Below are 144,179 nucleotides of genomic sequence, written 5' to 3'. Positions count from 1 at the left end.
CACTTAGAGGTATGTGTGGGGACAATACTGGGGATTGAAACCTCTTCGTTCCTCTAGAACAGGGCTTGACCAGCGATGGCCCATGGGTGGTCCACTGCCTGTTTTATATGGCCCATGGGCTAAGAATGGTGTTTACATTTTTAAATGGTTGAAAAATCAATAGAAGAATAATACTTTGTGACACACGACAGTGTCCAAAATTTTTACGGGGACACAGCTACGTCCGCTCATTTTCACATTGTCTATGGATGCTTTCATGCTGCAATGGCAGAGTTAAGTAGTTGTGACAGAGCTTAGCTTGCGTGTGGCCCCAAAGCCTAGAACATTTACTCTCCAGTCCTTGACAGTTTGCTGACCGCTGCTCTAGAATCATATGATGGAAATAGCTATTTATTTTCCCTGTGCATACAACTGGCCTAGTCAGCCAAGCAAAGGTCTCTCTTTCTCCATCTGCCTGTGGAAGAGAATTATAAAAGGGACTTCATGTTGCAGGCTGAGAGCCTGTCTCTGACATGTTTTCTCTTCAGCACACACAGAGACAAGCCCTCCAGCAAAGTATCCAACAAATACAAGATTCCTTCCTGACAGAACCTTCATGTAGGAGGTTCTGGGCTTCTTGGTGGGGAAGGGGCTCAGGTTTGGGGGAGGGGGTTCATCTATGCTCTTAACTGTGTAAGTTTAGATAATAATAGTGGAAAGAACACAGGACTAAGAGTCAAAGGAAATGGGTTCAAATCCCCACTCTGCCACTTAGTTAGTGATGTGGTATTGGGTAAATTATTTAACCTGTAGAAAGAAGCATCAGTTCTCTCATCTGGGAAATGGCCTGCCTTGCCTGCTTCAGAAGGCTGTTAAGAGAAACAGATGTGACCATACACATGAAGGTGCTTTGTAAAATGGAGAACAGCATGTGAATACATGATTTTTTTCTCTCCTCATGGGTGGGGAGCAATATTAGCTGAATTCTCCTCCTTTGCTCTTTGTGGAGACCCAGTCAAGGAGTCAAGGTGAAAAAAACCAGGACCAGTGTTCTCCTTGACATTGATCAGGGTCTCTGCCTGTTCTGAGGCCCCACCTCCCACTCCACCCCCACCCCAGATTCCACCTATTCTCAGGAGTCAGTTTTGGGGATTCTCACCCATGTAAAGGGCACAGGCCTCACCCCACCAAATAAAAACCAGAGCAACACCCTCTGGTGTTTCCTGCAGAATCCTGTCTCTTGGCCTGATAGATGCCACAGCTGCCCTCCATCAACCTCCTCCAAACCCCATACCAGCCCCAGCCCCTTGCACCTATTTGCTTATTTCTCCCCACAGCCTGTAGCCCTCTCAAATGCAGTGAGCTTATTTCCCACTATGGACCCCTAATTATCCTAAGTTCAACAACTGCCTTTTTCGGGAATCTTAGGGCTGAGGAAAAGGTGACACGTGCAGAGAGGAATAACTTTAAAAAATTAAAATCTCCCTCCCTTACTGGACTATGAGCATCTTAGGGGCAGAGATGGTTTCTGCTCTGCTGCTCTCCGCTCTGTCCTCAGCATCTACGCGGTACCGGGCACGTGGTGGTTGCTCAAGAAATAGTCTCTGAACGAGTGAATGAATGTTATCTTAGGATTTAGTGACAAGACCTTGGGTCATTCTATTAATAACTTTGATGAGTTTATCCGTATGTACCCCTTCTCTGAGAAACACAGCAGGTGCCTCATACGTGGCAGTGGATGGTGACATGAGGTTGAAAAGTCATTCTCCCAAATCTCAAAGCCAAATGAACAGATCAAGACATGTGAATAGAGACTAAGTTTAGCAGGGTTGTTGGTTTTTTTTTTTTTTTTTTCTTCTTTTTGAAAAAACCTTTCTTTTGTAAGAGGACTGTATTTCATATTTTGTTCAGGGATTTGGCTGCCATAAGATAACAATAACTTGGAACTTTGGTGGGTGACCTGGGAAGCTTGGCATGGTGGATTCATTGGTTGCATCTCCTGAGAAAATTTCCAAAACTGGGGGAAAAAAAATACCCTGACAGTGATACAGAAAGGCTGGTACTTATTATAACTGCTGTCTTCAGTGTTTAGGGGAAAGCAGTTTTCATTATGGGCCAAAGAACAGATGTCAAATCCCTAGCCATCCTTCTGCCGTTTGCTATTTGTTATGAGTCACCTTGGAGCCCATCCATCCTGGCACCAGTTTTCATGGGAAGCATCACTGTGTGGCCAGAAGTTCATGCTGATGGACGGGCTCATATGAGGGCAGTTGGAGGGCTGGGCCTCAGGCTTCCCTTGGCTCCAGTCTTCTTTGCTTCTTTGATCACTTCATTCCTATTCCCCCACATTCCTCCTCCATCACCTTCATTGTCTCCCCCCAGGCAGGATCTTCATAATAAATGTGGCCTCTTCTTTCAGTTCCTATAGAACTGGCTCATCAAATACACCTCTGCTCACCACATCCATTCATGTTATCCATGCCACCCGCAGGTGGTGGAAGTTCAAAGTCGGAGAGGACCACCTCCTAGACAGCAGTGGGAAGAGGTCAGTGGCTTTCTTTGTCTTTTCGCCTGACACCCACTGCAGAAGAGAACCCTTTAGCCACCCTGACTTGTCCACTCCTTCCAAAGCTTCCTGGGCTCTCCCCAGGTTTGTTTATTTTCTGTCTGGCTCAGCCATTTCCACCAGCAGACCTGATCTCTCATCTCCCTTACTATTCTGAACTAAGCATGGACGAGTTCCCTCCCCCTTTAATTAAACCAAAATAATGCTAGAGTTTTGCCTAAGAGACTTTACTAGAAATCTAAAGAAAGCACCAAACATTTGGAATAGGATGTCCTAAGCAGGCACACTTCATTAGCCAAGATCCCTGGTCCTTCTCTTGTTCTTGACTGAGTCCCTAGACCAGGCACACAAGGCCCTAACCTGACAGGCACACAATTAGCTTTAGCAGACAGAGCTGATTTCCAGACCCACCGTCCCATGTTTGAACTGCCATCAGTGGTGTATGAGTGTCCCATTGCTCAAGACACTGGCCCACCTTTGTTATTGCCCGTCTTTGGTATTTCAGTCATTTTGATGGGTGTGTATTAGTATCAAGTTGTGATTTTAATTTGCTTTCCTTGAAGAATAATGATGTTGAGCACCTTTCCTTATACTTCTCAGCCATTTGGTTATCATCTTTTGTAAAGCTCATTTCAAGTCATTCACATATTTTCACTGGATACAAGCCCTTTGTCAGATGACCTGTATTGTAAAAATCTTCTGTAGTCTTCTAAAAATCTCCTGCCAGTCTGTAGCTTGCCTTGCACTCTGTTCATACTCACATGGCCCATTGAAATCTTTTTGTAATATAAAACCACAGTTTGGAGGAAGGAGTCCACAGGATGGCTGACTGCTTTTACTTGATTGCGTTCCCAAATCACTTTTCAGAAAGTCAATAATATTTGTAATTCAGCACCACAGAAGGTGCCCTTGTGCCCCCTCTCAATCAATACCCTGCCCCCACAAAAGTAAATTCTATCCTGACCTCTATCACCATAGATTTGTTTTGCCTGTGCTTGTCCTTCATGTAAATGGAATCATACAGAGTGCACTCTTTTGTGTCTGACTTCTTTTGTTCTGTCTGGTAGATTCATCCACTTTGTGTATAGCAATAGTCTGTTCTTTTTCATTGCTGTATGATATTCCACTGTATAAACAGACTGCAGTTTGGGTTGTTTCCAGGTTGGTGTTATAATGAAAAAGTTGATATATATTTATATAAATTTATCTAATATTACGATGGGTGGGGTAAAAGTAGGTTTACAGTTGTATGTGAAATACAGTTCTTATATTATTATTTATTATTATATTATTTTCCATATGAAAAGCTGTATACCAACTTTTTCCCACCCATGTATTTATAAACATGTAAAATATATAAAGCTGTTTTCTTTTGATGGACAAATGCAATCTTGGGCCTATACCTAGGAAGGAAGTTGCTGTGTCTTAGTGTATGAATGAGTGCTTGTTTTAGTAGATACTGCAAGTTTTCCAAAATGGCCGTACCAATGACCATTCCCTCCCACGATGTAGGAGAATTTTAGTTGTTCCACATCCTCTCTGATACTTGATATGTCTTTTTTATTTTTTAATTTTGGCCCTTCTGCAATGTGTGTATCTCAGTGAAGTTTTAATTTGCATTCTCCTGATGACTGATGTCATCAAGCACCTTTTCATAGGCTTGCTGTTGAGTCTGGTTCATTCCTAAACTTCATTTTGTTTATGTTTTTCTTATTTGCAAGAATTCTTTATATATTCTAGAAATGAATCCTTTGTCAAATATATGCATTGTGAATATTTTTCTCATGGTCTTCTTAATGATGTCTTTTGATGAATAGAAGTTCTTAATTTCAATGAAGTTCAATTATCAATTGATTCTTTGCCTTTATAAAGACACTCTGATTTGTGTTCTCTCTCTGCTGTGGCTCCCAAGGCTGATGGCTGATCTGTGCTGACCTGTAGGACCCTCCCTCCCCTTCCCACAGATCCCTTCTGCTCCACTGGCTTGCTTTCGACTCCCTGGGTGGAGGCTGAAGCTGTTACTCCTATTTGGATAAACAGGATCCTTCTCCTTTTCTGACTCATGCCTGGACTTATTCCTATGTGGCCACAGTTCCTGAATGCTGGAACCATGTCATCCTCCCAGGGGTCTCCTCGCCTGCCATCAGCAGTCAGTACTCTTTCCCTTGGTCCCTCTACATTTCACACTCCAGTCTGAGCCTCACCCCAGGCTCCTTCACCAAGCGGAGATGACTCACTCATCTTTATCAAGTCCTTCTTGGCTCTGGTTGTGCCCACTGCTACCTTGACATGTGAATTTTGACGCTTCCTTCAGTGTGCTCTCGGTGAGGAAACACTTCTCAAGATCTCTGCTCTACTGGATCACAGTATAAAGTTACTTTTCACCTCAGGGCTGAGATATAATAGCACAGGCTTAGTGGTTAAATTCCCAATGTAGGCCCAGCATAATTCAATCAAAACCTATTCAAAGGGCTATAACCATATCATTGCACATATCCAAAGCACTACTAGAACTCCTCCTCCTTCTTCTCCTAAAGGTTCTTTATCGGGAAGTAAAGTGATTTAGAAATGCAATCATTTAATGCAGAAATCCATAACCTTGGATGTGAAAAATTTACATCTTTATTTCTCTTAACTTTGGTTTGAAAATTATCATTTCCATTTACTATGAATATAAACAATGAACTACAGCATTACCGGTGCCTGTGACTTTGTTACCAACAGAAATCAAAGACACCTTCATATCACATTATAGTTTGAATTAGCATTCACACTTATCACTATTTTAATATCACAGGAGTTATTAGACCCAACACTGGATCTTGCATTTAATAGATTAATAAAGAAGCAGATATCAATAACACACATTTGTTTCTTTAAAATATTCTGATAGCTTTATTTCAGTACAATTTACACATTTAAAAACATTATTCTGAGCCATCCATATTAACAATACTGCCAAAAGGATCTCCTGAGCATGAAAAAATTTTAAAACTTCATAGCAACTTGAAGTCATGCAGTGACCTACACAGATGAATCAGCAGCTATGTTTCTGGGTTGGGTGTTGCTGAAAGTCAGCTCTATCTTTGTTAATGGGTTCCTTTGGCATGGGGGCGGAAGGGTTTCCAGGAGCCTGAGCACGTGACTCCAGTTTTCTCTGGATTCTGGCATTCAGGGATTCTGAAAAAACAGGGCATCTCTTCTGCAAGTCAGAGGAAATGGGTAGCTATCCAGCTAAATAGATTTCATGCTTGACTTCAGGGGAATAGCCCAAATGATATCTATTTGGGAGAGTAAATTAAAGAGGTAAGCAGGCATGCTGGTTTTATTTGCTTTAACTTTTGCTGGTTTGGTTGCTCCCCTAAGTATTTCAAAAGAAGAATATACGTTGTCAGACCTCTTTTCAGTATCAGTATCTCTCCCACCCCCAATTCAAATTCTGGCCAGATCCTGCTTCTTAAGAGGCACTGGCCTTGAATTAGTTTGAAGGTTAGCCTTACCAGGATCTTTTCTCTCTCCAGTCCAATTAAAACATGACTTTTTTTTCCTCTCACAACTCCAAATACTGAGTCATGATTTCACTCACTCCTCCCACCCCTGTTTTCCACAATCACTATCCTTCCTTGCATTGCTTGGATCAGAATGCTCATGAGGAAGAGTTGTCTTCCCTACCAGAAGATTGCTTCTAGGCTGGGGTCAGTATCACAGTTGGTTAGAGCATCATCCTGATACACCAAGGTTGCAGGTTTGATCCCCAGTCAGGACACATACAAAGAATCAACTAATAAATGCATAAATAAGTGGAACAACAAGTAAACATTTCTCCCTATCTCCCACCCCCCCAATCAATAAAATTAAAAAAGAAAAAGAAAATAAATGCTTCTAGGCTTCTGGTCAAGATGGTGGCATAGGTTAATGGAGTACTTGCATCCACCCACAACCACATCAAAATTACAACTAAGCTACAGAACAACCATCACTCAGGACCACCTGAAGTCCTACACCTAAGGATTTAAAGAAGAAGCCACATCAAGAGTAGTAGGAAGTGTGGAGACATAGAACATGCTGGTCCCACACCCATGTGTGGTAGATAAAAATTGGGAGGGATATCTCAGCTACAGAGGTACCCTCTGAGGAGAGGAGCCCCAGCCCCACACCAAGCACCCCCAGACCAGGGTTCTAGTGCCAGGAAGAGAAGTTTCCCATGACTTCTGGATGTAAAAACCAACAAGGATTGTGGCTGAGTGAGATGAAGGGCTTCTGGGGTCCCAGGCAGTTCCTCTTAAAGGGCCTATACATGTACTTACATGGACACACTCCCTCTGAGCTCCAGCACTAGGGCAACAGCTTAAAAGGCACCAGGGACATATAGGAGGACCTGAATTATCTGGCATCAGGGCAAGAGCTGTGGGGTCAGCTTTCTGCCAGACAAAAGTGCTGGCAGAGGCCATTGTTCCTTTTCTGAGACCCCCCCCCACACACACACACATAAAGAGCCAGCAGGTGTGCACCATATCTGAGTCTCTATCAACCAAGCTCACACTTTTTGCCCCACCCTGGAGATTCCCTGAAACACTGCCCCCCCAAACCTATGGGCCCACCCAAGCTGTTTCCAGTGGCTTTACCATAAGAATGGCCTGTCTTGGCTCATGCTTCAGACTTTCTTAAATCTCTCAGAAAAGAAGCAACTGACCTCAGCATGCCCTGTACCTATGATAAGTGGCCCCATGCCTGGCACTAGCAGCAGTTGGCTTTGGTCAAAGCTAGGCCTTGCCTGAGCACGTCCAAGCCCAGCACAAGTAGCAGCCATCTGCAGATTGCTTTGTAGCTCATGCCGGCTGGCCCTGGGCAGAACACAAGTGGCAGCTGACTGTGGCCTGTACCTCCCAGGAGGCCCCAGACAGAGCACCCAGTGGATAGCTTCAGACCATGTTGAGCATCACTACCCAACCACCTCACAGTGACAACAGGCAGGCTCAGCAGGCACCAAGGCCTGCTGGAGTAAGTCCTGCTTTACAGCGTGGGCCTTGCACAGCTAATCCTCACCATGCCAGTGGTCAGTGGTCATAGGCAGTCCTTATGTCTGATTGGCCTGGGGGTAAATCCCTTCCATTGACATGCCAACAGCAAACAAGGCTCAACTACAACAAGAGGGTGTATCCAACCCACACAGGGCAAGGGAGCAATGCACCTGAGTACCCAGCTTGGGTTATCGGAGAGTCTGTGCCACTGGACCGTACAGGATACCTACTACATTAGGACACTCTACCAAGCCCAGGAGACATAGTAGTTCTACCTAATATATAGAAACAAACACAGGGAAGCTGCCAAAATGAGGAAACAAAGAATCATGTCCCAAATGACAGAATGGAACAAAACTCCAGAAAAAGAATTTTTAAAACTAGAGACAAGCAACCTACTAGATACAGAATTCAAAATGCTGGTTGTAAGGATGCTCAATGAACTCAGTAAGAACTTCAACGGCATAAAAAAGGATATGGAAATCATAAAATAGAACCAGTCAGAAATGAAGGATATGCTGACTGAAATGAGGAATAATTTACAGGCAATCAGCAGTACAATAGAAGAAGCTGATAATCAAATTAGTGACTTGGAATATAAGGAAGCAAAAAGCATCCAATTGGAACAACAACAACAAAAAAGAATTTTTTAAAATGAGGATAGTGTAAGGAGCCTCTGGGACACTTCAAGTGTGGCAACATTTGCAGCATGGGGGTGCCAGAAGAAGAGAGAGAGCAAGAAATAGAAAACCTATTTGAAATAATAATGGCAGAAAGCTTCCCTAACCTGGTGAAGAAAATAGACATACAAGCCCAGGAGGCACAGACAGTCCCAAACAAGAAGAAGCCAAAGTGGCCCACCCAAAGACACCATAATTAAAATGAAAATGGTTAAATACAAAGAGAGAATTTTAAAAGCAACATGAGTAAAGCAGTTAGTTACCTACAAAAGAGTCCCCATAAGGCTGTCAGCTTATTTTTTAACAGAAACTTTGCAGGCCAGAAAGGATTGGCAAGAAATATTCAAAATGATGGAAAGCAAGGACCTACAACCAAGATTACTCTACCCAGCAAAGCTATCATTTAGAATCAAAGGACATATAAAGATCTTCCTAGACAAGGAAAAGCTAAGGAGTTCATCACCACCAAACCAGTATTACATGAAATGTTAAAAGATCAGGAAGAAAAAGAAGAAGGAGGAAGAGGAGGAGGAGGAAGAGGAGGAGGAGGAGGAAGAGGAGGAGGAGGAGGAAGAGGAGGAGGAGGAGATAAAAATAGGAACAAAAAATGGCAATAAATACATATCTATAAACAATTAAATCTAAAAAACAAAATAAGCAAACAAGCAGAACAGAAACAGACCCATAGATACAGAGAACATTTTGACAGTTGCCAGATGGGAGGGGATTGGGGGGACAGGTGAAAAAGGTGAAAGGATTAAGAAGTACAAATAGGCAGTTACAGAACAGTCATGGCAATGTAACAGACAGCACAGGGAATGTAGTCAATAACATTCTAATAATTGTGTATGGTGTCAGATGAGTACTAGAATTATCAGGATGATCCCTTAGTAAGTTATATAATGTCTAATCAATAGGGTGTGCACCAAAAACTAATATACAATTGTATGTCAACTGTAATTAAAAAATAAAAATGATTTAAATTTTTTTAAAAGAAATGCTTCTATGTTCTCATTTGATATCAAAGAAAATATAAAATTTAAGAGGTTTGGTAACACACATATAAGTCTAATTCTTTGACTCATGCCATGAAGAACCAGTGATGTTCCCAGACCCTAAAAATTTGAGATGTATGCTTCACATTGCTATCCAAATATTTTAAAGAGCATATTTCTCTTTGCCCTTTCCACCCCCATCCTTCACCTCCACCTTCCCAATGCATCCTAACCTTCCATTTCATCATACATGCCACTGCAATAGTGAATTGAGATAGTGTGAGTCAGGTGAGACCCTGCCATGGACACCTTTGTCTTCTGTAAAGAATGGTATGGGTGTGGTTACAATGACCTCCTCCCCTCTTCCTCCTCCCCATTAAAGTCGTTTATTTTGAATGTCTTAATGTGTTACTTTCAAAGAAAAGAGGCTGTAGTCAATTCTATGCATGACATTCTTCCAAGGTGCTTCAATTTCTCTATAAAAAGCGAAGCTGTCATTTGATGTTATCAGGACCACTAGCCAAATTGGTGTAGTTGACTTTTTATTAGTTCTGTTTTTGCAATAGTCTGTCTTACTATGAAGGCAAATGGGAGAACTCTGCCTTCACACTACCTTTGTTTTATAGTTCTTAGAAGTGTAACACAAAAGAATGGTTTTGAGCTGTTTCCAACCTATAGTGATGGGTGTCATTTTCTTGGACACTGCTCAGAAATCTGTGACTGAGCAGCGCTGGAATGATTCCAAGGTGAGCTGTCCTGGAACGAGCCATGGACTGTGTGAGTCACCAGTGGAACTCAGCGATTTTAGTTCTGAACCTCTAACTAATGTGTGACCTTGGATAGGTCCTTTAATGCTTTTGGTCCCCAGTTCACTCATCTATAAAAGGAGAGAGGAGGCCTGGATGAGGTCTAAATCCTTTCCAGCTCTTTCATTTTATTATTGAATAAATGAATCACAAAAGTCACAAAAATATCCCAATTATAGCAATTAAGACAAACAACTGTGATTCTGTTTTATATGGTGTTAAAGATTCCCTTTAGACTTTTGAGTCTTTTAACAACTCAATATGTGTACTCCTGAAACTCTATTAGACCCCTGTAAACTATTTTTTAAAATTGATTTTGGGCCAGTATGAAATCCTGTGTCTTATTATCTGAGTCTCAGATTCCAAGTTGTAAGACAGTCTATTTTAAATGGTATGTTCTTCTTGTAGCAATTGTTAAGTGCTCAGATTTTATGATGTTTTAACATTCATTGCCATTCATTATCTAAACACTCTTCTATAATCCAGTGAGTGTGTGAGGTTAATAAGTAGAATGGAATTAATTCTGGGTTTGATTTCATCTGCTGAATCTAACGGAAGACCTCTCATATCTGTTCTTTTTTTTTTAGATTTCACTTATTTATTTTTAGAGAGGAGAGGGAGGGAGGAAGAGAGGGAAAGAAACATCAGTGACAGGTTCTGGATGTGGACATACCTTTTTAGGGGGACCACCACTCAACCCGCTACAGTTGAGGGATTGTTCTAGATAATAAAGAGACTAAGAGATATAACAACTAAATGCAATGTTCCAACATAGATTGGATCCTGGATTTGAAGGAAAATAAAGGGTACTCAAGAAATTTGTCTATTATATGCTATGGAAAGATTTATTCCTGTTTTAGGTATGAAGATAGGAATGTGGTTGTGTAAGGGAATGTTCTTGTTCTTAGGAGGTGTCTGTAGGAGCGTTTGGGGTGAAGAGTCATGCTGTCTGTGACCCACACACCCCTAACTGGGGACCTGGCCCACAACCGAGGCACATGTCCTGACTGGAAACCAAACAAACCAGTGACCTTTTGGTTTGTGGGACTGAACCCACTGAGCCACACTAGATAGGGCTCATATCTATTTTCTTCTCAACACGGTTAAGGCAAAGAGAGTTGGGAAAGCTCAGACTCTGCTCATGACTTTAAATCTCTGTGACTTTGGGGAGGGAAAAAATGTTGGTTCTGTGTCTTCATCCCCAAGCTTAACAACAATAAAATTATGGCATTTCACTTGAAGGGAAATCTACTCATTGTCATTATATTTTTGAGTGTTTAAAATACTTACCATATTGATTTCTTACTTTCCAAACAGGACATTTTCCCACATGTAGAAAACTCATAAGTCCTAATCATGTTTTAATGATATATTACATTTATTTGTTTGATAATATAATGCTCCAAGAAGGAATAATGGGGAAAGAGGACTTCAGGGGGCACAATGACATTTCACAGTCCAATTGCATCTCAGGGCAGCCCGATTCAAGCTGCTGCTGAATGCTAGACTTTGCCTATTGAAGATTATGGAATGCCACAGACAGATTCTTTTAGTCAAGTCATTCTTCCATTTGAACAAGGCTTTCCCTCTCCCACTTTCCCGTTTCTGGCTCCACCACCACACTCTTTCCTACCTACACACTAACACTTGTCTTGTACTACATTTCCCAAAATATATACTTAGAGCTTTATTTACTGACTGCTTTGCTGCACTCCAAATGGCCCCGCATTTTGTCAATGAAAGAGTGTAAATCATGCCTTACGTAGGGTACAGTAGGATGGGTGTTTAGAGGAAGAAAAATATGCTTCCTTATAGAAGCGCCACGCACTTACCCATCTGGATTGGAGAGAAAAGTTTCAGTCATTCATCCTGATGTTTTGTCTACATAGTACCAAACATCTGGAACCTGGGTGACAGAGTGAATTTTTCATTTTACATCCAGATGTTTTTCCATTACACTGAAACAACTTAAAAAGTCAGCTATATTTTTAAGAAGTTAAAAAGGAAAAGCATAAGAGTTGTACCAATTTTATTTCAGTTTTGAGATAGAAAAGGTGAATAAAATAGAAGCAGACTTCTGGTTGATTCTTTATGCCATATACTAGTTTTTGAAAAGCCACACATTTTAAAACTCAAGTATAAGAATTAAAAGAATTATTAAGTACTGTCACTAAGTATAATGATTTAGGCTGTTGTTCAATAGTTGAAATGCTCAGATTCTGCAAATTCAGGTAAGACTGGGCAGTGAAAAGAAATCATTCTCAAAAATAGTTGCTTAACTGCTTGTGCAGTGAGTTTCATTCCAAGTGACTCTGTGAGTACATTTATTCCTTGTATGCAAACGAGAATGCATAATCAACAGGTTATCGAGGCTCTCACAGAATTTGCAAGACTTTTCAGATCTTGGAAGATACATTTTTGAGAAATGTTTTTAAAATGATTGAAAGTGGAAAATAAGATTGCCTCCATTAGAGCCACCTTGAGTATTTGTCACAAGAACACGAGCAGACAGGAATGTTCAAACATTCCGCAACATAACCATTTGAAAAAGAAAAACTTCATATTGTTTTGCGAATTGTATTTCTCTTTTTCTTTCTTACATTAAATGGAGGTGGCTCTAACGCTTGTTAGAAGACATGTTTAGAACATATTTCTTGTATTAGAAGATACAGTGTTTAATCTGTTTGTCAACTGCCAACAGGCTTCGTGGGCATTTCTATGCCATGATAATTCCAATATATTTTTCATTATTTCCACAAAAACATATAGAGTGTATACATTAGACATAATAGTATTATCGAACTGAACTGGCCTGGTAGCGTGTTTTTGCTGACTCAGCACATGGTTTCTCTTTTCTGGATTACTAAAACAACTCTTCTTGAGAGTAAAGGCTTAGCAGAAAGCAAAAGGGAACAGAAATACAGAGAGGCCTTATTTTCATTCTCAATTATACCAAGTCCAAAGGCAAATGCAAAATCAGACCCAACATTTCCAGGTTTCTAGAATAAAAAAGCGCCCCCCCCGCCAGCTTGTCTCCCACCCCAGCATTTGAGGGAGTCACATTAAATTGGAACGCAGCTTGTTCTTCACACATGAATTTGTATCAGGCCTCTTGGGGGCACAACTCCACTTGTGCAAGTTATCCATGGGTTTTTTTCCCCCTCTCTGTATAATATTTTAAGCAAGGAAGGTCAATCTCACTTTATAGACTTGCACCAGCAAACATTTCTTAAGAGTTGTGCACAGAAGCAGCGGCATATCCCAGTCATTGCAAAGACACTTGTAGAGCCTGTGATGACCTGCGGTCATAGCACTTGCCACCTTCTCTGCCTGATTCATCGCTGGAGCCTTCAGAGATTTAGAGTAGTGTGTGCACGTGGACCACATGTACATGTTCAATGCAATGGCCTGTTCCTATACACATCATATGTTCTCAACGTTGGATTCTCTGTTCCCAGACACACTCAGCCATCTGGTGCTGTGGGAATCCTTGGGCTGCTGGATAGTTTGTGGAACAGGGTCAGGAAAAAGAATATTATGAACCTCCGGTCTCCCCAAAGCCTCCTACCTCCCCTGCCTTGGCCTCCCCCATGACCGACTGGCTAATCAATGCAAATATCGCAGGAGGCCAGGCCCTCAATTGGCATTCCAGAGAGTACAGACCACCAGCCGAGCTTTAAATAAGTGCAGATGTGACAGGCAGGAGACCCTAGGAGGGCCGCCTCGCTGCACCTCCCTCTCAGGGCAGACCGATGCACACCGGCCACGGGCCTGGCTGTGTGCGCAGGGCACCCGCGGCGGCAGGCAGCGGGGAGTATGTCCCGGAGGATGGGGCGCTTACCAAGTAATCGCAAAGGGTCTGGAGGAGTCCCCCCAACCCCGAGTTTGTGGGCAGCATGGGGGAGGTATGAGCCCCGTCGTCCGTAACTTCCTAGACCCCGCAGCTTCTTTCCTACGTAGTTGGAGAGTAACCTACCCTGGCCTCCAAGGCCCGACTGCCGGTCCTTGCTCAGGAAATCCCGAACCCGGCTGGCCGGTCCGCTGCGCAGGCTGCACTCTGCCAGGGCAGGGCCTGACCTGCGCGCGGCACCCGCGAGTCCGGAGCTTCTCCCATGCTTACCCCCACCCTACGCGGGAATACACCTTCCCTGCCCCAGCCCAGCCTGGAGGCTCAGCGCCGAGACGAAAGCGGCGCTAGAGACGCCCCGGCCTGCGGTCTGCAGGGCGAGGGCGGAGGCGGAGGGACAGGTCAACCCCGGGTCAGTCCCCAGACCCGGGTGAAGGCTGAGTGGCGCTCCCCTGGAAGGGGAAGCGGCCGGGAGCAGAAGACTCGGGGCAGCCTCATCCCGCAAACGGCCCGTGGAACCCGCGACACACAGACCCTGCTGTGGCCCCGATTGCGGGCTCCGAGTCTGTAGGGCTTAGGGGAAGACTGCGAGGAGGAGAGGGGGAAAAGGAGCCTTGCGCTTTCCTTGGTGTTTGGTCCGCCGTGAGCCCGGTTCCGAATTTATTCACAACCAATCTCCCCCAGCACCCTCCCTCGGGTAGCTCCACTACCCCAAGCGGTCCCGGGGCTCCAAGCCGCTTGGCCACCTCGCTCAGGGCCTCGCCCTCCGACCCGGGCCCTTGGAGTCCGAGCAAACCCCTTCCCGCCTACCCCTCCTCTCCGAGGGCCTGTGGCCCAGGAGGTTCGCGGGGTCGGAGCTTCAGGCCACTTGGCGGCTGCCCATCGCTGCCGCCGGACCGGGCGCCCAGGCCAGGTCCGCAGAACACCCTCGCCTCTGAGACACCCCAGCTTGGTTCGTTGCGGTGTATTGTGACCCCAACCACGCCCGCCCCGCGCCCTGCCGCGGCGGGAGCTGCTCCCCAAGGAAACCTGCAGGCCGGGAGGGCCCTCTCCGTGGAGCCACCCTGCAGCCCAGCCCGGCTGTCCCGGACCATCCAATTGGCTTCCAGCTGCTCGGAGACTCCCGTTTTGGATCCTACTCTCCGCCCCGCGCCCCAGCGCCCCTGGATCCCATCGGCCGCCGGGCATGCTCCACAGGAGCCCGCGCAGAGGCCGCCCGCCACAGCCCCGGGTTGCGAGCGTTACCCCCGCGCTGCCGGCCAGTCCCGGGCGTCCGTCCTTCCCGCCCCGCTGGGCGCGGCTTGAAGGGCTCCAGTACCAGCGACACCCAGCCCTCCGCGCCCCAGCCCCGCAGCGCCAACAGCCACGTGCGCGAGCAGGCTCCGCACCCGCCCAAGTACCAGCTGCCTCCAGCGCGGGAAGGAGCCTCCGCGCCGCCGCCTCCAGCCTGCCGCGCCCGCTGCAGCCGCCCGCCGGCACCTGCACCCTCCTCTCTCGCTTGCCTTTCCATTCGCGCGTAGTAATGCCACGAACTTAAAAAAAAATTTTTTTTTTTTCCAGAGACAGGCACAAAATGGGGGATACGACAATCAGAGCACCGAAGTACAGAAACACAAACTGGCGCAGAGCGACCTTGCTTGGCGCAGATTCACTTACCTACCCGAAGAGGCGGCACTGGGTGTGCGCAAAGGGAAGCGACACTTAAAAAACAGAATGGTAAACAGCTTAAAATTATATTGGAAAAAAAAAATTCAAACCCTTAATTCTTGTTTGCAGACCTGGCGTAATCGAAATGCCGATCGTAAGCAAAATCAAAAACTTGTATTTATTGCTGCGAGTCCTGTTAAAAGAAGCCAACGGGAGTAGGAGACACATGGCGCTTAGGACAGGTGGTGCGACGACTACACAAAACTTTTCAGAGACGTTCTCATGAGTTCTTGTGTTACTTTTTAAAGTGCAAAATTTAGCTCAACAACTTTCTGAACAGCAAACAATCCAAGTAATATGGTTACTTTCCCAATGTGTAAGTTCTTGGTGATGCATCACCTAAAACGGAATTCACAAGGTTTCCGATTGTGTAACATCAACAGCGAACATAACCAGACTAAAGAACTGTTAAGTCCTCTTATGTAAATACCTAATTCCCTCGCTCAAAAGTAGCTGCTAGTTTGGAGGGTAAATCTAAATCACAGGGCCAAGCTTGGCTGCCCTTTTATGAATAATATCGCAACTTCCCTCCGATCCCCAAGAAGACAAACTGCAATGTCAGTATTTTGTTCTTCCGAGGGAATAAATTGTCCCTTCAGCCATCGGAGGCGCTCAGGAATGAGATGGGCGAAGCATTCATATGAGGATATTTTGGAAAATGGTGCAGGTGTGGGCTGACTTAAATTACTTGCTTTTGTGTTTTTCTAAAAGGTCAAATTGTAGGATCTGGTGTTGGGGAAGGCAGCGAGAATAAGATTTCCTGACATGAGTTAAAATGCCCCAGTGCCCAGCCTCAGATGGAGGAGATAATGCAAACCTGATAAAGCATTTAGCTGAGGCATCCTGAAAAATGATGTGCCTATCAGCATGCATGTCATCAATCAAAAATTATTTAGTATTTGCATTCAATTAACCAAATGACTCCACCATTTGGAGAATTTTCACAAACAAGCAATTAGTGAAATGATTAGTAAAATCTTCCACACTCTCTCACTCACTTAATGGTAAATTATTGAGCAGTGCTTTAACTTGTAGGAATATGTCATAGCCTGGGAAACGGTGGTGCAGTTCAAATTGGAGTCCAAGGATTTCACAGTTTAATTTTCGAAACTAGTAGAAAATACTAACAGAATCACTCAAGGAGGGTTTAAAAAATCATTTTGGAACAAAGGCTAAATTTAGGAAACAAATCAGAACAGCTCTATCATCTGAAAACATAAATGAATTGTGTATATGGTTTCTTGGATGATTTTCTATATAAAATAGCTTAGTAACCTTTTTTAAAAAACTCTGCTTAATTAAACACATAAAATTGGCTATTTCAATATATTTTTGTCTTATGTAACCAGCATTCCTTACATGCCAACATAAGAAACTCACAGCTATGTTGGCTGTATTCCCTAAGTATCAGTAATTTCAGTTCCTTAAATATAATTGACCTCATTAGGTTGAATCATAGGACAGAAAAGCTACTGGGGAAACTATTTGTATACAATTATGCAGATCAGTAGTAGTTTTTAAGTCACTAATAACTAGACATATAAATTTTCTGGGTTGAAGGAGAGACTGTAAATCTATCTTGTATAATTTTGTAGCCGTCTTTTAAAATGAAATAAATTATAGCATATAACCATCTTTGGGGTTGGTTTTATTATAAGGAAATAATTTTCTTTGCTGTCAGAGATGCCCACAAGGGCAAACTTTTATTATATATTTGAAAGCTGTTAAATTTGATGATTAATCACACAATTTCAAACCATCTCTCAGAAAAGTTCTTAGACTATTAATAACATTTTACTTCTGAGAAATGCATTTAAAAATACAAAATATGTGACATTAATAGTGAACTTTCATAACTAAGAATCTATACATGAAAGAGAAAATATGTGCAAATAAAAACTAAAGACTGAGGTCCAGGTGAAGGAGGAGATTTAAAATTGTGGTTGGCAGAAAAATAATGTATTTTACTAACAATTCATGCAGCATTTTCTCTCTTAAGATCTGCCCTTTACAATGACAAAATTGCTCAAGGATCCTTTTACCAACCTCACACAATTGCAGCTGTGTGTATATGGTGTGTGTGTGCGCGCGCGCGCGTGTGTGCGTTTCATTTTCCATTCACATTTGCAAGGCAAAGAAATAAAGGAATAATGGAAATCTTGAGCTACTCTGACACACATAAGGCCTTATAGTTTATTAATCGAGAATTTAGCTTATCCCCTCTGCTATTCATCTGAAATTAATTAAGTGTGTAGAATTACAAGGTGGGTGTATCCGAGACAGCAGGCCCTGCTCGGACTAATCAAAAGGGCACATGTTGAATGAGCACAATTTAGTTAAGGTTAATCCAGTGAAGATGATACCTCCCTGGTCTTAATTACTCTAGGTGATAGATTGTGGAATGGGAAAGTAGGAAGGAAGGGAAATTCAGTCCTACTGAATACCAGGATTTTCTAATTTAATTTAGTTCTCTGTTTTCACAGACACAAACAGTTTCCATTCAGAGAGTAGGATCATTCTGCCTAGGTTCTTTTTTAAGGGGGGCAAAGAAAAATTGCATGTATATTTGTAAGAAAAAGAAAAATTGCATGTGTATTTGTAAGAAAAATAAATAGAATAAAAATGAAGTTTTCAAAGGTGTTGGTGATAATGTGCCTTTCATAGCAGACATTTCAGTTCAGAATTTTATCACAGCTCAGTGGATTCTTTGTGATTTCTGCTGGGGATGGGTTGCTTTGTTGTACTTTCTTCTGAGTGCCAAGTCTGATCAATGTGTTGAAATAAGCAGAGACATTTCTGTACCTATAAGGCTGTATTAATGAAATGAACACGTGTGTATTATTAAAAACAATATGGTTTAAAATATTAATAATTCCACGGCTAACTACCATGGATGAATTGTGCAATTTAAATAATGTTGAGCAAACGAAGCAGATGTAAGACTGCATATTTTATGGCTACATTTATATAAAGGTAAAAAATAATCAACATTAATCTAGTGTTACAACTCATGATTGTAATTACCCTCAGAGGAAAAATCTGCAACTGGAACAGAATAAGAGGAGCTTCTGAGGACACCGATAATGTTCTGTTTCTTAAGTTGGGTGCTAGTTCCACAGGTGTGTCCACTTTATGAAAATTCTTTGAGCTTATGAATTTATGAACTTATAATCTGTGCATTTGTTTTGTGTCAATGAAACATTTACTTTACAAAATGAAGATGAATAAAAGAAAAAAACACCAAGAAGTAAGGAAATGGGATTGTGGGGCAAGACATTTTTAAAAGACAGGGCTGAGGGCTGAGGATATGATTCCAAAGGAGAAAACGCATTAAAATATATGGCAAAATATTATTAACAAGGTCTTCCTGTGTTCACATTGCCATCTTAATATCTGCACACCCACAAACACTCCTCAGTATCCAGATTTCACCAAATATCTGAATCTTCCTTGTTTCTTTTGCAAATGTTAAAGACCAAGCTGGTTAAGGTTTTTAAAAATCTTTTTCTTTGTTGCTATTTAAGGTGCAGCCTTCCAATGCCCCCTCCCAAAAAGAACCTCATTTTCTCCTTGTTCATGCAATAGAAAATCATCAGATGATTTCCTTGTTTTCAGTTTTGTGATATATTTTCTATTCGTGGGGGGGAGGTATCTGTTTCTGATTTATTAGCATTTGATCTCCTAGTTTCCTGCCATTGATCAAGCCTAATGCTTGGCTCAGCTGATGAGTTTTATATGAAAACTGATATTTCAGAAAGACGGAAGGTTGAATCCATTTTTAATATTTTCCCCCTTCATCTCTTTCAGAGCTTGACGTACACACTGGAGACACCTAGCAAAGCCCGAAACTATATTCTTTTTCACCAGATCACCCTGGTCTAGAGCTTTTTGGAAGTCAAACATGTATTTATCAATAGAAGAGATGTTTGTCCAGTGTCACTCACATCCTGTCAACTGTATATACATTTACACCCTCTCGCCAAAACATGCCTTCACCCCGCTGCTGACCGGCTGTCCACCATTCAATCTCCAGTGAAGTCACGGTGAGTAAGGTCAACTCCTTGGAAACATCTGTATTTGATCAGTGTGCACAAAACAGGGGCCTTCCCTGAAGTCTGCTGCGACAATAGTTGATTCACCGCCACTGCCAGAGCCTCCCTCAGGAAAAGTTTTTCCCCTCTTCGACTAGTATACAGTCAATGCCCAGACTCAGTTCTATGCTAATGAGCCCAGGGTATTTGCAGTCCCAGGCGTTCCAAGCTGGCAGCACACTGGGAAAGAAATTCCTTTCTTCAACTGGGAGATGTTGTTCTAGTTATTGCTACAGGTAGGACGATTTGTGCTTCTTTATCTATTTCGGTTCTGGTAAAGAGTAACAAATAGAATCAGATCAGAAAGTCAGCAGCATGTTGACAGTTTTTTAACCATTCGAGACCCTATTAGGGTCAGTTCTGTGTTTCCAGGTGCACATCCATGTCTATTTTCTTTTCTCGCTCTCTCTTTCTCTTTTTAAGTCATATTTTCACCATTGCATCAACATGTTTTCCCACAAAAAAATCTAAAGGACAACTCTAGAGCCTCCTTTTTTTTTTAAGCAAAAAATAATTTTTAGGGTAGTCTGATAGCCCTAGGTGGTATTTTGATAGGCAGAATATACATTTCATTTGCCTCCATAGCATGACCATTTTAATGCAAAAAAAAAGAAAAAAAGAAATTGATGAAAAGTCGATTGTAAACTTTTAAATTAAACATCAACCTGAAGACAGCATGAAAGAAGTTTCATTAAAATTTGAAGCATCCTTAAATTCATTCTACTGGTGGAGCATTTAGAAAATCCCCCATCAAGTGTTTACAAAATTGTTTTGACCACATTTTAAAAATACACAAGTCTGACTGTCCTTCATTTACAAAGAAGATGGAGCAAGAAGTTGAAAAGACTAATTAATCAGTTACCTTTTCACTGATGGGCTTCTCCATGCAATAGGCATCAAGTGGGAGGCAAGAGACCCACCAGATAGCCTCGTTCTTCAGGAGTGGTCAGAGCAGTTAAGGGACAAGGGAAAAATGCATGAAAATGTAAATAAGAAAAAAGGAAGAAATCTTGAGTAGTCACTACATGGTACAGCCACTAATGTGCAGATCACCCATCCTTTGCCCATATTGAAAGCACATCAAACATATTTCTTGGTTTAAGGCTGATGTGTCTGTTTGTGGTCCCATCTCCCACCTCAGTGCTGTTGCTTCCCCATCACCCCTGTCATCGGCTGTGCTGGGGTCAGACAAACCTGCATTAAATCCCAGCACTTCTGGGACGTAGGGCCAGTTACTGAACCTCTCTGTGCCTTAGGTTTCTCACCTGTGAATATTAGTACTACCTCACTAGGCAGGTTAGTAACTGAAACAATGTGCAACATGCTTAAAGCAATGCCTGTTGCAACCGCAAGCTCAGCACAGTCAGCTATGATTGGTGTATAGACTCCCGGCGTTCCTACCCCTCCCACATCTGCCAGCCGTGTTGTGTACATCTAATGATTTAGTTCACATAACAAGGGATTGTCTTGAAATACTTCAGCAACCTCTTTTTTTTTTCTTAAGTGCTCACTGCTTAAGAGTCTACTGGCTCTCCCAAGCAACCCGATCCAACAGGGATCAAAATTTGGGGGTGATTCCCATCACCATGTTTTTCCCTAAGTGCAAAATCACACGTGGTACAAATAAAGGAACAGCTTTTTCCACCACAATAGGATGAACTTTTAAGTTCTTGCAATGGGTGTAGAAATCTTTCCTGATGCCAAGGCCAATGTTGGTCCCACATGTCAAGATTCTGAAAAACTTGACCTTTATGCATAGTTTTCACTGGCTTTGTGAAGGGACTCAAATGCTTTTTCTTACCTCAACCTAGTCTTACATGTCGGCATTTTTTTTTAACTTATATCTGCTTCTGAATTGCCTGATGGCCAAAGGACCCCACTGCCATCTTCCTCTGGTGATCCCCCTCCTCCCTGCTCAGGCAGAGCCTCCTCCTTGGGCTCACTATTCCCTCGTGTTCTGCATCCGCCTCTGGCTCTTTGAGACCCTGGGCATCTCCTGCGCTGCATCTGGCCACTAGGCTTCAGAAGCTTTCTTCTCTATGAAATCCAAGCTACTCCTCTATTCCTCCCTCTTGGAACTACCCAGGTGTCCTGCAACATTAGTCTCGATTTTCACTGTCTTTGGCATGAAATCTAGTTGTCACCTTTAGGATCAGGAGCATTGGCCCTCCAGAGAGCTCTTCTTTCAAAATCAAAGTTTCCCAAATTTTTCTCTTTGCTTTGCTCCCCAAATCAAGCTCACTGTATCCTTGACCTTGGCTCTGTCTCCCTTCTCTGGCTTTCTTTGTACATGATATTGAACTTCTCTGTCCTTGAATGAAGAGGTGTGGGCTACAGAGTGTAAGGAAGGAGAGGTTGGAGCCATGACTCCTAGCCTCCCTTGGTTTGTCATGTCTTCTTTTTTTTACTGACCCAGTGAGACAGTTCTGGAGCCTGCCATAACCTCCTTTGCAATTACTTCTAGGACATCTGCTTAACCCCACCTACCTGCCTGCCAGCACCATCCAAAGCCCAGTACGTTCCAGGAGAGCGTGTTGACACTGTCCCTTCTCTAGTTATGGAAGCCCCTTCATTTTTGTGTCATGTCCTTAGGGATGTTTCTTGACAAGAACTGTGCCTAATTCAGTTCTTTACAGAACCAGACATGTTGCTATCATTGGATTAAAAGTCTCATTCAATTCTGTTAAGTCTAATTAATTTTTAAATGTAAAGATGATTTGGGGTTGCTCTGAATAGTGAAAGAAAAAGGAAAAAGGATGCCATATTCCTGCCTCTATGATGGAAAATAAACCCACATGAAAGAAAGTGAGAGCAAAGCGTTGAAAGATGTGTGATTGAGGGAGGAGTCAGGGTGACCAGCCTTGAAGGTAGGAACTGCCCTGGGAGAAGTCAAGGCTTGTTTATGTCTGAGAGGCTTTGGGGGGGGGGGGGTGGAAAAAAAGTGTTTACAATTATTCCTACTGCGTTTTAGTGTCCAATTTACTAATTTTCAAGCAACTGACATTTCGAAAGTTCACACACTACTGAATAATAATTCAAAAACATCAACTAATTAAATTCCTCTAACAAGTGAACATTCTGCACACTTAAGCAATGGAAATCTTCACAATTCTAATATGTCAGGTTCTCCTAATTGCTGCAAACACTTTGAAAAAATCAACAGTAATTTGTAGATACAAAACTCATCAGTTTACTTACACTAAAACCTGTTTAAAAAGGGCCAACACTGTACACTTAAATGGGATTCTCCTTTTTCTGTTATTATTCTTATTACCTTTTTTTGTTCTATTAACTATCTGTTTTTTAAAGGCATGGATGTATGTCTTTTTTTTTAATTGAAATCATTTTTTTAATTTTTCAATTATAGTTGACACACATTATTATATTAGTTTCAGGTGTATACCCCAGTGATTAGACATTACATAACTTACTAGGTGATCATCACAATAAATCTCATACCCATCTGACACAATATGCAGTTATTAGAATATTATTGACTACATTCCTTGTGCTGTCCTTTACATCTCCATGACTATTCTGTAACAACTAATTTGTACTTCTTAATCCCTGCACCTTTTCACCTACTCCCAAAGTCCCTCTTATCTGGCAACTATCAAAATGTTCTCTGTGTCTATGAGTCTGCTTCTGTTCTGCATGTTCACTTTCTTTTCTTAAGATTCAATGTTGATAGATATGTATTTATTGCCATTTTATTGTTTGCATTTTTCTCCTCCTCCTTCTCCTCCTCCTCCTCCTACTTCTTCTTCTTATTCCTGAAGTAGACCCTTTAACATTTCATGTAATACTGGTTTGATGGTGATTAAATCCTATAGCTTTTCCTTGTCTGGGAATCTCTTTATATGTCCTTTGATTCTAAATGATAGTTTTCCTGGGTAGAGTAATTTTTGTTGTAGGTCCTTGCTTTCCATAACTGTGAATATTTATTGCCAATCCTTTCTGGCCTGCAAAGTTTCTGTCAAGAAATCAGCTGACAGACTTATGGGAACTCCCTTGTAGGTAACTAACTGCTTTCCTCTTATTGCTTTTAAGATTCTGTCTTTGTCTTTAACCTTTTGCATTTCAATTATGATATGTCTTGGTGTGAGCCTCTTTGGGTTCATCTTGTTTGGGACTCTCTGGACTTCCTGGATTTGTATGTCTATTTTCTTCATCAGGTTAGAGAAGTTTTCTGTCATTATTTTTTCAAGTAAATTTTCTATTTCTTGCTCTCTCATTCTTCTGGCAACTACATGATGTACATGTTGGCACACTTGAACTTGTCCCAGAGGCTCCTTACACTATCCTCATTTTTTTTAAATTATTTTTTCTTTAGTTCTTTGTTCTTCACCTTGGGTATGGTTTTTACTCAACTACCCTAAAGAGTCAGAGATTCTAAGCCAACAAGAGATTGCACATACAGAAGGATGATTCTGATTTAAGACAGGGTACAAGTGAAGGTTAAGCTTTTCAAGGGCAGTGTCCAGCCAGTCAGGCACTTTATTATATGGGGACTTCACTTATTATATCAGAACTGTCCAAATTATGGTCTATGACCAAATAGGTATATTTTTATTGATTTGATTTTAATCTTTCTCCCCAAACAATGCTTGTTCTGAGTATCTTACCTTGTCCATACTATAGATTTACAGAAGTCAACTCTGCAACTGCCTTCTCTGAATGTCTTCTCTTTATTTTATAACAGATAAAAGCCTGTTTTGCAATAATTGGTTCTCAATGGGTCCTGTTCCAGTTACATTTTAACTCAAATGTTTGGTAAATTTGGATAACCAAAATTATGGAGCTACAGTATTGATGTTCATGCTGTACTAACTATAGTAGCGGAGGCAAGTCACTTTCTCTGAGCTCCAGGTTCCTATTCCATCCTCCATCTCTGAAGTCCCATCAGTTCTAACCATCTCTGATGCTTGGATTCTAAGCAGTAGGATGTGTGTGGCATAAGAGGTCTGTCCAGAAAAAGTCCAGCCATTGTTAACATAATGAGAATAGTTTGTGTGACATTAATGTAACCTGGCAGCCAAAGAGAGTGAACTGGAATGTGCGTGCATGAATAACGATGACTTCACTGTACTAATCAGTGGGGCTGGTAGATGCCGTTGAGTGAGCATGTGTACTGTGTGGCCATCGCATTCAAAATGACTGAGCCAGTAGGGCAATGAATCTGCATCAAATTTTGTGTTAAGCTTGGACATTCCTCTGAGGAAACTATTCAGGTGACTCAAAAGGATACAGCTATGGGCAACTGCTGATTGGCAGCTTCATCACAACAAACACGCCCACTCATGCATCATGTCTCGTGCAGGGTTTTTTGGTGAAACATCAAGTTACCCTGGTGACTCAGCCCCCCTACAGCCCAGATTTGGCACCCTGCAACTTCTGGATTTTCCCAAAACTAAAATCACCTTTGAAAAGGAAGAGATTTCAGACCATCGATGAGATTCAGGAAAATACAACAGGGCAGCTGATGGAGCTTGGGAAAACTGTGTGAGGTCCCAAAGTGCCTACTTTGAAGGAGACTGAGGTGTCATTGTCCTACATACAATGTTTCTTGTACCTTGTATCTTCTTCAATAAATGTCTCTATTTTTCATAGTGCATGGCTGGATACCTTCTGGACAGACCTCATACAACCAGTGTTGTGGGCCTCCATGAAGGGTGTGACCAGTGTGACCTGGTTAGGGAACTCCTGCAATGAAGCTGATGGGCTAAGGGAAATGTTGAAAGATGATAGGATTCGATAGGAAGAGAAGAAGAGAAAGGGCTATCTAGAGAAGGGGAAACCATAAACAAAGGCCAGGTAGCAGGAATTAGGTGGTCCCAATAGAAGTAAAATGCAAAGTAAAAATATTCAAGTGAAACCATAATGGTGGCACTTACCCTCAGGAGGGATATGTTCATTAGGTAATGGTGAACTTGAGGCATGTCTATCCTGGAAGCTCTGTTATCTGTCACCTAAACATTTTTCCTACTTCAGAATTGTTTATGAGATTTCCTTTGAGGGTATAAGTTGAAATCCAGAGACACCTTAGCAAAGTTGTGTTTACTCTCCCATCTGCTCTGTGCCCAGAGGTTGGAGGGGAAGGGCACTACCAATCCCAGAAGTGTGTGAGCACAATGACTCTACCACTTTTCCCTCTTCTTGCCCAGCCCTGCCCTCCTGTTTCAGTTTTTATTGCTATGAAACCAAACTCTCCAATACATAATGGCTCAAGACAACCATTTATTATCTCTATGACTGTGGATTAGCTGTGTTCAGACAGGCAGTTCTCTTCCACATAACATCAGCTGGGGATCACTCACTTGGCTGCATTTAGCTACTAGATGGGCCATGTTGGCAGGTCAAGGAAAACTTCATGCATGTGTCTGGTGCCTCATTGCTTCTCTATGTGGCCCTTCCTCTTGGTGGGCTTTCTTGTGACATAGTGGTTTTAGGATGGCCAAACTTCTTACATGGTTGCTGGCTTCCAAGAGGGAGGAAGCACAAGCTGCCTTAAGAAGGCCTGCATTTGGGAGTTTCAGAATGTCCTCTACATGGCATTCTATTGTTCAAGGCAAGTCACAAGGCCAGCCCAGATGAAACAGACCTCTTGATGGGAGGAGGAGCATGTACAGAAGAGGACTTGGCGGTAGCCATCTTTGAGGACTCTCTGCCCTGTCTCCTCCCACTGCGTGGTGAGCATGCAAGCTGCTGGAGGGATTAAAAACACAGCAGCAGCCGGCAAAGACCTCAGAGTCAACACCAATCCCCATGCCAGGTGTTAGAAGTTCCCATCTGTGAACAACTGCAATAAATCCTGGCGGCTCTGCTCCTTTTGACTCTTCATCACACACCTTTGTTTACTGCTCTCTTTCTCAAGTGTGAGTCTTTCTCCCACTAATTAGAGCAAAATCTCCCAGGGGCAGGGACCACTTGTTCTCTCATAAGCCTAACTATACCTTGAGTCAAGCTAATAAGCTTTGAAAGAAGTTATATTTGTACAAAAATCTATGCATGCATATCTCATGATCTCTAACTAGAGGTCTGCAGTTATGGCAGTAAGGAAAGTCCTCACATATGGAGCTTACATTATTATTGCATTATTATTGCATAACGGCAATAATCATATCTACTACATATTGAGCATCTTTTGTCTCTCTGCCAGATGGTGTAGCTGATGCTTTACATATATTAATCCTCCTGACAACTCTATGAAGAGATGTTATTGTTGTTCCCTTTAATACAAGAACCAAAGCTTTAAAGAGTTTATGTAATCTTTCCCAGGCCAGAGCACATCAGAGACAGAGACAGGATCCAAACCTGAGACCACATGGCACCAAGTGGGGCCATAAGCTCTATTTTGTTACCAGCTAGATTGTGCAGATGCCAATTCTCAATGCACAGCTTTCACTGTTCCAAGACCATCACGAAATTACCAAAACACAAATACCAGACAAGCATGTGCAAGCATGCGCATGTGTGCATGTACACCTGTGTAAAGAGAAGGCAGTTGACATTGGGAAACCTAACAACTCTAGTATTGTAAAGCAGTGGTTCTCAATGTGGTCCGTAAGTCAAAACTATTTTCATAACAATACTAAGACATTATTTGCTTTTTTCATTCTCACTCACAAGTGTACACTGAAATTTTCTATGGGCTATATGATGTGTGAAATCACAACAGATTGGATGCCGAAACATATATGAGAATCAAACTGACTTCTAATAAATCTGACATTTAAAAGATTTCCAAAAATGAAAAATAATGCTGGTTTTTCACTAGGTTTTGTTGTTCTTGTTTCTGAATATGTAGTTATTTTTCATAAACATGTTATTTATGTTAATATATAATGAATTTAATTGTTTTTAAATGAATTAATAAACAAGTACTTCTACATTTTTATAGTTTTAATTGCTAATATAAAAATCATTGATAGATATATTTCATATGAACAAAAGCTTAATGGAGTCCTCAATAATTTTTGAGAACGCGAGAAGAAGGCCTGAGACTAAACAGTTTGAGAGCCACTGCTGCTAAGTGCTACAACCACTGGGTGTGGGGTGGGGAAGGTGTAGTTGAAAACCTCTGGCTCAGTAGGAGAAGCTAAAGCTGTAAGTCCGTTGCCTGAGTTTTGGTAAGCATTTCACAGACCTAAAGGGGGTGGAATGAGATGCTCGGAGAGGAAAGAGCCCCTTCCAAAAGCCCACCGAAAGTGAGAATCGAACAGGATGTTGAATTCTCTCCCCACCGTGCAGTCCAGAAGCCAAAGATGGCAGTGCAAAGATGAGGTGTGCTTTGCCCATTGCAGGTTTGTGGCAGCAGTCCTTTTCTGCAGAGACTGCTCCTCTTGTGTGGACTGGAGAGCCAAAACTTTAGCGAATGCTGCCCAGGTGGATGAGTGCCTGGCGCTGACATCTGAGGACGTCGGGTAAGGGCTGATCTCCAAAGACCCAATATGTAGCACACAGATTGGGTTCAGAAAACAGGCAATGAAACACCTGCTCCTCAGTCTGATTCTCCAGGAGCAGCTAACACCATGCCCCCACCACTACCCCATCCCAATTTCTGCCCAGATCTGTAAATAAGGACCGGGAGAGCACAGGCTTGTGAGCTGGATGCTACAGAGAAGGAAATATGTTGCAGCATCCAGCTCACAGCTGAACTCCCTCTCTTTACCTCCAGCATTCTGCATTTGAGGTAAACAATTTGATTAGACCCAAGGCATATATTTAGTTCTTTCTAAAACTTTTATGGTTGGGAAGATGTCAAGGAAGGTGTGAACAAAACATCTACATGAGCAGCCTGGTCTATACAGCCCAGGCTCACAATTTGACCTTCAATTAGAGGAGCAACAGTTGCCTGCAAATGAGCAGCCACATGGAACAAGCCCCAGGCTGACTAGGGAGCTTTGCTGGAAGGCTGGCAAGTTATGAGGCAGCTCACCCCTAAAGGTGGGATTCCGGGCCCTGGGACAAACTGATTAAGGTAAGTCCAGGGAGAAAGGATCAGAGCCTTACTCCATGAGGACAAATCATTGCCTCCTATGGGAGACAGACACATAGTTCTTTCCTGTTCCCCCCCTGAGTACCTCTTCCTTCATCCCTCTTATTCTGTTATTTACTTGGCTCCTTTGTCTCCCACTTTTTCTGTTTTCAGCACCATTTCTTCTTCATACAGTCTTCTCTCCTTTCAGGACTTTGCCCTGCTGGAGACCCCAGAGAGCAGGAGGCCTCCTGAGCTCATATCCTAATGTAGAAGACCACAGGGGGGATGGGGAGAAAAATGGAGGCAGAATCAGAGTCAGCAAAGTGCCTGCAGTTTCAGAAAATGAGAAGCATGTGAATCGCATCTCACATAGGTTTTCTTTAATTTGATTGGGATGATGATGTTCTCTTTATGTAATCCCAACCATGGTGATGACTGTATCTGAATATTCAGTGTCCTACCACTACATTTTTGTGTTGTTGACCATGCTTGGCTAAAAGGCTCTTCCTAAAACTACAAAGTAATGCATCTCTAATGGTGGAACCCCAGGCACTGAGACAGAACGGTGTGAGGGTGTGAGGGATACTGGGGTAGAGAGGAGAGCTATTCCAGCCCCTCTCCAGTTACACCAAATAGGCAACCATCAAGTCCAATTATGTAAAAGGCAGTCTGCATCAGTTTTCATCTGAATGCATTCATTTGTAAACTAAAATGACTTCTGGTGAGTTATCTTCTCCAACTACAGCTATAGAGCTTTAAGGTTTATATTATTAATCCATTTCTTAGAGTCAAGCATTTCTCCAGCAAAAGAAAATCTCTTAAGCCCCTCAGGCCCCATCCAGGAAATGAGTTGTTTGGGTGACTTGGCTCCATGAGCAGAAGTGTAGAACAGTATTTATTCATTCATTCATTCATTCATACATTCACTCATTCATGCAACCAAGAATGAAAGGGAACTTGGGGGCTTTCCAGGGGCCTGGACCAGAGGTGTTACCAGCTTTACAGTTAGTCTTGAGACTCCTAACAAGCAGGATAAGCTTTGCAACCACAATCAGAGTGTTTGAGAGAGGTCTCTCTGCCTTAAAGCAGAGAATTAACTCCCAGAAAGGGAAAGGACGAGTAGAAAAAAGGGAATCTGTGGGCTCCATGGCATCAGGTTATCACTCAGAATGGCGTCTCCAGCAACATCGCCGTGCCCTGGCTTTGCCTTCTAGAATTTGGAAGAAAAGAGCCTTTGGAAGCTTTTCTCATGACCACAACTCATTTCTCTCTGGAGTAGATCAGGTGGGAGAGATCTGCTCTGAGGTCTGTGTGGAAGGGAGTCAGCAAAGCCCTCTCAGGCTCCCCCACCAGCTTCTCTCTGACGCCGGCTTCCTCATCTGGCATAAGCACTCAGGTCCTAAAATATTGAGTTGGCAAAAAAAAATTGTTTGTTTTTCCATAAGATGGCTCTAGTAGTGTTTAGTTGTCTTTAACTTAATTTGAAACAATTTTGTTAGACTGTATTGTGACAGCTGTCATATCAGTGTGCATTTAAAAACAACTTATTAAAATTGGTGAACTTTTTATGTAGCCATTTTAATATTGAAGATAGAAGAAAATATGCAACATTTTCAGCATATTATGCTTTATTATTTCCAGAAAGGTAAAAACGCAACTGTGCAGTGTATGGAGAAGGTACTGTGACTAATCAAATATGTCAAAAGTGGTTTGCAAAGTTTTGTGCTGGAGAATTCTCACTGGACATTGCTCCACAGTTGGGTAGACCAGTTGAAGTTGATAGTGATCAAATTGAGACATTAATTGAGAGTAATCAATGTTCTACCACATGGGAGATAGCTGACATACTCAAAATATCCAAATCAATAAAGTTATTGATGAAAGTGAAAATGTATCTTTTATTTTACAAAAAAAAAGAAAGCATACAGACTTTTTGGCCAACCCAATCAAACCCCACTGGGCTAGGTAACAGGTTAAGTCTGAAGGAGCTGTCAATCCCCAGCAGGGCAGTGGTAAGTAAACTGCAACTCGTAAAGGGTACCAGGTGAAGACTTGGATTCATATTCTACCATATCTTAGTTGTACAGGTCACTTAACCTCTTTGAGAGATAGGTGTTCAGAGAGAATATTTGTTTGTGTTTTCAGGTATAGAACACAGTAGCACAGGTCATTATTACCCAATTTTATCAGATCTTTGTGAATGACAGCTAGCAGGGAGGAAGTTTGTCAGGAGTCCTAGAGAGGAGAGAGAGAAGAGGGGAGGGAGAGAGCTCCACAGCAGAATATGGTTTAAGGTAGACAGGCCTGGAGGGGGCTGGGCACTTGCAAGGCACAAGAAAGTCATAGGGAAATAGAGGAGGGGTCTTGAGGGGTGAATGGGGGTGGGCAGAAGAAAAGCAAGAAAGTTGCCCAAGTCAAACAGCTTATTGGTGATTTGTCTGAGGCTCAGTCTCAACTTGCATTACTGAAACACAGATTGTGGAAGGTCCTTGAGACAGCTCAGGAAAGGGACAGGAAAGTCATGGGACTCTCCATCTTCCAGTTTAGGGTGACTTGCAGAAAAAAAGCTTAGGGTTTCCTCACTGCTGTTCTCTAGGCTGGGGTGAGAGTCTGCCCTGTGCCTTGACATGGCTGGAGAACTCTCTAGGCCTGCTTTGAGGTCCACATTGGGAAGTCAGTGCTTAGGCTAACACATTTGGAGCAGGTGCTTTGCCCTCTCACTAGGAACCTACAGACTGGGGGAGGAGGGGGTGGCACGTAACTGATTAAGAAATCACTTCTAATAGAGACCAATCTTTCAATTCTAAAATCTTGGACATCCCAGCTTACCTGGACCTCTGAAGCATTCAAGGGTTTACCCAGGGAAACACACCTCATTGAATGGGGAGGACTAATGAAAATCACTTTAACTTAACTTTAATCTGCTTCTTTTAGTGGGAGAGCTCTGTAGGCCCCAACTGTGCTTAAACAGCCTTGAGGTTTAAAGGGCAAATCCCCCCAAACTGGAGCCCAGCCACAGTAACCACTCTGCTGCTGGCTCCAGGGCCACTGGGCTCTTACCACATTGTAAACTATACATTTGCAAATCTCACAGCTAATCCACAGTACAGCCTGCCTGCAATCTAATATGGGTCTGAGAGCCTGGAGGCACCCTCGTGGCACAGGCAGACCCTGTCTTAAGCTTCGCACTGAAAAGTACAACTGGTTATCCAGACTGCAAAATATGTAACTTGAAGTCCCCTTGCCATGAGAACCACGTCTCTGGAATTTCCTGGCTTCGGGAGGGGTGGCGTTCAATTTCTAACCTTTGCTTTATGTTGGTTGAGCTCTTGCATTTTATTCCTGGGGTTATTTCTGTATTTGGGAGAGAGGTGAGGGGGCAGGGTGAAAGGAATGAAAGAATCTAATAGAAAAGCGAGGAGCCCGAGGCTGCCAAGTAGTGGAGCCCCATCTGGCCTGGCGCACTGGGCCCGGAGACCAGGCAGTGCAGACGGAGGCCGTGGAAACGCGCCGTCTGCCTTCTCCCCGCACGCACATCGCTACATGTTTTCCCACCGTCCGATCATTGTCGTGAAGTGAGAGCAGCTGTCATATCAGGGCAAGAACATTGGACTTGGGGTCAGAAACACCTCACTTCCAGCCCTTCTCTTACCACTTGCTGCTGAGGGACCTTTGGCAGATCTACCTGAGTTTCAGCTTCTTCCCTTATCAATGGGGCTCATCTTACCTCCCAGAGAATTGTGAGGACTGGATGGAGTAAATGCAGAATGGAAGCCATCCAGAAGCCCATCAAGGGCGCTCTTTGGAATATCTGAGTTCAGAAAGGTCGCCTCTGCAGCTTAGCACAGGAACAAATAAAATCTCCGATGAGCAGTTCCTGTATATCGGCTACCTTCCTGGGCCATGAGGGCGACGCTGAGGAGTATAAGATACGTCACCGTGAACACACAGTCCAGTACTGAGGACAATAGGGGGGAGGGGGGAGGGAGAGAAGGGAGATAAGTAAGGGAAGGGTCAGGTCAAGGAACGTATATGATTGACTCATGGACATGGACAATGGGGAGGGATATAATTGTGGGAGAAGGGATGGGTTGGGAGGGGGGAGCAATGGGGGAAAAATGGGACAACTGTAATTGAATAACAAAAAATAAAATTAAAAAAAAAAAAAAAAAGAGTACTGAGGACAAGCCACCAACTCCCTGAAAAGATGACAAACAGGACAAGGCACCGTTCGCTGAAAATCAGTAAATGTTGAAGAGAACTCAGAGGAGAAAAGAAGGAGGATTTGATAACGGATGATAGTTTCTTTCACAGAAGAGAGGCCGTTAGCATGCTTTATCCTGTTGGCTTTGGCCTCCTGGGACTATTTCTTGCCCCTAAAAAGTCTAGTCAAATATGTCCAAGTTTGAACAGTCACACGATCCATAATCTATCTCTGCCTAAACAATCTGAGTAAACATTTTCTGAATAAATTGGCTTTGGGGGAAGCTAGCGTCTTTTGCCAGACAATTTTGTCTTCCATACCCCAAGTCTATGGCCCCCAACCCCGTGCAGAGTGGAGCAAGTTACTGCCTGGGAATGTACAGTCTCTAAAATTTTATTGTTCCGGATGCGTTTTGTTTTTTAAAAAAGTTATCGAATGTCATCCTATGATTCAATTTCTTGGCTCCTGCCTGAAAAAGCCTGAGCTCTCCTCTGAGGGAATTCCTTGTTGATAGCTGAGGCCCTCCGACTGGGACCACTCCACATGTCCGGTCTCCCCTGCCGTCCTGGGGTGCAGGCTGAAGCCGCCAGGGAGGACTTGAGTTACAACTTAAAGATAAACAGCACAATGACATCTTAAAAATATCCGAGCATTAGTGTCGTTGCCTGAAAAACTTGGTTAGACTTGTCCCTGTGTAGATACTATGTGATAAGGGCCCCATCTGGCAGAATCACCTCCAATCTGAGCGCTTCCTGAAGGTCACCCCAGGCTGAAGGTTTACATGAAGCCACGTTAACAGTGAGGTAGCAAAGTGTGCCTACAAGCTGGGAGTGGCATTTCTGTGGAGAGCTAGGTCATTAGACATTATAGCCAAACTAGGGATAAATATAAAGGGAGACAGACTGACCAAGGCAAAAGGCTATGAGGATACACAGCAACGTATTTACAGTGGTCATCTTTGTGAAATGGTATGATGGGTGTGTCTATTGTTTCTTCATACTTTTTGAAGTAAAAGTTGATCATTAGAAAAAATCGATCATTAGAAATTGATCATTAGAAAAATTACCTCTAACTGCTAATTTAAAAATAAATCAAAATATAAACAATCTTCTGAACCTAAACTGCTTGGGGGCTTGGTTCTGTGTCATTTTGGGCAAGTCACTTCACCTTTTTAAGTTTCAATTTTCTCACCTGCAAATAGAAAAGAACAATAATACTGCCAACCTCAGTGGGTCATTGTGGGGATTAAATGAAGTAAACAAGGAAAAGCTTTTAGAGGAGCACCTGGCACTTGGTAAATCTCAAAAAGTTTTAGTTGTTGGTGATCATCCTTCGTTTTCTGGAATTAAAAGATGTATATGCATGGGATGAGAAGTTCGTGCTATCCTTCCTGTATAGCGGAGAGAGAGGAATTCAAGCAGGCTCAGATGGGACAGGAGGGAGCTGGGGCTTCTTAGCGCAATGATAATGGGGTCTATTGTTCCCACACAGGCAGAGCCAAACCATGCTATATGAGAAATAGCCTTCCCACCATGTGAGAGCACCCTGTTGTCCCTTTAAATGTTTCAAGTGTTGCCTTGGTTAGGTGTGTTTACTTTTTCCAAAAGAAAAATAGCCAAGTCTTTCTAGTAGGGAGGTTGAACTGGAACTGAATAGTCCACATTCACCCTAATAAGAGCAGAGCACAATCCACCCCTTTGGAGTGTGTGTGACAGAGAAGAAAGCTTCTGTGAGCATCTGGTCTAAGTTTTGCAAGGAACAGGGTACTAAGGGGCAGAGTCTCTTTCCTTTTTTGGGGGGGGGGGGGCTGCTGTTGAAGAAAAATAGAGGCACCTGATTCAGAAACTTTAAGAAGATGATGGCAGAGATTTGTCATTGGCCCCCTATATCCATCCCTTCTTCCTGTTTTAGTAACAGATCCTAGAATTTTAACTGGACACACATGTGCCCAGACTAAAGACACATTTCCCAGCCTCCTTGGTATTTCGGTATAGCCGTATGCAGTTTTTAGTCAATAGGATGTGACCAGAAGTGATATGTGATATGTGTAACTTCTGGGTCATGAGAGAGAAAAATAAACTCCCATCTTGCTTAAGCCATTGTACTAGACAAAATGTATTTGATCCCTATAGATTAGAATTGTTTGTGTCTATACTGAACTTCTACCGCTACAGAGTTGCCTAGTTAATAGACAATGAAAGGAGCACCCCCTTTCGAGTCAGGTAATTTTTAGAGGGCCCATTAGATAACATGCAATGCATAACTGAAAATACATTGGTAACAAAACAACCCTTCTCTTTCAAGCAGAGCTTTCACTTGAAGTCTATAGTAGGGCGGGAATTCAGGTGACTCTCCTTTGCCTATTTAATGTGTCCCCCAGCTCCACAATAAACCATTGAGGATCCATTGAAAATTAGCAGGTCCTTTGGTCATGGTTTTTGGGGTTTCCCCATGTCCTACCCATCTCTCTGTCATGAGGAAACCAAAATCATCACTGAATTTTCAGTAATCCTTTTTTCTCCTAGAGCTTGGGTCCTACAGTCCCTCCCTAACCTTTGATAAATGTCATCAGCCTTTCTTTCATTTCTATCTCATTCCATTGTGAGTGGGTTGGGGCCTTTCACTCCTAGGGGTGGGGCATCTGCAAGATACTCTAAGCATCACTTGACAAAGAGCTCTAATTCCTTGAGTTGCATTACCAGATGCCCTTTTCAATGCATATTCCAAGTGCCAAGGTGGGGATGGATGGAAACAGTGTATGGAGAATAGGAAAAACCCCATCCTGTCACTTTCACATAATGAGTGTGAATTACCTGGCATATCCTGCATTCTCAATCCATGGTAATTACTAGTATTATAAGAAATGAAAGCTCTCTGAGGGCTGGGATTGTCCCATAAGAGATGGCACTTGAAGTAGGCATTGAAGAATGACACAGAGGAGAGATGGAGAGAGTAAATGGGAGGACAGAGGGCATTCCAGGCAGTTGGAATGTCATGAGCAAAGGCAGGAGAGCAGTAATGAGCATACTCCGTTTAGATGGTGAGGACACTAATGAGTGTGGGAGGGAGGTGGGACCAATGGTGGGGCAAAGGGGCTGGAAAGCTGAGATGAGGACCGTGGACTAGAGGCAGCACAGATGGAGCCTGTGGAAGGTTCTGGAGTTCATGTAGGTTCTTTATTCTACAGTTGTGTTCCTTTATCACAACACAGCAGAAATACCAACATCCATAAAAAGCCTTTTCATTACACTCACCTCCTCCTCAGCAGGACAGGGGCCTTTCAAGTCCTGATGCACTTCGGGGTAGAGCTGCGCCCCCCGCCCCCAAGCTCCCCAATGCCTTGCGACTTCTCCAGGGGAACTTAGACTGTGGCCTTATTTCATGGTATTTCTGGGAAGATATGTGAAGGCCAACCGACCAGTTTATCTTTCAAACGAGGCTTATTTCACGAAACTGAAAACTTGGGTCAGCGCTGCCACCGTAATTACTGCCGTGTAACACAAACCTACAAGTACACTCTGTTACCATTCTCAGAACATGCCGAATGGATGTGGCCTCCAGGAAGCCTGAAAGGCACAAAATTATGATTTTTGACCATCAAATTGGCATTTGTGCTAACATTGGCTAACTGCTCAGCCACGGATAGAGTTTTAAAAAAACATGAAGGCGCCTATGATTTACTCTCAAAATGTCAGGTGAAGATTATTAACCTGACGGTAATAAATTCTTAGAGGCAAATTGCTTGCGTATTCCAAGTCACACACATAAGCAGCAGTGTGTGTGTTCAGCAGGCTCTATAGGTGAGTTCCTATTTCTGAGAAATATTTTATGTCCCAGTGTTTCCCAAAACATTGAAGTATGAGCTTTCAAAGACAGAAATGTCTATTTTGAACCAGATTCATGAAAAGAGGGAGCCATAGTTTATATTTAATTTTTCTTTGGTTCTCTCTTAACGGTGTGACGGTATTGTGTTGAAAATAGATAATCTAAGCAAATCTTGGAGAAAGTTTTTCAATTTCTATTTAGCTTATACTACAGTACTTTGCAGAAATTGGTACTTGTAGAAATATTTTATTTCTGTCCACTAGATTATATTTTCTTTTTTGTTTTTTTAAATTTTATTTTTTGGTTTTTCAATTACAGTTGTCCCATTTTTCCCCCATTGCTCCCCCCTCCCAGCCCATCCCTTCTCCCACAGTCATGTCCCTCCCCTTTGTCTATGTCCATGAGTCATTCATACACGTTCCTTGACTAGACCCTTCCCTTAGTTATCCCCCTTCTCTCCCTCCCCCCTCCCCCCTACTGACCACTATTCTAGTCTTTGCCTATTTAGTTCATTTGTTTGTGTTGCTCTTTAGTTTCCTGTATTAGGTGATATCATAAGGTATTTTGCTTTCTTTGCCTGGCTTATTTCACTAAGCATAATTCTCTCTAGTTCCATCCATGTTGTTGCAAATGGCAGGAGTTCCTTCTTTTTTTCTGCTACATAGTATTCCATTGTGTACTAGATTATATTTTCAATGAAGGAAATAAACACATTTTCGGTTTCTTTTGAATTCCTGATTAATACCTGATACAGAGTTCTTCATTACTTCATGTATTGTGAGTGAATACTATTAGTTGGGAGAAATGCTCTCGGCAGCTCATCACAAAACACAAAACTTAAAACCACTTCAACCACATTGGCGCTTATTAACTCACATAGCACGGCGTTGAAAGACAGGGCAGAAGCAGATTGGTCAATCAGAGACTCTGCTATGGTAGCAGGACCCAGGCTCTTCCATTTTTCTGCTTCATCATCTTCCACGTGTGGATTTTCTTACTCTCCACACACAAATGCAGAAATTGCCATTTTACTTTGCTCTTCTCTTGAGGAGGAAAGTCTTTCCTGGAAGACTCAAGCCAACTTCCCCTTGGGTCCTTTCGTCAGAACTGAGTTGCACACCACCAGGCCTGAGCTGCCATTTTGAACCATTGTGAACCAGGAGGCAATGGAGCGCTGATATGAGAGAGGCCACCAGGAGTCTATCACTTGATCTGCGTGTAAAGGATGTCTCCGAGGTGAGGTGAGTGATAACAGTGGGAAAAAAACAAGTCTCAGAAGTTGTGTGGTAAGAAAATAGGCTGGGAATCAGAGACACCGACTGGCTGGTTTGAAAAAAATTTCCCAATCCCTCCAGGCAGGAACACTTGTAAGTAAATTCACTGCAGAAAGAAGCAGACTATCAGGTTAGCCCTGTAGCAAGTTTTGTTTTCTACTTAGTTTTGTAAATTGGCTTAAATAATTGAAAAAGGCCTTGATCATCATGGTCACCTTTGGGATACTGGCTGCTTACATATGTGTTTCTTTACTTAACCAACTTCATAAAAGCATGAAGTAGTTTGCAGCCGATCTTTCTTGCGAATGAAATGTGCAATAGTAGGTTATTTACAAAAATACAGAGCAAACGATAATTTGTTGACATAAGATATGAGGTAATTATATCAAATTATAAAAACTCAAAATAGCTAGTGGTCTGATAAAGCCACCAGCTGAAAGCTTTAGCCTCTCTCTTCCATGGATGCATGTTACAACATTAAGTATCTGGACCAGTTAAAACAGAAGGATCTGGGTATTTGGAAGTCTGGAAAAAGGAGTCTTAAATTACCTCTAAGTAACTGAAATCTACATAATATACAATATGAATATTGTATATTATATAATGCAATTGTACTTATTGTAATGTTTATAATTATAATCATTGTGTATTATATAAAATACAATACATAACATTAACATCGTATATAATATATAACATTATGAAATATATAACATGCATATATACTAGGTAGAATAATATTATAGTATTTCCATTTACAACAAATTCCTTTCCTTGTATTTCTCCTGTATATTAGTTACATATCTCAGCTTATGTTACTAAGATGAAAGATAAATCCTGTGCAATCATTCTAATAGTGTAGGTTGATATGTTTGACATGTAGAAATTATGCCAGAGGAAATGTATTACCACCAATGTAAAGAGAATGGAAGTATCCTTGTGGAGCAAAAGGATGTAAGATTTGCTAGGCTCCTGCAGACAGCAGGCTCATCTTCATGGTATTATCTGGCTTTTCTGGGACATCACTCTCAAAAGCGGAGTTTTCTTAGGTGTTACACACTCACAACAGGCTAAATCCTTAGGAAAACCCAGGTACCTCTGTAGGGAGCTTCACAAAGCTGTTAAGTGTTCATTGCTCTTAAAATATTTGGCAAAAGTCAACACCCGAATTCCAGTCGGCTTGGTCTGATTTGGTCTGCCTCAAGGAGCTGAGGATGAGACACTGTCAGGAAGAGCAGCTCCTCCTCACCTTCCAGCCCTCAACACCTCTAGCCTAACTCGCGTCTAACACACCTACCATACAAGAGAGGCCTCCTGGTTGTCCTCTCTCCCTCCCTCCTTCCAATCTGCAAACTGAAACTACATGTGGGAACTAAAGTACGAAGAGGGCAGAGGGGAGAGAAAAGGTGTGGACCCTGTTCTCATCTCGGAGTGCTCAGTGAAAACAAAACAAACACAGAACGCTCGTGAGCTAAATGGTGGCAGGCAAACTGGACTGAGTGTGAGGATCCTCTTGCCCTCCCTAGTTGGCCACAGTAAGAGTTTGAAGGTCCTGGGTCTCCCTGGATTTCCTTTCAGAGGAGACTTGTACTGCATTCTTGACCCAAAGCAGAACACTCTCGGTGGGCAAAAGAAGTTGCTCACAACGAGCGGAGATCTGGAGAAAACCCCCGCCATTCTCTGCATCTAGAGCTCCCCAGGCAACAGTGAAGTAAATATTGTCACAGAGAGGCTGTGATTCCTCCTGAACACACCCAGTGTAGAATTGCAGGCAGGCCTTAGTCATGCTACATGACGACAGGGTGGAATAAACACAGAGTCTCTGTGTTTAACATTTCCTTCCGTGGGGCTGCTGCGGCCTCTTCTGAGGGCACAACACAACCCATCTTGCCAGCACTCCTCTTTCCCCATCCCTTCTCTCAGCCAGGGGGAAAGAGCTGGACACTCCTACCTCCCTTGTCCCTAAATCCCAAGCCCACTGAGGAGTTTCAATGTAGTTGATGAGTTAATGTACCATGCCCAAGCTGGGCAGAGCTCCTGGATTTCTGCAGGACCAACTCTGGGGGCACAAGTCCTGTTCAGTACAAAGACCCAACCTTAGATGGACTCCATGCTTAGATGGGCCGCACTTGGTTTAATGCTCTACAGTCACAGTCTTAAAATTCTCACCAATTTTTGAACACGGAGCTTTGCATTTTCAACTTGTACTGAGCCTTGCAAATCATACAACCAGTCCTATTTGCCATATGGTCCTTAAAGGGATTGGGCCCTTCCCTCCCACTGTCTCCAGAAAATACAACTCCCCTGTTTCCAACTTTCTTTTTCATGGAAGCATGAAAATGCTTCCCAAGACATATGCTCATGCAGACCCTGTGGGAGGCAGGAAACTCTGTTCTGAGTGCCAGTTGTGGGGATAAAAATGAGACAGATGCAGGCTCTGGGGGTGCTACCCCCCCTCCATAGTCTGCCCAGCCCAGAAACTTCCATGCCACTTCCATGGTAGGTCTCTTCTCCCCATCAGTCAGCACGTACTTACAGCTTTCAGCCACTGAGAGCTCGCTGTAAGAGAGGTGAGGCAGGGAAACCTGGCACTTTACCCTCATGGAATGGAATGTCTACCTGGGTGGACAGCAGTTGGTAAACAAAGTCATGGGTTGTGCTGAGTACCAATGAGGACCACTGGTAATAAAGAGATGGGAAAAAGAAGAGCTCAGTGTGGACTGGGGGGGCTCAGCACTTTATGGATGAAGCCATGCTCTTACCTTATCTCCCTCTCTTTCCACAGACCCACCCTTCACCATAGCCAGCCTTCACATAAAAACCTAATAAGAAGGAGGAAGAAGAGGGTTGGGAGCACATCTGAACTTCCCCACCTTTAGAAAATGAAATAACTGTGCTGTTGTCCCTGTAGGTGAAGATAGATAAAGAGAAGCTCTTTCTTATTATAAATCATTAACTAAATAGTGTCTCATTCAGATGAGAAAAATTAATTCTGTTGAGGAGGCAGTAAAAGCCCATAAGATGCTTGATACTCTGAAGTTGCCACTGGACCACAGAGGCCTGCTTACCAATGATAAGTTTGATGTTCATGTCTTTATGATGGCAACACAAATTCTCTGTACCGCACAATTTAAGAGGTAATTAATTTATCTAGATAATGGAAAAAACATGATACTCTGGAACTTCCTACATGAATGTAAATCTTCTCTTTATTTTTTTCTTTTAACTCTTTGCTTTTTAATAACACAAACATTTATAGAACAGTCATTAGATGCCAGAGACTGTGCAAAGAGCTGAATACAGATGATCACTTGCAGACTCACATCTGTATTAAGTAGACACTACGTATTTGTTATAGACTGAATGTTTGTGCATATCCCCTGTGCTTCTGTCAGATTTACACACTGAACTCTTAACCACCAAGGAGATGGTATCTGGAGGTGGGGCCTTAAGGAGGTGATCAGGTTATGAGGGTGGAGCCCTCACAATGGGAATTAGTGTCCTTATAAAAGAACCCTAAAGAGCTCTCTCACCCTTTTCTGCCAAGGGAGGATGCAGTAAGAAAACGGCTGTCTAAGAACCAGGGAGCAGGCTCCTACTAGACACCAAATATGCTGGTGACTTTATCTTAGACTTCGCAGCTTTCAGAGCTGTTAGAAATAAATGTTTGTTGTTTAAGCCACCCAGTCTATGATATTTTTGTTATAGCAACCTGCACTAAGACACTAAGGAAGCTGAGGCATGATTTGCTCACTGGAGAAATGAGAGACAGTTGAAAATTCAGAAGCAATCTATGCTCTGGGCCTTTGACATCCACTCCACCCCCTGCAGACCTCTTCTCTTGAGAGTTGAGAGAAGGTGGTGTTCTCTTCAGGATCTTGAACCCACCCAGAAGATTTCTATCTCTTCTGATATCAAATTAAATATGGGATTTGAAGATTCTATCAAATGTTAAGTATCTCAGAAGTACCTTAGAACGCGCTAGGAAGCATTTGCAAATTTCCATGGACCACGTTGCCCATGATTACAGATCAATCCTTTACTCTTTCACGTAGAAGTTTCCCTGGATAAGGCTGACAGCTCTGGGCCCTTTCTCCTCTTTGTTATTAAATATAACCTCCTCTTGTCCCAGAGTTTCTTCAACCAGTATTCTTACCTGATGGGTGGGTAAAAATAGTGATGGAACAGTCAGTGTGACTTGCTCCTCTGGATTCCCTAGGCCAATATAATAATAAGGGAAGACCCATTTTTCAGCATTTATTTTTGTATACAGTCCTCACTTTTCTTGGTGGTGCAGGACTCTAAAAATGACCATGAATGCTGAAACCCTGCAAAGCAGTCTTAGTAATTACAGGGAAAAATTATAACTGTTCTGTGATCTTTAAAAATTTTTGTCAAAACATGAAGAATTCTCTTCCTGTCAGTTATACATGTTTGTTAAAGTGAAAAAAATAGTGAAGCTAATGTTTACTTAATAGACTATGATTTAAAACATTAGGAATATTGAGAATTAACATAATTTGTTTCTTCGTAAAATACCTGTCAAGAGAAGTTTGAATAGTTCTCACCTTCTTCTCATAAGTCTATGATACAGAGGAAGCATATTGTCACATCCTTTCCAAGTCTGGATCAGCTTCCAGCACTTCGTTACTTGCATTATCAATGTTGCAAAGTCTCTCTGAGAGTTCCTCACAAGTGAAGATTTTACTGGCATCACTTCCATTGGAACATCTTCATCCTTTTTGTCACAACCACTCTCCTCACATAAGTCACCAAGTTTGCCTTCACTGAGGTTTCTAGAAAAGTGGCATTGTCACTATTGCCATAGTTGGCTATTTCTTTTCTAACTCTGTTTATGTTGGCTATGAATTTCATTTCCATCATTTTTGTTTCTTTGCTTTCCTTTTGTCTTCCTTGGCCAACTCCCTCTTTATGATTCTCATATGGATTTATCCCTGGGAGACAAAGAGACAGTTGCATGATTTGCTGTCTGGGGTGAACTTAGTAACAGATGTGCAGTGACTAGTCACCAACAGGCTTTGAAGGAAGTGATGCAATCAGTCACTGATCATGACCTGCCTCTGTCATTTACATAGACATCAGGGAATAGAGAGCTAGCCAAGATGTTTTACCTTTATACAATTACTTAGTTAATACACATAGTAAGTGAAATTCCAACCATGTTGTTGGGGACTGGGGTCATTCCACTAAACTGTTATAACTGTAATTCATGTTTATTTGAACTGTGCAAAGTGAGGACTGCCTGTACACTACCTCGTTTAGCTTTCATGGTCTCTTTACGAAGGATGAAGATGACGCCATGACTGTAACCACTGATAGATGAAGAGGCTCGGGGAGGCCAGTTAACTTGCACCCACGGGTACATGGCAATGCAGTGATAGAGCAGGAACTAGGGGGCTGGGCCCCTCACCACCATTCCCCAGGACCTTGGTTTGGAAGGAGGTAGGGAGTCGTGCCTTGCCATAGAGGGCACGTCACCATGTAGAGGGTGTTTGAAGCCTCATCACACTTTTTGTGTTTGGGCTACATGGGATCTTTGACCTGAGTCTCATTTAAACTTCCCCAATGACTCCCACTCTGCTGACAGAGGGCTTGGCTTATCACCCACTGCCGCAGGTAAGATAAGGATTATCACACCCTTTTGAAACAGGAAGAAATGGAGTCCCAGAGAAAGGAAGGGCCTCGTCCATTCAGGCCAGCCAGTTGCAGGGCCCCTTTGGCAGTGCCACACCCTCTGGGAGATACAGCCAGATGCTGAACAGGGCTGGCCCTGGAACTGAGGTGGTGAGGGGCTGCAAAAATGGCTGCTCCTCTGCCCCCACCCTCCTCACCCTGCATTGGCCACACTGTTGGAGATCTTCCACCCTATCCCCAAAGCAGGAAAGCCAGCTCTTATGCACTTGGCCCAGCCCAGATAAGAAGGATGTTTCTCATTAATAGGATCAGGAAAGGCATCTCTCTAAGAACGAAAGAAAACATGGCTTTATTTGCCAAGGTCGCTCCCTTAGAAAGCACTCTAAAAAGCATGCAAAATTGTTAAATTATCAAAACATTAATTAGATTGTTAACTAAGACCAACGCTAATCCTCAAAACATATGGGGCAGGCCCTTTGATGGTTCTGACCTAATGGCTTGAGGGGCTGGCTGGCACTTCCTTTCCAAAAAGTTGCAGTCTTGGAATGAGCAGCTGAAAATAAAAAGGAGGCAATTGTATAGAGACATCATCTGTCCAGAAGAGTCGAGCTTGGCAAGGCAGGCTAGGGGCTCCTTTAAGTACCCCAGCTCAAGAGACGCCTTTCCACCTCCCACTTGCCATTTTCCCAGTGTCTCTGTCTTCCATCCTGACATGCCTGTATCCTGTTACTTTAACCCCAAGATTCCTATGTTTGCACCTGGTCCTTTCAAATATGTTGTAATCGCCTTGACGGCAGGGCCCAGCTATTCTGTGCTCTGTTCTCAATGATACAGACTTTGAAATTTGAATGAAAAGAAAACCTTTTATTTCCAATTTATTTCCTCTTCATTTCCTGTCCACTCTGGTGGATATAAAAGAGAATGTGACCTGGAAATCTGTCTCACCTACCAGTGAGAATCCTGGGACAGTATACACAAACCAGGCCCCAGAATCAAATCCATGGCCCGCTGCAAGGAATTTCTGTACAGCAAATGTGGGTGACAAGATACTATAGTCAGGCTGTGCAGCTATGACTCCCCATGGTTCCTTCTGCTTAATTCTGTGGCAGCACTTAGAACATTGGCTTCTAACAGTTCATAGACACCCATCTTCTTGCTGTATCCTCACATGGTAGAAAGGGATGACAGAGCACTCTGGGGACCAGAGTTGTTACAGAAACAGGGTTGTCCAAAAACAAACCCCAGAGTTTGCAGCTGGGGGATGGGGAAAAGGAAGCAGCTTTTAAGACACCTTTGCATGCCTGGGGCTAGTTGCTAGTGTCTTTGTTATGCAAAATGGCTTTGATACTTCCAAAGCCCAAGAAGATGGGAAGAGTCTTGAACTGTGGAATGGTAGGGAAGGAGCCTACAGAGCCTGTGTAGGGTTCTGTGAATGGTCAGAACTGGTTGCAACACCCACTGTGTCAGAGGACGCAGTCAGGGATATATAAGCAGCTGTGGACATTTTAGCTGGGTCTCAGGTCTCGTGCTTTCCCTCTCTCTCTCTCACTCTCTCGCTGGGTCTCGCGCTCTTCCTCTCTCTCTCTCTCTCGCTCGCTCTCCCTCTCTCTCTCGCTCTCGCTCACTCTCGCTCGCACCCCCATCATGAGGCGTGGTGAAGGGGTCTTCTCCAAGCAGATTAAAGAAGCTGAGTTCTCCATGCGGTTTTGAGAGGGCTCTCCAGGCCGCTTTAAGAGGCTCTTGCCATGCAGTTTTGAGAAGGAGAAGAGATCCATGCGGTTTACAGGAAGAAGGCAGTTTACAAGGATGCTGAGAATCCAGGCGGTTCTGCATTGAGAGCTGGAGGGCACCACAGCACAGAAAGGACCTCCCCAATCAGAACTGAGTGATTGACAGCTACTGCTAAAGCTGAACTGTGCCTAGGAAGTAGGGAAACAGTATTTCCGACTTTTCTAAGGCTGGCCTGGTCTGGTAGGGGGAGGCAGAACTATGTGTTTGTGGGTATTTTGAAGAACATAAGACTCAGCAGCAGAAATCCACAAATAATCTAAATCTATTTAACTGTTAAATAAACAGTTCTTTTTCTTTTCACTAAACTCTAGTACTGAGAGTTGTGATTCTGGCGGCGGGCAATCGGGCCCCTAACTAAATAGCCTGTGGGTTCTGTTTCAATCGGAGCAGCCCAGGGGTTCTGTTACAGAGTGACTTCCAGAGGAAATTGGGAACAGGAAGCAGATATAGTCCTCTCTTGAGAAAAGTTCTGCTGTATGAAGCAGAGAAATGGTGTACTGACTGGAGGAGGGGGTAGGGCCAAGTGAGAGTTTCTTAACCTACAGGAGATATTATAATATGTTAATATGTTGATATAAATGATCCAGTAGAAGGAGAGGAAAAGGTGAGAATTGTTGTAGAAAGCCCTGGTACAGGCAACAGGATGGTATCTGATGTACAAGTGGAGGGTCTGGTTTTGGTTGGGAACAGGGACGGTCCATCCACAGAATTGGAGAGAAGGCAGAGCATAGGGGCCAGATGCAGACAAATGGGTGACTGTGGGGGAAGCATGTGGAAGTTCTCCTCTGATTGTGTTCTCACAGAGAAATGGGCAATGAGGCATCTCAGACTGATTTCTGAAAAGGCAGGAGAGTGACCAGACTAGGAAAAGAAAGGTCCAGTTGAAGTTAGTGAACGGTGTGTGTTCAGCTGCATGGGTGCAGGCACGGAAGGTTCAGTTTTAAAAGGCTATGAGATTTGATCAGTGATACAGTGAAGAAAGGGGCCAGGGAGTTGAGAGAAGGGATTACAGTCATAGAATATGGCATCTAAGGTGGGAAAGGAGGACAGGGCATAAGGAGCATTGGAAAAACAGCGAGAGCAATGAGTCACAGGTCCTAGTGGGGCTACGTCAGAGTTGGCGTCAGTCCACAGAGTGTCTTCGGTGAATTAGATAAACACTTCCCCTGCAGGTGATGCAGTGAGATAAGACCACGAGCCAGGATATACAGTGTCACTCCTGGAGCTTAGGCTGGATTTCAGGGCCCACTTGTCCCCTTGGCCAGTGACTTTGGTGCAGTACATGGCAGCCCAGGGTTCAAGGGTTGTTAGGGAGGAGTGTGAGAGGGACAGGCTACAAGACAGGAGGTGTGATCCTGGAGTGGGAGGATGAAAGTGGGATTGTGAAAGGGCTGTAGCCATCGGTAATGGGAAGGTCGTAAGGTCTGAGTGTCTATGATACAGTGGAGGACAAGGTGTTAGAGAGGAGGTTTCCAAGGAGCTGAGAAGTTCTGGATTTTGGAAGGGTCATCTTCATGAATGTTGAAATACCCCCAAATAATAACTGGAGAGTGTGGGAAACAGTGAAATGAGCTAGGGCTCTGCGCTGATTGTGAGAGCTGTAGGCTGATGGGATGTGCTTCAAAGCAGGCATTTTAGACAGGGAAGTGGAACAGTGACCCCAAGCAATGCTGAGGATCAGGGAAGACCACCTACTGCAGCCTTGGACCCAGTGGCACAAGGGATGGAGGAAAGGAAACTGAAGGGCTGCAGAAAAAGCTGTGTCCTGGGCAAAAAGCCAGCCTTTGATTAGAGCAAGAGGCAAAGAGAACATTCAGGGAGCAGCAGAGAATGGAGAGCGTTTTACTTATGATGGACCATGAGGGTCTGAGGGCTTGGGGAAGTGAGGGAGTTGGAGGCAAGTTAAAATGAGGGGCTTCATGGAGCTGACCAGAGGGGAGAGTCAGGGGGTAAAGGATGATCTGGGAATCTAGTCTTCTTGGAGTGCTTGGCATACATAGGAATAAAAGGCATGATGGAATAAACCCCACTAGTCTGCAAGGCAGACTGTGGTCATGAGGCTGTGGGTGCTGGGATGGGAGTATTTTGCAAGGGCACACAGAACTCTGGGGGCCCTTCTTTACTCCTGTTGATGGAGGTAAGGAAGCTGGGGGAGAGACTACATTACCCTGGGTCTGTATCTGATTACCTTATCGGAAAAATAAATGCCTTTCAATTAGTCCAATTGTGGTGTTCCCTCCACTGCAGTCTTCCCTATCTTAATGATGAGTGCTATTCCCTCTCTCTCGGATTGAATTCAACAAGTCAGCGATGCCCCAGAAGGCGAGGCCTCCACCGGACTAAGCTTCCGGCATCCCCATCCATGCAGCTGCTTCCAGCTCAGAATCCCCCCGGAAGGGCCGGCCTGATAGGCCCACGGAGGGCCCTCGCCCTCGCTGCCTCTAATGTACTGGCGCGGGCAGTTCTGTAAACTGTGGAAGCCATCTTCAGCTCATTCTAAACCGGAAGGACTAGATGTGTATCAGGAGAAACCAAAACACTGTTTGATTAATCGCCACCTTGCGAGCTGGAGAGTGACGGCCGGGCACGAAATGTGGTCGTTATCTAAATGGAGTGCCGGCCTGTCCCCGCGATCCCGAACAAATGGACTCCCCTCTATTTATAAACAACCCTGAGGGATGAGCAGCTCCGTTTACGTTGGGAAGGGGCCATCATTCATTTTTATCCATCATACCTGCTTTTAGTGATATTACACACACACCCTGCTGGGGCTCGAATCTCAACAACCCAAGAGGTTTATGTGCTTTTAACACCAATTTTGAGGGTCTCTGTGTACATTTCATCATGCGGGGGTAACGGTGGGTCTGAAACGCAGTGTGTGAGCTGATTTCTTTTTCATGGCTTCATGCAGGGTTCACAATGAAGACGCAACTGGGTAAACTACTGTTGGCCCCAAGGGCACATTTGTGAACTGCAGGTGAGAAGGCGTGAGCCGCTTAGACAACCCCGATTCTCCTGGCAGGAAAGGGGGTGGAGCAAGCCAGGTAAGGAAGCCCGCCAGTGATGTGCAGGTAAGCCTAGCGCAGCCCTGGCCCACAGCAGGCATTTGGCACTTAGCATTTGCTCATTGCACGGAAGGAGAGAGAGGGGAGAACGGGAAAGAGCACAATTCCTCCACTTTGTGAATACAAATTATTTGATGTTAGATTAGCCCTTTCACTTTTTCAAGATTTTCTCAGGTATTCATTCTTTTTATTTTTTTTAATAGCCCCAAAAGAAGGGCAAGGAATATTACTTTTCTCACTTTATCAGGAAGAAATCTGAAGCCTGGGGCAGTGAGGTGGCTTTTGCTCGAAGTCACCCCTGTGTTGACTGTAAGGTCAGGGCAAAGTCCTGTTTTCAGATTCCCTGCTCAGAATCATTTCAGTCAATCCCTAGCATGTCCATTGTATGGGGGATCTACTGAAAATGGGAGGCTCGTCACGGGCAGGGATGGTTTCATGAAACAACAGAGACCAAGCAGAGGTGCTGTTTCAGCAGGAGCTGTATTAGCTGAGGGGGAAAGGACAAGGGAAGTCAGGGCATCCCGGAGTGTGTGGGACCAGTGTCCTTACAACAGTTCTGTCCCATAGCAATACAACCCGAGTCACACTTTCTACTGGCCATACTACAAAAAACAAAAGGAAACGGGTGAAATTAATTTTAACCATACATTTAACACAGTATTCAAAAAATTATCAATGTGTATTCAACATGTAATCAATATATGTATTTATGAATGAGACATTTTAAATACTCTTGTGCATTAAAGTTTTGAGATGTATATTTTTATTTTATCTTTTAACAGTTTTATTGAGGAATAATTGATATATAAAAAGCTGTACATATTTCATGTTTACAGTTTGATGCTTGGATGTATGCATATACTTATGAAACCATCACCACCCATGTACATTTTAAATATTTATTTAAATCCTAAGCTTTTTGCAGAAATATTTGTCCTATATTTAAATTTCTTAAAATATTCAGTTGGAAAGTATTAGATTCAGATGTGCAGGTTGTTCCCAACAAAATTAAACAGTTTTCTAATAACTTACTATCAGTTTTTAAACTTAAATGAACCAAAAATAAATATATTCAAAACACAGTTTTTCAGTCATAGCCACATTTCAAGTGCTCAGTAGCCACACATGGCTTGTGGCTACCATATTGGAGAGCTTTGCCATAGAGTAACTATAGCAGTCACAGTTTCAGAAGCTTGGCTTTGTCTAGAGCCTGGGGCTCTGGGAAGTGGGCCAGGCCTTCTCTTTCCCATCATGCACCTGCCTGGCATCTTCTTTTCACTTGTTATTCCTTTCAGTGTGACTGCTCACAGAAAGGACAAGGCTTCAGTCTATGACTCACCCATTAATGTGTGGATGACATTCTGTCTCCTCTGACAAGGAGCTCATGAAAGCTAGTGTGATGTTGTCATAGCACACCAGTGCCCTCTCAGGCCCACAGGAGGTAATGATCCTTCCCCATGGCTCTTGGTTTACCTCCCCCCACCATATACACACCAGACAATCTCCACACACCACACACATACACACACTTAATACATGCACACCACATATACCTCACACCATAACATTATCATACACACACACACATACAATCCAAACATAGACACACATATACACAAAATCTACTCTTCCAAGGTCTATGACATTGTGTGAAGACCAGGAGCTGTTCTTTCTCTGTTGTTGACCCTCAGAAATTAATCTTTGAGTGGTAGGACAAGCACTGAATGAGGAGTTAGGAGACCTATGATCTATTCCTGGTTCTGCTGCCACTGAACAATGTGTAAACTTGACCAAGCCAATTAACTCCAGTTTTCTGTGAAATAAAAGGTTAGCTCCTTCCAAACTCTGATATTGTCCAGGATTTGGTAAACTGCCCATGGATCAAATCTGGCCATCCCCATTCATTTACATATTTTCTGTGGCTGCTTTCACCTGCAATCACAGAATTGAAGACTTGGTCCAGGAACCATATGACCCACAAAGATGAAAATATTTACTTTCAGGCGTTTTGTGGAAAACATTTGCTGAACCTGTTCTCATCTAAGGATCCAGCTCATTTTAATCCTCTCTTCACATTGATTTTGTCCCTTATTCACTCAGCCCATATTCATTGGTCACCATTATTATGCAAGTACTATGAAAATTGATGAACTATAATGGTGACCAATATAGACACAGTCATTGCCCTCAGGGTCTTTAACATTCTTGCTCAGAGAGTTTGCTGGTCTCCAATATGGTAGAGACTGCTGTTGTCCCCCAGCAGCCATCTCCAGTTCTTCCATACTGTGATGGTTAATGTACGTGTCGACTTGGCTGACACGTACAATATGGAGCACCCAGATATTTTAATCAAACAATATTTTGGGTGTTTCTGTGAGAGCATTTCTGGATCTGATTAACATTTAAATCAATGGGCCCTGAGTAAAGCAAATTGTCCTCCATAATTTGGATGGGCCTCAAACTGTCACTTCAAGGCCTGAATACAACAAAAAGACTGGCAGCAAGAAAGAATTCTCTAGCCTTCTGGCCTTCAGACTGAAGCTGCAGAATTGGCTCTCCAGGCTGCAGCCCACCCTGCAGAGTTTGGACTTGCCTGCCTCCATTACACACACACACATATCCTGTTCTGTTTTTCTGGAGAACCCTGAATAATGTACATAGTAATAGACATTGTAGCTGGCAAATGGCCACCTGGAATAAAGAGTACATTTCCAAGCCTCTCTTTGTAGTTAGGGGTGACCATGTGGCCAATGGGATGTAAGCAGAAGTTTATGTGGTAGTTTCTAAGGACCTTCCTTAAGAGATAGCCAGTGTGTTCCCTTTGCTACCCTTTTGCCTCTTCCTGCTTCCTGAGGCTGTAACAGAAATGCAGCAGAGGTACCTCCCTTCCAGACACAGAAGGAAAACCAACCTGTGAAGTGGAGGTCTCCAAAAATGGGGAGAACTCAGAATGAACTTGGCTTCCTGAGGATTTTGTGGAGCAAAGCCACTATGTTGTTCTGAACCTGTACTTAAGAGAGAAATGAACTTGTTTATCTAATCCACTTCTATTTGGGATGTCTGTTATCAGTAGCCACACCTAATCCTAAATGACATACTCAACCTTTCCTATGTCCCTGTGCTGTGCCTTGGAACAATATCTACTATAACTAAGAGGACCTGCCACAGAGTCAAGAGTATGCTGACCATATGTGTGAAAGTCATGGCCGCAGTTACATGTCCCAAACAATGGGCTGGGACAAAGTAGAGTTGTCTGACCATGAAGCTGAGTTTTAAAAGGTGTGGGGATTGTAGCCTAAACATACATTTTCTCCTATCTCCCTTAGATAGATAAAATTTTGTTTAAAAAACAAACATTTAAAAAAATTCAGTCAGTCAAATAGTTTTTCTTGTTTTTTAATGGAATGTAAGGGTTGTTTTTCAATATAACACTAAAGAGTTGAAGTGCCTTGGATATTACTGGGTACAAATATACCTACGTGTCTTAGACTATATCACAGTCACATGGACTTCATGACTAGGTTTTTTCTTTCCATGATAATATTTTTTTATATGAAGAACAAATGTTAGCTAAACTGATAAAAACTTTGTGTAGTCCCTGCCACAGCCTTACCTACCAGTGTTGTTCAGAATGACTATTGGGTTAAGACAGCAGTCATTGCCTGCTTTGCCCACGCTCCTAAGTGACACATGTTCACCCCCTAGCTGTCTGTATTCTGGGCACCCAGCGCAAGGTCAGCCAAGCCAAAGGCAGACCAGAACACCAGGCCCTGCTTTACCCCTCCCCACTCCAAATAGATCAAGGCCAGTGGGCCAGTAGTATTCCTCTTTGGACAGAGAACAGCCAGTTGGCATTGGGACAGATGCCAAAAGTATAGCGACTTGCCACAAGTGGCAGGAGTTGGCAGTTGTGACAGGCCATATGCAAGTTGGAGTAACAGAAACTACGAGTGTGCAGAGAGGAGAATGGAACAGACAGCAGGCAGAATAAGAATTATTGGGAGAGAGGGGTGTGGTCTCCTGGGCTGCCTTGGTTCCTTTGGGATTTGCAGCTCCTGATCCATTTCCAGCTCCAGTGCACAGCTGCCCCTGCAGTGGACCTTCTACAACTGCAGGGGCCTTGAGTGTATATTGTTCAGCTGTCAATCCTTTACTTAGTTCCACTTTGGTGCCCAGTCCCGATGGGGCCAGGCAATGCATGGATGCACACAACTGGACTGGCAAATACTGGCTCTTCACCTGAGGATTTTTCACTGAAGTAGTCCTGTGAATGGCAAAGAGAAGAGGCGAAAGGGCAACTTTCTGGAAGGGCAGATGTTAAACTTGAAGGAACAATCTGACATCTTATGCTTGGATCGGGCTCTCTAGGAGGCGTTTGCAATGCTTTGGGCTTCTTCAGAGTGAGAGGTTGTCACTGATGGGAACCCCAAGAAAGCAAGATAGAGAGGAGTTACCGTCAGTGGAAGGTAACTCTAAAAGGTAACCTTAACTTTAAAAGGTGAGGACCCTACCTTGAACACCCCAGTTTCCCCCATTTCCCTTTGGCTGAAAAGAACCAAATTTTGTTGGCTGGTAAGAGCTGAACAAGGCAAAGTCTCTTTGGACTTCTCTTTGAAAACTCCCCTGCCGCCGGAGGCTATCTCAGGACTGCTGGATCCATAAGTGTAGGCCTGTGTATGGAAACTAGTTTCGGGTCGTTCCCTGAAACCCAACCCCCAGCCATATAGCATGAGCTCATTCTGCCCCAACTGGGAGAATGAGAAAATGGTCTGTGAATTTCTCTTCCACTCTGTCAAAATAAGAACAGAAAAAATACACCTCTGCAAAAGTGTTTTCTTTCAGTTTTTATTTGCACACATTCTGTATAATTATGGTCAGCGAGAGGGCATTTTCCATAGCCACACTGGCAGTATTTTCCACACAAAGGTTTATGCTGGCGGGCAGCCTGCCCTTGGGCTATTTACTTGTGTGGTGGATAGAAAATCATCGAACCTATGGCCAGTTAGACCCCAGCAAAAGGTTCTCATTTGGACCTCTCCTGTAACAAGGCATATTATTTTAATTTTCCCTCTAACCCTTGTTCCTCTTCCCTACATAAAGTGATTCAATATGGTGCAACCACCTTTACACACCAACTCCGTGGTGTGCCTTCCACCTAAATACTAATGTTCACATCTTCATATGCTTCTTCCTCGCTTTCAAGATCTTCAAAATTTCTTATCCACCTTTATTCCTCATAGCTGCATCTCATTTCCTCTCTATTCAGTTAAGTCTTTTACTTCACGGCCCCTCAGGTACTAAGCGCATATCCTCCTTCAGGCCATTTCTTGTGCCCTCCGATCCCAATCCTGAATGCCTGCCTCCTTCCTTCAGCATCTTGGAATCCTGCCCACTACTCAGTACTTCGTTCTGGTCACCTTCTCGGGGAAGCCTCACTGGCAGATGAAGTCATCCTGATTCTTTCTTCCTTCCATGTATGGGCTGGTCACTACCTACCCATTGTGTAATGATGAATCATCTAGACAAGTTGGTCAAATGTTGTGTATAAAACCATAGCACAAGTCAAATAATTCATTTGCCAAGTATTTACTGAGCACCTACATACTTCATGTTCAGCTCTGTGGAGAACATTCCATGTCAGAAAAAGCATGAGGATTCATGGGCGAATTAGACCTGTTTCTGTCCTTGAGTAATTTGCAGAGACCTTTGAGAAAAAAAAGCTACACACATGAAAGAACAACTTCAGAGCTGGGGCCCAAAGTATGATGGTTCTTCAAGGCAACATGAGGTAGACAAGAAGGGGAGAAGCAGCCAACACTATCCACTAAGGAGGGGCAGGAGTTGGGAGGCTATTCCAGCTGACAGCAGAGTTAATGTTCTACTGTTCATTGGATAGATGGATGAATGAATGGATGGATGGATGGATGGATGGATGGATGGATGGATCAATAGCTTGATGGTCCAAAAGGCATCCATCCATCCATTTAAGAAACGTTTATTGAAAGTTTACTATGTGCCAGTTATAGAGGACACTTAGATGGATAAGATAGCCTTCAATGAGATTGTAGTCTAGTCTGGTGGCCTGGCAATACGGTCATAAGCCAAGCAATAGTGTCTTAGAAAATTTAAAGAAAAGTAGTGAGAGTTACCACTTTAAGTACCTATAATATATCAGGTGTTTTTCAAATACTATTGTTACAGTGCCCGCTCTGGGGTGCTGTAGCAAACTCACAGAGGCACTATGAATTACTTTAAATTTTGAGGGAAACATAATGATACTCAACATCTGTTAGACACTGTGCAAACCACTAGCTCAAGGTAGTTCACAGTTTTAACAAGCGATCACCCTACATTCCTTTTGGTGATGTCATATCTGTGGAGCTGGATCTTTGGTAGCAGCTGCAATAAATAAACAAGAACCATATGAAAACCAACATGCAACAGGAGATGAGGGCAGCAGGGTCCAATCAGACTGCAACGTTTGAGAAGTTGTCCAGTGCCCAAGAGGTCGTCGTCGGCAGCCGTCCGTCTCAAGAGACGATGGTGTAGCTTCTTAAGAGTCTATCTGCACCGCCGAGAATGGCTGTGCAGTCCGACTCCGGAGTGACACGGTATCTGTCTCCTCCCGTGTTGAATCGACATCTTGCGATGACGCTGAAGCTACAGAGCCTGGGCAGGGTGATATGGAGGGTCTGCTGTTGCCCATGCAGCAGACCCCCCCTCTCTTCGCAGCTGAAGGATCCAAGGGAAAGACGGAGTCAATACAGCTTGGCTTCAGGTGCGCTGCAGGAGTTGCCGGTGTTGACTACAACGTCAAACCGCCTTAGGGACTCCGGCTCCGGATTTTCTGTCGGGGTTTACTCCCTTAGCCTTTCCCCTGAAGAGGTATGCCGCAAGGCAGCGGAGGTTTTTTGGAGTCAGAGTTTTCCTTCTCTGATGTACCCTGACTGGAAGATCGAACCAGCAACACTTAGCTCGCAGGCCGACGCTCAATCCACTGAGCTAAACCAGCCAGGGCCACCCAAGAGGTACATATATCTTATTAATAAGTAATGGTCACTAACTTAAGAATGAAATAAAATTATTACTTTTTCTTTCAAAGTATATGTATTATTTTGTTGAGACATAAATACTTAAGTTGTTTGGTCCTAACTTCATAATAAATGGGACCCCTAGGTGTTTCTTAAGGCCCAGAGACACTGAAAAAGTGACCAAAGTACTAAGGACACCATGAATGAAGAAAGTTTGAGAACCTCTGTGTTATTGTCAATCCTCCCAGGTTACTAATTTACCAAAGATCACACAAGTGTTAAGTTTCAGAATCTGGATTTAAATCTAGATCTCTTTTAGTGATCCCTAAAATAGCATTGCTTTTGGTTAAAGTAATGGTGGGCTTCTCAGGAGATGGGTAGAAGAGCTGCCTGGTGGGGCAGAATTTGGGAAAGGGCAATGGGATGGACAGATAATGAAATCAAGATGGCTTGAGCAGAGCTTTGAGGGCACACTTGATAATCACTGTACCCTGCCAGCCTTTTTGGGCTGAGTTTCCATGAGACCCTGGTTTGGTGGAAGGAAGAAGAAACAACTCCTAGGAGATACACAGCAACAAACCCTCTGATTTTCTCAGTGTGGTCACAAGAGGAGAGGGTTGGGTGTGGAACCATGGGGCAGTGTGAGAAATAGGGGCTGAGTCTGCACACATTTGGAGTGATCAAATAACTTTTATTGCAGCCTGCTGATTTTTGAAAACTTCAGTGGCTGCTGTCATGGTAATATCCCCAAATGACCAGACTTCTGTCATTTCAGGTGGGCAGAATCCTGTCAAGCTTGTGAGGAAAGTGGAAGCAAGTTCCCCTGAAAGAGGAACCCTCTGGAATTGGGAAAAGTTTAGGTCAACATCATTTGAACCTTGACCTCCTGCTCTTTTGTCCCTAGGCAGACATTTCCTTGACCTCCAGAAATTCCTCTGCCTTAAAGGAAGACTCCTCCCCTCTCCCTCCAGAGGCCTCCGAAGTGGGTGGAAACAGACTCAGGGCAAGATCCCAGGGATGCAGTAAGGGCCTTGGGAGAGTGGAGAGTTTGAGAGGCTTCTCTGCAAAGATCTTCAAAGGCAAAGCCCAAGGAGCTGAGCCCCCAGGAGGGCAGGCTCCAAAGAGGAGCGCTGGAGGGAGAGCCTGCCTGCCACTGCCAAGGAGAATGGACACAGAGACCCCCCTCCTGTGGCAGTGAGCCTGCTTCTAGGAGCTGGGGAGAAGCCTAATTCAATTACCCTTATCAGAATGCCTCTGAACTTAACAAAGCAGATAATCAGTTCCAGAGACAGATACTGTGTGGGGGGCCAAAATTATTTTGCTTCCCAATATTGAGGCTGAAATTGGAGATGTTTGGGTAATGGAAAACATAATCCCTCCCTGGGCGCAACCCCCCACCTAGCACCCACACCTGACACATTTCTAATATTTGAGCCAAGGAGACTGGGATTCAACATCCACACCCACCTTTTCCTTAACACACCTGGCCATGAACTTGACCTCTTTCTCCCACACTCTTTGAGTTCATAGTCCAAAAGAAGCTGTGTAGAGGCTGGAAGCAGGGGGAGAAAGGGATAAACGTTTACTGAGCCCTCTATGTGTCAGGTTCATTATATACATTATTCAATTTAAACCACCCAATATGCCTTCTGGAAAAAAAAAAAAAAAAGTACTGCTACATTCCTGAAGGCAATGGAGATTTGGAAAAGTTAAATCACTGCCTGAGGACCCATGCCTACCAGCAACACAGGTTGAATTCAAACACAGGCATCAGACTTTGCAACTCACTATGCAACATGGCCTCTCTGCTCAACATCAGAAAGCAAATAGAACCTCATTTGTTCAAGAATTTGTAGCAACCTTTCACGGTAGAGTTGTCTCATTTATGGGTGAAGCAACAGACTCAGCAACGCTTAATAACCTTCCAGAGGTCACACAACGGGTGAGTTCCTCAGTTGGGATTTGAGGCCTATGACATCCGAGTCCAAGCCAGGGCTCTGACTATCTCACAACTGTAATCCAAATTGTTTTCTAGAGACTTCCCATAGCCCTATGTGCAGGGAGCATGCCTTCTCATCTTCCCCAGTAGGCTGTGAAGGACTGAGGCCAACATCACGGGCTGAATACCGGGTGCTGGGTAACCAGGACTATTGCTGGATGTTCAGATGCTGCCCATCACCAAGAGAGAGCACTCAGCTCCTATGTACTTAGTGTAATAGAGCATATAAAGAGAGCCCTGGAAAGAATCTCTCATGTCCGTGGGTTCCATACATCCCTTATTTATTTACTTAAACTTACTGTTTTTACTGGGTAACATTTGACATGTACAGAATACTGTACATGTAAATTGTAAAGCTTAGTACTCATAAAACCTGTGAGCCTGCCACTCCACCTTACAATAGACCATTACCTTGGACACTCCTCCCATTCTTTTCTCTAGCCTCCTCCACAGAAATAACCACTCTCCTGAATTTTATGTTTTCCGTTCCTTTGATTATTTTTATAGTTTTACAAAGTATGCTTGCATGGTAGATTATTGTTCTGAGGTCTTAAATATCCTTTGACATATGACTTTGCAGTTCTTCCCATTAGAAGTGGAATAAATTTCCCTGCCCAGTAATGTTAGATTGGCTTTGACCTGTAGAGTATTGTAGGCATTGATGGATGCCAATTCTGAGCCTAGGTCTTCAGAGACATCACATATTTCCACATTCTCCTCTTATGTTCCTGCCTCCACCACAAGAATGTGCTCCTGGTCCCACCTGCTGATTCAAAGAGGATGAAACGTGTGTGGAGCAGACCTGGACCCAATCTGAAGTTGGAATCAAACCCATCAGAGCCCAGACTAGCTTGGCCACCTCCCAGCCAATCCACAGACAACTGAGTAAGAAGACACGAGGGTTGGTAAGGCACTGATTTTTGGATAGTTTGTTATGCAGCATTATTATGGTAATAATAGCTGATAATATAATATACAGTGTATCTCTTAAATAGCACTTTTTTGAGTTTTGAAAAATGATAATGTCACGTTATTGTGTACTACTTACTTTTCTTTCCCACTCTACATCATGCTTCTGAGCTTTATCCAATGGAATATAATACAGCCAATGAACTAGAGCCATGGGCCCCTCAGCTCAGAGACAAGGGAAGGCGAAAAACCCACAGAGCTCATGAATGGCTGAATTATCATGGAAGCCTAAGTCTCATTCCTTCAGCAAATATTTATTGAACATAAGCAGAGCCCTTTGCTCAGCACTGAGAGTATAAGGTGAACTGGAAACATACGATTCTTGCCTTAAGGGCCTTGTTTTATAGGGGCCACTTCATGGAAAGAGGGCAATGCACATCTGTGCCTCCTGTCATATCACTGCCAGTGTTTTCTATTGCCCTGCCAGTTCTTTCTCTTCATTCCATTCACCAACTCCTGTCCCTGGAGGCAGATAGTCTAATTAAGGCAGCATGTGAGGAGGGCAGGCAGAAACCATGGAGTGGATAACTCCCCTTGGGAGAACTCCCGGCAGACTGAGTTTCAGGGAGAAAGGCTGAAGTAATTGGGAAGCTCGGGCCCAAGGACTGGTGGCTTGGGAGGCAGGTTTTCATTTCCACAGGTGGCAGGTGTCTGCAGGGAACAGGCCGTTGTCTGGCTAGAGTGGGCCCTGCAGTGAGTACAGCGGCCCTGAGCACTTGGCTGCTGGCATGACCACAGCCATCAGCAGAACATGTTTGGGAGGCAAAGAAAGAATGAGTAATGTTCCTCACCCTTGAGTACTTTGCAACCAAGTGAGAAAAGCAGGATGCCCCCCAAAATGCAAAGCCTCAACCCCCTCCAATAAACACCAAACATCATGGATTGAACCAGAGCTGAGCAGATACACCTGGATTGACATGAACGTGCAGATGCCCAGAGGTGGCTGAAATGACTGGAACATGCTGTCTGTCCATAGACAGGTGTCTTTTGTTTCCCCACAACATTTAGGTGGGTCCCACGAGAGCTCCCTCTTACTCCAGGCTTTGGAAAAGCACAGCGAGAATCACTTCATAATAAAACTAGACCGAACACAACCGCATACTCCCTCAGTGATTCAGAAAGCATTCCAGGGTGTTGCAGGGCCTCAGGGACATCATTAAGAAAATCAGTTACCATACAGGATTGGAAGAAACTGCATCCTGATGATATGAGGTTTCATGGTGATTGGGTCCTGGATAAGAAAGTTATTTTCAGTAATGAAGGATTAGCAATTCCTGCCAGATAGGGAAATGGCAAAACCAAGGTGAGCACTTGGCTGCTCCTAGCTCCAGTGCCCAGTGAGAACAGGGGAGCAGCCACAGCTGTGGGGTGAGCACTCCCTGAGCTGAGGGTTGTGTGGATGGGGAAGGTCAGGAAGGTCTAAGGTCAGAGTGAAATGGCTCTTGCTTGGGGGTGTTTACATGTCTCTCTACCTAGTTCCCATTTGAAAATTCCCATTGCTGTGTTTATTGTTGTTTTTAACTCCAAAATTAATGTTTTCAAAAACAGTGATTTCTGACCCTGTGGTTATGTGGGAGGGACTTCCCCAGGGAAGGAAAGCGAGGAGTGGCCTGCAGTGATGGTGGTAAGGAGCCAGTGGGCCCTCTTCAGTGACCCAGATCTTACACGCTGTGGGTGACTGCCAAGTCAGAGGGCAGCAGAGTGGACTGGAAAAAGCCGGAAGGCCTGAAGTCAAGTTCTACCACTTCTTAAAGGTGCAATTTTGCAGTGTAAAGCTTCTCACCTCCTTGGGCCTAGTTTGTCCCATTGTAAACAGGGACTGAGAGGACAATAGCTTCTGACTATAGACAATTTCTACCTGCAAGAGCCTATGGTAAAAGTAAACACCTCATAGAGGGGTAGGAAGAAGAGAGAAAATGACCAAATTTACATGAGCCATAGTTGAGAAAATACCAAGTAGCTCTTAGCCAATGTGTTATATTTTCTTTCTCTCTTGTATACATTGCTGTTACACATATATGTTAATTTTATTTCCCCAGTCAGAGCATATGTTTCTTAGGAGCAAGAAAAACTCTCACAGAACTCATTAAATTTCAGAACAAATTGAAATAGAAAAAATTATAAAATTAGAAATTATATTTATCTCCATTTATTAGATTAGAAAAGTATCTGCCTGTTGATGATATATCAATATAAATAATACCAATTATTTTTCACAAATCGTCACAGTGTTTCTGTGGCCATTTTACAAATGAGGAAACTGAGGAAAAGAGAGGTTAGAAGACTTTCTAAAGTTATATAGTAAATAGTAGAGCTGGGACTTGAACCAAAGTCCTACAGCTTGAACATCTAGACTCTTCAGAAGTCATGTGGATCTCTTCTGTATCTCATGTGGCACTCAACACAATGCAGGTACATAACTGGCAATCAGTAAATAACTGTGGGTTGATGAATACCACACCATTAAAATTGCCCAGCTTAAAGGCTGGGGTCCAATCAAATGACCTGGCATGATTTTTTTTTTTCACTGAGAAATACCCTTGGGTCCCTCTGAGTGCCCCAGGCTGTAGGAGCCAAGGCTCTGGAGAGACCCGCCTGGACCTGTTGGCATATATCCCTGTCATGTGGTTGGCCAGGTGCCTGCAGTTCTCCTTTCTCATATGAAAAGCCGACAGGCCCAGGCCAGGACTGGGACCCCCCTTAACAAATACACTTCAGTTTGCATTCACTCCTAGCCAGCAGACAGAGCCCTACAAACCACCCAGCAGCACCAGCCAGGAAAAAGCCCTCACTTCTGGCCACAGGAACTTCACCAACACGTCAGCCTGAGCCTGAGGCGCCAGCTCTGCCCACAGAACACCCAGAGGCAGGAACCCCAGCCAAGCCAGGTCGCATGGACTCACTGAATTTTATTTCCCCATCAGGGGCCTAGAACAAAATTGAAAGGCAAACACCTTGTGCAGCTGAGTTGGTTATCTTAACCACAAATAACACTGGACTTGAGTCCATCTCACTTGTCCCAACAAATTTGGGACTACATTTGTATACAGCTCATTCAGGGCCAGGCACTTAGTGCTTCTGGTGACATCGGCTCTGGATTTGGTCACTTTGGCAGCTTAGCCTCTTCTACTGACTGTGAATAAGTGCTCCCTTCTGCCCCCAATTTGGCCCCTGTCTTTTGTCATCCTCACAGGAGTCCCCACCTGGTTCCTCATTCTCTAGCCCAGATCCCAGCTCTGAGTGAGCCCTTTGGTCCACCAACATGGCGCTGCCCAATCCAGCTTCTCAAGCACCACTTTCAACCATCATCCTCATAAACCTTCAAAGATTCTCCAATTCTTGGACCCAGAGTCTCTCTTAGAGCTCTTCTAAATGCCTCCACCAGGCACTACTGACTAGCTCTTATTTCTCCCAGCACACCCCTTCTCTCTTACTAAACTGAGCTCTGCATTGTCCTAATGCACAGAGGACCAAATCTGACCTCATCATGGCCTTCGTTCACATCATCTCTCCTCACCTGGAATGCCCTCCTCTGCCTCCTGTTTTATCCTGATCTCCCCATCCTCCAAGGCCCCCTTCTCAAGAAGTCCTTTCCTATTGGTAGTGTTCTCTCTCTTTTCTAAAACTCCAAAACACTTAACTGCATCCTGTCTGGAACTGCTATAAGACTGTGCCATGACTATCACTGTAGAATAAATATACAGTACTATGCAGGAAATAAATACCTCTCTTCAAGCTGGCAACCAAGGCCCCTGCTCAGGCCCTCATCCAGCCCTACCTTTTCCCATGGGGTGACGATTCTGTGGGACCACGTGAACATGCCCACCGTGAGCTTGCATTCTTTCTTCTCCCACTTTTAGACCATGCTCCTGATACCCAGGGGCCCAGAATCCTGCACCCAAACATTTTTTAATCTATTTCCAGACCCTGTGGAACACTCTTCCCCAGGTCTGTCATTCAAAGGACAAGAGGAGGCTGTTTGCTGGGAGGTGGGTTTGTGGGTGGAGCTTGGACTTGTGGGCTGGAGTGTCCACCTGCATATACACAGGCCCTTTGGTGGGAAGAGAAGGGGGTGGGCCTGCGGGCTGGAGTGCCCCAGCTTCCCTTTAGTCCACCTGCTGGAGGGTGAAGCCAAAACAGAAGAGAGTGGAGCGAGATTTGGAGAGAGAGAGATTGAGCACAGATGAGAGTGTTGGAAGTCTGGAGCCAGCCTATGCTTAGACTTTTCAATTACCTAAACCAAAATATTTTTCTCCTCTGCTTAAATTCATTTGAGATGGGCTTCTGTCACTTGCAATGAAAACTGATGAATATATTCATGATGACGAGGAGGAGGAGAAGGAGGAGGATGGTGGTGGTGGTGCTAGTGGTGGTAATGGTAGCTAACATTTATAGGATTACCTGCATGTTCCAGGCACTCTGCTTTACCTATGTTAGCTCATTTATTCATTCACCTACTTCATGAGGGAGTTGGTATTATTATCCCAGTGTCCCAGGTGAGGAAAAAGAGATTCAGAAGATATAAGTAACTTGCCCAAGGTCACACAGTGTTCAAGCCCAAGTCTGTCTGACCCCTAAGCCTGTGCTCTTACCTGCTAAGCTTTATTTGTTTTAATTGCCAACAGTGCGAGTTGGACCACATAACAGGCATAGAACTCAGGTAGTGTGCAGTTAGCTACTGCGAGACGACTAAGGCTCTGAAAGAGGAATGAAGAAAATGCACAAGACGCAACATGATCAACCAGACACCCAGCAACCCTTGTCAACAGAGAGGAGGACAGGGAAAAACGATTCTTCTCCAGAATGCATTCCTCTGCACATCTCGCTCTCTATGCCGGGTCTACGCTTCTGCAGCAAAGCTTTGGGAAAAAGGACAAAATTGTGTTTGGCAGCATACCTTTTAATGTCTCTGTGGGGCTCAGGAAGTTATACTTTTCAGCAAATATGCAGAGTAGCTTAGCCGCCCTTGGGTTAAATCATTATTAGATGAGCAAAATCATGTTATGGCACAGATGATGTAGGGTGGTGAAGTGCAATGTTCATCAACAGTCAATGTTGAATACGTATAGGATATCCCAGGTATGGTCCATGGGGGAGCCCAGCGCACACCCAGTGAGTGACTAGAATCATGCAGCTGTAGCCTGGCCTCTACAAGTGGAGGAAAGGTGAAAACCTTAAGAGGGCTTTGCTCCTAAGTCTCCTACAGACACATGCATGCTTGTGAAATCCATTGCTGTTTGTCTCCTCCCTTAGGGAAAGCAGAGTACGACCAAAATTAGCATGAGAAGGTGTATGTGGTGTGCAAAACAGCAGGCCTGTCACAAAGGGTTTGTTGCTGTAAGCACTGGGGAGCTGCACAAGGCAGCCTTGGCTCTGCCACATGTAAGACACACTCTCATCCCATTGACACAGCCATAAAATATTTATAGAAGACAGCACAGACCTTCCCACTGTCTAGGATTCAGTATTGCTCACCAGCCGTTCATGAAGCATAAGGGCCTTCCCATTTTCAGGTGTGGGTTTTTCAAAATCTTCCAGGAAGGTCATCAGGGCAGAATGATCTCTGTGGTGCCTCTTGGAAGGAAAACTTACTCACGTTCAGGATCCAAATCAAAATACATTTTATTCTTTGCCTTTCTTTAGTAGGAAATATGCATAGTAAGCAAGGGTATCTTCTACTGAGAGCCACTGTTTCTCAAAGTAACACCCATACATCACGGAGCCTGCAACCTACCCTTACCACATGGAACTCTTAGAATATTTCCTTCATTTGTTCATATCTTCACCAATATTTTTGAGCAAAGGATTAGAGAGGTGGGTAGAACACACAGAACTAATGGTGATATGAGGGCATGAAATGAACTTAGATTCATGAACTTAAGACAAAGAGGAAATAGGCAAAATGCAGAGTTTTGATGAGCAGGAACTCAGAGGAGGGATTTGGGACAGGGATATAATCTTGGGGTTCATAGGTCCCTCAAGTGCAATTGAGCCATAGAAGTAGTAGAGATTGCCTTGAGAAAGTGTAGAAAAGAGAAAGATTTAGGACCAAGTCTATCAACTGTTTGTTTGTTTTTTTTTAAACATAACAGCTTTACTGATATCATTCACATATTTAATATTCAATATTTTAAAATATATTTGGTATTTTAATATATTCAGAGAGCTGTGCTACTGTCACTCCCAAGGATTCCAGCATTCCAAAATTCTTTGTCAGTCTAAAAGGAAACCCTGTATGCATTAGTGATCACTATCCTTTTCCACCCCCATCCCAGCCTCTAACAGCCACTAATCTACTTTGTGTCTCTATGAAGTTGCCTCTACTGAACATGTCACATAAATGGAATCATATGATATATGTACCTGGCTTCCTTCATTTAGTACAATGATTTTGAAGTCTATCCACGTTGTAGCATATATCTGTACTTTATTCCTATTTATGGCTGAATAATATTCCATTGTATAAATAGATATACCACATTTTGTTTATCCATTCTTCAACTGATGGACATGTGGGTTGTTCTCATTTTAGAGGCTGTTATAAATAAGAATAAGTCTGTTATGAAAAAGTTTTTGTGTGGACATATGTTTTCTTTTTCTTTCTTTTTTTTTTTTTTAGACACATGTTTTCAATTCTCTTATATATCTAGGAGTGGAATTATTGGGTCATATGTTTAATTTTTTGAGGAAATGTCAAACTGTTTTTGCAAAGCAGCTGCATCATTTTACACTCCCACCCACAATGCATGCGAGTCTGTTTCTCCATTTCCTCATCAACACTGGCTATTGTCTGTCTTTTTGATCATAGCCATTCTGGTTGGTGTAAAGTGACATCACTGTGGTTTTGATTTGCATTTCTTTAACGATGTTGAGCATTCTTTCATGTACTTATTGACCCTTTGTACTGCTTTTTTTGAGAAATGTCTATTCAAATCTTGTGCCCTTTTAAAAATTGGATTGTTTTTTCATTGTCGAGTCGTACAAGTTTTTTCATTTTAGATCTAAGTCCCTCAAAGATATATGATTTATAAAATTTCTCTCCCATTCGGTACGGGTTTTCTTTTCCCTTTATTGAAGCACAAACATTTTTAATTTTGTTGAACTTCAACTTGCCTATTTTTTCTTTTTTAATTTGTGTTTTTTGGTATCATATCTAAGAAACCATTGCCAAATCTAAGGTCACAAAGACTTAAAATTAAACTATATTTTCTTCTAAAAGTTTTATAGTTTTAGTTCTCACATTTAGATCTCTGATTCTTTTTAGTTATATTTTTCTATATGTTTTGGAGGTAAGGATCCAACTTTATTCCTTTCTATATGGATACCCAGTTGTTTAACACAGTTTGTTGAAAAGACTATTGTTGCCCCCCTTTTAACTGTTTTGATGCCCTTGCCAAAAATCAAGTGACCAGAAATGAAAGGGTTTACTTTAGATTCTCAATTCTATTCCATTGATCTCTACATCTATCTTTATGCCAATACTACAGTCTTGATTTGTAGGAAGTTTTGAATTCAAAAAGTGTGAGTCCTCCAAGTTTGTTCTTTTTCAAATTGTTTTATCTATGCTGGGTCTCTTGCATTTCCACATGAATTTTAAGATAACCTTATGAATATCTACAAAGAAGCCAGCTGGGATTTTGGCAGAGATTACATTTACCTTGTATATCAATTTGAGGAACGTTGCCATCTTACAATATTAAGTCTTCCAATCCATGAGAATGGGGTGTCTTTTTTTTTCATTTATTCAAGTCTTCTTTCATTTCTTTCAGTGATATTTTATAGTTTTCAGGGTGCGTGTCTTATACTTATTTGGTTAAATTTGTCAATAAGTATTTTATTCTGTTAGATGCTATTTTAAATAGAATTATTTTCTTAATTTTATTTTTGCATTTCTCATTGTCAGTGTTATAGAGATATAATTGAATTCTGCATATTTATGTTGTGTCGTGCAACCATGCTGACTTATTTGTTCTGACTGTTTTAGATTCCCTAGAATTCTTTATATACAAGATCATGTCATGTGTAAATAAAGCTAGTTTAAATGTTCCTGTTCCATTCTCAATACGTTTTATTTCTTTTTCCTGCCTAGTCATCCTGGCTCGACTATTGTCAGAACATGGCGGCCGCTGGACTGCCCACTTTCACTTTTGATGTATGCAAATTAACACAGTCCCAGTCTCTCACGTAGGAAATAAAAATGGACTTTGCTTGTTCTCAGAAGAAATGTTGATGCACATAGCACCACATATTGACTGGACTGGTGGGGGAAGAGCAGGGAGATGTAAATAACCTGCTGAATGTGTTGATGGGTAAACTCACCCTAACCGAAATGTATGTTCGGAAAGGTGTGGAGACGGTGCCTGCAGATGCACAGGCAGGCGATTTCTACAGGCCCTTGTGGATGACCAGGAGTCTCCACTCCCCTTCCTTCCCCCTTCTCCCTTCCCCTTCGCCCTTTCTTCTTCCATCTTCCCTCTTCCCTTGTTCCTATGGGTCCTCAAGTTGGTCCGGGGTTTCCTCTTCCCTCCAAACCCTTTGCCCCTCATCCCTCAATAAACCTGGTGTAAAATCCTAGACTGTTCTCTGAGTGATTTCTCAGAGCAAGGCTACCTGACAACTACCCAGTACAATGTTGAACAGAAGTGCCAAAAGCAAACATCTTTGTCTTATTCTCAATCTTAAGCAGAAAACATTCAGTCTTTCACCATTAAATCGATGTTAGCTATGGGTTTTTATGAATAGCTGTATTAGTTTTCTGTGGTTGCTGTAACTAATTATAACAAACGTGGTGGCTCACAGCAACACAAATGTATCACCTCCCAGTTCTGTAGTTTAGATGACCAACATGGGCTCCACTGGGCTAACGTCAAGGTGCGGGAGGGCTGCGTTCCTTCTGGAGACCCTAGGGGCATTGTCCTTGCCTTTTCCGGCTTCTAAAAGCCACCCATATTCCTTGGTGCTGACCCTTTTCCTTCATTTTCAAAGCCAGCAACATGGCATCTCTCTCACCTTCCTTCCATAGTCACATCCTGCTCTGGCTAACTACAGCCAGGAAGTTCCTCAATTTTAAGGATTCAAGTGATTGGACTGGTCCCATGTTAAGGTCCCTAAATTTAGTTATATCTACAAAGTTTCTTATCTCACCTCAGGTAACATATTCACAGGTCCAGGGATTAGGATGTGGATAGCTACGAGGTGGGGCGGCGGGGGGGGGGGGGGGGGTGCCTTTTATTCTGCCCATCGCATTTCACTCTCTAGTCCCTAGAGATTGATGTCTGTCCCAGATGCAAAATACATTTATCCCGTTCCAAGATCCCCCAAATTCTCAACCCATTACTTTATCAAAAAGTCCAAAACCTCACCTATATCTCATCAGTTCAAAAGTTCCAAATTCGGCAGCCGTCCGTCTCCCAAGAGTCTATCTGCACCGCCGAGAATGGCTGTGCAGTCCGACTCGGGAGTGACATGGTATCTGTCTCCTCCCGTGTTGAATCGACATCTTGCGATGACGCTGAAGCTACAGAGCCTGGGCAGGGTAATATGGAGGGTCTGCTGTTGCCCATGCAGCAGACCCCCCCTCTCTTCGCAGCTGAAGGATCCAAGGGAAAGACGGAGTCGATACAGCTTGGCTTCAGGTGCGCCGCAGGAGTTGTCGGTGTTGACTACAACGTCAAACCGCCTTAGGGACTCCGGCTCCGGATTTTCTGTCGGGGTTTACTCCCTTAGCCTTTCCCCTGAAGAGGTATGCCGCAAGGCAGCGGAGGTTTTTTGGAGTCAGAGTTTTCCCTCTCTGATGTGCCCTGACTGGAAGATCGAACCAGCGACACTTAGCTCGCAGGCCGACGCTCAATCCACTGAGCTAAACCAGCCAGGGCTCCAAATTGAATCACCTAAATCATCCCTGTAGGTATGGGTGAGACAGTCTAATCTATCCCTGAGCACAGTTCCTCTCCTTGAGAACCAGTGAAACTAAAGAAACAAGTTACGTGCTCCCAACATAAAAGTAAGACAGGCATAGATATTCTGGCTCAAAATGAGAGGAAATGGAAAAGAAAGAGCCACTGGTCCTCCCAAATGTAAAAGTCCAGCCAAGCAAACTCCAGCAGGTTTCAAGGCCTGGAACTAATTTTCCAGGGCCCTGGTTTGCAAGCTCTGGGCCCATGGCTGCACCCTCTGGGCCTGAGGCTCCATTTCTGAGCCATCCCGTCTTCTTCCTGAACGGTAACGTGTATTTGCAGCTGGGTGGTTTTTTCAGCCTGTTTCCTGCCTGTGGAAATTTGAGGGTCTGACAGCTTGCTTTCATTTTGTTCTCTCTTTGTCCCTTTTGGTCCAAGCTGTCAGTGTTTCTGCTAATATAAAATTCTCAAGAATCTATTGTTCTCCTGTCAGATAAGAGGTCCCTCCACAGATTCTTCCTAAATAATCACATCTCTATTTTTGGCTTCTGATGAGATAGCTGAGGTGCATATCACACATGTAATTTCTAAGAGCATTTTGTGTAACTGAATTCTCTAACTTTTAATATTTTTCTCAGGTATTAGCAAGAGGTTTTCAGCTCCACTCTTAACTTTTTATCTACAGTACTCCAGGAGTGAATCTCTTATATTTAGAGTCTTTTGCAATTTGAATAAGCTGAGTGTCCCAAATCATTAAGTCCTGAATGCTTTGGTTTTTTTTTTTTTTTTTTTTTTAAGTTCTTGTTTCAATTTATCTTTTTTTTAAATTGTTTTTCAATTCCAGTTGTCCCATTTTTTCCCCCCATTCTTCTTTCTCTTACATTTTACTATAAGCAACAAGGAAAACTAGGTCATACCTTCAATACTTCACTTGGAAATTTCAGGTCCACATTGAATTTCATCATTTACCAGTCCTGCTTTCCCCATAACTGCAGGGAAAATTCTGCTAAGCTTTCTGCCACTGTGTAACAAGAACCCCCTTTTCTCCAGTTTCCAATAACATGTTCCTCATTTCCTTCGGAGCCTTCAACGGGAGCACCTTTAACACCCATATTTCCACTAACAATCTGTTCATGGTGATTTAGGTATAATCTAAGGCAATTTATGTTTTCTCTACTGTGCTTCTCATTTCCTTCCGAGTCCTCATTAGCAGAGTTATTAGCATCCAGGTTTCTACTAACAATCTGTTCAGGACAATCTCGGCTTTTTCTATCATGCTCCTCAACATTTTCCCAGCCCCTGCTCATTGCCCAGTTCCAAAGCCACATCTGCATTCTCAGGTGTGTATTTCAGCAGCACTCCGCTTCCAGGGACCAATTGCTGTATTGGTTTTCTGCTAGTATTAATATTTTATCAGGTTAAGGGCGTTCCCTTCTGTTCCTAGTTTATTGAGTCTTTTTAAAATGAAAAATTGTTGGATTTTGTCAAGTGCTTTTCATGTGTCCCTTGAGATGATCATATGGTGTGGAGTCTGTCAACTTTGAAAGAGTGTGTAGAGAGAAGTAGCCAGACACAGAAGGGAAACCAAGTGATTGTGGTGTTATAGAAGCCAGCAGAAGGGAGGGTTTCAAGAAGGGAGTGACCAGAGTATCAATACTCTGGGAGGTAAGATAAGATGGAACCTACAAAATGCTCTTTTTCAATTGAGGTAAAATTGGTATATAACATTATATATGTCTACAACAATATAATTTGACACCTGTGTATTCCACAAAGTGATCATCCCCAAAGTCTAGTGACTGTCCTTCACCATACAGTTGACCCCATCCACCCCTTTTGCCCGCCCCGCCCAACCCCCTTTCACTCTGGTAACCACTGATGATCTGCTCTCTGTATCTATGAGGTCTATGTCTGACTTATTTCACTTAGCATAATACCCTCCAAGTCCATCCATGTTGTTGCAAATGGCAAGTTTTCATTGTTTTTATTGTTGTTCTTGCTGAGTAATAGTCCAGTGTGTGTGTGTGTGTGTGTTGGCTATTGTAAATATGCTGTAATAAACATAGGGGTGCACATATCTTTTTGAATTAGTATATTTACATTCTTGAGATAAGTATACAGCAGTCGAATAACTGGATCATATGTTACTTTTCTTCTTAATTTTGGGGAAATTCCACACTGCTTTCTATAGTGACTGTACCAATTTACGAGAGGGGTTCCCTTTTCTCCACATCCTTTCCAATATTTGTTTTCCCTGTCTTTTGGATAATAGGTGTGAGGTATTATCTCATTATGGTTTTAATTTGCACTTCCCTGACAGTAAATTTGAACATCTAAGCCCTGGCTGCTGTGGCTCAGTGGATTGAGCATCGGCCTGCGAGTCAAGTGTCGCTGGTTCGATTCCCAGTCAGGGCACATTACTAGGTTGCACGTCAGGTCCCCAGTTGGGGGCGTGAGTGAGAGGCAACCATACAGTTAAAAAAAAAAAAAAAAAAAAAAAATTTGAACATCTATTCATGAGCCTGTTGGTCATCTACATGGTTTTTTTTGGAGAAATGTCTACAGAGTCAAGTCCTCAGCCAATTTTTTAATCGGGTTATTTGTTTGTTTTTTTGTTGTCACCCTGGAAAAATGCTCCTTTTCATTGGTTCTGTGGAGGTTGCTTATCAGCTTGGTGATAGCAGCTGCAGTGGGATAAGAGGAGGCAGACTGTCGAGAGTGTGATGATGATTGCTGGGAGTCTAAGCTATGAACCAGAGATCAGTGATTACATCCAAGTGGTTGGCCATGGGAGAACTTCCTGGGCCTTTTTATAGTAGATTTTTGATACATTTTGGCTAAAGCAGGTAGGGCTAAAATCATGTCCTTGGTGTCTGAGATCCTGGAATAAAATTCTCAGCTTTTTCTGGAGTTAAGAATGGGAATTTTCAGGCCTCAAGCTCAGAGACAAGTTCTCGCCCTTTGTGAAGACATGGTGGACTTGCACCTGCCTCAACCTGTGAATGAAACCAGCTGTGCTGTGAGAGGTTATTATATCTTGGTAATTCTCCCAGGCTTGGTCCCCACAGATGAAGATGGGATGAAATTGGCATGTGGTATCTACAGTTTTGATGGCTCTTTAAAATGTGAAGGGTTTTTTTTTTGTTTGTTTTTTTTAATGGGGAAGGATGGATTCCCAGCCTCAGGGAGAGGTATTCCCAGTCAGCAGCAGCATTATCATCCATGCTGAGAAGAAGCCAGCTCCATTGGTCCTCTGGGCTCAGCTTCTCGACTGCATTCTTGGATGGGACCTCCCACTCGACAGGACCCGGGAGACCCCAGTGTTCTGCTGTAATGCTCATTTCCCTTTACCTGGCAGCCTTGTTTGATTGAACGTTTCCCTGGGATATTTATGTGAAAACCAAAGAAAATACTCCAGGGTCGTTTTTAATAAGTGCCAATCCCTCCTAGGCTATCTGCAGCCATAAACATTTACGTCTAATATCCCAAAGAAAATGTTGATGCAGTCTGATGTGGGGGGCGACAGCACACAGATTAGTCTAAACAAAAACATGAGGGTGACAGTTCGCTTTTTTCTGCATGAAGCTGCATTCACTCATTTTTGACATAAAAGTGCGATTTCCATATTCTTTCAAGTCTGTTTAGCTGCAAACACATGTGTGTTTAGGGCACAGAAATTTAAAATTTGTAAATTATTCAGAAACTACTGCCAAATTGTAATCAAGTGGTAGGAAAAACATTTTATACTCCATAGTTGTATGTTCAGAGGGGAACCTTTCTCAGGCTCGGGAAACATTTTTAAGTACATTGGTGCTTAATCAACTCAGAAAAACAGGGGAGAAATGTTTACTTTGTTAGTAACAATTTAATATAGATGTTGGAGTTTCTTTTTCTGTTTATTGAACATTGCAGAACGGAATAATTTTAGTATTGTGACACTAAATAAATAAGATACCTTCCTAGAAAAAAACTAAACATTGTGATTAAACTAAAAACAGGAATTTCTAATGCCTCTCTAAAAACCATTTTAAGCCCAGAATGGTGATTACTAGAAAGCAATCCAATGTAATTTAATGTATGTGTACTACACCTTGCAGATTGTAACATTCAGTGTCTATTTATTGCATCTCATCTTTGATGTCTGCGCCCTCCTCATTTCTTCTTCTATTTTGTGCACCTGGCAAATATTATTACGCTGGGCACCTAAGAGTCCAGCACAAATTAGTTTATGCAGATTTATATGTACATAGGCATGTGAGTAAACTGTTCATGTAGTAGACAAATAGTCTACTAGGAGGGCTGGTAGATAGTGACAGGAACATGAGTGTGGACAGAGAGTTACATGGAGGGGCAGCGAGCGGAGGGACCACTTTCACTTCCCTGCCAGAGCTGATGGTGGATTGGAGCTCACTGATGCTGCACAATAATTATGGCATTTCTTCCATGACTAGAGCTATACAATGTATACACACAGATTGATAAAACCAAATTCAGCTTTTAAAAAATGTCGAATTCAGTCCACTCAAAATTCACTTCTCCTGCCTTACTCTTTGACTGTTACTAATGGCAACCTTGAGAAGTGGGATTAAAGTAGTGTGAAGAGAGAGATTGTTGTGGCCATTTTTGAAAACAGTCTTCTATGGATAAAAACAGTTCTTTGATGGAACCAAGTTGTAAATGGGAAACCAGATTATTTAAGCATCAAACCAGAAATAGCAAATAGATTCAAAGTTCAACAGGGTGAACTGTCAAAGATAACTGAAGATTGGGGTTGACTTCTCTTATCCATAATTCCACTCATTTAGTCCTTTCATTTATTCATACATTCTCTCATCCACGGCACAACAATGGAACACTGAATGGGCAAAGTACAGAGCAGGAACAAGAGACAGAAAACTTACCCTTATCTTGCCTGCGCTTAGATGGATAAATACAGGGAAAATTGCTTTCCAAAAAGTCCCAAAAGGTCAATAGGCAAAGTTTGACATAAGCAGAATTTGTTCTGAGAAACTTTGCATTCAAGTTCTTTTTTTAAAGATTTTATTTATTTATTTTTAGAGAGAGGGGAAGAGAGGGAGAAAGAGAGGGAGAGAAACATTGATGTGTGAGAGAAACATTAATCTGTTGCCTCTTGCACACCTCTAGCTGGGGACCTAGCCCAGAACCCAGGCATGTGACCCTTCAGTTCCCAGGCCAACACTCAATCCACTGAGCCACACCAGTCAGGGCTGCATTCAAGTTCTTGAGCATTTTGTGGTGATGTAACAAAAATTTTTCTTCAGGCAATATTTCCTAACATTTCCTATGAAGGTGATTCACCATGTGTTTGCTGGTATGCATATTTTTTATGCACGAGTGTTTCATACATTTTTCTTCATGTAAAATTTAATATCAACAGGGCATTCAGTGAGAAATCATATTTACATCATTGCTTCAATTAAATTATCTAATATTCTTTCCAAGTAAGCTCTTCTTGTCCTGACACTTTTTAGGGTTCATTTTACATATGACTTGAATTAGGACCATCAGTCTACAGAGAGGTTATTTGGAAGTCCTTTCAAAAGGAAAAAATAAATAAAAGGCCATAAAAGGAAAAAGGAAAGCTCTTCATTTGCAGCTGCCATAATTGTATATGTAAAAATTCCAAAAGAATCTATAACAGAGTATTAAAACTAGTGAGTTAATAAATAATAAAAAGTCAATCTATAAAATTGTATTTTTTTAGTTACATTTTATTGATTATGCTATTATAGTTGTCCTGATATTCCCCCTTTGCCCCCACCCCACCCAACAACCTCCACTTCCTCGGGAAATCCCCCCACCATTGTTCATGTCCATGGGTCATGCTTATAAATTCTTTGGCTACTCCATTCCCTCTACTGTACTTTACATCCTTGTGGCTTTTCTGTAACTACCTATTTGTGCTTCTTAATCCCCTCACGTCTTCACTCATTCCCCCATACCCTCCTCCCATCTGGCAACCATCAAAATGCTCTCTGTATCCATGATTCTTTGTTCTTATTTCCTTAGTTTGTTTTTTAGATGCAATTGTTGATAGATACGTATTTTTTGCCATTTTACTGTTTATAGTTTTGATCTTTTTCTTAAATAAATCCCTTTAACATCTCATATAATAATAGTTTGGTGATGATGAACTCCTTTACTTTTTTCTTGTCTGGGAAGCATTTTTTTAAAGTATGTTTTATCAATTATGTTGTTACAGTAGTCCCAATTTTTCTCACTTTGCTCTCCTCTGCCCAGTACTCTCCTTCCCTCCAGCAATTCCACCCCCCTTAGTTCATGTCCATGGGTCGTGCATATAAGTTCTTTGGCTTCACCCTTTTCTATATTATTCTTAATTCCTCTCTGTCTATTTTGTACCAACCAATTATGCTTCTTAATCCCTGCACCATATCCCCATTTCTGCCCCTTGCCTCTCCTAGCTGATAACCCTCCACATGATCCCCATACCTATGATTCTGTTCCTATGCTAGTTTGCTTAGTTGGATTTCATTTTTATTTTTTAGGTTCAGTTGTTGATAGTTGTGAGTTTGTTGTCATTTTAGTGTTCATAGTTTTGAACTTCTTCTTCTTAAGTAAGTCCCTTTGACATTTCATATAATAATGGCTTGGTGATGATGAACTCTTTTAGCTTTACCTTGTCTGGGAAGCACTTCACCTGCCCTTCCATTCTAAATGATAGCTTTGCTGGATAGAGTAACCTTGGTTGTAGGTCCTTGCTTTTCATCACATTGAATACTTCTTGCCAGTCCCTTCTTGCCTGCAAAGTTTCTTTTGAGAAATCAGCTGAGAGTCTTTTAGGCACCTCTTTGTAGGTAATGCTCTGCTTTTCTATTGTTGCTTTTAAGATTCTCTCTTTATCTTTCACCTTTCGCATTTTAATTATGATGTGTCTTGGTGTGGTCCTCCTTGGGTCTAGCTTGTTTGGGACTCTCTGGGCTTTCTGGACTTGGATGTCTCTTTCCTTTGACAAATTTGACAAGTTTTCCTTTATTATTTTTTCACATAAGCTTTCAATTGCTTGCTCTTCCTGGTCTCCTTCTGGCACCCCTATGATTCAGATGTTGGCATGTTTAAAGTTGTCCCAGAGGTTCCTATGCCTCCTCATTTTTTTCAGTTCTTGTTTTCTCATTCTGTACTAGTTGACTGTTTTTTTCTTCCTTATGTTCCAAATCATTAATTTGAACCCTGGTTTCCTTCCCTTCACCATTGTTTTTATGTGGATTTTCCTTCATTTCTCTTAGCATAACCTTCACTTCTTCCCTTATGTGTTTGCCCTATTCAAGCATACCTGTCAAGCCTGTGAGCTCTTTACCACCAGTGTTTTTAACTCTATTTCTGTTAGGTTGGCTGTCTCCTCATCGCTTAGTTCTGCCACTGGAACCTTGATCCGTACCCCCTTTTGGGTCACATTTCTCTGTCTCTTCATCTTGACAGTCTCCTGTGTTTGTTTGCTTCTGTGTCTTAGTTGTCACTCCTATTATGTTGTAAGGGGCGGAGCCTTAGGGATTCCTCAGTACAAGGTGACCTGTTTCACCACGTTGTGATGCTGTGTGGGGGGGAGGGGTTTGAGAGGGAACAATGTCACTTTCTCAGCACTCGCCCCTTTTCCAGGCACTTCTCCCACTTCTGTATGGGACTGGTGCCTCTGTAGCTGTTGCTCTGGCCATCATTACAAGTGGGTGGGTCTGCAGACTTTCTAGGACCGTGGGGGCCCTTTAAACAAGTGGACTCCACTGAGAGACCTGCAGTTTCTTCCTCTGCTCCAACCCCCACTGGTTTGCACAGTCAGAAGCAATGAGGCTTTATTTTCCCTGGCGTTGGGACCAGGAGCTGTGCGGTCTGGTCTAGTGCTGAGAGCGCTCCCCAGGTTTCCCTCCCTAGTTTTTAAAATGTGTGACCATGCTTTCCACTGGTCTGTAACTGTGGCCACTGCTGCCGCCACCACACTGTGTCCTCTCTGCCCTGGCTCCACCTCTCCTACCTGTCTGGATGAGTATTTCTTCTTTATTTCTTTGTTTGTTAGACTTCCATGCAGCTTGCTTTTCTGGAACTTCCAGTTGTCTCTAGTTTTGAGGTAGTTGTATTCCTTCTTAGTAGAAGGAGGGACACAGCATGTCTGTCTAGGCCTTCATCTTGGCCGGAATTCTGGGAAGCTCTTTATCTGCCCTTCAATTCATTGCTGGATAGAGCAATCTTGGCTGTAAGTCCCTGCTTTTCATAACTTTGAATATTTCTTGCCAGTCCCTTCTAGCCTGCAAAGTTTCTTTTGAGAAATCAGCTGACAGTTTTATGGGAACTCCCCTGTAGGTAACCAACTGCTTTTCTCTTACTGCTTTTAAGATTCTCTCTTTACCTTTAACCTTTGCCATTTTAATTGTGATGTGTCTTGGAGTGGGCCTCTTTGCACCCATCTTGCTTGGGACTCTGTGCTTCCTGAACTTGCATGTCTATTTCCTTCACCAAATTAGGGAAGTTTTCTTCCATTATTTTCTCAAATGGATTTCCAATTTCTTGCTCTTTCTCTTTTCCTTCTGGTGTCTCTATTATGTGAATGTTGAACCTCTTGAAGTTGTTCCAGAGGCTGCTTATACTAGCCTCATTTTTTGGGGTGGGGGTGATTCTTTTTTCTTCTTGTTGTTCTGATTGGTTGTATATTACTTCCTTATGTTCCAAATCATTGATTTGATTATCAGCTTCATCCACTCTACTGTTGTTTTCCTGTAAACTGTTCTTTATTTCAATTAGTGTATATTTTGTTTCTGACTGGATCTTTTTTATGCTGTTGAGGTCCTCACTAATTTCCTTGAACATCCTTATAACCAGTGTTCGAGCTCTACCTCTAATAGATTGTGTATCTCCATTTCATTTAGCTCTTTTTCTGGGGTATTGATCTGTTCTTTCATTTGAGCCATGTTTCTTTATCTCCTCATTTTGGTAACATCCCTGTGTTTGTTTCCATGTATTAGGTAGAGCTGCTTTGGCTCTGTGTCTTGATAGTGTGACCTAAAGTAGTAGGTGTCCTGTAGGGTCCAGTGACATAGCCTTCCCTATCACCTATGCTGGGTACTTGAGGCGCACTCTTCATGTAGTGCTCTTGTAGTTGAGCCTTGGTTGCTGTTGGCAGATCAATGGGAGGGTTTTATCCAGACCAGACAGCTGCAAAGATTGACTGTGACCACTTATCACCAACATCTGCCCTCCATGGAGGATCAGTTCAACAGGTGTAGGGTGGTATGTTTATGACATGGTCTGTAGCTGTCCAGTGGGTGTGCTGGCTCTGGGGTTTCCCAAGTGGTGCAGGTCAAGGTCAGCCCCCATCTGTGTTTTGCCCAGGGCCACCCTGCCTGAGCTATAAGAGAGAATCTGAGATTACTGCTACTTGTGCTGGGCTTGGGGATTCCCAGGTGAAGCCAAGCTATAAATCTAGGCTGGCTACTGCTAGGGCCAGGCCTGGAGCTCACTGAGGCCAGCTGTTGCTTGTTTGAAAGGATTTTGGAAGTTGTGCAGTATGAGCGAAGACCAGCCATTCATATGGAAAAGTAGCTTGGTTGGGCCCATAAGTTGAGTAGGATAGAGTCTATGGGAATCTTCCAGGTGGGTCAAATAGTATTAGCCAGGATGATGGAGTCTCAGACATGGCACAAGCTTGCCAGCTTTATGGCTCTGTAGGGGGAGGGTTTAGAAAAGGGGCAATGGCCTCTTCTCACCTTGATGCCAGACACTTCAGTTTCTCCCTGTATACCACTGGTGCCAGTTTTCTATTTTAGCCTGTAAATGCTGCCCTCAAGACTATAAAGGAGGAAAGAGGAAGGACATCTCTAAAATCAGAGAAGGAAAACTCTGACTCCAAAAAACCTCCGCTGCCTTGCGGCATACCTCTTCAGGGGAAAGGCTAAGGGAGTAAACCCCGACAGAAAATCCGGAGCCGGAGTCCCTAAGGCGGTTTGACATTGTAGTCAACACCGGCAACTCCTGCGGCGCACCTGAAGCCAAGCTGTATTGACTTTGTCTTTCCCTTGGACCCTTCAGCTGCGAAGAGAGGGGGGGTCTGCTGCATGGGCAACAGCAGACCCTCCATATCACCCTGCCCAGGCTCTGTAGCTTCAGTTTCACTTGAGAGGACACTCCAGCGTCATCGCAAGATGTCGACTCAACACGGGAGGAGACAGATACCGGTTATCAGCTCATCCGATTGGCGAAGGAAACGAGCGCCAGGGGTCTCCTCTGACGGTGGGAGAGGTCATCGCACCTCACTGGACAGCTACCGTCTCGCCATGGCTCGCCTGCCCCACTGGGTGCGTGGGGATCAGAGAGGCGCCTCTCGAAAAGTGGGCCACAAAACACCCGCACCAGTTAATTCCAAGCAAACAACAAGAAAGAAGCCTCCGGCTCTTCGCCTCGCTAGCTGGAACATCAGGACCATGTGCCCCGGACTTACTGCAGACCTTCCGTGGATCAAGGGTGCCAGGAAAACCGCTGTCATCGATAGGGAACTGGCACGACTAAACATCGACATTGCGGCTCTACAGGAGACCCGGTTGGCCGACAACGGAACTATCAGAGAAACCAACTACACCTTCTACTGGCAAGGGAAGTCTCCGGACCAACCAAGACAGCACGGTGTTGGGTTCGCTGTGAAGAACACGCTTGTTAACTCCATAGAGCCACCCACAGGAGGCACAGAGAGATTACTTACCCTCCGATTGTCAACAACTTTCGGCCCAGTCAGCATTCTTAGCGCGTACGCCCCAACCCTCTGCGCCACCACTGAAGAGAAAGAACAGTTCTACCATGCACTGGACGAAGCGTTATCCAAGATTCCCAGAAGTAACGCTCTCTATCTCCTTGGAGACTTCAACGCAAGAGTAGGAGCCGACCACATGGCCTGGCCCACCTGCCTTGGAAACTTTGGGAGAGGAAAGATCAATGAGAATGGTCAGCGACTGCTTGAGCTTTTGTGTCACCACGGCCTGTGCGTGACAAACACATTCTTCAAGTGCAAAGAGATCCACCAGGTGTCATGGAGGCACCCCCGCTCCCGTCATTGGCACCAGCTTGACCTCGTCATCACCAGAAGAACGGATATTGGCAGCACCCTCCTCACCCGCAGCTACCACAGTGCAGACTGCGACACGGACCATGCCCTCGTGGTAAGCAAGGTGCGCATAATGCCAAAGAGGTTGCACCACTCCAAGATGAAGGGTCGCCCACGCATCAACACCAGTTGTGCCAGCAACCCAGTTAAGACCCAGCAATTCATCAACAAGATGGAAGATGCACTCGGCGAGGGAGTGGCGGCAGATGACATTATCGAATCTAATTGGCCACGTCTCCGCGACGCCATATACAACTCCGCCATTATTGCTTACGGGAAGAAAGAGCGGAAGAACGCTGACTGGTACGAGGCTCACTGGGAAGAAATGGAACCCGTGATCGAGGCTAAGAGGAAGGCCCTACTGGCTTACAAGGTCACGCCCACTCCCAGTACACTTCAAGCTCTACGGGCTGCCAGGAACAAAGTCCAGAAGACCGCCCGCCACTGTGCCAACACCTATTGGCTAAACCTGTGCAGAAGCATTCAGGAAGCCGCCGATATAGGCAACGCACGAGGAATGTATGAGGGTATCAAGAAGGCAACAGGCCCAATCCCCTCCAAGATCGCCCCCCTTAAGTCCAAGACAGGTGAGGTCATCACTGACCAGGAACAGCAAATGCGGCGGTGGACCGAGCACTACCTCGAGCTGTACGCAACGAAGAACACCGTAACAGACACTGCTCTTAAAGCCATCCCAGACCTACCAATCATGGAGGAGCTAGACACCCCACCTACTGCGGCAGAGCTCGGCAAAGCCATCGACCGCCTTGCTTGCGGGAAAGCACCAGGAAGCGATGGAATCCCTCCAGAAATCCTAAAGAGCGGGAAACCAGTCCTGCTACAGCCGCTCCACCATCTACTCTGTCTCTGCTGGAAGGAGGGTTACATCCCCCAGGATATGAGAGACGCCAACATTATCACCATGTACAAGAACAAAGGAGACCGCAGCGACTGCAACAACTACCGGGGCATCTCTCTCCTCAGCGTCGTCGGCAAAGTATTCGCCCGGGTCGCTCTTGCCCGCCTGCAGACCCTTGCTTCCCGCGTCTACCCAGAGTCCCAGTGTGGCTTCAGAGCTGGCCGATCAACAGTGGACATGATCTTCTCCCTACGCCAGCTGCAGGAGAAGTGTCACGAGCAGCATAAACCACTCTACCTCGCCTTTATCGACCTCACGAAGGCGTTTGATCTGGTCAGTCGAAGCGGACTCTTCAGCTTGCTACGGAAGATTGGCTGTCCACCACATCTGCTTGCTGTGGTCATGTCCTTTCACGACAACATGCACAGCACGGTGTCCTACAACGGCGCAACCTCTGAGGCCTTCCCAGTCAGCAGCGGAGTAAAGCAGGGCTGCGTCCTCGCGCCTACGCTGTTCGGAATCTTCTTCTCCATGCTCCTCCAATACGCCTTTAAGGACTGCAGCGAGGGTGTCTTCATTCACACCAGATCCGATGGCAAGCTCTACAACCTGGCCCGTCTACGAGCCAAGACCAAAGTCAAAGAGGTGCTCATCCGTGAGATGCTCTTCGCCGACGACGCAGCTTTGACATCACACTCCGAAGAGGGACTCCAGCAGCTAGTCACTTGCCTTTCCCACGCATGCAAGGAGTTCGGACTAGCCATCAGCCTGACGAAGACGAATGTTATGGCTCAAGGCACGGGGACTCCCCCATGCATCACCATCGACGGATACACCCTGGAGGTTGTCAACGACTTCACTTACCTCGGGTCCACCATCTCGAGCTCTCTGTCAGTCGACTTGGAGGTCAACCGGAGAATCGCCAGGGCAGCCACAGTTATGGCCAGACTGAACCGGCGAGCGTGGAACAATTCCAGCCTCACTGAGAAAACCAGACTGCGCATCTACCAAGCCTGCGTACTCAGCACTCTCCTCTATGGCAGCGAGACGTGGACCACCTACGCAAGGCACGAAAGGAAACTCAACAGCTTCCACATGAGGTGCCTGCGACGCGTCCTGCATGTTGCCTGGCAGGATAAGGTCCCCAACACCGAGGTGCTGAAGCGAGCCAATATGAGCAGTTTGCATGCAGTTCTTAGCGAGAGACGCCTCAGGTGGCTCGGCCATGTCAAAAGAATGGATGCAGGCCGTATCCCCAAAGACCTCCTCTACGGCGAGCTAGCAGAAGGCAAGAGGATGACAGGGCGCCCAAAACTGCGGTTCAAAGACATCTGCAAAAAGGACATGACACAATGCTCCATCAATCTCAACACATGGGAAGTTCAAGCAGACGACCGCCTAGCCTGGAGGCTCGCGGTCAGGCAAGGTACGTCACGTGCAGAGGCTGCGCGCAACGAGGAGGCGGCCCAGAAAAGATCGAGGCGGAAGCAGCGTCAACAGCAGCAACAACGGCCATCTGCCTTCACCTGTACCAAGTGCGGCAGGGATTGTCACTCCCGAATCGGACTGCACAGCCATTCTCGGCGGTGCAGATAGACTCTCAGGAAGCTACGCCATCGTCTCTCGAGACGGACGGCTGCCGACGACGACGACCACTGGTGCCTTTCAAGCTGCTACCCTGGTGCTGGAGCTCAGAGGGAATGGGTCTGAGTAGGTGAGTCTGTGTGTGGATTCTTTGAGAGAAACTGCTTGGGCCTCCAGAAGTTTCTTCCACTGACTCAGTCCCCACTGGTTTTTTCAGCCAAAAGTTGTGGGAACTTATCTTCCTGGCTGGGGACCTGGTGTGTGGCTGGGACTCCTCACTCCCAAGATATCCTTCCAGATTTTTCTTCACTACACTTGGGTGTGCAACCAGCCTGTTCCATATCTGTGCCCCTCCTACCAATCTAGATGGATGTGGTTTCTTTAATTCCGAAGTTGTCAGACTTCCATTCAACACAATTGCTGATGGCTCTGAGTGATGGTTGTTCTATACTTTAGTTGTAATTTTGATGTCGTTGTGTGAAAAGGCAAGCCATGTCTGACTATGCTACCATCTTGGCTGGAAGTCTAAAGTTGTATTTCTATAAAAGAGTCACAAAATGTAAAATAAACATTTTAAAACACTGTAGAATTAAAAATATAAAATATTTAGTGATAAATTTAGCAAAATGTATGGAAGACTTACATACTCAGACTGACTAAAATTAAAAAGACTTACAATACCAAATGTCAATGGGAATTTGAAGCAACTGCATTTCTCAAACATTGGTGGTGGGAATGTAAAATGGGATATCCACTTTTGAACATTATTTGATAGTGTCTATTAAACATGTGCATATTCTACAACTACAGGAAGGTGTGCATATGGTCACAAAAAAACATATACTATATTGTTCATAATGAACTAGTTTTATTTATAATAGCCAAAATTAGAAATAACACAAAGACCTGTGAACAAGAGAATGGATAAATTGATGAAGGTGCGTACATAAATATTTGTATGTTTGTGGACACACATAGATATATATATACACACATATGCAATACATGTACAACAGAATACTACAAAGCAATAAGAATGTACAAACTACTGATAAGTACAACAATGTGAATGAACCTCAAGATAACACATTCAGTGGAAGAATCAAGGCACTAAAGTGTACACTGAGTGATTTGATTTATATTGAATTCACAAGCAAGCTAAACTACTTCCTGCTAATAGAAATATGAACAATAGTTACCCCGAGGTTCTGTGTAGTTGGAGAAGAAATATGAGGGAATCTTTTGGGTACTGGAAAGATGCCCTATCTTGACTTTTGTGTACATATAATTATGTAAAAATTCATCAAGATAAACACTTAAGATTAGTACACACACACTTCATGTATGTTATACCTTAATAAAACTAGTTAACTAAAAAGAAAGAAAAAGAAAAAAAATTGACTCTAATACCACATTTGTGAGCTTTTATTTTTTTATTTTAATTTTTTTCATTTGTGAGCTTTTAAAAAGAAAAACCTTTCTTTTGATAATTTGTTTCATTAAACATGAGATCAGGACAAGAGAAATTTTTATTTACAGAAATACTAAATATGGGTTAAAGAGTACCCTTATGACAAAATGTACAGAATCCATACAAAGAAAATGGCAAAACTTTACTGAGAGATATTTCTGTGTAGGAAAATTGAATACCACTTCAATACCAATACTTACCCTAAATTATAGCTTTAACATTATCCCAAATAAAATCCAAACAGAAAATGTTTAAACTTGACAAAATTTGATAGTTCATGTAAGTAGAATTGATAAGATGTTTTAAAATAATGGTGATTCTAAGAGCCTTCCCCAACCAAAAAGACACTAAAACTGAAATAATGTAAAGCTGGAATAATTGTAACACTGTACTACTGAATATATCTTGCATTTCCTTGTACAAAAACAGACAATCATGGTAACAAAATGGAAATTCAGTATGTACACAAATGTATAAGATAATTTAAATTGTGATCAAGGTAGCTTCCTGAATCATTGGAAGAAGGCTAGATTATTTAACAAATAAGGGTAATAGGTTAATAAATTATAAAATAAAGTTTAAAACTTACCTGTTAGCTTAAAACACAATAAATTCAGGATGGATTAATTATTTAAATTTTTAAAGTACAATTGCCAATATGGTGGACCAAACTGCTGGAAAAGCTTGATTTCCAAACACATGGATTTTCTGATTTAAATATAATTCATACCAGCCTTTCTCAAAAGTAAGAAAATGAAATCCATAGGTACCAGAGGAAGGAAAAAGAAAGTTAAAAGGGAGTTGGAAAACTGAAAGACCTCTAATGCTCCTAGAACCAGGTACTTGTATATTCCCAAGGCACTCAGGTTTTAATAGAGATTCTTAGCCTATTCATATTTCTGTAATTATTGGGAAATAATCACATTAAACATATCCACCAGCTTGCTATTTGTCCCCCCATTTTTGTTAATTTTCCCCTTTCCCTGACTTTTCTGGGGCTTATTTTTTTAGTATTCCATTTTATCTCCACTGGATTTTTTACTTATACTTCTTTTATTTTCAGTTCTTACTCTATGGATTGCAATATGCAACTTTCACTTTGACAGACTACAATGTATTAACATTAAGCTACTTCATATATAGTGAAAAATTATACAAGAAACTTCCACACAGCTCCTTCTGTACTTCATGCTATTATGGTCATGTTTTACTTTTACACGTTATGAACCCCATGACATATTATTGGTTTTTTTTTGTTTTTTTTTTTTGTTTTTGCTGTAAACTGTCCATTGAACTCTCAAGAAATTAAGGTAAGAAAAAAATTATTTTATTTACCCACATGCTTGCCACTTCTAGACCTCGCTATTCCTTCCTATTCCTTTGCGTTCCTATCTGGTATTGCTTCCCTTCAGTTTTTTGTTTTTTTTAATGTACATAATTTTATTACAAATTTTTTTAAAAAAACAAATGCAACATTCTTAAAAACCCAAAATTTACTATTGATACTAATTGCTGAGTTTGCTGTGCTACCATACACAGATCAAGAAATTAAAGAAACAATTAAATATTTAGAAACATTTAACATCCAAAGTCTTAAAATCTAACTGTATGTAGTAGCCCCTCAAAAAGCTACAACCTGCATTTTGAAAAAAGTATTTTCTCTACAAAGATTCTTACCAGCTATACAAAAATCTGTAGTTATTACACTGAAGCTAATATTGAGCTGCACTTGAATTCACATTCTTAGCAAAACAATTGCCTGAGCACACACACATACTCCACACACATCATTACAGGATAGCTTTTTGTTCTTCATCTTCATCCTCTTCCTCTTCTTCTTCCTCCTCATCTTCTGGCTCATTCTTCTTCTTTGAGCCTGTTGGCCTGCCAGGACCCTTCTTTCCCACTTCACTTTTGCCTTTGGCATGGTATGCAGCAATATCCTTTTCATACTTCTCCTTTAGCTTAGCTGCTTTCTGTTCATATGGTTGCTTATCTTTGGCTGACTGTTCAGACCACTTTTCACCCAATTTTTATACAGTATCCCCAATGGATAAACCAGGGTGTTCACTTTTGATCTTTGGGCGATGTTCAGAGCAAAACAGGAAGAAGGCAGATGGAGGCCTTTTAGGAGCATTGGGATCTCTTTTCTTTCCTTTCTTATCACCTTTGGGAGGAACATAATTTTTCATCTCCCTGTCATAGTGAGCTTTGTCACTCTTTGCCATATCTTCGAATTTTGACTTTTCCTTCACAGACATGGTCTTCCATCTCTCCGAACATTTCTTGGAGAATTCGGAAAAGTTCACGGAAGAGTCTGGGTGTTTCTTCTTGTGCTCTTCCTGGCACGTCTGCACGAAGAAGGCATATAAGGACATCTTGCCTCTCGGCTTGCTGGGGTCTCCTTTAGCCATGGTGACAGACGGCATCTGCCTAGTGGTAGGTTTTCCTCAGAATCCCACCGAGCTACAGGGTCCTACTGAGATGCTTTCCTTGCTGGGCTCCTTCATAAACTAGTTTTTCCGCTTCCCTTCAGTTTGAAGCACTTCCTTATTTAGCACTTCTGGTAGTGAGCATCTGCTGGCTATAAATTCTCTCAACTTTTGCTGGTCTGAAAATATTTTTATTTTACCTTAATATTTGAACTATATATCACTTCACTGGCTCTATAATTCAAGGTTAAAGGTTTTTTTCTTTCAGCACTTTAAAAATGTTGTTTCATTGTCTTCTGGCTTGCATTGTTTCTAATTAAAAATCATAGTTCATATACATGCTAGCTTGTATGCAGTCTTTCTTATTGCTCTGCCATCTCTTAATATTTTCTATTTATCTTTTTGAGTAATTTGACCATGACATGTCTAGGTAGGTGTATCCATCTTATATAAGAGTTATTTTAAAATTTTGGAGCTATCAAATTTGAGAAATATTTGGCCACTGATTTCTTTTTTAATTTTTGACAAATTCTCTTTTCTATGGCTCCCACTATATCTATGTTAGACTATTTGATATTATTCCATATATCACTAATGGTTTCTTTATTTTTAATTTTTTTTCACTCTGCTTAAGTTTGATTAATTTATATTGTCCCATCTCCAAGTTTATGGATCCTTCATTTTATAATATCCATGGTCTCATCTTTTAATATCATTCAGTGAAATGGTTTCAGATTATTTTTTAGTTCTAGATTTTTCATTGGGTTCTATATTAGAGACCATTTCTTTTCTGAAATATCACCATATAATTTTTTACTCATTATGTCCATCCTTTCTTATAAATTCTTTAACATATTTATAATAATTATTCCTTGTCTGATCCCAAATTGAGGGGTATTCTACAAATTGCTGGATAGCACCCTTCAAAATGTCAAGATCATGAAAAGAAAGACTGTCTCAGATTGGGGGAGGCTCAGGAGATATGGCAAATGCAAAGTGTGATGCTGCAGCCTTTTTGATCTCTGCTGTGTGTACTCATGACCTCAGCCAGGAATAAGCTTGCCCCAGACCCCCAATCTCAGGCCAGTGAGTCACTTCCACCAACAATGTCACTGGGCATGACTTTGCCCATGGCTCCAAGTCTAGTGAACTGCCTTCAACCAGGGCAGAGAAGCTGCCAGTATTCCAGGCCTCCCCTGCTCTATAAATGTCACCTCAACTGAGCTTCGAATCCTCAAGCTGCAGGAGGGGAGCAGCCACAGCTAGAAAGCCACAGATATCCACTGTCCTCTTCCCAGTTTCAGCAATTTCCAAGCATGAAACTTCTCAGATTGTTGTCAGGCCTTTGATCGCTTTCCAGAGTACTGAAATGATTATTTTTTGTCAGTTTTGTCTGGCTTCATAGTTGTGTTTGGGAGGAGAGTTTGCCAACCTCTGCATTAGGCCATAGCCAGAAGTCCTGACTGAACACCTTTTAAAGAATAACTGGAAAGGCAGATATTTTTAAAATAAATATATTAGCAATAGTATCATAGATGAAGGGAGGAGAGATCATTTGAAATTAATGTACTTTAAGATCCTAATCTTGCTTGGAAGATAAAATTTGTTATGTTAAATAAATAACCATACTAAAAATTTAAGAGCATCTGCTGAAAAATAGAACATATGCTCATATAATTTCAAACTAATTGAGGAGACCAAGCAATATGGAAAACTTAGTCAATCCATTAGAGGAGTAAAAAGATGAGGAAGGCAAGAAGAAAAAGAAGAAATATAGTAATAAAAACTTCAAAATAATATGTCAGGAATATATAAGTAATTATATAAGTAATTATAGTTAATATAATAAATCAAGCTTCCCTATTATGGTACAGAGAATATTAGAATGCATAAAAAGCCAAAATCTAGTTATGTACTATTTACAAGAGGCATACCTAAAATAAAAGACACAGAAAGATTAAAATTAAGAAATGAAAAAATGTAAAAAATATATATTATGCAAATACTAATGAAAACTGGCTTATCTGTATTAATAAGAATTAGTTAACGATAAAGAGAGCAATCCACCGAGAAAATGTAGCTATCATAACTTTCATGAGATTGTAAATCATTATAAACTCTCTGGAAAGTAATTTGTTCATATGTAACAAAGGCCTTAAAAAGAACTTTTAAATCATAAAATTTCATTACTTGGAATTTATCCTAAAGAAATAGTTGCACAGATGAGTAAAGATATATATAAAACCATGTGGCACAGATAATAGTTGTTAGAACCAGGTGCTCTGGCGTCTGGGTTCAAATTGGATCTGTACCTCACCTTTTTGGTCTGTAATGCAGGGCTAATAATAGTCCCTACATCACAGGGATATTATAAGTATTCAATGAGAAAATACACTTAAAGTGCTTAAAAGAGTAGCTGGCATATAATGATAACCATGTTATTTAATGTGTTTTAAGTTATCTAGACCTATCACTCCCTTGATTCTTATGGAATCTCTTCTGAAGTAGGTGCTTTTGTTATTCTCATTTAAGAGATGAGGAAATGGGCACAGAGAGCTTGAGTAACTTGCCAAGGTTATATATGTAGCAAGTGCTGGGGCAGGATTAGAACCCAGGCAATTTAGTTCTTGAGTCTGTGCTCTTAACCACTATGCTATTATTACTAAGTTGTAGTGTTGGAAACAATCCAACTAGGGATCTGAATGAATAATTCATTCATGAAATAAAATATTGGCCATCTATTTTAAATGCCAATATAGACATAGATAATATAAAATAATTCAAGTTTATTAGGTGTGTTACTATGTAAAACACTATTATAAGCATTTTATATAGATTATGTTCATTAATCCTCATAAAAAATTTAGGAGGAAACTATTATTATTCCCTTCCAGATGATGAAATGAAGGCAATTGCCCATACACCATAGCTGACCTGGCAGAGAGGACTTGGAACTAGGCAGTTTGAGACTTAACCTCAACTCCTAACACTACACCAGGTATATATACATATACACACACATGAACTCTTCGTCCAGCTTCCTTCCCTCAGTCATCTCTTACTTCACGTCCTCTTCATTTCACAATTATTCTCAATCCACAATAATTCCCAGCCAAAAACCTGGGAAACTTCTTAAAATGTTTCTCTTTCTCTTGACTCCCACATTGAATCCATCATCAAGTCTTATCTAAGTCCACCACTAAAATATACCTTAAATCTTCCCCACACTTAATCCTCCATACACCTCTCATCTCTCCTTGCTATGACGATGACAATACCTCTCAAATGACCTTCCTAGTTACCCTCTCCTTGGCTCCAGTCCACTCTTACACAGCTGCCAGGGAGACCTGTTCAAAATGTAAAAAGATTCTAAATAATCATTTTATTCCCCTGCCTAAAGTCACAGAAAGTTTTTGCATTACCATTTGCAAAGTTTCTACAGTCCTTCCCATCCTATAAGGTGCCCCACCACCAGCTTCTGGCTTCCTTTGTCACCTCCTGGTGCCGCCTCTGCCAAAAGCTCCTTTCTGTGCTCACCTCACGAACTCTCTTCCACCTCCAGGGAACCCCACACTCCAATCTGTCTGAACAGCTCCTCCCCATACAGTTCACAAGACCCATTTATTTGGATCCTCAAGGACCAGTGGAAATGTCATCTCAGGGAAACTATCTCTGACTGCTCAGGCTGAAGTGGTCACCGCTGGCTTTGGTGTTCTCTCTCAGGCATACCCCTGATTCCTGCTCTTTATAACACTTTGTTCTTTCAGTCAACAAATATTTATTGAGCACCAGCTGTGTGTCGGACTCTATTCTATAGGCAGGGAATACAGCAGTGGAACAACATAGGCCTCACCATTACTTGCAATTATGTTGTCATTTATTTATTTATGCAGGGTGTTAATTCATTTACATATGAATTTTTGCTTTACTTCCATGGATGAAGAAACCCCAGGAAGAAAAATATGATTTCCCTCCCCCTAGTTCTCAAAGCTTAACCCTTGTGGTCCGATGTCTAGGCTCTTTTAAGAGAGTCCTATCTTCTAGGTATTGGTGGGTTTCTGGGGAGGTAGCTAGCATTGGGCAAGGGAAAGAAGGAATGGAAACTGGTATTTTAAAAAGAAGGCAGAGGGCTCCACATATAAGTGAAGTTATATGGTATTTTTTGTTCTCTGACTGACTTATTTTACTTAGCATAATACTCTCTAGGTCTTTCCATGTTGTCACAAATGGTAAGATTTCATTCCTTTTTATGGCCAAGTAGTATTCCATTATATATATGTAATACATCTTCTTTATCCAATCATCTGTTGATGGACATTTAGATTGCTTCTATATCTCAGCTATTGTAAATAATGCTGCAATGAACATAGGGATGCATCTTTTTGAATTAGTATTTGCACTTCTAAAAAACAAAATAAATGAACAAGCAAAACAGAACCAGACTCATAGATACAGAAAACAAATTGATGGTTGCCAGGTTGGGGGCTGGGTGAAAAAGGTGAAGGGATTGAGAAATACAAATTGCTAGGTACAAAATGATCATGGGAACATACAGCACAGCATAGGGAATATAGTCAATAATATATTGTCAATTGTAATAACTGTATGGCACCAGGCGGGTACCAGGGGGATCACTTCCTAAGTTATATAAATGTCTAACCACTATTCTGTACACCTGAAACTAATGTAATATTGAGTGTCAACTGCAATTGAAAGAAATAAAAATAAAATTGAAAAAAAATTTTTAAAAGACAGAAGAGGTGGTACCAGGACTGAGTAAATTCCAAGGGGCAGAACACAGTGGGAGTGAGGATTTCCTCTGAGGTTGAAAACCCAGCACCTCTAACTCTGAAGCAACCCTGGCTGGTGAGAACCCACACAGGGCTGATGGGAACAGCGGAGAGCTATTAGCAGGCAGAGCAGGATAGCCGCAGGGACTGGGGTGGTGGGCTGAGCATCTGAGAGCTGCCTCTGATTTTCTGACCACAAAAACCCCAGGATTTTGGTACAATCCATGGGAAAGGAAATGACCCCACCAACTAATGTTGAACTTAGTGCAGACCTTGGCATGGGTGGAGCTGAGAGCCAGATTTGATGGGATTTGGGGAAATCATTCTTTCAACCCAAGACCTTGGCATGGGTGGAGCTGAGACCCAGGTTTGATGGGATTTGGGGAAATCATTCTTTTCAGCCCAAGTGCCACGAAGCAACTCATATCAATTGCTGTGGTGGACCCACCATATGGCTCCCCCCTAGTTCCTAAGTTGGTTTTGTTTAGTGCTGTATGGCCAGTGCTAACAGAGCACTTAGCCTCTGGGGGCTCAGTAAATGCTTGGTCAATGAGGGACTCTGGAAAATTATAAATTAAAATGTTAACATGACTAACACTGGAGAAGGGATTATAGGCAATTTTAAAATGACAATTTAATCCATCAAAGTTACAAATGCCCATATCTTTTGACCTTAAACTTGCATTTCTAGGAATGTGTCCTGTGGCTCTATGACCATATGTGAGAAATTATTCATATACAAGGCCTCTGTAATAGCAACAGATTGGAAACAATCCAAGTATCTATCCATAGGGAACTTACTAAATAAATTGCAATGAAATACTATACAGCTGGAAAAAGAATATCTTTATGTAATGAAAAGGAATGATCTCCAGGATATATTGCTAAATGAAAAAAAATAGCTATGTCAGTGTGTGAGTATAATACGTAAAAAGGAAAAAACAATAGGTGTGTGTGTCCGAGTAACACACCTCTGGATGGGTACACAGAAAACCGATAGTGTGGGTTGCCTTTGGGAAGGGAAACTGAGTGGCTGGAGTTGGGGTGGAAGAGCAGGTTTTTGCTGATTATGTTTTGTTCTTTTAAAAATGTTAGTCATATTAATGTGTTTTCTATTTTTTTAAATAAATATATTCATAAAATCATCTTTATTTTTCACTTCTTTTTATTTTCTCACAAATGAAAGAGAATTTTTATTTTTTCAGTTAATATCTTTAATATTTTAATTGTGGGCTCATCTGCACGAGGATTTGTATTTTTCCTTTTTTAACAATGGATCTTATTTTTAATTTTTTTAAATTAAATTCATAGGGGTAACATGGGTTAATAACATAAATTTCAGGTGATACTGTTTAATACGATGGCTGTTAAAAATAAAATTTTTTAAAAGGAAAAAGAGGTAACAGGGGAGCACCACTGACAGAAAGTAAGGTCTAATTGAAAAGGAAAAAAAAATTTACATTGGTTTTCATCTGGAAATGTGTTCTGAGGTGCCCCTTTGCATTAAGGATGTTAAACCAAATGTGCTTGAGCCTTTTCATCAATGGAACTAGTAATAGGAATCATGTAGAGGGCTATATTTTTTAAAACATGTCCTGTGAATTCCTCTAAGTAGAAGTGATTTAAAAATCTACTTATATTGCAGTCTTCTCTTCAGACTTTATTGTCATCAACATCTGTTTTTTAAAAGAAAACAGCTTTCATCCTGGGAATACTGCTGAGCTCTGTCAAAGCTACTTATAGGAATCAAAAGTGTCTGCAGTCTGGGGGAGTGAGCTACAGCCCACGTGCACACCAGAGGCTACGCTGTGGCGGGTGCAGGGACTGCGGTGAAGGCTGGGCCGAGAAGCCCGCAAGAAATAAGCTCAGAGTGTTGGCAGTGGATGTGAGACCAGGGCGGTAGGAAATCAGGACTTTTAAAATGTCATTAGTTTACTAGCCAAACAAAAGAACACCCCAGACGGGCTATAAGAGCCAAGCATCCTCAAAACCCACCTCCCGGCAGTTCTCTTATGCCACCTGTGCCCCTGGACTTTCCAGTCTTCAGAGACATATCCTGATTATTCCCACGGTTGTTGAGTCATACAGTATAATATATGTTGCTCTCATTTGCTAATCAATGGATAGTATCTTTTTTAATTATGTCCCCACCATAGAAAGTTTGAGCTGGAAGGGATCCATCTCCATTTTCTTTATTTTGCAAATAAAACAACAGAGTCCTGGAGATCCAAGAAGGCAGTGGAGTAGGTGGATGTTACACTCACCTCCTCGCAAGACCAAACTGGAATTACAACTAAAATATAGAGCAAGAGACCTGAATAACCAACTGATGACTAGCTGAAGAGAAGTCTTACAACCAAAGATTTACAGAAGAAGCTACATTGAGACTGCTAGATGGGTGGAGGTCTGAAAAAGGCCCCCATTCCTTTGGGCAGTGGCTGAGATTCCAGGGGGATATCTTAGCTGCAAAAGTTCCCCCAGAGAAGTGTGGGGTCTCAACTCCAAGCTGGGCTTCCCAGTCCAGAGAAACAGAACTGGGAAGAGGTACCCACATAACATCTGGCTGAGAAAATCAGCAGGGAGTAATGGGAGTCTGTGAGAGACACAGGTCCCCTCTTAAAGGGCCAATGCACAAAATCTCATTTGCAGCCACTCACCCTGGGCTCTGGCACAGGAAAGGAAGAGCAGATTAGAGTCACATGAGGAGAGACTGTGGCTCCGGGGAAGAAATGAAAGAATAGCCACCAGGAAACCTGTGCTGAGTCACTCTCCCACACCATAGATGCCATGTTTCTTGGGTTGGAGCACTCCCCTCCATATGGCAGCAGACTGGGGGAATGCAGTAGACCCACCCTCTGGGCTCCCTATAGTTTACCCTGCAGAGCTTCTGTTCTGCTGAGGAGTCAGCTGCCTGGGCCAGGGTGTAGAGGTCTGAAAAGACTCAGGGGGTGTCAGTGACTGAGTTGTGTGGCTTTGGGGCAGGGACAACTCCCCCTGCATTCCCCCAAGCCTCACCAGCACCACCCCCTCACAGGAGATCCACTAACGCCATCTTCCTGACTCCCAGCAGCCCTGCCCTGCTGAGATCGGACTCCTGGCAGTATCTGGAATAGACTGAGTTGTATGGCTCTAGGACTCTAGGATGAGGGCCATTTTCCCCTCACGCACAGAGCCCTCCCTTCACATGGCCAAATCTTGGTCTTTTTGAACCTGAATAATTGCTGGACTCACCCTGATGACTTCCTGAGACCCTGTTCCATTACAAAGGTGTATGGGTGGCAGCTAGACTTGGTATACCCTGCAACATTTGCTCAGTGGCCTCAGACCCAGCACTGGCACCAAGTTTGAATGTGCATCAATCTGGTGAACACCACTTGTCCCTACCTGGTGACTCACTGAGAATCTACCTCATGCCACTCTAGTATCACCAGAGGCTCCTTCAGTGATGGAGCCTAACAGGCAGCCAGCAGATAGAAGTAGGCAGAGGTGGATCTCAGGGTGCTTTGGGACTTTTTCTGACCTGTCTGCAAGCCCGGTTCTCGTAAAAAGCTGGCCTTGGTGTATAGCTTGATCCTTCCCATGCACACCTAGGCCCAGCAGAAGCAGCCACAAACTGTGGACTGCTTTGTAGCTTCAAACAGGTTGCTCAGGGCCAGTCACAGGCAGCATCTGACATTGGTCTGGACCAGAGTCCCTCCCAAGAGGCCCCAGAACAACACACTCAGTGGCCAGCTTTAGATAATATCAAAGGAGGATCCAATTAGCTTCACAAACAGCATATCCAAAAGGAGATCTCTGCAGGCACCAGACCCTGTTGAGGCAAAATCTGCACTGTGTGGTCAGCACCTGTACAGTAGCTCATACACTGAGGTGCAGGTATATCCTCATAGTCAACCAGCCTGAGGCTGAGGGTTGACCCTAATTATGAACAGACCAATAGAAATCAAGACTCAGTTACAACAGGAGGGCCCGCATAACCCACATAAGGGCACTCCCAGAACGCCCAGCACAGGTGATCTAGGAGACAGTGCCACTGGGCCCACAAGACATCTACTACATAAAGCCACCTTACCAAGGCTAGAAGTCATAGCAGATCTATATAATACATAAAAACAAACACAAAGAGGCAGCCAATATGGGGAGACAAAGAAACATGCCCCAAATGAAAGAACAGAAAAAATCTCTAGAAAAAGAGCTAAATGAAATGGAGGCAAGCAATTTACCAGATATAGAGTTTTTAAAAATGGTTCTAAGGATGCTCAGGGAAGTTAGTGAGAACTTCAGCAAAGAGATAGCAAGCATAAAAAGGACATAGAAAGCCTAAAAAAGAATCTATCAGAAATGAAGAATACAAGAAGGGATAAACAGTAGGTTGGGTGAAGCTAAGGACCAAAATAGAAATTCGGAAGACAAGGTAGCAGAAAACACCCTATCAGGGGGAAAAAATAATTTTAAGAAATGAGGATAGTGTAAGGAAACTTTGGAACAACAAAAAGAGTAACAACATTCATATCACAAGGGTATCAGAAGGAGAAGAGAAAGAAAAAAGGAACCTTTTTGAAGAAATAATGACTGAAAAATTTCCTAACCTGGTGAAGGAAAAAGACATACACGTCCAGGAAGCACAGAAAGTCCCAAACAAGATGAACTGAAAGAGACCTGTGCCAAGACACATCATAATTAAAATGGCAAAGGTTAAAGACAAGGAGAAAATCTTAAAAACAGCAAGAAAACAACAGTCAGTTACCTACAACAGAGCTCCCATAAGACTGTTAGCTGATTTCTCAACAGAAACATTTCAGGCCAGAAAAGATTGACATGAAATATTCCAAGTAATGAAAAGCAAGGACATATAACCAAGACTACTTTATCCAGCAAAGCTATCATTTAAATTTGAAGGAGAAATAAAGAGCTTCCAAGAGAAGAAAAAGCTAAAGGAGTTAATCACCACCAAATCAGTATTATAAGAAATGTTAAAGGATCTTCTTGAAGAAGAAGAAGAAGAAGAAGAAAAGGGGGTGGAAAACATAGTTAAAAGAATAAAATGGCAATAAATATGTACCTATCAATAATTATTTTAAATGTAAATAGCTTAAATGATTCAATCAGAAGACAGAGGGTAGCTGAACAAATTTCTTTTAAAAAGATGCATATTTATGCTATCCATAAGAGACCCACCTCAGAATGCAAGATACACAAAGACTAAAAGGAAAAGGGTAGAAAAAGATATTTTATGCCAATTAAAAGGGGGAAAAAAGCTGAGGTAGCAATACTTGTATCTGATTATGCTGATTTTAAAAAGTCAATTCCAAAAGGTATCATATGTGTTATGATATGATTCTATTTATATAACATTTGAAATAAAAAAAGTATAAAGAATTAGAACAGATTGCCAAAAGTTTCCAGGTTGCAGAGGCTAGAAACTGAGTGAGGCTGCAGGGAAGGCAGCAGGCGGGGGTGGGAGGTGGGCATGGCTAGCCAAGGCCAGAAGGAGGGGTCCTTGTGGCGCTGGAACTCTTCTGAATCTTGGCTCTGGTGGTGGGTGCACAAAGTTACACAGGTGATAAAATTTCGTAGAACTAAATACACACACGGGTGTGTGCACACACATGTAAAACTGGTGAAATCTGAGTCACATGAGTGGATTGCATCAATGTTAATTTCTTCCTTGTGTATCATACTGTAGTTTGGTACCCACTTAGGGAAAACTGGTTGAGGGGTACGTGGGATGTCTTTGAATTACTTCTTACAACTGTGTGTGAATCTGCAATTATCTCAAAATAAAATGTTTAATTTAAAAAGAAAATGAAAGAGGTGCTTCCTAAACTGTAAGGAGTGTGTGTGTGTGTATTATTTTTATAGTAAGAATTGTAGGAGCACATTCACTATTGCTTAAATATCAGATTATTCATTCCAGTACTGCTTGTAATAGCACAAGACTGGAAGTGACTTAGATACTTAACTATCCATCCATAGGGTAGAGGTTAAATAAATTGTAGTTCCTCTGTAAAATAGATGTTCCACAACTTTACAATAAAATGAGGACGCTCTTCATGAACTAATATAGAAAGATTCTAAGGATTTGTTTTCAAGTGAAAAAAATAAATAAAAAACAGTATATATAGAATGATATAATTTGTATTTTAAAAACAGTATTTGAATATATATTTAAAAATCTCTGGAAGTACATACAAAAAAACTATTAACAGCAGTCCCTGGTTTGGTTTGGTTTCTGAGGGAGGAGCATACAGACGGAAGAAGGACCAAGATGGGAGCCTGACTTCACTGTATGTCTTCATGTATCTTTTTGTTTTTTGAACCATTTGACTAAATTATTCAATATATTAATTTAAACTAATAATTTTACAATTGATGACAGTTGAGCTGCAGATCTCTCTTTCATATGTAACAAAACTTGCCTCAGTCCTTTGGTGGTGGACACCACCAATGGGTATTTTAACAACAACTTTTCTCTGGCAGCATAAAGCCCAAAGGGCTGCCTGTGATACGTGAGGTTTGCAGGTGGAGTGACAGAAGATGGAATGGCTTGAGGAGTTAGTGTCCTGGAGAAGTTGGCATCTAAGCTGAGAGCTGATAATTCAGAGAAGAGATACAAGGCCAAAAAGGGGGTAGGGTACAGAGAAGAAATTCTGCTTACTCAGAGACACAGGGTAGGTGCCCCGTGGGCTCCACACTCAGCTTCCCCAGGAACAACCCTTCACCTCTAGATGCTTTGCAAAATCAAGCCTCTAACATTTTCCAGGTGCCACCATTTTCCAATAAGCAATCAAGAAACACTTATTGAGATGAATTTCTCCTAGGCCAATGCCACTCCTAAAGTGTGTCTTTCACGTTCACTTGACACTGTCACCCTCAACAATGAGCACCTCCTCTATTTCCCTGAACTTTTAATTAGCATTGCATCTCCGGAGATGGGGGTTGGCTCCTTTGTGCCACCTACCTGGAGCTTTCTTTGATCTTTCTGCCTCCTGTCATTATCCCTCCTGAGCATGAGGATACAAGGACAGCCCTCTTCCTCACTCCCAAGGGCTTCCGTCCCAGGCCTTTAAGAGAACTGCTACCCTGCTTAGCAACCTGGACTCCTGTGAGCCTTTACATCTGGCCCCACCCAGAAGGAGCCCCACCTGTATTACCGGACAGCTTGCCTTGGCTTAGAAGAGGCTCAGTCAATGTCCTCCCCCAATGGCCCCCTTCTCTCATACCTCTGGGCCTTTGCACGCACTGTTCTCCCTGCCTGGAACATAACCTAGAGCTCACTTCCCATGTATTCAATAAATATTTATTAAGCATCTACTCTATGGGAGGTACTGTGTGAGTTCTAGCATATAGTAGTGAACAAAATTTTTTTAAAAAAGCAAAAACAAACAAACAAACTCTGATCTCACCAAGTTTGTAGCTGTTTTAGGTGAAAGTTGCATTCCAGGGAAACTTTTCTGACCTCTCAAGCCATGGTGCTGTCCCTCATATGTAACCCCCGAGACCCTGTCCTCCCCACTGGGGCACCAGACTCCATGGGTGGACCTGTGGGGCAGCCCTCTCTCACCCGGGATGGACCATCCTTCTCACATATTGGCCCAGCTGGAAGCTCTTCCCGGGCGCCTCGCTGCCCAGGAGATAAGTTCAAGTCACAGAATTATTTGGTATATTGAATGAGATAATTGGTTGCCGACTGTCCAGCACAGGGCCTGGGGCAAAGGAGATGAATACATTTGCATTCATTGGAGTGTAGTGATTACAAGCAAGGACTATGAGGTCAGACAGGGTTTACATTCAATGTATCACTTACTAACTCTGTGAGTTGGAGCAACGTACTTAGTCTCTCTGTAACTCAGTTTCCCCATCTATAAAATGGGGACTAATGATGATAACAGCTAAAATATTTTGAAGAAGTAGAACATGATTTCTAAGGGCTTTGCATACATCACCTCTCCAAACAGCACAGGATTTTACAGGGTTTTTTTAGATTTTAACCACTTTAGAGCTAGGTTAACACATGCACCAAAAATCGTACAGTTGGCAATGGTGAGTGAGGCTGCCTATTACCATAGCATGAGCATTTGACCCCTTCCCTCACCCCAGGCTTCCTAGCGGTTTCTGCCTCAGTGGGTTATAGAAATTAAGTTAAATGATATGTATGAAGCACTTGGCAGGGTGTTTGGCAGATGGAAAGTGATTCATAAATGTTAGTGATGCTCACTACTATTATTGCTATTACCATGAATTAGCTGAATAGCAAAATGATTCCATACATAAGACTTAATTAAGAGAGTAAAGCCTTTTGTTTTCTCCAATCAGATTAGCAGAAAGAGCAGCTAGCTCCCTGTCAGAGAACTCAATGAAGGGCAATTAATTTTTCCCACAAATGTTTCAATGGTGGCCTGAGTTGTATAAAGCGTAATAGTGGACACAGCAGATACTCGGGATACATTATTACCCAACAAATGGGCTCCCATGCCTTATAACCCAGGCTGACCTCTTGGCGAGGATATTGGTGCATCCACAGGTTTTCCCTGAGCACCTCCTGTGTGTCCAGGTGCTGGAGAGAGCAGGGAGAGGAGGGTGAACAGGTGCGAACGTAGTGCTCGCAGACAGTCCAGCTCTCAGGGGCACTGTGAGATGTTAAATAATGCTGCCTGCCATACCAGCAGCTCCAAGATAACCACCAACGCAGTAAGAGCTGTGAACACAAGGAAAAGGAGACCACATGGGCTGGAAGGCTGATTGGAGAAAGAGAACCTGACAGCAGGTAGAATCTGGATAGGTAACGAGGAATATGAATAGGAAGGTCATTCCAGAAAGGGAAAATGAAATTAGCAAAGATCTGGAACCAAAATACACCCCAAGGCTTATGTTGAGGATAGTAGGAAGGTAGATGTGACAGGAGTGGGGGTGGGGAGGTAGGGTTGAATAGGGAACAGGGAAAGTCAGTGGCTTCTAACGCAGCCGGAAGCAACAGGGAGCTAGAAGATCTGATTGACCAAAAGGTGCCAGTCACCCCATGAAGCTGCATGCCAGCTAAGAGCATGGTGCCTGGCCCGCAGCAGGTGCTCACCAGCCGTGTTATCAAAGTGGAGCTTCAGTCAGATTACTGTGCCAGGCAGGTGTTAAGACAGGGCCAGGAGTGGGGGTTCCCATTTCAGAGTCCACTGCCCCCTGGAAGTTACAGGAACCTAGAGATTGGAAGATGGCAGATAGATTTTAACCACAGTTCAGTCCAGACAATAACTCATACCACATCTCTGGCACCAATGGCCACACTTAGTAGATGGTGGGTACTGGTGTGCATTGGTCCTTGAAGGAATAAAGAGAATTCTCAGGACACTTGTGTCCCCATGCCACCCTAGCCATCTCCCACCACCACTAGGAACAAGCTCAGGATGTGGTCACGGTCTCTGTTTCAGTAAGTTCCTTGTGTCTGAGGTGGCTACAGACAGGCAGCATTTCTTCAAGATTAATTGCTCCCCAGAGCAACTTCTAGATCTTCGCTGTCCAATACAGTAGTCAGTACAATTGGCTACTGAGCACTTGACATGTGACCAGTGCATCTGATAATTTGAATATTTATTGCATTTTAATTAATTTTAATTTAAAAACTGATAGTGGATTCAGTTATGGGAAAGCTGAATCAAGTTGTTTGGAACAATCTGGGTATGTGGAGCTACTTTTCAGCTGTCAGTATGATGAAATTTAATACAATCAGGTATTTCAGATGAAAGTCTAGCACCTGAATTGAGATATGCTTGGTATAAGTGTAAAATATACATTAGATTTCAAGGATTAAGAAACAAAAATACATACATATATACATATATCACAATTTTAAGATATTCAATACATGTTGAAAGGAATATTTTAGATGTATTGGATTAAATGACCTATGTTAGTAAAATTAATTTTTATTTTTCAGTGGGGATTCTAGAAATTTTTAAATTTCATGTGTTTTGCATTATATTTCTGTTGAACAGTGGTAGCCTAGACCCTCCTTTCTTCCAAAACAAATTAAAAGGAGAGGGTGGCAGTGGGTTTTGGAAAGAAGAGGAAGGAGCTCTAGGAGAAGGAAAAAAGCTGACAACCTCTAGCAAAAACCTGATGTTGACCTTTATTCAGCTATAAACACAGCTAGTTCGTACTGTGTGCCAAGCACTGTTGCATGAGCTTAATCATTACAACAATCCTGTGAAGAAAGAACTTTATTATCCCTGCTTCACAGATGAGGAAGCTGAGGGCACAGAGAGGTTAAGTTACTTGCCCAAGGTCACTCAGCTGGCAAGTGGCAAATTCAGGGTTTTCAGTCCCATCTGTCTCTAGGGCCTGAGCTCTAAACTCCCAAGACAAGCTGCTTCTAATTTTAGATTCTTGCTATCAATCCAGTCCTCCTGTGTATCAGTGTCAGATTGAATTCCACTCTCCCCACTTCTAAATATTCATGACTTCACTTCCCTCCACCACATCTCTTGTGCATCTCACATTCCTCACGCATCTCACATTCCTCACCTCAGCAGCTGACTCGGTCCCCAAGTTCTGCTGGCCAGCCCACCCCCCAAACCTGCCTGGCCTGGCCCTGGCAGAGGCATGGTGCTTACATCACCCAGGGAGGAACCTTCTGAATAGAGGCAATAGGACTTTTTCAGAACCCCTCAAAATGAAATGTGATTTTCAAAAAATATACAGCCACACAAGTACCATTTTGGTTGGATGTGGGGGTGTAAGGGAAGATCAGAGGAACAGTGGAGAGATATTCTTTCCCTCACAGAGTGTTACAGACTCAAGGGTGGTGACCTTGTCCATTTAACAAATAAGGAAGCAGAGGCTGGGACAAGTGAGCGAGGAGGACTTGCTGGGCTCTGTGCAATGGCGTGGGGGCTCCAGATGAGAAACTGGGTGCAGTAATTGGGGGAAATGGAGACGATGCTGGGGACACAACTCTTACAGGCTTATCACTTGTCGGGAAAAAGCAGTCACCAGTCTCTGCTCACCCAAATATCTGTCCCTAGGCACCTGGACACCACTGCCTCTCACGAGGGCCCCACACCCAAGTATTGTCACCTGTGTCCCCAGAGAATAAAGCAGGCACACATGATACCCCCTCAGTGGGACAGTCAGATAAGGCCAAGGGATTGCTTACCAGTGGGTAATTTGTGAAAACGCCTAACTGGATGGGTGAGAGGCTGGCTGGGGCCCCTTCTTTCTCAGGTTCTCCTTCCCCGGCCAAGGGCAGAGGAGGGCGCTGCGTGACAGGCACACCCCAGTGTGACCAAGTCTCCATAAAGGGGCAGGGGTGAGAGGTCGGGTTCAGACAGACCCTTGAAACAACACTCAACCTGGTTAGAACCAGCTCAGTCCTTCAACAGGGAAGGTTTCAATTTGGGGAAATTGGGCCAGACAAGCTCTAGCTTGGTCAGAAGAGTGGCTTGGAGCAGATCTAGAGCAGTTACTGGTTGCTTTCCAAGTATTCCTGAGTGCTGAACCACGAGGTCATGAAGTCTTTGTTCACCCAGGAACAGCTAGCAGTGACCATCAAGGGGACAACAGATATAATGGCCAGATGAACTTTCTAGCTAGTCGTCAGTGGAGCCAGGCACCAAGGAGTAAGGGTTGAAAAAGAAATTCAATTGAACAAACATGGATTGAGCACACGCTGTGTGCCAAACTCTATAGCTGGGAGCAAGATGCTCCATTACACAAGGCAAAGCCTGGGACACACTATTATAAAAGGCACAATGCAGGGAAGGAAAGCCTATGACTGAGGTACCCAAGTGCTGAGGTGGCCACATGAGCTGGGACTTGAGGAACAGAGAAGATTGTTCTAACACATGGAGTTGGGAAGGGCATTCCAGACAGATGGAACTGCAAAGCAAAGGCAGAGAGTGGGGCATTCCTGGAGGATGTGCAGAGAATAGTTGGCAGAAATGAATGGGAGACAGAGCTGGACCGGGGAGGTGGAAAGAAACCTCTGTTTCTTAGTAAAGTTTGGGAATGTGGACCATCAAAGGTTCAGAGGCAGGGAGCCATGTGTTTAAGAAGGTGGCCAGTGACCATGTGAAGAAAGGCAGGTGGGGGCAGGGAAGGAATGAAAGAAGGGGGACAATGTCCCCACCGACTTTCATAGTCATTACGCCTCGGTCAGTAGCCACACTGGATTAAGCATTAGATTGTAAAATGGCAAGGTGTGTTCTGTGATGTTCCCTGTGTGAGACCTCTGAAAGGGTCAGGATTTTGACAAGCTGGGGAACCTGGGCAGGGTGCAGGGGCTCCGACAGGAAAGCTAGGATGGGCTCCATCCTGCAACGGGTCCCAAGTGTTCTGCCAGGAGGACGGCAGCAGGCGACCACTGGCACTGACCGTTCCCACCCATTGCTTCTCTTCCAACATAATCAAGCTCCCCCTCAATCCCACCCTACCTGCCTCTGCTGGTTCTGACAACAAAGTTTTACCAGGTGAAGCCCAAATAGGACCTATTTCATATGGGAACCCAAAACAAAGCCACATGTGACCCGAGTAAACAAATGACACAAGGTACTCAGCTGGTTTCATAATATTCCTCAAGGGCAAAACCGTTTATTCTAAAGAAAGAATCGAAGATTTCATGGCTTTATTTTATTTATTATGTACTTATTTTAGGAAACCAAAGGCGAGCTAAATGCTGTCTTCCCTCAACTCTTTGATCGGTTGCTTTAGGAATACTAAAGCATTTTTTAAATTCTTGAAGGAGAAAAGAATAATTCTACAGTTTGGTTGAATTAAAACTTCCCTAAGAGGGTCACTTTCTTCCTGTCCCCTCTCTCCACTCTCTGGGGCCAGCCACAGGCCATGGAGAGGAACTTGAAGCATTTGGGCATCTTCCCCTTCTCCACCAGCGGCCAGGGTCCCCTTGCCCCCCTTTCCGTTGTTCGTTCACCGTGAATGGCAGATTCCTCTGTCCGGGGTCAGGTTTCCAATCACCATAGAAACAAACTCGAGGCAGTTTCATTAATCATTTAGAGCACGAGAAGTCTAGGTCAGTCTGATTGCAGCATATAGGGTATCATCTCCCGGCCACATGGGACTCAGTCGATTTGAATTAAAAAAGATTAAGCTGCCCTGGGCTGCCTGGCCCCATCAGTTTAAGTTCTCATGTAACAGTGGTCTCTGGAGCCATATGGATTAGTGAGTGAAGCTATGCATTTATGTGGCAGGATTCAGTGAAACATTAGATGACTGCAGGTGTCTGAGGGGAAGAGGACAGGGATCGCATACAGTTTTTTTTTTTTTTTTTTATACTTGTTGCTGTTCTTTTGAAACTGGAAACAATAACTCAATTTTATTTCTCCAGTGACAGTTACCACTCTTGCTGACCATGAAATGGAACATTTGTTAGCCGGGGTTTATGGTTCACGACGGAATGGTCTTCGAGGAATGGGGGACGGGCCGTGTCCCAAGCCTGCTCTGGGGTGGCGGGTGAGAATGCTGACATCTTTTTCTTCTTGCTTTCCTATGGAGTGGTAAGAAATGCATCGAATAAATATTGATGACATTTTTGTTTTGCTCAAATCAAGATTTATGGGCCCCAGGAAATTGACTTAGAGGCAGCTACAAATCAATGTGACTCTGAAAGAGTTGTATGGGGATCCCGCAAAACCAACGCCCCCCTTCCAAAGTACCTACCTTATTTATGGGCCTCTCCGGGACTTCAAAGAAGTTCAGTAACTTAGGCCGGACTGTTTTATTGCTTCATGAAGCTAAGATGTTTCGGGGAAGATGCAGGTTACAGTGTGTGAGAAGCCTCTGAGGTGGTGGGCAAAAGCTTTCTGCATATTGAACCATTGATCTAAAGCTTGTTACACTCTGGCTTCCAACAGAATCACTCCTAAATCTTGCCAGAGGATCGGGCACTGTCTGCGGTCCCAGGTGCTAAGCCCAAGATAGAAAGAATTTTGCACTCTCTTCTCCCCACCCCCTTTCTTGAGCCAACCACCTGGGACTAGCCAGGAGGTCACTGGACCTGTGGCTATCAGCTATAGAGTTCTATGCAGTGTTTCCATGGGCCTGCCCTTCTCTACCTGATGTTTTGTTTCTCTCTTCCTGTGACAGGGACAGTCTTGAGTGCTTTTCTGAGAATGCCCAAAGGCAAGGACCAATCTGAAGTCTATATCTGGTTCCTCTGCCCTCATTTAGTAGGAGCAGCTTGGGGTGGTAGACTAGGCCAGGGGTCAGAAAAACCCAGGTTCTCAATACACCCATGCTACCGCCACCTCGCTGTGTCACCTTGGACAGGTCATACTGACATCTGTGCCTCTTTTTCCTCGTCTCTGAGATGAGAAATGTGAATGTCTGTCTCCAGTCCTATGGTTCTAAAATCCCTTCCCACTTACTGAGCACCTGATGGTTCCCACTAGGGAGAAAATCTGGCTCCAGCCTCCAGGGCGCTGCGATGGGTAGGAAGAGCAGAGGAAGTGTGAGCACAGGTCTTCTGATCCAGCCTGGGTTGGCCTTTCCTTCCTGTTAAAGCGATGACAGACAGGACTCACAGGGCAGCACTCAGGCAGTCACTCTCTCCTGTCACCGTCGCCAACATGGGTGGTGGCCTTGGCTCTCCGAACAGCCTGCAACTCTGCTGGGGCCAGAGTCTGTCTTCAGAATCCCATTCCAGCCGGCAGAGGGCTGAGCCCCCGGTAGACCTTGTCAGCAAAGCACTACTTTAATTGACTAGATACAGTTCAGCCAAAGTACTATTAACTGTCAAAGTTTGTCCTGAGAGAAGAAAGAACACAGTACACAGGAAACCTGGAGGTAAAGTTTCCAGAAGAGGGTACCAGCAGGGACCCTAAAGAGGCAAAGTAGCGGGTTGATTTAATATGTGGATGAGGGTGCCTGAATGGTGGGCATTTCTTTCTAGTTGTGACTCTGAGCAAACAATTTAAGTGCAAAAGCCCAACTGCTGGAGTCAGATGTCCTGGTACTAGTCCTGTGTCTCTGTCACTTGCTGCTTGGGGCAAGCTTCATCAAGTGCCTTTATCTGGAACTCGAATTCCTCCAGAGTACTGCTTCAAGAAGGAAGTACTTACACCTGCAGCCACTGGGGGCGCTGCCAGCAGGGAACGCTCAGCTCCATGCCTTCTCAGGGACTGTTCTCATTGAAGAGAGTGATATGCTCAATGTCAGCTCCCCTTCCTGGGGCAGCCTGTGTTCAATGAGTGAGTGAGCAGCATTAGGGTCTAAAGGCCTGTCCCCCCACTGCCAGCTTGGAACAGCTCTGCAGGGCCATCCCAGCTCCAGAGTTCCCTGGGGAGCCAGCTGAGACTTTCATTGGAACTGCATCACAGCCCGACTTCCCTCTGTCCAACCCTGCTTCCATCCCCTCCTTTCTTCCACAGGAATTGCCCCCAAAGCACTCTCTGATGCATGTCCTGCCCAATCATTGGTACTTTCCATCTCAGAATGTGTATCCCAGGAAACCTAACCTATGACATCGCACAGCTCTCTGAGCCAAATTTCCTCACCTATAACACTGACGCAATGACAGTATCCTGCCCACAGGGCTGTGCTGCAGAGTAAATGAGATGATCCATACAGAGCTTCTATATGCCCGTGGACTGGCTATGTAACTCCCAAATGATACAAGCTCCTTATTTTGCAGATGAATTTGACTTGATCTTGAAATGAAATATGAGTCCATGGAGGAGAAATGTATGAAATGGTAGAGATGCTAGTTCTTCCTAAATATTACCCTCTCCTTCTTCAATGATGATAGAACCCCAAGTTTTAGCTGGGCACATGACCATCCAGAATAAAAACCACATTTTCAGTTCCTCCAGAAGATAGATGTGCCCATGTGATTAAGTTCTGACCAATGGAATATATAAAAGGGGGGCATATGCAACTTTTAGAGGGTGTCTTTAAAGACGGGAAGCCTGCCCACTCTCTTTCATTCCTTTTTGCTGAAATGTGGATGTATGAAGGAGCTCCAGCAACTATTTTAAGCCACAAAGTGACCTTGGAAATGGCAACCACACACAGCAGAACAAGAAAATGGAAAGACCCTAAGTCGCCTACACCAGCCCTGGAATGCTTGCAGACTATTACATGGGAGAAAAACATATGACTGTTGCCTTGGGTTTTCTGTTGCCTGTATCCAAATCTAATCCTAATCAACACAGAGGGACTTTCAGCTGGGTAAAGAGACCATGAGCAAAGACTCAAAGGCACAAATGGGTATGGAGCAGTCACAGGGCAATAAATAGATTAGCCAGTCAATGATAAGATGAATAATACTTCATGTTCATATTGCGCTTTGCAGTTTATAAAGCACTTACAAGTTCTTTGCCAGGCCATCTTTCTAACTTTGTAAGCTAAGGGACATTTATCATCTCCATTTCACAGTTGAAGGAACTGAGGCTCAGAGAGAGAAATGATTTTCCCAACCTCACGAAAACTACAAAGCAGCAGAGTCAAAGCCAGAATCCATGGCTTTTGAGGCCAAAGGCTGGGTTTCCCCCATTGCCTTGGACAGTCCACTCAAATCAATGTAGTTAACAATGCTCTTGCCTAAAACTTGGATCTGGCACATTTACGGTGCTTCATACCTGGTTTCAACTGCTTTCAAGACTCTTGCATTCTTTCACTTTCTTTACTCACATTAATTGACCACCTACAATGTAATAAACACCATGCCTTATCATGCCAGGTGCTTTTACATGCACTGCTCTCTGTTCCCACTCAAATTAGCTCTTTATCCTACATCTCCAGTTTCTGTTCTCTATCAGGCCTCTGCCTTCACAAAGCCTTCTCTGGGGGCCACAAGAATGAGCCATTCACTCACTCATGGGCCTCTGTCGCCTCTTGAGGCAGCTCCTGGATGGACGCACGTAATGAACCATTTAACCGGATCTGGGCCAACCCCAGAGAGAAGGATTCTGAGAGTGGGTTCTGAAGAAGTCTGCTGGTTTTAGGCCAGGACAAAGGTATTCTGGGCTTGAACTGTGAAACTGTACTATTTTCCTAGGGCTACTTAACAAATGACTATAAACTAATTGGATGGCTTAAAACAATAGAAATTTGATTTCTGACAGTTCAGGAAGGTAGAAGTCTAAAATCAAGGTATTGGCAGGGCTGGTTCCCCCTGGGTGTTCTGAGTGAGAATCTGCTGCATGTCATTCCCCCCAATATTTGTTGCATTCTTTGGTTTGCAGAGATGTTACTCCAATCTCTGCCTCGGTCTTCACATGACATTCTCCCTGTGCCTCTATCTGGGTCTAAATCTTCTTATAAGGACCCTGGCGATTGAGGGCAAATATTTTCATGGCACACATAAACTAATTACTAAAATTCTTCAGCACACCAAATATATATACACACACACATGCACGCGCGCGTGCGCACGCACACACACACACACACACAGATATGTGTTTTTTGCCAATCTGACAAAAAGGGGTATAATTTTGATTGATTTACCAAAAGGAAAAAAAAAATTTCCTATCCTTTTTGCTCCAAAGTGACTTTTATATAAGGATTTTTTTTTTAAATCTGGTACCAAGAATTAACCAATTAGATGCAACCTTATTATGCAATGTGACCAATAAGATGCAACTTATTATGTGATGTATATAGTGATGGTTCAAGACAGAGTGTTCACTCTAGATGGCTATTGTTATGTTGACTACTGTCATTTTTTTATTTGACAGTCTAAGGAGTCAGTGCCCCTGACTAAAATAGTCAAGTACTGCACGTTTTAAAACTTCTCGTGGCACACCAGTGGGCAGCGGCAGCGCACTGGCACACCAATTGAAAATCGCTGGATTAGGGCTCACCCTAATTGAGTACGATCTCACCTCAACTTTTTTTCATCTGCATAGACTTTTTTTCAAACAAGGTTACATTCAAAGGTACCAAGTGTTAAGACTGCAATATTTCTTTTTGAGAGATGCAATTTGACCCACAACAAAATTCAACCCTAGGCCCTGGAACCAAAGAGACTAGTTTCTAACCCACTTCAGCCTCACCACGGGTGAGACCGTGGGCTACTGAGACAATGCTCTGAACCTCAGATTCCTTTGTGAAAAAGAATAACATTGAGTAGGAGAGAAATCGAGAGGTTTAAATGAGAAAACAAAACCAAGAACAACATAAAACACCCAGCTCATTGCTTTTCCCTCCCTTCTCCAGGTGGAAACAAGAAATAGTGGGAGAATGAAGAAGAGCTAAAGATACTTCATGTCATTGAAAAGACATAAGATGGCAGCTCTAGCCTTGGTCAGCAAGATTAGAGTGATGGTCAAGAATTAGAACGAGCCCCATGGAGTACATCAGAAGGACCATTTAGAAAAGAGTGGCTGCCTCTCTGGGTTCCGACCTAGTTTGCAGCAATGTAACTAAATGCACCACGGAGCTCATAATCGTTGGCAACTGTGGGACCCGTTATGGCACCTCCCTCAGGATAATGGTGAAGAAAACTGAGATCAGCCCACACACCAAGTACACTTTCTCCTTCTGTGACAAAACCAGGATGAAGAGACAAGTTATGGGGATCTAGTACTGTGGATCCTGCAAGAAGACAGTCGCTGGTGGTGCCCGGACCTCCCACACCACTTCCACTGTCCCAGTCCAGCTGCCATCAGTCGACTGAAGGAACTGAAAGACCAGTAGGAGCTCCACAATTTGAAACATTGCTAGCCTATAATAAATGGGTTAATTTATGTTAAATAAATAAATAGGGAGGCTGAGCTGCCTGAAATACAGTGTGCAATCTGGAACTAACTGGTTTCCAGCAGCTAGAGCTGGTCAGTGAGTTCAAAGGAGGCACTGACAAAGTCTGTGGGGCCCACCAAGAAGTAAACACTTCCTCCTGGGTCCAAAGCTCCTAAGGAAAGGAGGAGAGCAAGGTCAGGGCGGAGGAATAACCCTGGGATCCAGGAAGGACAGACCATGTCAGGGGAGTTGAGGAAATTGGAGCTGATCTTCACCAGGTCACATCAAATGAAACAGAGGAGGCTTTAGAATCTTACTCCCAGAGCAGCATTGTGCCTTCTCTTCATGTCTCACCCCCTCAAACACACACACAAACATGTACACATGCCATCACATACACGTACACACATGCACATACAGGCTGAATACACAATTACCAGGCAATGAAGAGAGGTTGATTGATTGATTACCAAACACCACCATCAACACCAGTGGGCACAGTGAGATAACAGAATGTCAGCTTGAATTTCTCAGCCCAGTGTCCTTTTTAAAGGTCAAGACACTGCCCAGAAAAATGTGAGTGGACTCTGCATATCTCAGTCAGGTGGCATGTCCCCACCCCCATTCTACTACACACACACCTCTGAGACCTCCCAGACCCAGATGAGTTTATGTAACATCTCAGGAAGCCACAGAAGGCAAAAAGTGACTCGGTCTCTGTCATAAGCCGTTTTCGGCAGGATAACACAGTTATCAGGTTAGCATGCCCCTTCTCTAAAATGCTCAGTTTTACTGCCCAAGCTTGCCCTGGTGCCCCAATGTAATGTTGAAAAACTTGATCTGGGGGTCCTGGATATTTAGCTCCTGGGGCACATGTGTGTTTGAGACAGAGAGGGCTAGAGGAAGTGGCTGTGGTCCATACTCTCTTAAGGAAGTCTGAAGGAATGCCTGGATAGGGCACCCATCTCCCAGAGGGGGCTCTTCGACAGCTCCAGCTGCTATAACAAAGTACCAGAGACTAGGAGGCTTAAGCAACAGAAATTTATTTCTCACCATTTGGGGGCTGGAAGTTCATGATGAGGGTGCCAACACAGTGGTATTCTCATACAGGCCTTCTTCTGGAATGCAGATGGCTGTTCTCTTATATCCTCACAAGGTGGAGAGGGTGAGAGAGGAAGCAAGCTCTCTCCTGACTCTTATAAGGGCACTAATCCCATCCATGCGATCCCCATCCTCATGCCCTCATCTAATACAAATCATCTCCCAAAGGCCCCATCTCCTTAATACCATCACATTGGGGGGTAGATTTTCAACATACATAGTTGGGGGACCGAAACATTCAGTCCATAATATGGTTGAAAGAGCAGCTCCTGAGCCCCTGGATTCTCTGCCCAGGCACCTGGCCAGCAAAAGCCTTGGATTTCATTCCATGGTTGGCACTCCTCCTAGGCTGCGAGGATTAGAAGTCCTTAGAGGTCATTCCCAACGTGAAATCCCCTCCCTGGCTCATTCTTGATCACCTCCAGGGACACAGACTTCCTCCCTGTCCAGCAGCAGTTAGGAAGGCATTCTTCCTCCTAGTCAGCCACAATCAGCCTCCCTGTCCCCAATGTAGGGACACCACAGGCACAAGTGACCCTTCTTCCACATAACAGGCCTCCAAACATCTCTCCAGAGAACATGGCTTTAGACAGTTTTGACCTGATTCTTCTGCGTGAGGGTTCTCCAGGCACCAGAAGAAACTCAGAGCTCTAATGGCTTCAAGGTAGAAATTCGGGGAAGGTACGTCATTTATGTGCCTCAGTTTCTACATCTATAAAATAGGATTATGTGAAATGAGCTAGCACCTAGCTCCTAGATTAATGGGAAGACTGCATGAGATGACACAGCACAACGCAGGGCGTGCCATAGGGCCCAACACATGTCAGCTACCAGTTTCCTATCTGTATGTTTTAACATTTTTTAATGGAATTGTATTGTACGTTATCTTTTATGACTTGCTTTTTTTCACTCATTTGGCGTGAACCTTTCCCTCTATCATTAAATATTCTTCAAAGCATTTTTAATGGCTGTCATGTTTTATCCCGGGAATTATGGTCATTTCTTTAATCACTCTCAGAGTTATCCTGTAAACTACTTTTGTTTAACCCAGGCTCGCAGATCTGAGCCATGAGGGCAGAGGGTGGGTTCCTTCAGAGCTACTGACCCTCCAGCCCCCACCCTCCCGGCATCCCTCACCCTCTGCCTGCACCTGCCCCTTTCTCCTTCAGCTGGAATCAATTGCCCTCCCTTCCTGCCTGTGCCTCCTGCCCCACAACATCAATCAACTGACAAGCCAGCACAGTGTGCCCAGCTCAGTGCCAGCAACACGAGGGTGCCGCAGGAGAGAGAGGTGAGCCTGCCTTCCGGGGCCTTGTTCTCTGCCTGGGGAAGTAAACTGTGTACAAAAGAACTGGGAGGTGGAGCAGGGAGGAACGGGTCCTCAGAGGGGCAGAAAGGAGGGCTGTGGGAACTGGTGTTCCCTGGGAGCCCTGGAGACAAGGATGAGAGGGCACTCAGCGGGGGAGAGAGGGTGCCAGCAGGAGCAAGTGCATGTTGACTGGCTGGGGATGTGGAGTCCGGGAGGCGTGGGGAGGGGGCTGTTTGGAAGGCACAGCTTGGCAGGAGCACAGCTGTGAGTCCTCGTGGGGTCACAGTACTGCCGGAGCGTGAGCGGATGGAGCCGTCCTCAGCTCCACCGCCTGCCTTGGGCTGGATTGGGGGCCCCAGCTCAGAACTAATGCCCCCGGGGGCTAGGGGCAATCATTTCGAAATGAAGGTAATGATCCAATTAGTGGTTATCCATCAAGTTCAGTTATCTTTCCTTGGGCTGGGAAGCAGAGAAGCTGAGTAAACACGTGCCTTGGACTGTGACAGAAAACCAGGCCCCCTCATGCTGGAAAATGAGTTCAAGATGCTGGCTGAGCCGCCTCTCAGGGCTCGCAGGTTAGCATCCCAGTGGCCCAAAGAGGCAAGGGAGGGCCACTGAGCTTAAAAGGATCCGGGTCTCTGAGGCCGCGGCAGCTCCCCACCTGGGTCCCCAGTGCCACTGTGAGAATGGGGAGACACCTGGGCCGCTGTGGATCTGGTATCCTCACCACAGCCCGCGTCCTAATGAGAGGCTTTGTTTCCGCTCAGCCCTGTCCTGCAGTCCCCAGCTCTGAGCTCCCCCAAGCATTAGCCAGTTTCCCCAGCTCACCGGCTCCTCTCCTCACTCACTGTCTAAGCAATACATTCCCACCCTGGTGTGGTCTGTCTGCACCTCCTTACTTCCCCTCTCGGATCCTGAAGACAAGGGCTCACTGTGTCTTCTCGTGGGGAATTGAATTCGGAGCTGGAAGGCACATCGGGCAGGCATCTAATCCCAAGGTCTCATTAAAAATGAGAAAACTGCGGCCCAGGAATGGGAGAACACCTGACTGGGAGAGTCCTCGCCCACTGAGTGTCCTCCCAGGTGTCTCTCACCGAGAAGTAACCCCGTTTATCCTCAGCTGTCCCCAAAGAGGACAGCAGCCAGCACTTCAAACAACCATTCCAAAACTGGCGAGCCACTCGTGAGCCTTTCCCTCACTCTGCCCACTCATCCAGAAAGCCCTGAAATTCTGCTAACATCAGATTTGAAAAGCCTCCAATTTCTTTATTCCTTCCTCATGGAACCCCCCTACCTGCTCAGCTTATTGGAAGGGGGCCTTCGGGGTTATCCTGCGCTGTCATGTCCCATTCAGAATCTCACACTGCCATTGGTCCCCCACCCCCACCTGTGGTTCATAGCTGCCTCAGGAAATGATTTTGCAGAACAGAATACAAACACATGATTTCCCAGGTTCCCACATAGAACCTGCCCATGCAGTCACTGTCTGTCCTCCAAGCCCTCCTCAGAAGAAAGCACACAAGCCTGGCATTGAGGCCTGACCCCTTCTGTGACAAGATTGGAGGAATAAGGTGTAGGGCTCTGCAGTCTGCACGAATTTCCTAGTGGATTCATTGCTTCTTCCTCTCAGCCCAGGGAAGCACTCAGTGGCCTTAGGCAGCTTGTCTGCTCTGGGAGGCACCCGCCTGCCTTCCAATGGCCCAGCTTTCCTTGTGTGCTTATCTTATATTGATCTAATTATGCATGGGTCATTTGCATATTCATTGCAATGTATTTTAAACAGTCATCAAATTTCCTTTGCCTAGGGTTTCTTCTGTCCCTTCCCCTCTAGTTCCACCTATAAGGGGTATAAGGTCTGTGTCTAGATTCATGTTTTTGCATGTGGATGTCCAGTTATTCTAGAACCATTTGTCAAAAAGACTATCTTTGCTCCTTTGTCAAATATCAGTTGACTACATTTATGTGGGTCTGTTACTAGGGTCCCCTGTACTGTTCTACTGATTTGATTTGTCTGTACTTTTGCCAGTACCACATTGTCTTGATTACTGTAGCTCCACTGTAGGTCTTGACATTTGGTAATACCAGTCCTCTGACTTTGTCATTCTCTATTAATATTCTGTTGGCTATTCTGGGTCTTTTGCCTCCCCATATAAACTTTAGAATCAGTTTGTCAATACCCATAAATAACTTGCTTTGATTTTGATTGGAGTTGCATCAGATCTATAGATGAAGTTGGGAAGAACTGACATCTTGACAACATTGAGTCTTTCTTCCTATGTGCATGGAATATCTCTTCATTTATTTGATGGAGATACCTTTCATCGGGGTTTGACATGTTCAATATCTTTCATCAGAGTTCTGTAGTTTTCCTCATATAAATCTTGTATATATTTTGTTAGATTTATATCTAACCATTTCATTTTGAGGGGCTATTAATCAGAGCCACTTTCCTCTCCTCTCCTCTATTTCCACCTATGAAAATTGTACCCACTGTGACACCAATGGTGAATCCCAGCTCTGACACTTGTGTGCTGTATGACCCTGGGCAAATGATTTAACTCCTCTGAGCCTCCGTTTCCTTATCTGTAAGGTGAGGAAAATAACAAATATCTCAAAGTATTGTTGTTAAGCTTGGTAAGATCAAGGGAAAACTCAATGCCTATCATATAGCAGGTCCTCTGGTAAATGGAGTGGTTATTAGTGTTGTAGTTTTAATAGTAGCCCTGGCTGGTTTGGCTCAGTGGATTGAGCGTCGGCCTGCGAGCTAAGTGTCGCTGGTTCGATCTTCCAGTCAGGGCACATCAGAGAAGGAAAACTCTGACTCCAAAAAACCTCCGCTGCCTTGCGGCATACCTCTTCAGGGGAAAGGCTAAGGGAGTAAACCCCGACAGAAAATCCGGAGCCGGAGTCCCTAAGGCGGTTTGACGTTGTAGTCAACACCGGCAACTCCTGCGGCGCACCTGAAGCCAAGCTGTATTGATTCCGTCTTTCCCTTGGACCCTTCAGCTGCGAAGAGAGGGGGGGTCTGCTGCATGGGCAACAGCAGACCCTCCATATCACCCTGCCCAGGCTCTGTAGCTTCATCCCAAGATGTCGATTCAACACGGGAGGAGACAGATACCATGTCACTCCCGAGTCGGACTGCACAGCCATTCTCGGCAGTGCAGATAGACTCTTAAGAAGCTACACATCGTCTCTCGAGACGGACGGCTGCCGTCGACGAGTTTTAATAGTATTTCTAGTGTTACTTCTTTCAAGATGCCACTCCTCATCTAAAAATAATTTTATCCATTGCATTTTGTATTTTTTTATAGAATTTCCCTCATGGTAATCGTCTCTGAGGGAGCTGAGGGAATAGAGGAGATAGGAAAATACATTTTTTAAGTAGAAAAAAGTATATTCAACAATAGATTTATAATTGAATGAGTAAACCCAGGAAGCAAATGGGCTACATCTCATGTGGTAACATGATTTGGGAAGGGATTGTTTGAAACACATAGAGTAGTGTTGTGATTAATTAATGGTGTCTGCTCTGAGTGGTGAACCCTATGTAATATATTGCCAATGGTGGCATAAACTATAGATCTATAGGATATTATTAACTGGATGTGACTGCCAGAGATATTGGTGAGGACTTCTCATTTCATAGATAAGGAAATATAGTATATGCTAAGATGTACAGTTGTTTAAAATTCCCTCTTCCTTTCTTTTTTCCTTTCATTCTTTCATCATTTGACTCTTTCTTTAAATACATGTATCTATGTTTCATAGGAATTAGGATATAGTGATACATTTTCAACTAAGTTTTCTTTTTTAATATTTTATTTATTTATTTTTTAGAGAGAGGGAAAGGGAAGGAGAAAGAGAGGGAGAGAAATATCGATGTGAGAGATGTGAGAGTGAAATATGGATTGGTTACCTCTTGCACGTGTCCTGACCGGGGGCTGAACCCACAACCTAGGCATGTGCCCTGACCAGGAATCAAACCGGTGACCTTTTGTTTTACAGAACAATACCTAACCAACTGAGCCACACCAGTCTGTGTTCAACTATAGTTTCTTTCTGCACCTAGCTGTTTGTTCCCCAAGTGAGACTCCAGAACATTCTAGAAACTTAAAACTGAGAAAAAAATATGACATTGTTCCAGGATACAATGAGTAGTTACAATGCACTGAAGAAGGACAAGTTATTGTATAAAACTATTGCATGAGCAAAGCATGTGTGTTACTCCTACAGAAGAGGGATAAGAGGAGCAGTCACAAGGGAGAAAGGACCCCTGGCCCATAAAAATCTAAAGTCTGCCAACATTGTAGCCTGGGGCAGTCTAATGTCTGGATAGTCAACAAGACAGCACTGAGTCAGTCTCCAGGATGACTGTTGGTCAAAGGGTGGGGCATGTGGGATATCAGTAGGTGGCCTTCCTGTCCTGAGATTTGGTTCCCTTGAGAGTTTAAGAGCTTCCAGAGAATGACTTGTGCAACAAGTGAGGTCATCCCATGCTGCCTCCCCAGGTTGGAGCTCAGTCAGAGACTACCAAAGCATTTTACCAACAGTGACATTCAGTCATTTCAACGACCTTCTGAGGTAGAAAATATTATTTCCTTTTTACCTGTAAGGAGTGAAGTTTCATTAAGTGAAATGCCCAGGACGACACAGGTGTGGCAGAGCCAAGGCTTGTTCGTACACAGGGCATCTAACTCCAAATTCTTACACTGTAGCTGGTCTAGGCCCCTCTATACGTGGTGTGAAGTAGTTTGAACAATGTCCTCCTTCAACTCCAAGTGTGGAGTAGTTGTCCTCTTAAGCTCTGACTCTATTTGATCCCACTGGGCGTTAGTTTCCAAGTTGCTTGGCCTGGTCTCTTTGAGGACAACCCCTCCTGTGACAGCTCCTGATTATCGCACTGGAGAGGTGCTTGTTTCCTGAGGGAGATGCCCCTAAGGAAGATGAAAATATCTCAAGGCCCATTTTTTGGCAGGCCTTCCATGGCTCTGGGCAGCTGGCTGTCCATGTGGAGGGAACACCATGGTGTCTCTAGCCAGCCAGAGCTCACTTGTTGAGTCTCTGCTGGTATGCATCCTCTGCGGGATCCAACCATATTAAATTGCTTCAAGCAGCCTATAAAATAAAGACAATCGCAATGCCATAAGGAATAGCATATCCCCAACCATAAATAAATTAGGGTTCTAATTCCATCAAGGCATGCGGGTGACATCACACACCGTGAGAGCCGAGCTTGGAAGAGCTGTTCACAACACCACAAATGTGAGATGGAATTACCATCTTAATTTATTTACATCTTCTGGTGGCTAGGTTGCCGTGACAGATGATTTCTGAAAAGTCTGGTCCCTCCAGATTATGACCTCATGTTCTACTCTTCTCCTCCTCCGCCCCTTTCCCTCCTCCCCCACTCCCTCTCTCCCACCCCTTTCCTTTCCTGTTTCTCTCTCACACCCTTAGACATGCATTTCGCTCACTGTTTTTTATTTTCTCTGTAGTCTTGGTAAAAAATCGAAGGAGGGAAGCACCTAGCTCTGAGAAGAGATGGCAAATTCCAGAGGCAGAGGAGAGGCCTCCAAGAAGTGGGGGAGGCACAGGAAGAAGGAATCTCTCCTACAGCCCGTGATTTGTTGCCTTGCCCCTGGGCCATTTATCCACGACCCCTCTGGGGACATATAGCCTTTCCTTGCTTAAATTTTCAATTTAATTAAATCCACTAGGTGTGTTCTTGGATGTCAACCATGTCCTATGCAGCATAGGGCAGTCAGAACCATATGGAACCAAGGAATTTTAGAGGCAGACAGGCTTTCAGCAAGCAGTCTGTGAGTTAGTTCAACTCCTCATTTTACAAATGAGGGACCCAAGGCTTGGAGAAATAGTGATTTTTCTAAGATGATGTGGTTAATTAATGGCAGAGCCAAGTCTAGACAGCAGAAAAAATGGGAAACCTTAACAACATCCACCAGGGCCTTACAGCCTACTTGGAGAAACAAGACAGACATCTTCAAAAGAGTTAGCTAATGACATGACAGAGGATATAATCAGAGCCAAACTGAAGGTTACAAAAACTGAATTCAGGAAAGGAAGGAAGCAATCCTAGCTGGCAAGTTTGGAGCAGATTTCATGGAGGAAGCAGCAGTTAAGTTGGACGCTGAAGGGTACAAGGGATCGTACTTGGCAGAGACCAGAAGGGGGTGCATTACAGGCATAGAAGCAGTTCCAGCAAAGTCCTGAGAGCTGGAATAAGCATTTCCTGGACACAAAACTCAGTGGAACCCCAGCTGCAGAGAGGGGTCAGTATCTAGGTATCAAAACCTAATGAAGAGAGAGGACTCTGGCCTTAACCCTGAGGTCAGCTGAGGATACTGGAAATTCTGGGAAAAGAAGTAATAAGTGAAAGCATGTTTTAGAGCTTAGTTACACAAAATGTAGCCTAGGGGCCACCAGCATCCACTTTGCCCTACCTGGGAGCCTTTTTTTAAAAAACCCAACTGCAGTCCCATTCATTCATTCCTATGAATCAGAACGACATTTGAACTAGGCCACTAGGTGACTCACGGGCACATGAATATTTGAGAAGCCCTGCTTTAGGGAACTTGGCATGATGTGAATGTTACTTCTTGGTTGTTCCAGAGTTGTTCCCTGGTGCCACTAGTTGGTGTTGGTTGTTTTTTTCCTGACCAAGGATGACTTAGCAAACGTTATTGTACTCAGAAATCCTTGCTAAATGAGAGAACCTAACTAACAAACTTTTTTCAAATAGAATGAAATGTTTGTGCATATTAATTTTAACAATGAATAAAATGACAATATTAGATTTTGTGAGCACAATCATCTATTCAGTTCAGTTTTGCAATTCTCTTATTTTGTACTTTGGAGCCCATGGACCTAATTCCGATAACCAGACATTTTCTGAGCCTTTGAAAAACTCTTGGACTTTAGTATCTAATGGATAAGACTCATGCTGGGCCTTGCAGGAGCAGAGACTCCCACATAACTGGGCAGCTTCCTGGGGAGATGGAAAGACCTCAGTAGGGAAGACAGAAAGAGTCCTGGTCCCATGCAAGACCCCTGCCCCGTGCTGCCAGCCTTGAGCAGAATGCTTAGGCCTGGATTTTGACTCACTAAGCATTGGAGACACTTCCCCTTTCCCAGGTACCACATAAAGCCAGATCCTGGTGCTGCATGGGGCCGGGTGGTAGGTGAATCCAGCAATGACTGAGTTTTCAGACCAAGACAAATACTTGCCATATTTTCTTTATTTAAAAAAGAGCAAATTCTCCTCCCAAGGGAGGAGAGTATGTGCACGTGCCTGAGGTAAGCCACAAGGGAAAGTGCAAAGAGTCGGGGAGTCTTTCCGCTCTTCAACTGCAGACTGACACTGACAGGGAACGCCGTGCCCCCACAGTCCACCAAACCACCACCTCCTGCCACGTGTGGGTCAGAGCTTCCTCTCGCAGCGACCATCTTGAAGTACTTGGGGCATGCTTCCAAAGAGAGAAATTCCACCTGGGTTGCCTCTGCAGTAGCTGATGTTGCTTTGGACTTCTGAGGACTGTTGCTCGGTGAAGAAAGAAACTGGGGGTGTCTATCTGCCTCTCTCTCTGCTGGTTATTTGTGCTGGGGGCCAGCCTGTGACTCTGCCACTCAAAAGCCCAGGCAGGTCCTCAGTGAGATACATTCTCTGAAGCTCTGGGTCTTATGGCTTCCCCTCCACTCAAAGATACTTCCACAATGAGGAAATCTTCCATAGCAATGGGAACTTTGCTGGGAGCCTCCTCTCTTCACTTTATCTTTTATAAAATTGAGATTTAACTTACATATTATAAATCCACCCTTTTCAGTGTACTATACAGTAGTTTGTTGTATTGTAAATTCACAGATTGTGCAACTATCACCACTATGAAATTTCAGAACATTTTTATCACCCCCAAAACAACCCCATACCCATTAGCAGTCACTCCCCAATCCCCCCTGCTCCACCCCTGGCAGCCACTAATCTGTTTTCTGTCACTATGGATTTGCCTATTCTGGACATTTTAAGTAAATGGAATCATATAATACAATATGTGGCCTTTCATGTCTAGCTTCTCTTCCCCTATATCCTGCCACAAGCAGACTTGTCTTGGTAACTTCTTATGAAGGTGTAGAAGTTGCGAGTCTAAGAAAGATGATAAAAGTCCTGGAGAAATCCTCCCTAGAAGAGCCATTGGCCTTTCTCTTCTTGAGTGTTCCTCAGGATGACTCCTCGAGACCCCACATCCTCCTTGGGACTCAGCTTCACTGAAGGGACAGGTTAATGCAAGAGAACACGTTTCAGCTAAGGGCTGTAGGTCCAGCCTGTGCATACAAGACAGAGCACAGGCTCACCACTGCCACAGAAGTTGGCTGTGCTCGAACACATCCCACGGAGCTGTGGCCATTTCACATCAAATATTGGAATGGCTCTTCACAGTATGAAAAAAATGCCTCCCCTGTTGATCATCACTATGGAAACAAGCAGAGTTCAAATTCAGGACTTCTGCTCTAGCGCTTTTCCCAGCAGCTGCTGCCATTCAATGACTCAGACTGCACTTGTGGTGCCCGAGTGGTCCGCTGCACTGAGGCCAGCTGCTTTGTTTTCCAGCTTCTGATTGTGACTTTGAGGAAGTTACTGAACCACTGTGTCTCAGTTTCTTCATTTTATAAGTAAGGATGATATTAGTACCTACCTTTTAAGGCTATTGAGAGGATTGATTGATATGTATAAAGAGCTTAAAATACTACCCGATAAATAAGTATGCAATAAATGATAGACCTTTTTCGTATAGTACATATTTGTATTTCTCATGCTGTTGAGTAAAAAAAAACAAAACAAACAAACAAAACCCTCCATTTGTGCATATTATGCCTTGTACAAAAGAGATGTTCATAAATATTGCTGGAAAAAAGGAGAGGAAAAAAGGGAGGGAGGGAGGGAGGAAGGAGAGAGGGAGGAAAGATTTTACAGTAGCTTTTAAATACAAAAGCTACTGTATTTAGAAGGTACTGGTTTATGGCCAAGATATGAAGAGAAATCCCAGCAGTGCAGAAAAGACTAATCTATTGACAGTTTATGAAATTTACTTGAAGTTGTAAATGGAGAGGCTAGAATGTATCCCTTTGCTGGTCAACACTGTGCTAGCATTGGAGAATCAATACCCAGTTCTTTTAAACTTATTTTCACATCTTGACCTGCCGTTAGTCTTGATTACATCAATTGCCGTTTTATTAGATTCTCATTTCAGCATCCTGAGGGCCTGGTTTATTTCATCCTCTGAATTGGCTGGGTATCAAGTTCTCTATTGAATCTATCTTTTTTTCTCTTCTTGTGATCTTCCTAGTGAAGATCAATGCCCTCCCTCGTAAAATTCACAGTTTTTCCTCATGTTGGTACTAGGACTGTTTTGTTTGCTGATTTTCTTCTAGCTTGTCCACCCTTACTCACCTCATGTCAGGGTGAGAGGGTATGTTTGGGGAAGGGGTAGCGGTACCGTGAGAGGACTGAGATTCCAGGCAACTAGGAGGTTCCTGGTTCCAAATACAGCACTGGATGACATTCTTAAATGGGGCAGACCCAACCCCAGACCTGCTATGCCCTTAGTGGTACATATTCTGACAGATACCCATGTTACGGGTAGTCTTTAAGTTGCCATGTTTGAGCCTTAATGACCCAACATTCCCACTTCTCTGGTACTGGAAGAGCTGATTGGACCAGGTAGATACCTGGATCAAGGGCAACCAATCCAAACATGAGCTGTGCCCATCAGACTCTGTTTCTAAGGCATTTGAACCAAGAATGCCAAGTGCAGGATATATTTAGCAATAAGGCCAAATTAAAGTTTGTGACTTAAGAAGAAACCAAAGAAGTCATGATAATGTAGTTATAAACCAGTTACATGGGAACAGAAGTTATAAGTAACAGAAGCCAGACTCAAAGAGTTACTAGGAGGAGAATGGAAAAAACACACCAAAAAGTGAAGAACAGCCCTGAACCTGTTACATCTGGCTCAGTTGGTTGGGTATCATCCTGCAAAGTGAAAGGTCACTGGTTTGATTCCCAGTCAGGGCACATGCCTAGATTGTGGTTTCAGTCCTTGGTCAGGGTGTGTGCTAGAGGCAACCGATTTATGCTTCTCTTACACATTGATGTTTCTCTCCTTCTCTTTCTCCCTCCTTTCCCCTCTGTCTAAAAATAAATAAACAAATAAAATCTTTTTAAAAAAAGATGCAGAAACACAGTGAGACAGAGTGACTAGGCCACTCTGTGCCAGCACCCTCAGTTCTAGACCACATTCTGGTCCAGGCCATGAGCATCCTTCAGATAAACCTTCTTTTCTCCTGCAGTAACTTGAGTAAGTCTCTCTTTCTTACAACCACCCAAACCTGAACAGTGCCTTGCTGTTACTTAGGCCTCTCCTGAGACCGGAAACCAGGTGTAATGGGGTCCTCCAGACCACAGGCAGTAGCAGGGACCAGTTCAACTCAAGTCACTGTCCTGCACTTGGGGTTTGGGAACCAAGTTTACCCAACAAATGTGCAATTGGAACACTTGCCACTGAGAGCTCTTGTGCAAGATTTGCAGAGATAAGGGTGAGCGAGAAAGCCCTTGACTAACCAGGGTGGGAGGGTGTGGGAAATGCACAGAACTAAGTCAATGCACAGCAGAACAGATATGTGTGTCAGAGAAGGAATAACAATGCTTTAAAAATTGTTATATTAGGATGTGGGGTTCACAAAAGGCTGCTCAACTTGACTGGAGATGCAGAGGAGAGATGTAAGAAATACTAAGCAGGTTGCTCATTTTTCATATTATTTTAATTAAATATACTGGGGTAACATTGCTAAATAACATAAATTACAACTTTATAATACATCCATCTAGCCTATTGGATGATCACCACCCAAAAGTCTAGTCTCTTCCATCACCTTGGATTCAGCCCCCTTTACCCTCTTCATCCCTTCCACCACCCCCTTCCCTCTGGTAACCACCATATTGTTATCTGTGTCTATGAGTTTGTTTTCCTTTTGTTTGGTTGATCAGTTGGTTGCTTTGTTAACTTGTTGCTTTTTGGTTTTATAGCCTACATAGGAATGAAATCATGCAGCTCTTGTTCTTTTTCATCTGATGTACTTCACTTAGCATATTACCATATTCTTGAGATCCATCCATGTTGTCACAAATGGCAATCATCTTTTTGTGGCTGAAAAGTATTCCACTGTATGTATGTACATCTTCTTTTTTTTTATTTTTTATTTTTTATTTATTTATTTTTAAGTATATTTTATTGATTATATTGTTACAATAGTTCCAATTTTTTCCACTTTGCTCCCCTCCACCCAGCACCCCCCTTCCCCGATAATCCCCTCCCCAAGTCCATGCCCATGGCTCACCCTTTCATATATTCTTCTTCTTTTTTTAAAAAAAATAATTAATTAATTAGTTAAATATTTTAACAATAAAAAATAACAATCCCTCCCTCTCAGACTTAAGACCCTTTACAATCTTATAAAGGACAATGGAAGAAGGTCTCGAGCTCCTCTAGTTGCTTCAAGCTGGACATGGTTGTCGTCCTACCTACCCTTGGGTCAAGAAATCCCTAATAAGAGTGGGGGTGTGGAGGGGAGGGTGGCCTTCCCACAAGGGGAAGGATTGTGCAGACTCCAGGTTGGTTGGCTGTCTCTGGACAACAGCATGCTTGGTTTAACAGGCTGGCATCCTTGTTGTATTCTGGGGGCAACAGGGTTAAAGGATATCATTCAATCCGTAACCACTAGATGACAAAAGACAGGTATTAATTTTTCAATGTCCCACATTAGGGAAAAGAAGGGCTTCTTTAGAGGAAGGTATGCCAGGTACATCTCACCTGTCCAAAACCCTTTTGCCCATTATACTTAGTTTGGACTGAGGGAAATATTTTAGGTTTCCCCCCTCTCAGGCCTCTGGGCTCTTTCTGTCCAAGCCATTAGGATAGAAAAGAGAAACCAGTTTTAAAGTGAAGCCCACAGACCACCCTGTTCTTCACCAACCCAGCCACTTAGTTCAGCCAAACCATTGAGTCTCAGGAGGCAGCAATGCAGACAGGATTAAGTAAGGCCTATATGTACAGACAATCACTCAGGTAATGAGATCGTAGGCTTATGCCCTTTGAAAACAGAAAACACATGTTAATTTATGTAACATAACCCACACACAAGTTTATAGATCTGTAGGACTGTCTTATCGGAAAGACATCCAGTTGCAAGGCATTTGACATTCTTCTTGCCTGTAAATTAAACATCTTTGATAATGCCACAGACATAGTTTAACTTTCAAATGAAAACAAATTTTAAATGAAAAGAAACTTTAAAGACGGTTAGCTGCACTACTTTATAGTCTACCACTGGGCATTGTGATCTTCCTTGAATCGTGATTTTTCTCCCTAAGATTACCCTCCTTGTCATTAAAGGGACTGCATTAAGTTCATTTTTAATTTATCCTGTTCATTTGCATAAACACAACAAGAGCAGAAAATGATCACTTATGATCTTTAGTTCTGCTTTGCTGGAACTTACGCAAGGAACATTTAGGGTGACCTTCAGTCTGCCCTTCAGGGCACAGAAGCTGAGCCACATACCTGGCATACAGCCTTGCCTGTAAACACCTGTCTTTTCCAAGTCCTTCTGGTTTTCCATTGTGCCTTAAGGTCCCTTCTAGCCATCTTTCAGGAAAACAACCTTCGTTCCTTCCCTGGAAAGATTGCTATGGACCGCTCATCCATCCAAGGTACCAGGCCTTTTATCTCGTGGACTTTTATTACCTTTGAAAGTCAGTCCCAGTTGCTCAGGGCTTTTTGGTAACAACCAAAGCCCAAGCATGTCTCCTTAAGCATGACATTCCAGTCAAAGTCTTAGTCAAAAAATCGTTATTAACAACTGGTCTTATTAGTTTTATGCAAAGAAACTTAGGTCATTACTTACTTCTTTAAGATGCCAAATTCTGGAGGGATCAGATAGGGAGAAAATATATACAGTGTGAAGGAAAATCCTTGTCCTTCTAATATTCACTGAACTTGCATTTCTGTTCTTTATATTTTTATTTTTTCCCCCCACTAAAAATTTTTCTGTTTGTTTGTTTTTCCATTACAGTTGTCTCACTTTTTTCCCCCTCTTGCTTCTCTGCACCCTGTCCCTCCCTTCTCCCACATTCAGTCCCCACCCAGCTGTCTATGTCCATGGATCATTTATACATGTTCTTTGACTAGACCCTTCCCCTTCTTACCCCTTCTCTCCCTCCCATCTCCCCCTTTGTTACTGTTAGTTTATTCCTCGTTTACATACCTCTGGTTCTATTTTGCTCATTTGTTTGTGTTGTTCATTAGTTTCCTGTAACAGGTGATAGCATAAGGTAATTTTCTTTTGTTGCCTGGCTTATTTCGCTAAGCATAATTCTCTCTAGTTCCAATCATGTTGTTGCAAATGGTAGAAGTTCCTTCTTTCTTTCAGTACTTATTCATTGTCATTTTCCCCCTTTGTACTCGTGTTCCTCTCTGTCTCTCTCTGTTTCTTCATCTTCTTAAAGCAGACCCTTTAGCATCTCTTGCAATACTGGTTTGGTAGAGATGTATTCTTTTAACCTTCTTTTGTCTTGGAAACTCCTATTTCACCTTCCATTTTGAATGAGAGCCTTGCTGGGTAGAGTATTCTTGGTTGTAGGCCTTTGTTTTTCATTACTTGGAATATATTTTGCCATTCCCTTCTGGCTTGTAGTGTTTCTGCTGTGAAATCTGATGATAGCCTTATTGGAGCTCCCTTGTATATTATTAGTTGTTTCTCTCTTGCTGCTTTTAGGATTCTCTCTTTGTCTTTGAATGTTGGCATTTTAATTATGATGTGTCTTGAAGTGGGCCTGTTGGGGTTCATCTTCATTGGGACCCTCTGTGCTTCCTGGACTTGCATGATTCTCTCTTCATGTTAGGGAAGTTTTCTGTCATTAGTTTTTCAAAGAGGTTTTCTATCCCTTTCTCTTCTTCTTCTCCTTCTGGAATTCCTATGATACGGATATTATTACGTTTCATGTTGTCCTGCAACTGTCTTAGAGCCTCTTCAGTCTTGTTCAGTCTTTTTTCATTTTGTTGCACTGTCTGTGAGTTTTTGTCTACATTGTCCTCCAGCTCGCTGATCCGATTTTCTGCTTCCTCTAGCCTGTTTTTAATTCCTTCTACTGTGTTCTTCAATTCAGAGATCGTATTCTTCATTTCCTCCTGGCTCTTATTGATAGCTTCCATGTCCTTTTTGATGCTGGTATAATTCTCAGTAAGTTCCTTATAGTTCTTCTGGAGTTCACTGTAGTTTTTCTGGAGTTCTTTGTAGTTTCCGCTGAGCTCATTGAGCTTCTCCATAATACATGCTTTCAATTCCATATCTGATAGTTGGCTCCCCTCTATTTCATTTAGCACTCTTTCTGGGGACTCTACCTTTCCTTTTGATGGGGTGTTGTTTCTCTGTCTCCCCATTTTTGTGACTCCTATTGTTTGTTGGTGCTTCTTAGAATGATCTGCACTTCCTGGATCTGCCCCTGGTGACGTCAGATCCTGTACCAGACTGGCCCTAGGCAGCCTGTTGGAGACTTCCAGGGATCTACTGCCTTTGTCTGACTCCTTTAGTTGATAATCTATTCAATCTGTGATTAGCCGTCAGGCTTAAGGACCGTGGGTGTGGCAGCTTAATTCCTTTAGGCAGGGCCTTTGCTTCCCCTCAGGCTGATGCCACTTGGAGGGGAATGGTCTGCCTGCAGTACTGGGGATGAGTCAGCACTGGGACCCGGCTGGCCGCTTCCCCAGCTCTCCCCTCAAAGCCACCACACCAAACTCTCCCCAAGCATCTCCAGTCCTCTCTGCCTTCTCTCCGCTTGAGCCCAGGGTAAGTGGGGGCAGAATATTTTCGTATGTGATCCGCTTAAGAGCTCTTTTTCTCCCTCTGTTTCTCTCCAGCTAGCAAGAAACCCTGTGGCTTTTTGCTTTTCTCAGCTGGATACTATTTTACTTTCCACTCTGTTGCTGTAGGCTGGGGAGCCCAGCTGGGGGGGTTTAGACCCTGCCCTTCTCAGGGGGAATCCCTGGCTGCTGAGCTGTTTCTCAGTCCCTTCAGCTGCCACCTGTGTGAGCCCAGCCAGCCCTTGCGCATCTCCGCACTCCCTACCGGTCATGTTGTGATGTAGCGGCCTTTTTTGTCTCTCCGTGGTTATAAGACTTCTCTCCAGCTGGTGTTCGGTTGGTTATTCCAAATGCTTTCTCCAAAATTGCGTTGTAAATCCAGACTAGTTCTGGGAGGAAGTTAGTGTAGCTTCCACTTACTCCTCCACCATCTTGTTTCTCTCTGTACATCTTCTTTATGCAGTCATCCATCAAAGGACAGTTGGGCTGTTTCCATGTCTTGGCTATTGTACATAATGCATGGAGGATGCTCTTGCAGAGCTTGGCAACTGATTAGATAGGAGGGATGAGAAAGACAGAGAGTGATACTGAGATTGCAAGTGACATTGTCAATATGAGAAAGAAGATGTTAGTGATGAAGTTCAGGACATGCTACCCCAAAGTATGGCACATTGGAATATTGAATATCTTTAGCTAAATGAAGTTGAAAAAAATGACAAAAGCAGGAAGAACACTCTGAGCTATTGCCTTGTCCTCCCTCTCTGAAACAGATCCTAAAACTCCCTTGTGATAGAACCTCTCCCAGTATGAGCAGGAAGGATGGCATTTTTATCACTAGAGACAGGGAATTTGGGGCCAAGAAATTTGTAAAAACAAACCTTGTTAAACTAATCCTTATCTTTGTAGTTACTTCTTCAATATTTACTACCTCCAACCCAAACCCCTCTATCTTGACAATTTGTCACAAATGTATTGTTTCTTTGTCTAAAAGGTATAAAGGCTTTTATACCCAGTCACTTTTTGAGGTTTTCATTCTTTTGTGAAGATGCCTGTTTGCCTGTAAGAACTTAATAAAATATGTAATAACAATAAAATGTAGTAAAATTTCTCCTTTTAATCTGTCTTTGTCAGTTTAATCTTCAGACCCAACCAGGGACCCTAGGAGGATCAAGGAAACTTTTCCTTCCTTACATTGGAAAGTGGCAAGAAGTTGTTGAGTTCCATATTTGGTGTATTGAATTTGGGACACTATCTAGATGAGGACCTCACAGAAGAGACATCCACCAAACCATTGGAAATGTGGGTCTGGAATTTGGGAGAGAGGACAGATTAAGGATGAGGAGGAGGGAGACATCACCAGAGAAATGAAACCAAGGGAGAAAATGGGAATGCTACATAGCTGGAAGAACTCAACAGAGCAGAAGGGAAGAGGAGAAAGTGAAAAGGGTGGAAGGAGCCGTAGAGTTGGCAGGAGGATGTGTGAGTGGATTGAGCTAAGTGAAGTGGAAAGGAGCCGGGGAAGAAGAGAGCATCTCAGTGAGAAGGGGTGACCAGAGAACCAGCTGTTGGAATATTGGGAAGGAGAAGAAGGGAAAAGGGAAGGTGTTTGAGAAAGACTTGAGCAGATGGAGTTGGAAGGAGCTAGGAAAGAAAAAGGATGAAAATGCAAGAAGGCCCTTGTATGGTGGACCAGGTCAAACAACTGAGTCACAAGGGCCAGCCATCAGGTCTCTATGAATCTCATCCTGCACCATGGAGTTTGGAGCAGGGAGTGAGAGCAATGGGTGATGATTGGAAAGAGAGGACAAGACCCAGACACAAAGCTCCTGAGCAGTGAGAGAGGATAATGGTAATAGTCCCAACATTACTGTTCCCTCCAAGATTCATATGTTCTCTAAATTCATTTCACAGCAACCCAAGTAGACTCTTATTTTAAAATTACTTGTGGGTGTTATAATTTTATAAATGAAACAGTTTCTCTCTCTCTCTCTCTCTCTCTCTCTTTGTGTGTGTGTGTGTGTGTGGCTTTTTTGGGGGGGGGGGCGGGGGGGATTCAAATAAGGCAAAAGTCTATAGGGTAAAAAGGAAAAATGTGCCATAAAGTCTCCCTCCCTAAAGGTAAACACTATACTTTTTTTCCCCAGAATGGTCTATAGACAAAAAAACTCTTTTAAGAAAAAAAAATCAAAGTATACACATTGATGGAAAACTTGTTTTTTTAATTGAGTATATTGTGGACCTTTCCCCAGATGGGTACATAGGATTCACTTCATCTTTTTTCAGTGGTCACACACTGTCCCATTGTGTGGATTACCAGATTACTGTAGTTTATTTAACTAATATCCTGTTGACGGACAGTGAGGGGGTTTCCAACTTTATAAATAATGTGGTGAGGATATTTATTTCTTCCACAATGTAGTATTTCCATAGGATAAATGCCTATACATGAAAAATCTGGTTCAAAGGATACAGACATTCTAATTTTCTATAGACAATGCCAATTACTCTCTTAACAAGTGCCAACTCACCCCTCCATCCCCAGCATGAAAGTGTCTGTTTTACCCCCACCTTTGCCAAACTGGGTATTCGCAGTAGTTGTCATCTTTCCTACTCTGATAGGAACACTCAAAAGCTATTACTGTTTTAATCTGCCTTATTTATTATTGGAGAGACTGAGCATCTTTTCATATAATTTGAACATTTGTTATTTACCTTATATTTCTTTCATGAATTTCTGTAAGTGTTCTTTTCCCATTTTTCTAATGAGAAGTTGGATTTTTTTTTTTCTACTCATAAGAAGACAACATTTTAAAAGAGGTCTGCAAAAGTCTGTGCTAGGAAACATTTCAAAACTGTTTGAAAGATCCAGAAAGCCATACCAACCCCAGCAGGTACGTACTTCATGGCTCCTCATGGTAGCAAGGAGGATAGCACATGCAATAGAAACACAGTTAACACCGTTTAAAAGACTGGACTTGAACATTAGAGGCATCAACAATAAGAAAGTTTTACAGTGATAATTAACTCAGATTCAAGGAAGGAGCAGTTCAGCATGAACACCAGCTTGTGACTCAGACACAGATTGGACAATGACAGAAAACTGGGACAGATGCTGCCTTGGACACCCCTTCCTTAGGGGTTATACCAATACTGGAATTCGAAGAGGCAATATTAGCCATCAGAGCTCAGCTGCTGTCATGTGTGTCTGTGATATGTAATTTACTGTTTCTATTGATGTGCTTGGGTTAGCAGTTTAATAAACTGTATTTATTCCATTGTGTGAGTTTGGGTCTTCTTGGTTAATCCTTTGCTGTCTTTATAAAGTCCCGAGAATCCTTTCATGTTTTATTAAAAAGTTATATGTGAACTAGGCCAAATATATGTGTGTGAATTCAGAGGCAGGGGCGAGGCAGGAACAGAGATGACCGACCAACAGTTATTGTCACCACACTGATGCCCAGGGTGGACATAAAAGACACCTCAGGTGGCTCCAGAGAAGCGCCTATTTCCATGTGAACGTACCACCATTTCCACAAGCAGGAAGAATAGTCATGCTCTAACCCTCATGGTGCGCGGGGCCACGTACTCAATAAATATTTGTTAATTAAATTGAAATGTTGATGGGGCAAGTTCCCCAAAGATCGAGAAGAAATACAAATTTAAAAGTAGACCTATATCTTGAATTGCTAAGCTGAGCGTAGACGGGTACTTTTTTACTTTGTTCTTAGGCAACATTTCTCTCCAGAGGACATAGTTTCTTCTACCGATTTTCAATTTCTTCCTCATCCAATGCACGCTTGCTTCTCTCCCTCCCATGGGTTGTGTGAAACCAAAGGTATTCCCTGCCACTGCTCAGTTTCCCCGTGGCTGACAGTTACATCAGTGCAAAGCAGCAGCTGGTTGGGGGACTCTCTCTGGCAACTGATTAGTCCACAAGCCCTGCCTGGCTGGTTCTGCAGTTTTCTCCAATGCAAATGACTGAAAACATGCCTTTCCCAATGAGGAAAATATGTAAGATTTGGTTCCCAAGTTATGTTTCATGTTTACAACGGTCTTCTCATCATCGTTAGTTGGATTAAGTTTAGTGATTACAAAGATTTTTGTTTTTATCAATAATACCCTTGATCTTGAAAAACAAGAGCGGTTTAAACAGACCCAGATGGTCCAAACCCTGCCACATGTTCGTTGTATTTTTTTTTAATCGCATTGTATTTGAGGCTGTCATTTAAATGAATTAAATATGAGTGTCATTCCTATAGCCACACTTCCCTGGCTTCTCACACTAACCCTTTGCTGTGTCTAGTTATTCAATGGCAGGACCTTTGAAGAAAAACGTTTCATGTTAATTGTTATGTTATCCCTCGCACGCTTCCGAAACAGGTATATCCCCCAACAAAGCCCACGCTGGAACCGAAATGTAATCCCAGGGAAAAATGCCCCCAGCCCTGCTAAATCATTGAATTTAGGTCACTGCTCTGCTTATCTCCTTTCAGCAAGTTTTCCCCCTTCAAAATGGATCGTTTAGTTTCATTATTATCACTATGCTTATCAACAACTCTTGCTGTCAATGTAATTCAACCAAGACTTATTGAGTGTCCACTGGCTTTCTGTAAACATTTCCTCCATCTGTAAATCAAAGCTACTTCGGCAACTTTGGTCATGCGACAGTGAATTCTGGGGGCAGAGAGGAGAGAGGAGTGAGAAGGAAGGCACGAAATAGCAAAGCAGCAGGGTGTATATGGTCAATTAATTTACGACAAAGGCGGCAAGAATACACAAAGAGGTAAAGGCAGTCTCTTCAATAAGTGGTGTTGGGAAAACTGAAAAGATATTTGCAAGAAAGAAATGAAAACTAGACCACTTTCTTCCACCATATACCAGAACAAACTCAAAATGTATTAAAGACTGAAATGAAACACCTGAAATCATAAACTCCTAGGAGAAAACTCCTTGACATTGCTCTTAGTAATTTTTTTGGATCCGTCTCCTCAGACAAGAGAAACAAAAGAAAATATAAACAAATAGGACTACATCAAACTAAGGAGGTTTTGCACAACAAAGGAAACCGTCAACATAATAGAAAGGCAACCTACTGAATGGAAGGAGATATTCACCAATAACACACCCAATAAGAGGTTAATATCCAAAATATATAAAGAACACATACAACCTAGTACCAAAAAAAAACAAACAATCCAATTAAAATTTAAAAATAAGCAGAAGACCTGAACAGACACTTCTCCAAAAAAGACATACTGAGGGCCAATAGACATATAAAAAGATGTTCAATGTCAGTAATCATCAGAGAGATGCAAATTAAAACCACAATGAGATATCAACTCACACCTATCAAAATGACTATCATCAAAAATTCAGCAGGCCCTGGCTTCTGTGGCTCAGTGGATTCAGCATCGGCCTGCGAGCCAAGTGTCGCTGGTTCGATTCCCAGTCAGGGCACATGACTAGGTTGCACATCAGGTCCCCGGTTGGGGGTGCGAGTGAGAGGCAACCACACAGTGATATTTCTCTCTCTCTCTCCTTTCCCCTCTCTAAAAATAAATGAATAAACAAACCAACAAATAAATTATTTAAAAAAAAAAAAATTCAGCAAACAACAAGTATTGGCAAGGATGTGGAGAAAAGGGAACCCTCGTATATTGCTGATGGAAGTGTAAATTGGACAAGAGCATTGAGTTACCTGAAATAATTAAAAGTAGAACTACCATATTACCCAGCAACTTCACTTCTGGATATCTATCTGAAGAAATCCAAAACACTAATTCAAATAGCTATATGCATTCCTATGTTTAATACAGCATTTTTTTTACAATAGCCAAGATATGGAAGCAACCTCTGTGTCTATTGATAAACAATTGGATAAAGAAGTGGTATATACATATATTACTTGACATAAAAAAGAATAAAATCTTACCGTTTGCAGCAGCATGGATGGACCTAGAGGATATTATGCTAATTAAAATATGTCAGAGAGAGAAAGACAAGTACCATATGGTTTCACTTATGTGTGAAATCTAAAAAACAAATAAAACAGAAACAAACTCATAGATAAAAAGAACAAACCTATGGTTGCCAGATAAGAGTTGGGGTTGAGAAGATGGGTAAAAAAAGTAAAAGAATAAAGAAGTACAAATTGGTAGTTACAAAATAGTCACAGAGATGTAAAATATAGCATAAGGAATATAGTTGATAATATTGTAATGACTATGTATGGTGTCAGGGTGGATACTTCATAAGTTATATAAATGCCTAACCACTATGCTGTATACCTGAAACTAACATAATAGGGAATGTCAACTATAACTGAAAAAAATTTTTTTTAAAGGAAAAACGAGCAGTCAGTGTGTATAAAGAGAAGGCAGCTTGGCATCAGGAGACATAAGTTGAATCCTGACCTTAGCATGTATCAGTGAGCCTGAGCATGTCACTGACCTCGTTGAATTTTAGTGTTCTCCCCTGTGAAATTAAGCATGCTCTGAGAAAACCTTTGTGAGAAAATACCCCTCCAGACATGGTAGTGGGTGAGGTCGTGAAGATGATTTCACAACAATGGAAGTGCGCAGGGCTAGAGCTGCTTCCTGTTTGTGCCAGGTGGGGCCCTCCCTGAGGAGCTGAGGCTCTTCTTGGCCCCTCGGGTCTTGCAGAGGGAGAGCCTGAAAAGCCTGGCCAGAGCTAGGAGAGGCTGAGGTGTGTAGCAGGGCCCTCCTGGACGGCCCTGGGGATCTGGCGCTAAGAAGGAAAGCCAACAAGAGGTGCCCCATCCTTTGGGGGTGGGAATGAAGAAAGAAATCTCATCTTGAGACTCTTCTGGGAAGGAGACAGGGCTCAAAGTCCCTGTCCTCTTGAAGCCAGCCTGGTTTTTAACTCTTATTTTCTGGGTTTATTTCCCTTTTGTCCTTCCTTAAGGTTTACAGAAGCCTTTTGAGAAATTCCAGCTGTCACAGCTACGCCAAGGGTAGTTAACAGAAAGTGTTGTTGCCCCTGCACCTGGGGCCAACAAGGCAGGGGCTGAGGGGATCAGGGCGGGAGAGCCCCAGGGAGGACCCACGTTGACAGACCAGGGCCTCAGGGTCCCAACTGTTTCTCCCACCTCAAGTATCTCTTTCTAGAGCCAAATCTATTTGGAGTTACATTTTATTTTAAAAGACAGAATTCTCTCATGCTGTTTCCAAGTCTCACGCCCCAGCTACCCCAGTTGGTTCCAGCAATGGTGACAGGTTACACGGAGCCATGAACTCTCTCCCAGGCCACCAGGTGACCCACTGCACATACTGGCTCGCTCAAGTGAGGGCACAGCCTGTGGCCTGGAAAAGCCTTTTCTCTGGCTTCTATGGTCAGTGGTTGACTGCATCATCTCAGACAAGGCTCCGGTCACCAGAGCAAAGGAGCCCCTGTGATTCCCCTGTGTGATGTAAGGAGCTGGATAATCATGACTGGCTACCGAGGCTGGGCCCCTGTTCTAGGCATTAACTTGCTGTCAGGGGTCAAGTGCCTTCCACTGAATGTCAAAAGGCCACTTAAAGATGAGTGTAAACCCTTTGTCATCTGTGTTTGTTACCTGTGCGCTACACTACACATGGTGAATGGGAACTCAGAGCAGCCAACAGGTGTGTTTTGTTTGGAGAACATAATGTATGCCACACATAGGTTATCTCATAAAGTCGTCCCAATACATCTATATGTGGTCTTCTTTTCCTCGCTTTGATAAGGAAACCGAGATTCAGAGAACATGATGTACTGACGGGTGGGGAAGGCGATGCAGATTCAGGCTTGTCCTCTTCACCACGAAGATGCTTGCTTCAGTAGTGGCTGGTGTTCGTTAAGTTTCTTGTGGTCACTGGTACCAGACACCAACAGTGGCTGGCTAAATAAACAAGGGGGTAAGGAGCGGGCTTAGCATTTCCTGGATTTCTAAAAGAGCTCTCAGAACCCGTGGGAGAGCTGCTCCCTGGGCAAGGAGGAAGCAGGGCAGCTGGGCAGCTGTGCTGCGAGATCTGTGGCCATTCTCTCCAGAGCACTTGGTGCCAACTCTCTACCTTGGTGGCTCAAAGTTGCAAAACTCCTAGAAAAAAGAAGTGAAACTATCGCACCTTGGCCAGGTGTACATGCTGGGCTCATGAGCCTTGGCCAGCAGGGAAGGGAAGGAGCTGGTAAGGGGGCAGGGTAAGGAGTTCCTAAAGAAGGAGGGCAGTTGTAAGCCAGGAAACTGCTTCTCTGCTTCCCACAAGGTCAATGCTCAGATCAAAAGGGGTGACCTAGAGGGACCATGAAATCTTCTTCCTTATAGGGATTCAGAAAGTGTGAAAATCTTACCTGACTCCCAGCCAGCATTTAATGAGGTATACCTGTCTGACCCCATCTATCCTTACCAGATGGGTTCCCTCTGCCTCCAGTCCCTCCCTCACCTTGACAAGGCTACCTTGTCAGTGCCTTTGCTCAGTTTGTCCTCCCACACCTCTCTTATTCGTGTTACCTGCTCTCCAGCAACCCAAATCCTCCCCATCCTTCCAGGCAAGTGCCACATCCTTCAAGAAGCCTTTCTTTCCCCTTAAGCTCCTTCTCCCCCTCCCCCACTGTCCTGCCTTGCACCTTATTGCTTTAGCTCCATTCTGTATTTGCTGAGCTTTTCTGCTGTCCATCTGTTTCTTGGTCTTCTCTCTGCCAACTAAAATAGGCTCTTTGAGAGCAGAGACCTTATTTTCTTGATTTCTTATATTCTCTCTATATAACCTAGTATAGGCCTGAACATAATCATAAAAATAACCACCATATTAACCATATTTATATAGCCTTTTCAAAGGGCTTTCTTTTGTGTTGTTTCATTTGCTCCTCACAGCAACTCTGCCAATTAGGAAATGAAGACAGTGTGCTTCCAACTTTGCCACGTGATGCCTGGGGCTTCAGCGGGAGGCTGGTCAGTGCTGGCGATCCCCTAAGGTCAGCTGGGGCTACGGGCCACAGCACTTGCACATGCTCTCTCCTTGTGCCTTGAGCTTCCTCATGGCATGGCAGCCTCAGGGTAATTGAACTTTTTACGTGAGTATCCCAGAAGAACCAAGCAAAAGCTGTGTGTACTTTTCTAATGTCACTGACGTCACATATTGTCACACACTACTGCACTCTACTGGTGACAAGTGAGTCACTAAGATTGGCCCAGATTCAAGGGCAAGGTACATAAGCCCCTACTTCTCAATGGCAGGAGTGTCAAAGAAATTGCCCAACATGTTTTAAAATTGCCACAACTCTTCATTGGACAGATGGAAAAGCTGAAGCTCAGAGAGGTTAAAATTATTTAGCTGAGTGAAAAACAGCAGAGTCAAAGGCCCTCCCAGCTCCCTGTACGGGTGTCATTATCCTTCCTGGCACCCACTGGTTGATACATTAGTGCATCAGCAGCAGGGACAAAAAGGAGCAAGGAGAGAAGGACAAGGGTCAGTGGTCTCTCTGGACCCTTCCTGGTCTGTGTCTTCTCTGCTCTGGGAGTTCTCTGGACCCCACTGACTGCTTTGGACTCTAACCAGTTTGAGAGGTGCCACTTTCATTGTGATGAGCAATAACTCTCTTTGATAGCTAGGAAATAAACAAAATGAGGACATCAGTGCCAGGTGTGTGTGCTGTGTATGGATCAGAACAGATCTGTCTGTGACCTATGTCAGGGACCCAGATCTACAATCATGCAAAAGGGGCGGGGGCTGAAGTCCGGACTGGAGACAAAATCCTGGGGGCTGGGGCTGGAACCAGGGCTGAAGACTGAGGGCTGGAGGCTGGGGCCCAGGCGTGGGAATTTCACTGCCCCACCATCCAGTATGATCTGATATTCAACCCAAGCCTGCACGCCTATTCACACATCTGTTCAGCACTTGCTGGCCATCAGTTAAGTTTTATTATTGGACTTGTCACCATATTAATGTAGCTATACATTTAAATTGATTGTAATTGTAAGCTTCCTGAAAAACCTTGGGTTTTTTTCAAGTATTAATTAACTGGTGCACTTACATTAAAAACAATTATGTCACCGCAGACCTGCCTTCCTTGCTCTCTGTGTCAGAAATGGGGATTTTGTGTAATGCATAAAATGTGTGGATTAATATTTCACAATCAAGGTCAATTTCCATTCGGAAAGGAAAGATAATTAACTGACTCTCACCTGTCACCTGACGTTTCAATTAAGAATATAATTTTTAATAAACTTTCTAATATGGACACTCAGAGAACATGTTAATAAAGCTATTGATTAAAAAAAATCATTAACAAAATAAATCAGAACCCCTGGCTTGCAAAGCTGAGGTGGCATCTGTTTTCATGTTACATCAATGAGGCTGGAATTTGGAGAAAATGTATAAAGGCACAGCTAGGTCCTTAACCAGTAGAGAAAAAAAAAAAAAAATACTGGAGTTCTCCGGGCTGCCCCTGGGTGAAGCCCTTCTCACAAAAGCAGAGTTAGGGCTTTTCTTTCTTCATTCTTCCTCTGCAGCTTCTTAGCTGGGTGACCTTGGGCAAGAGGCTTAATCTCTCTGTCTTTTCTCCTTTATTAAATGGGAATACATGGTATCCACCTCATATTGCTGCTGGAATTGTACATGAATTCATGTACGTCACGTGCGGAGCACTCTGACCAGCATTATTCAGGACTCGGTAAAGGGAGATAAGTGTCCTGTTTGTTGAGTCCAGGAGGGGAGGCTCAAAGAAGGAGAAGGGAACTCTAGCTATGAAAGCCCCTTCTCCTCTCAGACCCTCCAGCTCCTTCTGTGGATGAAGCCACCTGGGCCCACTTCCTGCCAAAGGCCCTCCCAGACCTCTGCCTTAACAGAGTGGGGTGTTAGTCCCCCTCCCCATCACTCCTTTACATGTGCTGGGAGCTCACCCAAGACCTCACACGCACCAAGGTAAGGGATAGAGGCTTCTGAAAGCCGAGGATCTCATCCATTTACCAAGGTCTGCCCAAGGTCATTGCAAAAGAGCAAGTAAATCCCACAGCCCTACAGTCACCTTTTGTGACAAGGCTCTGCCTCCATTCCCCACCTAGAGAAATCTTCACCATAAACCCTTGAGATTCCCTGTTTTGCAGACCCTGAAATCCTCAGGAGCTGTTGGACTCCCCAAACAATACACCTGATTCTTTGAGACCCATTCTCAGAGTCACCCAGCAACATTAACTCCCACACACAAGTAGGCGGCAGGACGGGGGAGGAAACTTAACCCTAGCTAAGGCCCCACCCTTTCGACCTCCTCTGAGTACTAAATGAACTGGGCCCACCCTGCTTCTCCAGCCTTACTTTCCTCATCAGTAAATGGGAGCTGATTAGAGATATCCAAGGTCACTTGTGCTCCCTAATTATACATAACTGTTTTTCTTTGTTAACTCTGCCAGAATCTTTTATTTTATTATTTTTACAAAATCAAAGAAACAACAGATGTGTTTGACATTCCTTCTCTGCAAAGGCGATATTGGTACCAGTTGGACTGGGGCTTTGATATGTCTCTGGTATGGGGCGGGCTTCTTCCCCTGGCCCTGTGTGGTGATGTGACCTCTCATTGAGTCTCAATGCTCAGTGTGGTTCCATGGTGTAGGCCTCAGAGCAGTGCTCAGGATCTTGCTGAGGAGTCTGGGGGTCAGCCTCCCATTTGTGAGGCTGCCAGGTCAGCAGGGACTCACAAGCAAGAGACGGAAAGGGCAGGTCTGCATCTTCCCACTGTCCCTTGGAGGGTGATGACAGAGAGAATGGAGGTGTTCTGCCACACTGGGTCACTCCAGTCCAGATCTCTGTCCAGGACATCTGAAGGCACTGCTGTTAAAAAAAAAAAAAAAAAAAAGCAACTTTGACCCTGGCCGGTGTGGCCCAGTTGATTGGAGCATCTTTTGGTAAACTGAAAGGTCACAGGTTCAGTTTGTGGTCAGGGCATATGCGTAGGTTGGGGATTCAGTCCAAGAGAAGCAACCAATCGATGCTTCTCTCAATCATCAATGTTTCTATCCCACTCTCTCCCCTTCCTTTCCCCTGTCTCTAAAATCAATAAACATGTCCTCAGGTGAGGATTAAGGAAAAAAAGTCAAGTAAAAGCAATTATGGTCAGCTAAGTTTTCATCACTGCAGAGTCCTGCTCTGAGCATAGGCACAGCAGCTCCCTTCCTGGGAGTCGATCCATTCACTCCCCTGCCTGACACCAGCAGCTGCTGACACCCCAGGACAGCAGAAGTGGTTGGGATTTAAGGGCAAACCTCCAAGGGCAGCCCTCCCCAAGCCCACCCCGACCATGCATGTCCTCACAAGTCCTCCAAACGCAGCTGTTGCATAAATTCCCTGGCTCCACAGAGGCGTAAGGCAGTCAAGACATGGCAGGGAAAGCAGAGGGCTGCAGGGACAAGAGCTTCTGACTGTGAGCCATGAGTCCTGGGTGTTTTTGTTCATCAGTTCAACAGCTGTTTACTGCCAGCCAACCAAGTGCCAGGCATTTTGTTAGGCACCAGGGATAGAGATGTTAACAAAACCAATAAGAGCCTTGCCCTTGTGGAGCTTACATTCTAGTAGGCAGAGAGAGGCAATAAAAGAAATAAGTAAATGAAGCACAGAATAAGGAGAAAAATAAAACAGGGAAGCTTCTCAAGGGAGAGAGATATGCAATTTTAAATGGGTGATCAGGGACAATCTCATTGAGATGGTGGCACTGGTGCAAAGACCTGACACAGGTGAGCTCCCTGTCCTGACTCACCACTCACTCCCTGGGGGAGCTGAAAAAGTCACTTCCTTCTCTGGGTTTTCCTGGAAAAATATTCTAATAAGTGGGAGGACCTAAATCAGTAACTTGTAAACATGTTTTCCTCTAAAGCAGACCCCTTTAGACATATGCGAAATTACCCAGAACCCTATAGGTTAGGATTCACCAATGAAAGATTAAATACGCAATTAAATTTGAATTTCAAGTAAGCAATGAATCACTTTTTAACATAGGTAAATATCCTTAACATTGCATGGGATATGCTTATACTTAAAAATGTTTATCTTTTTATCTGAAATTCAAATTTAAGTGGCTGTCCTGCCTTTTTATTTACTAAATCTAGCAACCTTACAGGCCACACAGAAATAGGGGTGGAGGAGGGCAGGGGAAGTACTTCCCAGAGCCCTGGAGCTATATCCCCAAGTGGCATCTCTGAACCTCCGTTTCTCCTAGAAGGTACCTCAGGAGATGCTGATGGATCCCCATGGGAATAATGAGTGACCACTACATTCCAGGGCTCAGCCTGAGATAGATCCCAGGCCAGGAGCTCTTGGTCTCAGAGAGGTTTCAGTAAAACACCTGACAAGAAAGGATCTAGCCCAGTACCTGGCAGTAGTAGGTGCCCAGAGCTATTTGTTCTGTTTGGGTCTAGTTTTCTGAAAAACTGCCCTTCCTTCTCAACCCCCCTGCCCCAGGTTTTCAGGAGGACAATGTCTGGTCCCTTTATCCTGGGACCCGAGTGCAGACAGCCAGGAAGAGATAGATGTAGTATGTCCTTGAGTCTGGGAAAGGGATACAGGACAGCTTGGGTTTTCTTCCCAGAAGTTCGCTCATTCCTGGGTTGGGAACTGAGCTCAGTTTAGCTCAGAAGCTCCTTTGTATTGGAAGGGCTGGCCTTGGGCTATCCCACCCAGTCAGAGTTTAATTGGAATAAAAGGTGACTTATTTTTTATGAAAAGCAAAACAACTCTCAAGGCTAGGTAAAGAGCAGAATAGGGCACAGTAGAATACCTGAAAGCTCCTGGAAAGTACTGGGAATGGTCTTTTAAATGGCTTGATGTAGAAGTAAAGCCAACAGATTCTCCAGAGTCCACGGCTTCACAACATGCTGTGAGCAGCTGGGACTTCTTGGCTGGCAAGGAGCCCTTGTTTTCCCCCTGGAGTAAAATCAGTAGCCTGGACAGTCTGCCCTCAATTATCTGCCTGTGGCTTATCTGAGGTGGGATAACTTCAGGGTGAAGGAGAGGGGCACTGGGGGCAGAGCAGAAGGGGTCGATGGGGCCCTGACTAGCAGTAGGGCAGGGCTGGTAGAAACCATGACATGTGTCTGTGCCTGTTATCTGCGGCTGTGTAACAAACGTGCAGTGGCTTCAAACATGAAAAGGAAAACAATTCACTTTCATTCCTCATGGTTTCTGGGGGTGGACTGGGCTCAGCTGGGCCATGGTCCCTTCCGGTGTGTTGTGCAGTGGCATTCCAGTAGCAGCAGGCGCTGGAGTTCATCTGAAGCTTTGACTAGCCTGGGCGTCCCAAAGCACTTGATGCATGTGTCTGGCACCCAGGCCCAGATGGGAGGAACAGCGGGGGCATGGTGTCCACGCCTTCTCACACTGCGGCGAGCTTGCGCACCGTCCCTGCGTGGTGGTCTCACAGTAGTGGACTGCGTCCCCCGTAGCAAATTTCTTCTGATCACGTGTTTCCAGAGTCTAAGACAGAGCTGCAAAGCTTTCTTTGACCTAGCCACGCAAGTCAAACAGTGTTACTTCCACTGTGCTCTAATGATTAAAAGAGCCTGCCAAGATTCGGGGCTGGAGAGACTACCGAAGGGTGTGAATTCTGGGAGGCGAGGCTCACGGGGGGCCGTTCTGGGAGAACTAGCAGCCACAGCGTCCTTGCTGTGTGGCTGGGGCTGGCGGGGGACAACACCAGCAAGGACGGGGTAGGGGTTTGTCCATCGGCCCAGCTTCTGGGCAGAGCAGAAGCTGAAGTGACAAGGACAGCTACTTCGCTCACTGTTATAAATGATACACTCTAAACCTCAGAGGGTAGGGCGGTGTGTACAAAGAACCAGAAAACCTGGATCCTTGTACTGGCTCTGGCTTTCTCTGGCTGTGTGGCTTCGGGCAAGTCCCCAGACCTCTCTGGACACTGGTTTCCTCAAGTTAAAATTGAGGCAATTGGATAAAATCACTCAAAGTTTCCTCTCGCCTCTGAGTTAAGAAATAAAGCATGTCATAGGAGTTCAGCACAGAGCTCAAGTCTCTCTCTCACAAGAGGCAAAGAGACAAGAACCCCGGGGCCACTCTCAGAACAGGCATAAAACGAGAGGTGCCAAGTTGCCCGTCACTAGTCTTCCCACCTTTCTGTCGTAACAAAATCCTTGTGGCTAATTGTTATGTCCAACCCAGGGGACCCTTCACTTCCCTTCCTGACATCATGTGTGTGCTTGTACATGTGTGCTTGTGCATATATGTAATGTGTGTGCATGTGTGTTTGTGAAGGTGTAAATGTCAGGCAAGTGTCCCACTACATGTTGTTTCTGCTCAAGGAAAGACTGCCAAATGGGTAGTTTATACTGGAAACAGCCTGGAATATCTCACTATTTATATAACGATGTGTTGTATGGCTTTTTAATTTAGCCCTCATTCCAAATGCATGACACGTCCTTTTGACACCTTGAAGAAATGTTTCTCAGATGGCAGGCTGGGCACAGCAGCTCCAGGCTGCAAAAGGAAAACACACAACCCTGAAAATTAAAAGTGATTTAGGTCCTCTTAGGAAATGCCTCGCTTCAGGCTACTTGATGTGGTCATTTATTAAGTGACTTAATCAGGAAAGTAATGCAATCTCAGAGCAATTAAGTCCCTTTCTGGGCACTCCTGGATCCTCCCAATTATGAGGTGGGGAGGGGAAGGTAATAATGTTCATAATGGGACTATCAGAAGAGAGTGGCTTCCTAGGGCTGAGGAATGATTAGCTGCTCAGCTAGGGGAACTCTGTATTGCTGAGAAATGTACTTTAAATCACTGACTCTGGGGAAACATCCCTTTGATTGAATTCAAGCAGTTTTTAACATTACTTGCCCTACAGTGGAGCGAGTTAAGGTTATAGAATCAGAGCCCATCAGAGTCTAAAGAATCTCAGAGGTCTGCTAGCCCAAGTTTGTCATCTCTCTGACAAAGAAACAGTATATAGTGCCCAAGGCTACACACCTTGTCTTTGCAGATCTGGGACCAGGTGCTTGGTTAAACTACAGGGGACAGAGACTCTGAGGCTCTGTTGGGATAGTGATTGGACATGCTGGACCCTCCAAATAATCAGATGTGGCTCCAGCAATGAGCAGGAACAAATGGACTCAGTATTCCAGGAGAAGCATTCTGCGCAAAGTGTGAATGGCTAGGTGAATCTCAGTGGAAGAATTTGTTCAAAAGTATTTATTGAGGGCCAGCTCTGTTCCAGGAACTGTATTCCTGCTAGAAACCAGGAATACAGCAAAGAACACAGTCTCTGGCCCAGTGAGGAAGCTTCCAAGGAGAGGTGCGAGAAGGAAAGCAGAGTGGGTGGATCAGTGGGTGCGTGGGCAATTAATGGATGGACCGATGGATAATAAGTGAATAGATGGATGAATGGTTGCTACATTTAGAAAGATAGGAGAGCAATGACTCAGGAATAAGTTCAGTCCTGGACTCAGGGATATGAAATCCCAGCCCTCCCTGCAAGGCTGCAACACAGCCAGAAGCAATTCTCCTTCTCAAAACAACTTCATTGGAAATCCTCCATAATTTATACCCTACCTCCCACAGCCTATGCTTCTCTAATGTTTGCCTTTTACTTCACTCCTGGTTAATTTCATCACAGTGCCCCCACCCCACTACTACAACCCTTATAGCTCTTGCTCTCAGGTTGACCCCCCTTCCTATAATGCCCTCCCCTGTACCCTCTGTCTCTTTGCCCAGTCCCTCTCCCTCCATCCAGCGGCCCCTGCTCATGCCAGGCTCCTCCCTTGGGCCTGCCTGTGGCACAGCTGAAGCTCTTCAGAGACTCTAGGAATGACATAGACTCAGGACAAAGCAAATGGAAGAGGACCCCCAGAACAAGGCTCTGGCTTGGGCATTCCCAGGAAACTCTGAAACCTGGGCTTTCCTCCTAGAACCTGCTCCACAGAGCCCTGCCTTTTCTACCACCACAGTGCTTCCTGCAGGCACCCCTTCAGAATCAGAACGCCTTTGAGGCCTGGCCTGCTGGGCAGGGATTTGGGAGGGGCCTCTTGGACAATTTTACAACAAAAACTATTCTTCTGAGCTGGTCAGTGACTCAGCACCTTGGATCCTAAATGGAAAAAGAAAAAACTGTTTCATCTTGGCATTCGGGAAGCCCAGAGGGTCCAGCTGACTTGGTGAAGCCACCAAGTTTGGCTCAGTGCCCAGCCATGTCCAATCTGGGCAACTGAATGAAGCCTGAACTGCTCTGCCAACCTCCCAACCAGTCAGGAATGGGGAAAGAGCACCTCCTGTTGATGGGCTTGGCCATCCCATTTTATAGATGGGAAAAATTGAGGCCTAAACAGATCACAGCCTCTCAGGGTCCCCTAGATTGCTTCCTCTTTCTGCCTGATGTCTGGCCAGAGCCACTTTAAGCAGGTGAGAGATGAGGAATTAATTCTTCTTCAAAACAGCTGCAACCCTGTACTAAAGGAAGCAGTACTAAATGAACATCAATTTCACAGGGGTCCTTTACCAATTTTTGTACCTTTGGCATTTGGTGAATCCTTCTCAGAA

General features: G+C 43.5%; 2 pseudogenes; one reads left to right on the top strand and one right to left on the bottom strand.

The window, feature by feature from the left end:
- Positions 1–85,204: 85,204 nt before the first annotated feature.
- Positions 85,205–85,843, bottom strand: LOC150005902 (high mobility group protein B2 pseudogene; annotated as a pseudogene).
- A 19,366-nt stretch (positions 85,844–105,209) lies between these two features.
- Positions 105,210–109,281, top strand: LOC150005901 (large ribosomal subunit protein eL43 pseudogene; annotated as a pseudogene).
- The last annotated feature ends 34,898 nt before the right edge of the window (positions 109,282–144,179 follow it).

This window comes from Furipterus horrens, unplaced genomic scaffold (assembly GCF_987537825.1).
Source record: "Furipterus horrens unplaced genomic scaffold, mFurHor1.1.pri manual_scaffold_6, whole genome shotgun sequence".
Lineage (NCBI taxonomy): Eukaryota > Metazoa > Chordata > Mammalia > Chiroptera > Furipteridae > Furipterus > Furipterus horrens.
The sequence above is the reverse complement of the archived record's forward strand: the minus strand, read 5'-3'. Positions and strand labels throughout refer to the sequence as shown.